The 144,179-nt window shown below is 42.7% G+C and overlaps 2 protein-coding genes across 2 annotated transcripts; one reads left to right on the top strand and one right to left on the bottom strand.

Moving 5' to 3' along the window:
* The first annotated feature begins 40,033 nt into the window (after positions 1-40,033).
* Positions 40,034-48,962, top strand: tle2a (TLE family member 2, transcriptional corepressor a). Its single transcript, XM_079220984.1, has 15 exons — positions 40,034-40,105; positions 40,643-40,856; positions 41,202-41,218; positions 42,145-42,240; positions 42,813-42,857; positions 43,849-44,010; positions 44,331-44,457; positions 45,351-45,550; positions 45,823-45,902; positions 46,530-46,779; positions 47,116-47,363; positions 47,815-47,962; positions 48,097-48,247; positions 48,483-48,559; positions 48,687-48,962. Exons 1-15 carry the CDS (start codon positions 40,049-40,051, stop codon positions 48,792-48,794), a joined length of 1,980 nt encoding a protein of 659 aa, XP_079077110.1. The 5' UTR covers positions 40,034-40,048; the 3' UTR covers positions 48,795-48,962.
* Positions 48,963-57,893: 8,931 nt separating this feature from the next.
* Positions 57,894-127,370, bottom strand: tle2b (TLE family member 2, transcriptional corepressor b). Its single transcript, XM_079220409.1, has 20 exons — positions 127,088-127,370; positions 117,473-117,570; positions 115,055-115,118; positions 98,268-98,312; positions 80,697-80,759; positions 79,026-79,100; positions 76,579-76,759; positions 74,771-74,787; positions 72,220-72,360; positions 70,719-70,772; positions 67,141-67,308; positions 66,473-66,614; positions 65,588-65,757; positions 64,776-64,852; positions 63,615-63,864; positions 62,243-62,490; positions 61,533-61,680; positions 60,458-60,608; positions 60,224-60,300; positions 57,894-58,030 (listed from the first exon to the last, which is right to left on the bottom strand). Exons 1-20 carry the CDS (start codon positions 127,109-127,111, stop codon positions 57,923-57,925), a joined length of 2,301 nt encoding a protein of 766 aa, XP_079076535.1. The 5' UTR covers positions 127,112-127,370; the 3' UTR covers positions 57,894-57,922.
* Between the last annotated feature and the right edge of the window lie 16,809 nt (positions 127,371-144,179).

The raw sequence follows: 144,179 nt of genomic DNA, 5'->3' as shown, positions 1-144,179 counted from the left end.
ATTCTTACCTGAACATTAGATGACTTCTCCACTTCCTCTTGGCCTTGTTGACTGTCAAAGAGTGTCTAGCAGACAGGAAATAGTTCAACAATGTAATGACATTAAATTTAAATTGGATTAAAGGTGGGATCATCAGATGGATGGAAACTAGTGGGCGTAACAGTCAGATGAATCAGGGGAGGCATGGGTAGTTAGTCTCCCCTTGAGGTCCCTGTAGAAATAGAAAGAGAGGAAATGAGATGATAGAATGTGATATAGAAGCAACACAAGAAGCAAAAGGAATCAGGGGGAAGGGGCTGTAAAACTGAAACAGACATGGAAGAGAGCTGGACTGGTTTACATGATTAGAAGTGAATAAATGGGAAGCACAGACATGGTCTTCTTCAGCCTGTGTCGAATTTAACTTTATTATCTTGCGGCTTCCAATGAAGCTGGAACTGTTTACATCCCGTTTACAGCACTCAAAGGGGGGAAACTGCTGAGAAAGTCACTTAATAGGCCCCACAATCTCACACACACACACACACACACACACACACACACACACACACACACACATAGTGACACAGACAGTGAATACTGCAGTCTCAGGAAGCTCTGCTTCTTCTGACCATCAGGACACACTTTCACTGATTGAAAAAAAGTCAAAGGGGCCGGAGAAACGTCAGTGGAATCGCAGCTTATGATTTTACATGAGGGGCCTTTGGCTGAGCGGAGCAGTCTGAAACCTGCAGTGTGGCCATGAGGAATTGGAAAGAAGAATTTGTACAGATTAGACTCACTGAAAAGTTACTGTTGTAGGACACTATCAGAACATTTCAACAATAATTCTGCAACATTGATTCAGAGGTGTCACAGATAGCAGCTTCTGTAGCTTTCGCCTTCTGGAGGCCAGTGGAGACATTTTTAGCTTGGCGCTGTATTCTAGCAATTAAAGTGCCTCCAGAAATGAGCAGATGGTCTCTGTTGTTTCTCTCTTCCTATTATTGACAGTCGTCGTTCTACTCCATCGCCAAAGGTATTGCTTCTGCAAAGAGGCACACTAATTAACACCTTTTATATTCCACACTCTTAACATTCACACACCAACGTTATTAATGCAGGTGTGTCAGCTAGTGTCGTGGCCTTGTGTAATTTGAATTAACAGTATAAGTATGCTATTTTATAATTAAGCCCACAAGACTCAAATCTGATGAATTCTTCTTACCATTATGTGTTGAGGGAATTATTTCATGATCAAAGTTGGACCATTTCTGCTATGAAAGCCTGCTGAGGTTCAACATGTTAGTCACACAGATTGCATTTTAATAAGTCAGCTTCTACTGACCTTACATAGTTTAAACCAAACACCAACAAATTCCGCCTGAATTCATATAAACAGGAAGCCAACCGTTATGGAGGTATACATGTTTATGATGGAAGAAAATAACCCTTCAGGATACCCAGCTCATATTTCCACAGTTATAGGTTGTCAAATATGGTAGACTGTTTAGACTGTCACAGTCTCCCTAGGGGGCAATATTTCAGAATTAGGATCAGAGTACACCCAAAGGGTCATTTGAGGAATAAGACATTGAAGTAAGGACTTTTGTTGTATTTTGTGTCCAAATGTAAATATCTATAATGTCATCTTCTGTGTTTCCCTTCTAGTCTTTTACACAAGCTTTGTTGGTGATAAAATAAGTCTTACCATCAAAACAAAAGAGCTAAAGTTTAGAAGTTGTTTCTTAGCTAGGCTACAACATGTGGCTGTTAGCTTAGCCGCTAGCAAAATAAATCCCAGTTGGGGATACTTGTCATGCTTAGAAATGTGACATTTTTGACTGATAGTGACTGATTGACTCAAGGATGAGTAGATTTGTCTTGTTATATAAGGGTACAAAATAAATGCAATTATAAAAATGATTTTTCCAGTTTGTGTTCTCTCAATGCAAGACACTTGTGGAAGGAAACTTTTTACATTTATTTTTAAGATGACCTCCTTTTTTCCCCTTTAAAATAACATACAGACAACAAACCCCATAGTGTGTGACTACCAACCCAACAATGGAAATGCCTGTAACAAGTGCACAATATGTATTAAACTGGCCCTCTAGGCTCCCATTACACATTGAAAGGGAATCTATTGAGGGATTCAAATGAAATGAAAAAGTGAGACGACTGACCCCGTTCTCCCCTACATTTAAATAGACCGGGGAGTTTATTCCTTTTAGAAAACGTCCTATTTTCCTTTGCCTTTATAATTAACTCACTGAGAGCAGCCAACTAACCTGCAACTGAACTGATCCGTGGATTTATTCCAAATTGATGTTATGGGTTGTTTTTTTTTTGCTTCTGTAATCAATGATGACAGACCAGAGTTCCCCTAAACCTGTGATTAATTTCAGAGCATCTCCTCTCCATAGCCGTGATTGAGTGGTTTACTGCAACTATAACTACACCACTTAGCTGTGGGAGACAGAGGTTGAGACAGGGAGATGAGGACGAGTTGTCTGGCAATGATGATCATGATGATGACCACATCAATGATGAGGATACTAACCTTTGACCTTGACAATCCAGTCTGAGTTGGCAGCAGAGACCCTCCACTGTGGCAGACAACTGTAGCCAGTAGTTCAGCATCACTACAGTCCCACCACGCTGTGTCACATGCTGGAGCATATTGTGAGATGTACCCAATGAGTCAGCAAAGGGTGTATACTTGAGAGAGCTCTGTGAAACTGCAGCAGCTGTGATCCCACAGGAGGAATCATCAGGCACCACAGATTGAAGGTCAGACACTGTTGAATAACCACTAACCAGTTTGTTTTCCTGTCTCCAGCATTACTGAAGCAGATCTTTAAAAAAAAAATCTCACTTGAGCAACTGTTGGGTTTGTCTGTTCTGGGCTACTGTAGAAACATGGTATCTTAAAAAAGTATCTTAATCCCAGAGCCTAAAAGCTCTTGGCCAGTGTTGTCATCCAGTACCGCCACGGCTGCTGATAAAAGGAGAGTGATGATAGAACAAGAGATTAGCCACATTCTAATCTCTAAATCTCCACTTCCCCGCACATTTCTGATATATATAATATTCAGCAAGCATCGCACTGATTTAATAAATTACCATATTATTATATTTGTATTGTTCACAACAAGCTTTGCTTCATTCTGGGGAGCTTGTTGGATTTTAGAGGAATAGTTCTGTCTCCAGTGAAATGTTTAATATGCTTTGCACGCAATGACTCGGTAAGTAATTGCCCAAGGTTGAGCTTCGGCCAGCTCCCAGGGCCCCGAACACTACTCCTGGCTCTGTTAGTGTTCCGGTTTTAAATGTGGTTCTCTCTAATTGTTTCGGGACCAGTGATAACAGCCTTCATGAAGACCCTGGAAATGATCGACTGATTACATCTCCCTGCTTCTGCTCTGGGACCACTTGGGCATCCACAGGGAAGACGAAGTTGCTGCAGAGGAGGATATTTTCTTTGATCTACTCATCCACTTAACACCTGAGCTCTGACCAGCATAGGTGACTCGACACAAATAGAGAAATAAGTGAGGAGAGACTGTATTGAGACAAGAGACAATTATCTTCTTAAATCCTGCTCTAAACTTTATTTGAATGTCAGGCATTATGTAACAGAGTTCAGCTTAAGGAGACTCTTGACTGGAGGGATGAAGCCATGCGTGTGCACTATTTCATTTTCTAAATATCATTCCAGTCTTAACTCGAGAATGTCTCCACAGCTGGTGTCTTGTACGTTTCACTCTTCGCTAATGGAAAAATGTAGTGAGAAAAAAGGTAGTGGGGCTGGGGCAGCTTTTGGCTCTAGTGGAGGTGGCCATAAACAGTCTGAGGAGGTATCTAAAGCGCTCACGGTTCCAGCATCCAGTCTCCAGTCTCTTGGCCTGTGCATGTTGTCTTGGACAGCAGTTCTGTGCTCGGGGGCCCGGCTGTAGGGGTCTCGCCGGATAATGGCACATTTCTTTCAGGCAGCCTCGAGAAGGAGGGCCAGAGAGCGAGAGCAGTAGCAACTTATCTGGCTGCTAGCCATCCTCACCACTACCACAAGTGACCCCGATGAGGGATTTATGTATTTACACACACACACACGTTCCCCTCGCTTCAGCCGGGAGCTTCACGTCGTTCTCCCTTGACCCTGTAAATCAAGCAGGACTATATAGATTCATGGTCAAGGCCGAACACGTGTCCCGCTGTGGAATAGTAGCGACACGGAGAGGTAAACAGACCTTGGGCACGTCGATGGAGGCCGTGTGTGACAGGGCCTCTGTTGGGGAAACAGCCCACAGGCCTGTTTCAGGCTGGAATGATGTCATTCCAAAAGGGAACAGCGCCATGTAGCTGAGGCCACGTGGATGAATACAGGCTGCAGTTATTAATGCACAAGAACGATGATCAGGAAAGGTGGAGTTTTGTTGCTGTCGATAAGTTTACACAAGAAAATACTTATATACTGTGACATACCATAAAGCTCTCATGCATGGGCTCATGCAGAGACCACCCATCCATCTCATCAGCCGAGGAAGATATGGGTCTCTCACACAGCTAAGTTACAGTATTTAACCCAAGACATTTTTATAATGCCGTTATGTTATGTTTAAGTTTCCAGATTTAGATTGCAGAGAGTTATGTATTATTTTAGAGGGCCAAAAATGAGATGCAGGTCTAGCATAGCATGTGTGTGGATAAAACCCCACCAGCAAGTTGATTCAAAGCCTCTAACTCAGCATTTTCAGAGTTGGGATGGTAATTCACAAACATCAACATATTTTCCTAAATGACACTTTAACTACTTTTTTGTGTTACCCAAACTAAACTCCCTGAATAGTTACTATATCAGCAACATTAGGTACACAGTCACTCACCCCAGTGGGGTCCGAATGTGTTGTATATCAGTCTGTGCTTGTTATTTCACACTCCTGTTGACATAGTTACTCCAAATGTGGTCTATCATTGTGATAACATGCTTTCCTGCTGATTATACATCTTACAGCCGTGCTGGAAAATGCTTTAGGCCTCTTACGTTTCTTGCTACATGATCGTTGGACTCAAAATGACAACATCCATCAAAAAAATATAGCCAGGAGCCGAGTCGGGCTGTTGTCGATGAAGCTGCAGCAGAGAGAGAGGAGGACCACAAGGGGAAGTGGGAAGTGGGCTTGGGTCTGCTCAGCAGCCAGCTGGGCTCCCCTGGAAAATACAAGATGCCTTCCCGTGCCAGAAATTTACAGAGCAAGAGGGAAATGTGAATGAAAGCAGGGAAAATGTTAGTGTGCACGCCGCCGGCCAATAAGTAGAAGATGGTTCATATTCCTAAAGTTAAACAATCTTCTGAAGAGGTGAATGTAGAAACAATAGCACTGGAAGAAGAAGGAAGTAAAAAGCATAACGTATCAATAATAAGAAGGTAACGTGGTAAGAGAAAAAGAAAGAAAAAGAAAAACGTATAGTACGTGGCTTTGACCTTATGATACAGCACTCTAAAAGACCAAATAAAACATATTCCAGATTTCGGGACGCAGACTAGTCTTCAAGTAAATAATTTCCCTTGTTGCAAAGTGACCAAGTACATTTACTCAAATACTGTACACTACAAATTTGAGGAATCATTGATATGCTACTTGCATAAAAACTTGCACTGTGCTACTTTTACTCCACTACATTGATTTGATGCCTAAAGTTTGCTGGCTGACATTTAACTAAAGCATATGATCAGCTGTTGAATCAAATCTCACTTGTAGATTAAAGAATTTAAAATGTCTTCACCTCGAATCGTTGCAGCAGTTAAAAGCAACATTACAAAAAATAATTATGGTTGGGTGAAAATAAATTGTAAAGAAGAAGAAGAATGTTTGCAGTTGATGCTGTGGCTGGTCCAACCATGATATATATATATATATATATATATATATATATATATATATATATATATATATATATATATATATATATATATATATATATATATCATATGCAATTAACTTAAACAATCTACATATTTCTGACAAGACCATCTGACCTTAACATGCTCACTGATGATAAAAGTTTATAGCATGTTGACCAAACCCCCCAAAGCACTTTGACAACTTGATGTATAAAAGCCTTTTTTACAAGTTTACAAAAGGCAGCTTTGATAGTCACCCATAAAGTAAAATCTAACAAAAGTCTACCCCTTTATTACATAATAAATATTTGTGTGAATATGAAAACATTATGGTCTGACTGGGTGGTAAAAATAACTTACTTTCATTGCAGGGTAGCCAACGTAGCTCTGTCCACAAGCACCATATGGGTGAAGGGAACCAATGAAGGTGCCTGCCAAGATTGAACTGTTGAACAAGATTGTGACTGCAGTAATTGCTGAATTATGATTATTTTAGAAAATCCCCCCCATGGCCCTCAGTAAGCTTCTTATTTGTGGAAATGGCTGTGAGGAAATCTGATTTAATCGGCTGTGTGAGAATAAGTCTCTGTTGGAAATTATGTAATGTACCTGTGTGCTGACTAAGCATAGCCTCCGTGCATATACTTTAGCTTCACGCACATAAAGATTCCTGATGCCTGAAAACGTATTGACTTTGTGACAGCTCAGTATTTTCAGTATAATTGCGCCACCGTGTGGCACAAAGCTACAATTGCAGCCTGCTGCGGGAAAATGGCGTCGTTACACAGTCCAGCATTTAGCTGTAGAAAGTTTTCACCATCTTGTAAAGACGTAGTAAAGAATAGTATTTATTTTAATAATCTGCTGGCACAATGAAGAGCTGTTTGTCAGTATTAGTTCGATGTTTGTAATTCGACCAACTGGACTAGTTTGATGGGAACATTTAGCCAATTTTGCCAGTAAACTAGCAGGTAAGTTTGTTATTTCCTCTTGAAAAGCAGGTTGAGCCGACACCGGAAGTCACATCATCACTTGATCAAAGGCTAAACTGTTGCTATTACAGAACCAGTTATTCTCCTCCAGTGAACATACATAACTTAAACATGTGTATTGGCATGGCGTGATGGCAATAACTTCATTACATTTTTGTATAATTGAGTGACACACGACAGATTCCCTGTATGTAACACACCCTGACAACCGTATTCAGTTGTGTATGGCTACAATGCCTCTGCTGAACAGCAGGGGGCAGTATAATGCAGTGTTGTAGCGTGTGTGTACAGCTGAAACCCCACAAGGGGCTCTGCTACAACACAGTGTTTGAGTTTTGATGTGGGAGTTTGTCTTGGAGGTAGATAGAATCATATTGACCCATTTTATGTAATCTGTTTACTGTCTCTATCCAACAACAATTTATTCATTTATTTAGTCGCATCCTGCAAAAAAAAACTGCACGGCTCTCGTTTTTTTACACCGTTACATTGATTGTATATATACTTTCCCCAGTATTTTTTCATATTTTTAATGTAATTTTTCTTATCTGTGCATTTTAGTTTCTTGATATTTGCAGCACTTTGCTTTTACTTTCCTGCCCTCTTAATGTGTTTATCGTATAAACCAAACACCAACGCAAATTCCTTGTATGTTTAAACCTACCTGGCAATAAACCTTCATCTTTAACATCTCACTCTTTACAAATGTGGCTAATTAGCTATGAATTATTAAGTGTAGTATCTTTAGTGTAATATTATCAAGTAGAAATCTGAGTTCTACTTTGTTGTGTTAATTGTCGTTAGCCTGTTTGTATGAAGAAAAGCCATGTTCTTTTGTTGTTGTTGTTTTTATGCTAGTAGGCATTTTTTATTTGGTGGATTTTGAATCTTCTCATTTTGGAGCAAATCCAACAGATCAATTAACTCTCCACTCCGTATCTTCTCCTCCTTTGCATGCACAATTAATGTATCCTCCTTCCTTTTTTAACACACAAATTAACACCTGACCTGCGCTCTCCAGCTTGCCAGAACTCATGTAAAGTGGAAATCTGTGGCAGCAACTGCATATTTTTTTGCAGCGAGCATCAGTCGCCCGTGTGAGATGAGTGACAGCGCACGCAGAGTGCTGTCAGTAGCATTTGCAAGTCAATGCTTAGACTTAACCTATTCACTCTCCCCTCAGTGCATATCGACTGTCTGAATTCAAAATCAACCCCTGAAAAAATGCTCTTTTCTCACTTGCAGAAAGCGAGAGTATGAACCATCGCATTGACCTTGTCTAGGCAATCCACCGACACACATGGAGTTCTCTTTTCACAATAAGACACCTCGAGGAAACTATTTTCTCAAAGGCCTCTTGCTTTATCATAACCTCTGTGGCCATGCGGTGCAATTTTGCATCTCACGGCCAAATTGTGCAAGCTAGCGCATCCACAGGTATTCAGACAGTCAAAAGAAAACCATATTCCATTTCACTGTAGAAACACACACAAATCATCCCATTGTTCTGTTTCATAAAGAAAACAATGTCAGTGAAAGGGAGAGGTGAACATTCCCTCTTCCCGAGGTCACGACGGGTTGTGATTTACCGCAGCCAACTATTAAGTAAAAACCATAGAAGTAGATGGTGCAGCATTGATCTCTTTAGTTGAGGAGACTTTTAAGCAACATTACAGCAGAGTTTTTGGATTCCACACACACACACACAAACACAGACACATGCCTGTGGGCGTAAATGTGTCAGCGTCTGTTTTATGTGTGCATACATGTACGTATGTGTGCCACAGAGGGTATTTATTTATTATGAGGTGTGTGTGCGTGTGTGTGTGTGTGCGCGTGTGTGTGTGTGTGCGCGTGTGTGTGCGCGCACGCGAGAGAGCATTGCTGCTGCTGATGTGGGTCATTACCCCTTCTTTTCCCCAAGGGCCGTACAGCGGGAGAGGACAGAAGGGGGTGATGGGGGAAATGGAGGGTGGTGGAGGGAGGGCGAGGAGGAGGTATAAGGGTTGAGATGGTGTGTGTGTGTGTGTGTGTGTGTGTGTGTGTGTGTGTGTGTGTGTGTGTGTGTGTGTGTGTGTGTGTGTGTGTATTAGGCTGAGAGGACAGAGGGGGGGTCCCAGAGGACTAGAGACCAATAAATCACAGTGCCGTCTCTGTGCTGACACCTAGCTTGTCTGATGAGGGAAAGGGTGGGGGCAAAGTGAGGGGCGTGCGTGTGTGTGTGTGTGTGTGTGTGTGTGTGTGTGTGTGTGTGTGTGTGTGTGTGTGTGTGTGTGTGTGTGCACGTCCGCACCATGACAACATTGTGGCCTTGTCTTCCTGTCACTCAAGCCCACGCAGGAGCCACTCTCGACCCCATCCCAGAGGCGCTGAAGAGATTGAAGAGAGGTGGCGGGGAGCAAATGGGGATACCACCAAACCAAAAGTTTATGACCCCCCAACCAAAGCACCTTCCTCCAATATCATTCCTTTCCCCCCCGTGGGATGCCAAAGCTCTGTCTGCTGTTGAGTGGAACAAAGTTGAACAAGAGGGAAAACCCACTCTTGGCCTCCATGGTGAGAGATCATTAAGTTGAATTCCAGAACTTGTTTTTGAAGTGTATTCCTGACTGCTGAAAGATCAATCAGTGCTTTTCTTAATCTTTCAAAACAGTTGCATTGGGATACGTGTGCATTCCTGTGCACAGTGCGGATGATGGAGAATAGAATAAAAACATGAGAACGTGGGCTTTTAAAATGCGAAGAAAAAAGTCTGCGTGTCTTGTGGCTCCACAGAGGCTGAACTGCTTTTGGAGAAAATGGTTTCCCCGTAGCTGAGATGGTCTCCTACCGGTGTGCTCGTTGCAAAGATTGTAGGTCTGGAGAGAAGGCTTTGCGCTCTGAACGTGATGTTTACCATTGATGGGATTTGATATATTTTAAAAATCAAACTACAAGTAGCTGTATGGAAACCGACTGAAGTGGTCGTCCAGATTTGGCCTTTCATCACACACAAAACACTCGATCAAAACAAAAATGCAATACTGATGATGCATTCTGCTGTGGATTTTTTTCTTTTGATTTTCCGAGAGTTTCTGCGCCCCAACGTTTACAGATGGGATTTTAGTATACGATCCTGCAACTGCTGGTGTTTACGGAGAGAGAGCACCAGACAAGTGAAGCTTATTGATCCAAGCGAAACATTGTAATAACCGCTCTCGTCGCGCTGCCTTCCAATGAACAAAAGAAAAGACATGATAGTTCATCTTCTTGACCGGATATCTGTCCAGCAGACCTTGTCCCGGCACTATGGCGGCATTATTAAGAGCTAATATCATCGCCCACAGTTTGACACTGATATCGCTGTCGGCAACCACAGCGGAATGATGTTGTCTCTGAGGTTTTAAACTTGTTTTCATCACCTCATTCAAAAACCACTCCCACCTGATGTTTTGCTGGTTGGTAATAATTCCCCCACTGTATTTTGAATAACCGCTGGTTTGGCTTCCACTGCCGTTTCTTTTCTTCCCCTTGCGTTGTGATAATAAAAGGATGTTGCTGCTGCTCCCTCGGGCACATTCCCCTGTCTCGCTCTTTGGAGACAGGTGTGTTTAGGTGGGCCTGTTTGGTTGCACTCAGCATACACGTGTTTGACGGGATTGTCTCTTTACAGCCTCACACCACTGGGCTAAAACCAAAACGCTCCTGCAGCATTACGACCATTGTGTTCCGTCCCATTGTGTGGCCACTTTGATGTCCCGTAGCTCTGAGCCTCCGGAGGAGAGAAGGGCACTGTGGACTTGGTTTATTTAATCAGTGGAGCTCAGCCAACACACACACACACATGCACACACACGCACACACACGCACACACACGTACACAAACACGCACACAAACACGCACACAAACTCACCCCTAGCACACTCCTTCCTCTGACCTGCCAATAGCAATAATATGTGTCCTTCACTTATCATTTTATATCATCTATATTATTATGCCTCCCCAGCACAACGTAACGCAGACTCATACATCCTGTGCACCCCTTGCCCACCCTCACCCCACTGCCCAGCCCAGCAAGCACTCCCGCCAACACACACACACACACCAACATGAAACATCTCCTCATGCAGCAGCAGACTGCAAAGCACTGCATTCCTCATGACTTTTTTTTTTTTTCTTCTTCTTTTTTTCTTCTAATAAATGTGATCCCAGAATCCGGGAGGGAGACCAGCGCTGTGCATTAAAATTCATGGGGAAAAAATGGCAATAAAATCTTTCTTTCTCTCTCTTCCCTTCTTTCTTTCCTCCCCTCCCCACTTGCTCCATCGCCATCTCTCTTTTTCATTCCCTCACTTGTCTGCTCAACACATAGGCCTATATACCCGCACAAGGCGCGCACGCAAACACACACACACACACACACACACACACACACACACACACACACACACACACACACACGCTCACGCTCGCGCGTACACTTTTTTCATCACCCGTGTGTGCACTCTCCCTCTCGTTCAATCTCTAACCCTCCTACTGGCTCGTCTTTCTCAGCACCCCCCTCCCCCCTCCTCCCCCCTGCTGTCCTTCATCCTTTATTCTCATCCTCCTCCCTCCCTCCCTTCTTCCCTCCCTCTCTCCCTCCCCCTCTGCGTTTCCTCTGTCTCTTTCTCACACACACACATGTATCACACAAACACACACACACACACCCATCTATATTTTCCAACTCCACCTCTGGCAGGTTGTGATTTCCACTGTCAGAAATTGCTTTTTCAATATCTCTCTCTCTAATTATGAGCCCCGCCAAAGGGGTCGTGCCACCAGAATACCAATTTTTTCCACCATTTCTCCCTTCTTCTGCAGAATAATTCTCCTTTTCCAGGTACCAACAATGCGCATATTCAATATATATATGCAAGCGTTGCAGCATTATCACTGTTATATTGATGTGGGTTCTGCAGGCTCTCTGATTTAGATGTATTTGGTCTTTCCTTGTTTGGTCAGCTCCCTGTGGTCATGATTAATTTTTGACATTAGAAATGAGTGGGATGATGCAGAAGTTAGAGCAGAGTCTATTTATTTCCACACCAACAAGGACGAATTGGGGGAAATGTAAGATTTTTCAACGCATTGATGGTTTGTGGGGAGGGAAAAAAGAAAACCACTGAATCTTGATACAGCCGCCACACAACTCCTCGCACTCTCGATCACTCCCTGTTCCCAGGAAAGGGTTAACCTCACAGAGCAGTTGTAGCCGGCTTGATTGACGTGCGGAGCATTGTGCTACCTATACCCTCCAATCAGCAAACGGTCAGCACGCCCCACGTGGGTGTTCTCAGCGCTCATTGGCTCATTTTACCAGTGTTTACCGTGCCGAGGCCGAGCCCCACGTGGAGATTTCATTCAATCACTAAACAATTCTTCTGAACCCCGTCTTTCTAAAGAAAACGTTTTTTTGTGTGGTATTAAAATAAAAAATATATAATTGTGTAGATAGATATTCTAATCACCATGCAACACTAAGAAGAAAAGAAAAACGTGCAAGATTTGCTTGTCAAATATAAGCAGGCTATTTGAAGAACAGCATTGTGGGAATGCTCGATGTTCTGGACTCTCCAATAGTTCTAATTTAAAATGGTAGATTTTGGATTCAATTATATTTTCTTGAGAGGGAAAAAGAACATCACCAAACCATCACACGGTTATTCATTTTGATAAAACAAACGGTGGGGGGGGGAAGCAGTGTCTTTAGGTCTCCTCCCCCCTCCTTAAAGAAAAGCTACTCATATGTTATGTCCCATTGAGGATCAGAGAAGGGGGGAGTGAGAGGAGTGTTGTGTGAAAAGAGTGCAGGCCAACGAGCGAGACAAAAGAGGCTGCGGCTACATTGAATGTGCCGGTGGTGTGTCCGTCTCCGAAGCCACAGGCAAACCACATTCCCCCCCTCCCCATCTGGCCTTTATGCTACGGACGGAGCAGCTATATCGGAGAGGGAAACCAATTCCGATATTATAATTGCTGGAAGCGCGAAGTTGAGGACTTGGAAGAAAGCTCCCTCGGACCCCGGGTGTCTCTCCTCGCCTCTCCCCGTCCTCACTACACGTCGAGTGCGGTGCGGTGTGCGGTCGGAGATATAACCCAGAACAAAGGAGTCTTGAGGCGAGGAATGAGCGAGCCGAGACTAGCTTTGCCATTGCCTTTGAAACCGGGCCAAATGCCTCTCTGAGACCGACTATAGTACATCGGCTGCGCGTATTTCTCGACGAAGCTTTCCGCCCCAAAAAGGGAGAAAGAAGAAGGACAAAAAAAAAAAACGCACACGGAGACACACAAGTCGGCGGCTACAATGTTTCCTCAAAACCGACCACCGGTAAGTAGCTACGCTACTCTGTAACCGTCCACACGCAGTTTAACGAGGTTATTGTCTTATATACGGAACCTCCATTAAATGCAACGTATGTCTGACAAACTAGGTTGTTTAAAAAAAACGTATTGGAGCCTCAAAAAGAAAGTGCAAGCCGAAATGGTTCTGTCTTTGTCACCTTTTCTGTGTATTTCCGGGGACTCCTTTGTGGGGGGGATTATAACACAATGTATAATATAGCGTACGCTGATGAATACAACACACTAGCTTCTTTACCTTTTTTTATATTAACGCCTTGTGTGTAATCTATGAAGGTCAGGCAGATTGCTGTCAGTAGGGTTTTTAGTCTAACGTCCAACTTTGCTCAGTGTCTTTGTGTGTGGATCTCATGTCCTTGGTGGCCAGCACCAGTTTAGGAACATGGAGCCTCCTTCTATTCCCATACTATTGTGGAGTTGACCCAGATGATGAAGTGTGTGTGTGTGTGTGTGTGTGTGTGTGTGTGTGTGTGTGTGTGTGTGTGTGTGTGTGTGTGTGTGTGTCCCCTTCCTCGCAGGCTTGTGAGGGGGGAGAGTGAGTCAGCTTGGCTTGTTGACACCTTCCCTCAATGGTCTGCCCTTCTCAAGTGCCACTCGTTGTGTTCCAAAAAAATTCTCCTTTCTTTATTTGTTTTCAATCACATCGAGGGTGATTCACGCCCCCCTGATTTGACTGATTTGATGGACTGGAAACTAAAAGAAGATGGTCACTTTTGCCAAAAGTCCTCTCTGCATTGGCTGGTAATATGGCTGTCAAAATGAGAAAGAAATTGGCTCGCCGTCTGTGTTTTGAGATGGATCTCTGTGAGGTTAGGGAGCAAAATTCATGCTGCATGGCTTTAATTTGTTTTAGTCGAGTTAGGTGGAGAGCTTTTGAGCAGACTGAAATACATAAACACTGGTCCTCGAGCTGTGTGAAGTATCAATTAAGACCTGCTCATTTGCCTAACCCTCATCTACATTCCTCAGCCATGCCACCCTGCACCCCACCCCTGACAGTGTTTTGATATTCAAACCAGATTAAGCGCAATGTGAAGTATAACTTCAGGTGTCCATGCCATTTTAATTAATTCTTCTCACAAATGATTTTGTGCAGGTAAAGACTCCCCCAGAAAACATTGTTTTAAACTTTGCTGTCTTTATGTGTTTGCATGAGGCTTAAATTGCATCCAGCATTGTAACTTTTATTATTTCAGTACTTCCTTTGAGCAATAAAGGGAACTTGCGAGTCTCCGCTATCCAAACACACAGCATATACACAAACATTACACACACACCGGCAGCTGTGTGTGTAGCATAGCTGACTGCAGGAAGGCAGGGCAGGAGGCAGACTGTGGGTCTGTGGTTTGCACTGTAAACCCAATCCCTCTCATCCAGCCTCTCCTCGCTGTGTTCCTGTGAGAGCTCCAAACCACATCTTAATGTATGGGCAGGCGTCCCAGGGTGAGAGGAGCAGACTGCGGCAGGTCTGGGTGGAATGTTAAGGCCAGCGGCCCTGCTTCATTTCAACCCTCCGCAGAACTCAACAGTACCACGTGTGACACCCGTCCTCAAAGTCTCTCGACCATCAGCAGCTCTTGTTTGCACCTCGGAGCGAAGGGCCACTCAACCCGGCAAACTGTTTAATCTCTGAAATGCAAGGCTGGCAGTAACCTGTCATCACTGCATACTGGTCGGCTGTGAAGGATGTGACCCATATATTATACCAACACGTGACTTGTAATAACACATGTATAGTTATAAAATAAATAATTAAGAATAATGTGAAATACATTTCACAATTAGGAGCATTTTCAGATACTGAACAGGAGACTTTGTGGCTAATTTAACATATACATTTAGAGCTTGATGCAGTACATCAACTGAACTTCTCACCAGAGATTAAAAATCTAATTATGTTCAAAGATGTAATGAAGCTGTGGTGTCCACATAACATGGAAACATGACATGGAAACAATCGTAAAAAAATGCTTCAGGCACGAAATGATTATGGGATTTCGGCAAATGCCGTATCTGGGATATGTCAGGCATGCCCGTCTGTCTTAAATCCTAAATGTTCTGCAGGAATGAGCCATAAAACACAGGAATGAGTTAGCATTTTTGCACTTCTGGTCCCCATCTTTCTAAGTCAGTTTTTTTAATGGGTATTTGGTTTGGTTTTCCTGAAGGAAATACAAATATTTTGAATAAGGTGTTTGCTAACGAATGGCTATATGGGACTACAAAACGTCTTCCCGCTGACTAGTCCACCTTTACCGCCTTGTTCTTTATACTTGCACGAATGGCGTCATTTGTTTATAGCCTACAGTTAGCTTTTTAGTTCTGCTGATTTGCACTCAAGCGTAAAAAAATCATAAAAGTGTTTTTATTTGTGCAGTTTATCTTCATGAACAAAACATGTAAGTAACATGTGTTTGCCACCGAGCCTATTTTCAGAATCCAATGAAGAATGTCATTGTGTTTTTGGCCTGTAATGATACTAACTATGTTAGCAAAAAAACATTTGACCTGTTGGAAATGACACAAAACTAACGGACCTTTCCCACAGAACGCGGTAACGGTGCTGCGACTACTTTTCACTGTTAAAGCGTGGGCGCAACACAATCCCATGCTTTGCCCAAAGTTCAACCCGGTTGCACTTCAATGTGCACTGAACACAGCGAGCGCTATGCAAACCACGTCCTTTTTAAATTGTCCTCAAGTCTTAAACTAAATACATATAGAAAGACATTAGCCAGTTTGCTGTAAAACAATTGGATTGGTCCTAATATTACCATTATCTCCGGAACAATGCCCTCTGCTGGGGGAGGGGTTTGTTAAAAGGCTACTGTTATGGGGGCACAATGGTTACATTTTTGTAGTTTAGCCAGTCGGTCATACATATTTTATATAATTTCATAATCCTATAAGGACAAAGGACAGGTTTCTTTCTAATAAATTGGATTCGATAACACAGTTAACCTGGATTGTCTGACTGTTGATCTTGCTGGTTCCAGTGGACTCTTTTGAAATTGTTTGCAGACTGTACAGAGGCAACTCCAAAGTCAGAGATGTTTCTTGTTTATATCAAATGAATTTGTTGGCACACTACACGGAAGATTAAGATAGCACTTAAGCACTTTTCTGAGTTGTATAATGGGCTAGCATAACCTACTCTTCGTCTGTATATCTTCTTTCTCCTTTTATCAGCCCAACCCTTTAAAGGAGGTGTTTTTTTTTTTTATAAATTCATATCTAGTCAGTGAATATAAGGTCAGAGGGGAGACACAGACTGTGGGGGAGAGTACATTGAGTGAGTTGAGGCCTTCCCCCCTTATTCTCGGCGCTAGCATAAAGCCAGCCTCCACTCTCCCAGGCCTAGCATGCTTTTAGCTCTTTATCACCACTGTTGTCCAGCGGTGAGTGTGGCTATCGATCAGGAGCTCGCCTGCTTTGCTCAGCCACCGATTAGCTGTAGGGAGCGATGCAGAGAGGAGAAGAAAACAAAGGAGAAGAGGCTGAAGGGATCTCAGGTTTACACAAGCTGTTGTGGAGGTGCGTCTCGGTGGAAGCAACAAACGAGCTGAGGGGGTTACCTAATAAAAGAAGGCACCTCCAGCAATTAAGCCAGCTGACAGGCAAACTGTGGCGCTCCGCTAATGTGGGCTGACAGCAGGGAAATTTGAATAACGAGGCTTGCGGGAGGAAGGAGAGGGGAAGGAGAATGCGGAGGGGGTCGGGGATGGGCGGGGGAGAAAGCTGAGAAAGAAAGATGTGTGGTGCTAATGAAACAGGTGCCTGGCAGCCTCTTTAAGTGCAGGAATCATTGAGAGACTACCAGTGTGTTTCTCCAGCGCAGAGCGAAGCAGATAGCCACTTGATGGGAGGTGGGGGCAACCTGTGTCTTTTCTTCCCCACCGCAAGCCGCTTTAACAATGCAAATCCCCGCTGAATGTTGACAGTTGTGTTTGAATTATTTTGATACAAGAAGCTTTCACATCAAACGTGTTTGAGAAAGGACCGTGTATTGACACATTTCATGGCCTTCAGAGATGGGAGGTGTGCTTTTTCCCCCCCGGTGGGTGTGGGTGGATACACAGCAACGCACATTCAGAAATACTGTTCCGGGTTAGACTTACTGTCATTGCGTCCTTGGTGGTAGCCAGATGAGAAAGGAGCAAGAGAGAGAGAGCTTGGTGGGTGTTTACTCTGATGATCGACTGACTCTCTGGCTAAGCAGTGTAATTAGTGGCCTGACTAATGGGCCACACGATATGATGGGAGGCAGCAGCGCACCATCTTCCTCCCTAAAGGAGGCCGAAAAAGAGACATGGAGCTCCAAGAGAGAGAGAGAGAAACGCTATGCTTTTTTTCTTTGTTAGCCATGCCATCTGTCGGCCCAGCTACACACTGAAATATCTCAACAACTGTTGGCTGGATTAAGAGTAAATGCACTGAAAGATAGTCAAGGTATACAGAAGATAAACCCTAATGATATTGGTGATCCCCCTGACTTCCTCTAGCGCCATCACGAGGCTCGCATCTTTTATTTTTATGTCTTGACACCTATTGGCTGGATTGTCATCAAATTTGTTAGAAACATTCATGTTCATCCATCATTAGGTACAAATCTTAATCTGTCTCATACAGTGGTGGCCATACTTTGATCATGGGCCACATGCAGACTGCATAAGGAATTAAGGGCCAAACAATAGTAAAAGTGTAGTTTTCAACCAATTACACGGCAAGCAAATCTGTGTTTTATAGACCACCAAACTGCATGTGCCGTAGAACATTCATTTTCTATTAAAATAACTACGCAAGATCGTTAGACAGTTTAACGTTTGCGGTATAGTATATAATAGTTTATATAATAGTTTATTAGTGTGCCCACATATTGTGAAAAGTATTACCATATCTGCTGCTTTGCTAATTCATATGAATGAAAACATGTTATGATGGGTGCCTAGGCCATAAATACAGCTTAATATATAATGTAAACATAATATGCAAATCTTTTGGTGGTTTGGCCGCCCCACCAGAACCCCAAAGAGTTTTGGGGTTTAAGACCAAATGCCTGTATGACTAATGGCATTCCCATCAGCCCCAGCTGTACCTGATTAGCAAATGCTAACGGGCTAAACTAAGATGATGAACATGTTGAACATTACGGATGCTTAGCATCGTCATTGTGTCGGTGTTCACGATTTGTAGTAAACGCAATATGGCAGATAAGAAACGTGAATGTGGCAGCCATAAAGTAGTGGGAGCTTTGTGTATAAGAGAATTTGAAAAATTGTCTTTTTTTTTTTTTTAATGCTTCAAGTGAAAAATTACTTTCAGTGGTGAAAAAGTCCAAAGGACGGGAGAAAAATGTAAGGGGTCATCCAAGAGAAATCCATTTATCTTCCCTTCCCCCGCAGACGCACAAAGAAGATCAAGGAGTGTTCCTTTAAGTGAGCCGAAAATCCGTATGGTCACACGACCACATAATAACGCTGATGGCCCCATTTCAGCTCCATTAGCAAATCATGTATCACTCTGTGGGTCAGTGTGGCCAGTGAGGATTGAGACACGTCTTGCAGATTCACATCGATATATGACGTAGGAGCTACAGCCATGTGTGATACAATAAAGTGCATGTGTGCTTGTAAATACTTGTGGAAACTGCGTCGTGCACACATCCACTTAGTGTTTGTAGTGGGCATGTGTAGTCGTGTGTGTGTGTGTGTGTGTGTGTGTGTGTGTGTGTGTGTGTGTGTGTGTGTGTGTGTGTGTGTGTGTGTGTGCGCATATGCATGTGTGCAGAGGGTGGGGGGGGTTAGAGCAAGGATGTGAGGTCATAGTGGTTTGTTGCTTGCGGCGTAATTAGTGGTAACTCAAATGAAAACAGGAATGATTTCATTCAGGGAATGCCGCACTGTTAATGGTCCCCTCACATCAGAATTTTATGTGCGCACAGATGCTGTTTTTCTGCACAATTTTTATTTTTTATTTTTCAAGAGCGTATGTTTGTTTTTACATTAGTGTTCGTGTCTCTGCGTCTTTGTTGCATGTCACCTTTCATATGATACGTTTGCCGAGTATATAACCTGATCTGTTGCTAGCACAGTGCTGTGCTTGGTGTTAAGCTGTCACCCAGTTAGCATTTTAAACATCCTTATTGGATTGTTTCCTACCCTATTCCATTGAAGGGATGTGAGGTCTGATTTTGAATAATTTGTATTCCCATAGATGGCTCGTTCACACTCTCTCTCTCACTCTCATCCCCTCATCATCAGGTCCTCATTTAATCATTGCAATTGACTTAGGCCTTCCAGGGCTAAGAGAGAGATTAGTGTGGTGTGAACGCACGCATGTGTGTGTGTGTGCACATACATCTGATGTGACGGGGTCCTGGGTTTTTCCTCATTCAGCTTTTGCAATAAGTGGCCTTAAACCCCGTAACTTTCTTAGCTGGCTCTTTGGAACGGAACAGATCACAACCTAACAAGGTTAGGCTAAACACCTCCCCACTGATTAATTTAAACAGATGAGTAATCAGATGATCTCTAATCATATCGGAGAAAAATCTTTCCTTCCTCATGCTTCCCGATCTCATGCAATCCTTCCCCATTGTTACAGAACCTGACTTTGTATGAGGCACAAGAAGATCCAGTCTGTAATTGTGTAACAGCGATTTTCAGTCCATGTAAGCTTTGTTCAAGGGCAGACGGCAGGTCTCTTGTTTGCTTTCGAGCCAAGACACGGCCAAGAGGGAGGGAGTAACTGAGTGTAGGATTATCAGGTAAGGCTCCCGGGCTAGATCCATTCCCAGAGGTCACCGGGTCAGCTCGACAACCTGACCTCTCACATTAAAGCCAGCTCAGCTGTTTGCTTGATTAGGAGTCAGGACAGACTATGGTTCGAAACATGGGGAGTAGACATGGGGCGATATGCATAAACTTCATGTTACGTCACGATTATTCTTGCGATTCACAATATTATCTCAATATGCTTAAAACTCTTAAATGGCAGTAGAACATATTGGAGCCACTTAATCTTATTAAGTTGAGAAACAAATATTTGTATTGAATCACAGATGTGTAAATAAAAGATACATACATAGAATAATAAGGCCACATTGTTTGATTCTGCTCTTTCTTACATGATAATCCCTGCATTTTGAAATCGAGCTCCATTGCTCCCTTCTCTACCAAGCTAGACAGCTTTTTCAAATCCCTTGTGAGGATATTAACGATTATCTTGATAATGAATATGGATCACGATCAATTAATTTATAAAAAAAAAAATGTAAATCATCTTGTGTCGTCCCATCCCTAGTAAGGAGTAGGACAGAGGTTATGGATGCTGGGATAGGATCAATGCTGTGCCAGTGTTTTTGAGACGGCATCTGCCTTGTTCGTCCAGTCTAGTCTAGTCTGGTGTGAATCATCACAACAACCAACCTCACCAGAAGTCTAGAGTTGTACAAAGGCCACAAGGTCCGGAGGGGCTGAGCCAGCAGAGAGACGGTGGTTTCCTCTCCCTAAAACAAAAAGTTATCTTTCTCTCTTTGAACATCACAAAATAAAACCAACCCTCCCTGGCCTCATCCATGCCTCTATTTAAGAGGAAGATGCTCAATCTCCTCTTACCTGTCCTCTGGAGAAGCTGCTATGTTGAAAAAGAAAAGAAGGGAGTGATTCAAAAAAAAAAAGAGAGAAAGGAGGAGGAGGAGGAGGAGGATAGTCACCTCTTTCTTCCTCCTTTATAAAATGGCCTTGGTGCTCTTTTTTTCTCCCCCCCCCCCTGTGAAGAGTAATTGGTGTGTGTGTGTTGTGAAAGAGGAGGGGATACTGTGTGTGTGTGTGTGTGTGTGTGTGTGTGTGTGTGTGTGTGTGTGTGTGTGTGTGTGTGTGTGTGTGTTTAATCATGTTTTTTTTTGTGTGAGAAAAGGGAAGTGTGTGTGTGTGTGTGTGTGTGTGTGTGTGTGTGTGTGGCTGTCTGTGCTCTACGAGGGGGATCTGGCCGACAGATTGAGAGCAGCTTGTTAGAAAGAGGAACAATGAGGCCACAGCCCTTCTACTATCTACTTTTTTTTTTTGTTCCTTTCGCTTGTTCTTTTTCTCCTTTTTCCTCTCTTATTTCCATCTCCATTTAAAACAGTCTATCCTCTCCTGCACTTCTCTGTATATGTCTGACTTTCTCACTTGCTAGTCCAACCCTTAGAATCTTTCCATCCATGTTTATCCTCCTTTCCTTCAACCTCTTCATTCTATTGAACTCAGATCTCTCTCTCTCTCTCTCTCTCTTCTTTTCACACTCCCCCTCTTCCCTCAGTATTTGCTTTCCTCTCTTTTCATGATGTTTCACCTGCTGAAACACCTCCCACTCTTTCCTTTTTGTCTTTCTGCATTCAGACACTGTCACTTATCTACGCACATGTAGACATACATGTTTGTACTGTAGGTGGTGCGTAGGCACACTCAGTTCTCGTTGCGTCAACATGCCGACATATTAAACATAACATCTTTCACGTACACTCCCCCTGGCATTCTTTTCGGCTTGGAGTTGAGTGATGTTGTGATTAAGTGGTTAATTAAACGTCATTAAAGTGTGAAAGACATTTCAGGTTTGAAGGACATCAGGATGTGAGTTGTGTGTGTTTTTAAAAATAAATAATACAAATGAATCATCTGTGCTGTAAATCCAGGCTGCCCAGGGCCCACATGTATTCCTTCTGTCATTGAACTGAGCTTGTGGGATATTTCGTTGAGATGGAAAAGTGGGCAGATTGTTTTTAGTATGCCCTTGGGATGCATTAAAGAAAAGGGGAAAGCAGCAGAACCTTTTGGAGAAAATGAAGAAATACTAAAGATGAGAAGATAACTCTCCCATATTTCAATGTTTAGTCCGGTTATCCTTCTTTCTTTTTTAAACGTGTTTGGCAAAATGTTGTAATGAACACACCTGCAAAGAGAATGTCAAAAATTAATTATTTACCAATTTATTCCCAGTTGCACATGGAAATTGAGCTATTATAATAATTCCCCAGTGAGTCAGACAAAGTCAAACAAAGCAACGAAACCAGTTTAGGTGCACATTAGAGAAAAATGAGTTTCACTCTTCCCCTACCTTTCCAGGGACAGATGTTACTGCTGGATTGTAACAGTGTTACACATTTTTTTATTCTATCTGCACATTTTACAAATCTGCAAAAATTCGACTTGATATATATTACAAGCATCCAGAAATAAAAAAAAAAACATGACAGGGTTATTCTTTGAATTTTTTTAAATATAAAATCTGCGCTGCTATTTATTTATTTTTTAATCAGATCTAGCAATCGTATTGGCAAATAATCTGCAAATAATATGTCCTTCAACTTTCTCTTTCTTTACACCTTTTCAATAAGGCTGGAAAACAGAACAAAAAGTGTTTGGCACGGACAAAACTCTGTCCCTCTAATAAACTAACAGCCAAATTAAAAGTAGTCTGGGCTTTACAGTACAGTATGTGACTATCACTTAACGATAGGTCGTACTTACCAATGTGCAGCTTGTGAACCGGCTGTCTCGGGCCCCTGTTGGCCTCTGCACTCTGTTATTTTGACAGAGAGCCAAATAGACTGACAGACGTAAGGCCCCCACCGCCCTGCCAGTCCAGCTCTCTGCCCCCTTTTGTCTGCCTGTCCCGCAGCATTACCCCTATGGTTGTAGTCTCCTAATTGCTCTGAACCCTGCAGAGATGGGAGACTAAGTACCAGGTCGGGAGGGGTCTTCAGTTATGATGGGCTCCTTTCTCCCCCCTCCCCCACTGCTCTATTTCTTTCTTTTCTTCTACTCAGACTTGCCATTAAACAAAGTGTGCTCATTTGGCGAAGACGCTGTTGTACCTCTCCACCCTCCCATCCAAGGCTTAGGAACCCCATTCACATCTGGCTCTGCTGGCGTCTCTGTAATAGGCAGCCTCTCACAAAATAGTTAGACACAGACATACTGGTGTGCATGTACAGATAGGGTGCTCATGTGGATCTTCGCTTCCTGTAGTTGTTTTCTAATATTCTTTAGTAAAGGCAGCTCTATTTTGAAGAAACTGTTTGAGTGATGCTTTTCTTTAACCGTATGAAATGAGTTGTATTACACTGAAACTACCTAATAATTGACAAAGGGATGTGGACACAAATCCCTTTCAAATTTGAAGAGTTATTGAAACTATTCTGCACTAGTAAACCTGTTATTAAAATCCTTAAGTTGGCTTTCTTCGCTTCTCAGGCACCGCTTCAGCCCCCCCCGGGGTCCTCGGCCTCCGTGGTGGCGGCAGCGGCAGCAGCAGCCGCAGCGGCCTCGGGGACACCCCAATCGCTGAAGCTAACCTACCCAGAGACGTTGGACCGCATCAAGGAGGAGTTTCAGTTCCTCCAGACCCAGTACCACAGGTGAGTGTCAACACAAACACTGTACTCCCAGTGTCACTGGGCATTTACACAAAGACCGTTAGTGTTTACAAAATACAAGGGGCTGCAGGTAAAGATAAGACGTAGGGCGGCTGCAGCTCATGAGTGGTCGTTCTGCAACCACAAGGTAGTCGGTTCGATCCCCAGTCTCCCCTTAGTTTGCATATCGAAGTGTCCCTGAGCAAGACACTGAACCCTAAATTGCTCCTCGGGCGCTTCACTAGGGGCAGCCCACTGCTCCTTTTTAAAATAAGGATGGGTCAAAATGCAGAGAATACATTTCCCCACTGTGGGACTAATAAGGGATTATTCCTATTCCGAAATATGATCCAGGAAGGCAAGTTTGGGGAAAATATCTATGGGTTTAAAGGCTTATCAGACACCAAAACCCTGCACAATGGTTTATAATTCTCTGTAAAGTTATCACAGTGACGATCATGTTATGCTCCATATGGACAACTGGGAGGTATAACATTATTACAAAGTAATCTGCCAGGAATGTACACTTGCATGTACTTGATCGACCAATGTGGTGTTTTACCAGACGACACAACAACATTTGATTTGCCCTCTCTTGCTCTGCTGTCTGACATGTGTACATGGACAGACCCACACTCTGACATGATGCAAAGCTATGTGATGTTTTGGCTAACTTTTTCCTTCAGCAAAGACGTATACATGCATAGTCTTACAGCTAGAGTTGGTAGCCTTCCTCAAAACATTTTTTAAATATGTGTTTAAATTGTCATTACAGCCATACAGCAATTAATTAATCAAATGTTCTGACCAAGCAAAAGAAAAATCCAGTATCTTTGGCTGTCGCAGGGCTGTAATAAGCCGGTCCAATCATTGAATTTGGCCCGACTGAAATGTTTGAACAGCCTACCTGCCTTAGCACCAACAAGCCATGTTTGCTGTTTACGTTCATAATTATATTTTTGGGGGGCTTTGGAGGGAGGCCTGAAGAGTGTTTGGCAAGGGTATGCAAGCTGCTCTTTTTGCATTACTGTATGGTGTGGTGAATGTGCAAGAATGTGCCCAGAACGCCTTTGAATGTGGGATTTGGAGCTGGCTGTAGAGGCCAACCCTTTTCTTTTCCCTCTCTGTTCTCGTGGCACAATTTCACAGGGCCCCCACCCACTCACCCCCCACTCTTCTCCTCTCATCCTGCTTTGATTTAGCCGGCCAGAATATTCCCTCCCTCCCTTTCTGTCCCACTTCAAACTTCTTTTGTACGCTGCCCCTGGCCAGAACCCCTCTAACCCCTGGGGCTACTACTGCGTCCCTTTACACACACAAATGCCTATGTTTGTGTTGTGTGGGCGTGTGTGTGTGCGCTGAGCCTAGAATGCCTGAATCCACACAGGTACTTTACAATCGACCCCCGAATGGGACTGAAAGATGGAACCTGAAATCTGAAGGATATATTATAAGCTTTACTTGAATGATAATTATTTAGCGATGCATTGATATTACCGTTATCATGTTGGCTCACTTCTAATATGTTTGTCCTGTTGGCTGACAAGTTGGTTGAACTTCTGGATTTCGCCGGTTCACCACTTTACGCACCTCATTGAACATTTAAATAGGAGTTCATTTAGGACAGTGAGTTGTAATTTTATAATAATTTGTTTTATTATTTAGTCTTACAGGCAACAAATGACTTGCACTCTGCAATCCAGTCCCAATTATTTTACTTGGATATGGAAACATTTTGTCTACAAATGCCTTTGACCAAAATGATCTCAGAAAGACTATTGTTGTCATGTCCATTTAAGATAAAAGAATTGTGAAGGTCTCCACAGTGTGTTTGTGTGTGTTCTTAACGTTTTCTCCATAACACAACTGCTGGATTAGCTGCCACATACCTACACTTTACCAGCTAGAGGCTGTGATGCTGGCCATGTCTTTATCTTGGTATCCTTTTTGATATCTGGTTGGTCATCTTGATGTACATTGAATTCTTGTCTGTGTGGGGTCTTGTGTCCGAATCGGAGGACGATCCAAGGTCATCACCCTGCAACCATTCAAGAAAATAAATATTGTAAACCACCATATGAGCAGCACTGACCTAAACAATAAATCAACATTAGTAATTGGTTTCAAAATAAAGGGACCGTTGCATGAGCAGCACTTTGGACCGTATTACACATCAAACAAGCAAGACTACGACAGTGTGCAGCTCAGGGGACATTTTGTTTTACTCCCTCACTGCTTGATAATGGCGAACATGCACTGAAAAAGACCCACTATTTTTAACCACCTGAAATTTGAAAAAAACAGACACAGAAAAGATATTAATAATATGATTGTGGCTCACTCACTTGCGCTTACCCGGAGAAAGCACTTCTGAAGGTAAGACGGTGGGCAGTTTTATATTGATTCCTTGCTTGTGATGTATGTGGGTTTTTAATGAAAGAAATCTGCCATTCACACAAGTCTGCTTGGCTGATATCTAGGTTTGTGCCGACGTATTGTTGACGTATTAGTGACAGAGTTCTGAATTGGTGCAGTTGAGGCCTTTTGTGAAGGAGGGAAGGGAGGCAAAACCTCCAAAGCCCCAGAGACTACAGTAATATTAAGGTGCGCCTGGGTGTGATCTGCTCTCTTGGCAACCGTTTATTGTTACGCCGTGTGTTACAAAACACCTGGAGCGTCGCCCTCTTGCCAAGCTCTGGTACTGAGAAGGAGGATAAACAATAAATGAGTGATGAGATTAAGAACACGATTGGGAGCAAGAGCCGTCTTGTGATTCCATCTGCATCTTCCAGCTTTGATACCACAGCGTGCTGTTGTAGCAGGCCTGGATCAGGTTTCTAGGAAAGCTTTGTTCAAACCTTTCTACAAGTGTCTCTGGTCTACAGGCTGTTCTGACACAAATCACAGCAGATTAATACATTGTAACCAATAGTACTGTGAACCATAGCGCAAAAAAAATTGCAACCGTTTGTGAATGAAGCTGTTCATGGGAATTTTTTTTTTTTTTATCATAACTTATTATGTATCATAAACCTGTGTTTGCCACGGAGAATGTTTTCAGCAATAATCTAAAATCCAATATGGAAATCCCATTGTTTTTTGTCGAGGAAACTTCGGGGGTTGACCAAAAAAAGCGTCATCCCTGCAGCCGTCTATTGCCCAGTCCTATGCTGATGTAATGTTAAATACATTTCCGTACTTAGAGCTGAAGTATGGATGGAAATTAATATATTTCTTTACCTAACTTTTACCTAAACTTTTTGTGTTGGCGCGTTAAGAAAATCACCAAGGAGCCCATTCATGCATGTCACAGTCTCTTGAGCCAGATGCTACTTTCAGGTCATAAAACCACCATTATGTTGTAAAATAAGGAGTTGCCCCTTAACATCACAAGCAGCACCGTCAACCCACTTGACTCTTTCCATAAGGTGTAACTCCTGAGTGTCTGGTACACACCCAACAGGACGCGTACAGGGACAGCTGTTGAAGCCACGGATGTGTATAGTTCTGTTTAAACTCTCCGCTTGGAGGACGCGCTCCAAACATGCGCATTTGATTGCTAAACTACCACTTGTTGCGTAGTAATTGCCGTTATCCGCATGTCCACGTAGACTACATGTACACCTCATGTCAGGTGTAAACGCAGATCCACATGAGTCTCCATCTGATTGCATGCTTCACCTTCGTGTGATCGGACCCACCTGTACACTACAGGAAACATGACCTGAGCGCCCACAGAGCCAGACGCTAACACACTAACCCATTCAGGCAGACGCCCAAATCTGATGCATGTGCATTTACACACTTACATGTATGGGCCATCCCAATTATCTCCACTCACAAATAGAAGTTGTCTAGAAATAGCAGGACATAGTTGTGTATTTGCTCTGCAGCGAAGGTGGCTGGATTCTGATAGATGTTGGATTAGTAGGAAGGAAATGGACGAAGGGAAGGGATTAGCGCTGATGAGCAGCAACTCTGTGTGTGTGTGTGTGTGTGTGTGTGTGTGTGTGTGTGTGTGTGTGTGTGGGGCAGGGTGTGTTTCTAAATGTGTGTGTTGGTTTTGGAGCCATCTGTGTGTGGTTGGTATGAAGGGACTCTAAAGAAAGAGAAGGGTTCATTAATTAAAGGGTCATTGGGGGGTCAGCTACTTTGATTTTTGCTGTGTGTGTGTTCACTCTAAACAGGCTGTAATCAGCGGACTGAGGGAAGATGGGAGGAGCTGCTGACACATAGCTCTCATTACTGTAATTCTCTTTCTTTTACACACACACACACACACACACACACACACACACACACACACACACACACACACACACACACACACACACACACACACACACACACACACACACACACACACACACACACGTTGCTTTGTGTGTGTGGTCTGTGGAAGAAGATAGGCTCTCCACTAACATGCTGCCACTCTTCCCTTCCGAGCCCCTCTACTTATCTCTCCCCAAATACTACCCAGCTGTAGTAACTGCCACACACTCTGTATTTGTCATCTTTAAAATATTTGTTTGTCACCCCATCACGTGCTACATGTTGCTAAAAGAATATGTTTAGATAGTCTGGTTTGACGTACCTCTTTCCGACAGAACACATATTGAGCTAGTCATAAAAAAAACTGCTGCCGCAGGTTGAGCTCGTTCACAATAGCGCTGAAACAATTTGTTTAAGTTAATCGAAAATTATGGTTATCAGTCAAATGTTGGCTGGTTCCAGCGAGTGATGAGCTGCTTTTCTCTGGTTTATATTGGTTGTCTTTATGTTTTAGGCTGTTGGTTGGACAAAGCAAATGATTTGAAGTCACCTTGAACTTTGATGGTAAATTGTAATGGTCACTTTTTATTATAGGTGCGTCCTTAACAAAAATAATAATTTGTTGAGCTGAAAAGATAGCAGATTAATGATTGAATTATGTTTTGTTTTTGCCTAACAACCAATTAATTGTCTTGTTTAAAATTGACTATGAAATTAAATTTCCACTCCTGATAGAAATGCCTGTTCATCAGAGCGTGTGTGTGTGTGTGTGTGTGTGTGTGTGTGTGTGTGTGTGTGTGTGGGTGTGGTTGAGTAGCTGAAGGTTGTTCCAGTGGCGCAGAGAGGTTTGGGTTATCAATAGTTAATGTGATGTAAAGTGAATGGTCGCATACCTGCAGGCTGGCGGGCTAAATGGTCACGACACTGGTGCAGTCGCTACAGTGTGTGTGTGTGTGTGTGTGTGTGTGTGTGTGTGTGTGTGTGTGTGTGTGTGTGTGTGTGTGTGTGTGTGTGTGTGTGTGTGTGTGTGTGTGTGTTCTCTTTACTGGCTGGTAGCTCTGTATTTGTATAGCACTCGTGTCGGCAACGACGCTTGTTTGCCAAGACAACGACGGGCCTCAGACTGCAGAACAAGTTAAAGTTCTGAACTGATGGAGGCACCAGACTTGCTAGCAGCGTGTCAGGATTAACGAGGATCAGAAGGTTTAGGGATGAGAGATTTATTTTGCCTGGATATGTTTCGATATTGAAAAAGATGATGTTTATCAGGATGTATGATTTTGCTGTGAAATGTAGCATTGAAACATTGGTCCACTTTAATAGATTTGTAAATGAATTGATGACAAATTTGGTAGCAATTTCAGCATCTACAATGTGGCGATTTGCTGCAAATAAGTATGACGCCTCTTTTGGGGTTAAATATCATTTTGATTTAGTTCTGTTTTTTTGTTGTTGAATGAAATATATTTTTTCAGTAACAGATTTTATATTTTCAACTTTTCCTCGGCGTCTCAACCACAGCCTCACGAACGGGTAGTGAAGTTATAATACAGCAAACGTATCTGTTTATAGTCTTTTGAAAATAATGTGACAGACGCTCAGCGGCACATCTGCCTCACGCAAAAATAATAAACCAGGCCATTCAAAACCAGTTCATCTCACACACCGGACGGCATCGCAGGGACACGCTGTGTTCAAAGTGGTGTGCCAAACATCAGATATTATAGTGTGGGTTTTGAACGGCACAACCTGGCATAGTTTATTGCTCTTATCCTGCTATAAGTATTGTCTACAACAGCTTGCTAAACGTAACTGTCACGGCGTCAATTTTGTTTACTGCCAATGCTGTATGAAGGTAGTGGGTCATAATTACCCCGTTACCTGAAGGCAACGTGGTTGAGGCCGGTCCTCAGCCTTCTTTGTTATGCTGTCACTCAAGAGACCACTCCCGTGCAGTTGAAACCACGCCCCCACACCAGATCCGCGCCAAAACTCTGAAACCTGAAAAGATTTAAACCCCCCAAAAAATTCAAAACTGTAAAAAAAAAAAAAAAGGGGAAAGTTTAAAATATAAAACATGTTACTGAAAACTGAAAAATTATAATGTATTCCAAAAAACACCAGAATAAAAATTATATTTAACCCCAAACAAATTTCACACTTATTTTTATTTCGAATACATTGAAAAATGTAACAGTGCAACAACAAAACTTGATTTTTCTGGTTCAAATCTTTTTTTCAATTGAACAAAACATATTCAAAACCTCCATTGGTTTCTGAGCTGAACATTCAAATTAGATTAAGCCCAAACTGACATATTTGCAATTTGGACAACTGGCTAGTAAAAAAACAGCAATGCAAAGTGCCTCAGTTTACAAGACTAGTGTAGTAACACATAAATAAATATTCACATTTATAAAGCTAGAAACAAGGCATTGTGGGAAAAATAAATTGTATAAATAATTAATTGGTTATCAAATATGATGCATCTATCACTCAACTAACGGTTAAGGCTCTGTGCCTCAGACTGTCGCTATAAAATGTTCATATCATTGGATAACAGGCCGAGGCCATGGCATTAAACCTTGTTCTCATCTCACACTTCAGTCCCCTCCACGCCACAGTGTGTATATCTTTTAGACACACAGTTAGCTAGTGGAATTCCTTTCCTCCTCTTTTTACTTAAATTGTAGGGCTGATCATTTTTCTTAAAAAAAACATTATGTATTTTTTTTATCAGCTGGCACCAACTGATTTTATGATTCGGTTTCTGTAGCCCTGCTCACACTGATCATGTTCTCTTCTTGAATTATAGTTAGATGAGCACATGCATTCCTTAAAATAATCAATGAGGGAATAATGCAATTAAAAGTATTGTTAAGGAAAACAAACACTGGAAAGGAAGGAGTTGACATTTTTACAATACCCAGTAGCCTGTTACAAACATGGAGACTAAAAATGCAGTCTGCACATTTGCAGGGTCTTAATTAGATGCTTCTCTGTGTGTGTGTGTGTGTGTGTGTGTGTGTGTGTGTGTGTGTGTGTGTGTGTGTGTGTGTGTGTGTGTGTGTGTTTTTAGCAGGTTTGTGTGGGTGTGCAAACTGTATGTGTGCTCACACGTGCGTTTTGTTTGTGTGCCTACATGCCTGCAGTATATTGCTGTAAGTGTGTTTGTTTAGTGTGTGTGAAAACACACACACACACACACACACACACACACACACACACACACACACACACACACACACACACAGTGTTCAGTAGCAGTGCAGCACTGACAGAGCTGTCTGAAGGCTGGCAGGCTGCAGATTTGTAGTGCATGCGGCTGATCATCTTATCTCCTGTCACCGCCAGTGAAAGATTGGAGGAACGAAGCCCACCGTGGCACATGCACAGCAACATCTCCTTTTCTCTCCATCCTCCAAACCCTCTCTCTCAGTAAATGGGGCTGAGCCAAAGACTAATTATGAAAGGCAATCATTTCGACATGAAATACCCACTTCCTGCTTACTGCTCTCCTCCCCGCTCTCTCATTTTCTTCCCCCCTCTTTTATGCTCGTACAGTCAGAGACACACACACACACACACACACACACACACACACACACACACACACACACACACACACACACACAGAGTAATTTCATTCCTTGTTGTTCAAGTCCATTTTGTGGGAAATGGTTATTTCTTTCTGAGTGCGACCGTGGGGTTTTTCTTTAAGCATAAGGTGTGGGTGTGTGTGTGTGTGTGTGTGTGTGTGTGTGTGTGTGTGTGTGTGTGTGTGTGTGTGTGTGTGTGTGTGTGTGTGTGTGTGTGTGTGTGTGTGTGTCTTTCTTTCCTTCCTTGTAGTCTGGAGCACCTTGCCAAAAAAAGAGGACAGATTTGACGTCTTTTGTTTTCCTGACTCTCTTTAGTAGCATTTAATAGCATGGCTGTCTGCTGCTCATTGAGCCATGGTGGTTTTGTGAATGGGGCATTCAAACCACAAACCGTTATTTTCAATCACCTTCAAATTTGAAAAATTGCTGTGAATTCTGTACTGTAAGAGAGCATGTGTCCATGAACCATAAGTTATCATTAAAATATCATGCAAGGAGCTAAACCGCGTTGATACATTGATCAGTGGATCTACAGGAAATGATCAACAATATATTGTTTTATTTATTTTATTTGTGGCTATTTTATGTCTTTTGTTAGATCGGGACGAGTAAAGAGAATTCAGGGGGGCGAGAGCTGGGGAACGACATGTGACAAAGGTCCTTGGACAGAATTGAACTGTCGGGACAATTTTGACAAATTTTAACGTCACCCATTGGTCGACATGTGTTTTTTTTTTTTGGGTAACCAATGAATTACCATATTTGGAATGTGGAGAAGTTTGCAGTGACGCTGGATACGGCTCTGGTAGTGGCAGCAACCTGTCAATCACGGTAAGCCTGCCCGAAAGCATACTCCGCTTTATGATCTATTTACTCTAAACGGGACCATCATTTACTTAATGAACATCTGTGTCGAAGAAGACTTGAAACTAGCCATTGAGACCATAAACTCATGTTTACAATGTTTACTGAAGTAATTAATCAAGTGATAAGTAGAGTCATTTTCTCATAGACTTCTATACAATCTGACTTCTTTTTGCAACCGGAGTGCTGGTTAGGAGAAACCGGAGTGCAATCTGCTGGTTAGGAGAAAGACCTTTTTGCATTGGCTTCACTCAAATCTTTCTCTGCGTTATATAAACCAAATCGTGGGCTTTTATGAGCAGTGAAAATACATTTTGAGAGGGAAAAATATATTTTAAGACGTCCTCGGCTCTGGAACAGTTTCTGACTTTTCTTTATTTTTTTCAAAGTGAAAACAATAATAAACAAATTAATTGGGAATGAAAACAATCTTGAATCTAGGTCTAATCACATCAGGAATTCTACAACAATCTCACTATTCTCTGTGCCGATCAATATTGTTATTTGTGTGCGTCTAGTCTGTCTCCAAGCTCATCCCAAGTTAGTCGTAATGAACACACCAGCAGTCGTACACACACACACACACACACACACACACACACACACACACACACACACACACACACACACACACACACACATAGTCACATTAGTCCTCAGCCCAGCTGTGAGTGGCTTCTGCAGAGAGGCAATTCCACTGTAATAAAATCTGTAGGGGGGGGTTAATCCTCACTACCCCACTCGCCCACCACCTCCACCCTCTCCCACTCTTCGCCGTGCTTCTCTCTCACCTCCCTCGTCCCTCTTCCCCTCAACTGACTGGCAATGATAAATGAGTCAATTATGTGTGTGTGAGTGTGTGTGAGTGTGTGTGTGCACGCCACGCTGGAGAAGGGGAGCGGATGGGGCCGTTATTACCTGTTGCGGCTGGGGGTAATGTTGCGGTATTAATCATATTCTAATTTTCCGCCGCCAAAACGACTCCCTCCACCTCCCTCAACCCACCACCAACTTCACACCACAACCCCCCTCCATCCATCTATCTGCTGCCCGCAAACAAGTTGGCGTAAACTGCCGACGTCCAAAAATATTCCACCTCTCGGAGGGAGGAGAGGGGATGGGGGAGTCGGAGGAGATATGGAGAGAGAGTTGCAGAGTAACAAGGGACGTGTTTGTGTGCTTGGACCTGATGTACAAAGTGTGTGTGTGTGTGTGTGTGTGTGTGTGTGTGTGTGTGTGTGTGTGCACGTGCACGTGCACACATCCACCCATTGGCGTTATCCAGTTTTAGAGGACACCAGAGACTAGTTTGGGTGCGGGGAGAGACGGGCAGGCACGAAGGATAGACAGAAATATGGGACACAAGGGAGAGGTGTTTTGCTGCTATCACTTCAGAGATGTGTGTGTGTGTGTGTGTGTGTGTCTATGTATTTGTGTGTGTTTTTGCGGGAAAGAGCTTCCACAGCAGGCCTCGCTGTGGTAGCCTGTCATGCTCACAGACTGAGCAACAGACATGGGTCATGTCCTGAACAGAAGAAGAGAGAAGTGATTGTTAAAACAGAAAAAAGGAAGATTTATTACACATCCAGACAGAACCGGCACTTTTGACCCACTTAAAGCTGAAGCTTTGACTTGGGTGAAACTTGGCAGACTGTGCAGTCGAAGGTGAAAGAAGGGGGCGTGGTCGGAGACAGACAGAGAGACAGAAGGACTGACTGATAATTGGGGAGGCAACAAAATGAGGATGAGTGGAGGGCACAGGGATAGATTGAGAATTATCCAGAGAGGGAGAGAGAGGGAGAGAGAGGGAGAGAGAGGGAGAGAGAGAGAGAGACACTTTGGATGTGCCTGCCTGCAGTCTTGGCTAGGTTTCAGGCTCCAAGCGTGACTTTGTCTATTTCTGCTCTGCTCTGAGGTGATAATGGGCTGTCGGCACTCCAGTCACCCTGCTCCCTCCACCCCCCATTGAGCGTGAGAGAGAAAGAAGGCGAGGGAGAGAGAGGTGACGGAGAGAGTGAACGAGTAGGGAGTAATTTGTTGTCATGTTGCTAATTGCACTGTGTTCCTTTACTTGGGATATGATACAAATAAAAACTCATCCATGTCGGGTTTTTCCCCCCCCCCCCATCTTCTCTCTGTTGCAGTTTGAAACTGGAATGTGAGAAACTGGCCACAGAGAAGACGGAGATCCAGAGGCACTACGTTATGGTGAGACACACACACACACACAGGCCATGTCTCTCCACAACACGTGTGGTGCCAAGTCCGCTGAATCCCTTTCATCTTCTAACAGCTGCCAAACAACCCACACGCAAGACCACACACACACACACATTATAGGACTTTGGAATAAACGGCACTCTCATGGGCAGGAAATCTTGTGCTTGTTTTTGCAGGCGTTTCTTTTTTGTCTGTTATGTGTACTCCTGGGCTACACTGCTGATGTGTGTGTGTGTGTGTGTGTGTGTGTGTGTGTGTGTGTGTACATCTGTCAACAGCTCTTTATAAACGGTCTCAGGTATTGAGGTTTTAGTATCGAAGTCCTTAATGCTGGAAGGTGGCATCCAATGTCTCATCCAAGCGCTTTTTATTCTTTGACACAAAATTGGCAAAACTCTGTATGAGTGTCAAAGGATTTGTTGGTTAATGAGGACAATGATTGGGTGAATTGATGTTGTAGCCCTTTACTCCACCCACTGAGCTGTGCAGACATGCAGTTGTCTGTCATTCCCTCCCACACTTCTCTTAGAGGTAAGTTTGATCACATGGTTTGTTCTCTGACACTGCTGCTTAATTTGCCCACTCCTTTTTAGATATTCCTTTTTAAAGTTGGAAGCTTTTGCATCATGGTGGAGGCTGAGGTGGAGGGTGGGTGGGATGTAGCTGGCACCAAGCAAAGACCAGGTCTCCTTTCCTGGCTGACGATTTGGGTTTGGATGTTGCTAAGCAACAGGCAAAACTTGGCACACCAACTGCCAAGCGGAGCCGGCAGCTGCCAGGAAAGGCGTCTTTTATGGTGGCACACACAGAAACGGGAACACGTGCCCGCACACACACACACACACACACACACACACACACTAGGGGAAAAGGCGCACATAGATACACAGTTGCGTGCTTGTGCTACAAACATGCACACCTGCGCGCACACTCATGCGCGTGCCAGAAAAGATGTCTGGAGAGAGAGAACCCCTGCCATCTCCTCTCCCATCCTGCCAGCCTGTTTTGGCTGCCTGGTTGCCAATCTCCCATCTCCACAACCAGCCACGCTGAAAAGCAAATGTCAGCCTGTCACTTTGGAGGCATCTGACTTTAAAATGCTCTCCTTATTTGTCCATCTCTGAAGGTAGAGAGTGAGAGACCCTCACCTGTGTCTCTCTTTCTCTGTGTGTGTGTGTGTGTGTGTGTGTGTGTGTGTGTGTGTGTGTGTGTGTGTCATTCAGTTCCTCCTGCACTCCTCGCAGCTCCTACTTTTGGGTAAAAGCCAGGGTCAAATAGCTCACATTAGACGTGATTATTGCAATAGTCTGTCACCTTCCTCTGCCCGCCGACAATTTCCCTGCCTCGCTTCGGGTTTCTGGCTTCCGTAACGTGCCTCAGGGTCATTTAAGTGACTTTCAGCAGAGTCGAGGTGAAATTAGTGGCATTGTGCTGTTGGGGACATATGTGCACTTCAGAGTGCATGTGCGAGGGCTGGCATCATCTGAAGCTACGAGCCAGAAAAGATTTTGTGAGTGGTTCTGGGCTCACACTGTGGAATTTATTTTTGTAACAACAACGACTGCATTGCCAATTTATGCAAGTATAACATCGCACATAAGATAAGGCAGAAATGAGATGTTTCGAGCTGGTAACTCATTGTCCCCGACTCTTAAGTGGTGTTGATGGCACGGCTGACGGCTACTCATTTGCTATCGTCATTGTCTTTTTTTTGTTATTTCAATAAATTAATAAATAAAAATATAAAAACCAACAACTAGTCCGTCTTAGTCGGTACTCTGAGGACGTCCAAGTTTTTAAAAGCGGGTCAAAAATCTAGTTCTATTTCTGAAGAAGACAAAGTAATTTCCTGAAACAGCTGGGTACTGCAGTATTTTGGAAACTTTAATCAAATAGTAGTAAATGGTGTTTTTGTCGGGGACTACTTTCAGCCACGGATTAACACATCTTTTGTGTGCCAGTGAGTATTTACGCCAACATGTCTGTGTATGTGGGATTGGCTGTTGGATTAATTCATTGTTGTTTTGAGGCTTTTCATGGGATTTCTTTCCAATAAGAAAAATCAAAAATTTCACCAGACTTTCTCTGTTCGGCTATTATCATTTGTATCACATTTTTTATTTCATCTTTCGTGCGGATAAAGTAAAACAAAAAAGCCTAACTGCATCCGTTTTAGCTGCCGGAATACAAATATGCATCGAGATGAAAAATAATGTGCCATAAACATGTCATTTCTGGGAGTCGTAGGGTGGTGTAGTGATTTTAACTTTAAAGATTTATATTTCATCTAGAAGACTGCGTTTCCAGACGTTGTCATGACTTATGTTTAATGTACAGTGTGTATCGAGTTTGGTTTATTCACTGCCTTTCTTTGTTTTTATTCCCATAAAGTCAGCATTCCTCATTAAACCTTTCAAAAATGATGATTCCTATATCCACATGTAAAATATTTATTATAGAAAAAAAAAAAACCTCCTTTATGTACTCCACACATGAAAGTTTGTGCATGTCAGTCATCTCAAATTCTTTCTGATCATGTCTGTTAACTGATGTTCTCCTGTGTTTCAGTATTATGAGATGTCCTACGGCCTTAACATTGAAATGCACAAGCAGGTGAGTGATTCCCTTTCTGCCTCTCTGTATGTCTCTCGCATGTCTCATTTCCTCATTCTCCTAAAGCTTGCATTATTCTGTAGGATTTTTATCACTGCCTCCATTCTTTTGCCCCCAATCAACTCTACTCTAAGTAGCTAATATTTTTCAGGAAAGTCTCTCTCTTTCTGTCTTTTTTTATTTCTGTCTCTCTACCACTGTAATGTCAATCCTCTCACTGATGGACCTATATAGTGCCGTTATGCTGTGGAGGCGTTAATAGGATCCACAAACAGAATTCATTTCTCCCCTCAGACAGACGGATGAGAATACTCTGCCCTTCCCGAGCCTCCAGAACAGCCTCCCCTCTCACCCGTCATAAATCCCTGTCTGTTACTGCCTCAACCATCCATCCATCACCACTCCTGCCCAGCTTCTTCATCCTCTATCCCTCTTTTCTCCTTTCACTTCAATTGCTGTCTTACTTTGTCTTTTTTAATACTCCTCTCTCTTAATCTCCATTTCTCCTTCCTTCCCATTGATTTCTCTTTCTCTCTTTTCTCTTCTTTGCACACACCCTCCTTTCACCTCTGTGTCATCACAGACATACAGTCCATGCTGAATTTCACTTTAAATCAGGTCACTGCCTTCCTGCTGTCTACTTTCTTTTTTTCTTCCTCTCTTTCACTCCGTTCATTTCACCATCTCAATGGCTTCGCTTTTGTCATACCGCCACTCCATCGCCTCTCCCCACCCCCCCAATCTTGATTCCTCCCCGGCCTTCCCTCTGTTTCTTCTCTCTCTATCTATTTCTCCTCTCCCTCGCACATCCTTCGTTCATTGGCTGTCATTTCCTCAACCCAATCTGCCCTTTTCCTCTTCCTCCTCCTCTTCCTCCGCCTCCTCTTTTCATTTCCCCTCTCCCATTTTGTCCTCCCCTCTTTATCCTCTTTCTCGCGATTGCTCATCTCTCTCTTTCTCGCCCCTCTCCCCCTCTCTCTCTCTCGCCCCCTCTCTCTCTCTCTCTCGCCCTCTCTCTCTGAAGATGTCATTTAGTAGTTGGAGTTCTCTAACAAGAAATCATTGTGTCTCCCTTGGGGTGGGGGGTGATGGATTCAGAGGATGGGGGAGGGGAGCATGCTGCTTGGCTGAAAAATGGAGAGTGGAGGGAGGGAGAGATGTGTGCAAGCAAGAGGAATGAGAGAGAGAAAAAGAAGGGGGTGGAAGTTCAGTCCGGCATCAATAAATCACTTAAGAGAGAGAGAGAATGAGATGGGGGGGGGGGGGAGAGAGAGAGAGCGTGTGTGTGTCACACACACACACACACATATTCGCACATGTGCTAGTACACGTGCGCGCACACACACAGTCATGCAGAGTCTAGCTGTCAACAAGAAAAAGAGCCTGCGGCCATAATGATGTTGTCATGATCTCTGCATGCATATCATTACTAGCCTAACGGCCTTGTTGGGCCTGCCGCTAAGTGTGTGTGTGTGTGTGTGTGTGTGTGAGGGTGTGTGTGTGTGTGTGTTGGACATCATAGTGTTTGCAACACTGATTACTGCACTAATACTGGGAAGGGAGAAATGGAACGAGGGGTGGATGGAAAGAGCGATAAATGGAGTGTGATGGGGGGAAAAAAGATGGAAAGAAAGATGAGGAAGGAGAGGGAGGAAGAGTTTGCTGTGGGCTGTGTAGTAGAGCAGATCGAGACAGACACACACCCACAGTAAGAATCACTGACCCCCAGCAGGAAACACACAAACACTCCAGCATGCAAAATGCAGACACGCATACACACAGACAATGCAAGGGCACATAAGAAACACGTGCACACACACACACAAGAAACACACTCTCACAATGAGAAAAGATGGTGAATCTTGCATCTTTTCTCCTACACACGCACACACACACACACACACACACACACACACACACACACACACACACACACACACACACACACACACACACACACACACACACACACACACACACTGTGTGGGCTGGCTGAGGCCGCAGCAGATGCTGTCCATGAATATTTTAGCCAATCTCCCTGGCAGAGTTTCCATTTGCATGGACCAAATGTAAGCAGCTGAAATATTTACCACACTGGCCCTGGGAGAAGCCGACCACAGCCGTGTGTGTGTGTGTGTGTGTGTGTGTGTGTGTGTGTGTGTGTGTGTGTGTGTGTGTGTGTGTGTGTGTGTGTGTGTGTGTGTGTGTGTGTGTGTGTGTGTGTGTGTGTGTGTGTGTGTGTAACCTTTTGAGTGTGTTTCTTTTTGTTCAAGCTCAATCGTGTGTGTGTGTGTGTGTGTTTATTCATCAAAGCAACAGTATCTTTTTTTTCCCCTTTTCAGACGGAGATTGCCAAGCGGTTGAACGTGATCTGTGCTCAGCTCATCCCATTCCTGTCACAGGAGGTGGGACACACACATGCACACACTGTACTGTTTCAGCCCTCTCCCTCTCTCTCGCGCTCCTGTCTGTCAGCAGCCCACGCAGACGGCGTGCACATGCATACACACCATAACTATTAACTCACACACACAAAGCTGCAGAAGGACAAAACTTCAAAGCACATTCCTCGATCGGCAAATGGTTGCATGCTAACATGACTCACAGGGAGAGAAAAAAAATCTGGATTTCAAAAATGCTGTTTGAGTTTTCTTCTTTTTTTCTACTTGGTCTACTAAACATTAAAGTCATTAATATAGAGAGAACAACATTTTGAGTATTAGTATTGCATTCAGAGTCCACCCGCCCTCTCTGACCTCTTGATTTGTTCCACAGCACCAACAACAAGTGGTCCAGGCCATGGAGCGCGCCAAACAGGTGACCATGGGGGAGCTAAATGCTTCGATAGGGGTACGTGGGCTCCCCCCTCTGCCTCATAGCGTGTACCATATCCTCCCATTTATTTAGTTTTCCTCCTTTTACTTTTTTTGGGGCAAACATCCATTTGCCCGCTCTAAATTATGCCAATTAATTTCATAAAGATGGATGACTATTTGGAAATATCAAGAATGGGTTTTAGGATTTTTACTTTTTTTTTTTTTTTTACTCAAGTGGCTTTACCAGCTACCTGAACAGCAATCAATGACAGGTCCTAGCCAAGGTCCCAAATTATTTTCTGATTGGTAAATGTAAATACGACTGCTAAAGAATTGGCTTTAAGTAACATCTCAGTTTTAGATATTTTTCATCTCATTTCCCATCACGCTGATTAGGCACAAGGCTTCCCCTCCTAAAGAGCCACTACCTTGACCTCAGCCTTTGCCCCCTCGTACACATCGCAGCACTTAGTTCCCTCTTTTCTTCCTCTTGATCACTTCCAATTGAGCTACTTCTTCCCTTGCCTGTAAATGACCCAAATCTCTCTTTCTTCTGTCTCCTCTCTCTTCGCGTTACTTCTTCTATTCTTCCTCTCTGCAGCAACAGCTTCAGGCCCAGCACCTCTCCCAGCATGCCCAGGGTTTGCCAATGGGCCCACACCCATCAGGACTGTCCCACCCCGGCCTGGCGCTCGGTGGAGGGTCCAGCCTGCTGGCCTTGTCTGGGGCTCTGGGGGCCCAGCTGGCTGCAAAGGATGAGAGGGCTCACCTTGAGGCCGCGGCCGCAGCCGCTGCAGCTGCAGAGCACCACAGAGGTACAGCACTTTAAATTGTTAATTGTTTCTTTCTTTGTGTGTGTGTTCTTCAAAGTGTAAAACTCAAGATGAGTTTAGGGCTGGGACAACAGTCGGATTGCATTCTTATAAATGGTGGTTGGTAGAATAAACACCGAAGCTTGGCTTGATGGATCTTGATGATTTGCTTTGGATTTTTGGCAGGGCACAAGAGTGTTGCTGATAACAACACTTCTCTAGGATTTTTCCCACTGAGTCATCATCCAGAGAGTGACATAAATTGATAATGTTGCAATTGTGTGTTTGTGTCCTTATCTATATTTGCTGTCCCTCGGCCTGGTACCTGGATGTGTTTGGAATGATTAGACCGTGAAGCAGGACCAGTGAGTACACATCACTACACAATCACTAATATCAAATACACTCGCACTCATCCCCCCGTTTGTTAAGCAATTTTTTGATATTGTAGGCAAAGTCTGTGTTTTACATGGATATCCTCATTGCAAAAAGTCAAAATAAGAAGTTAGAATTATTTATTGTTCTGCCTAATGTTATAGGACCATAATATTGTATTTGAAGGAGATGCTTTCTAGTTTCATAATCATTTTTCCCGGAGGGAGCAACCTGAAGTGCTACTTAATAAATAAATATATATATATATATATATAATAGAAATTATCCAAAAGAAGTCCTTCATTTGAACCCAAGTAGATATTTTTTTCATTTATTCCATACATGTTATAGTACTCTTGTCCTTTGACCCTTTTAAAATATTTTGCATGCTGAATTTTCACTATAATTTAGCACTTTTTTTTTCTTTCTTTTTTTTGCACTTACAAAACAAGCTTTTAATGAGTACTTAAACATGAATACATGCACTGATCCTGAACCCTTTATGACAACAATTTAGATCTCAACATTGTATCAATACCACTATAAAGCATTGTGACAATACCGGTTTAGAAAGCTGTGCATGAGAGCCAAAATGCAGTCCGACTGCTCCACCGCCCTTTCTGCTGCCTTAAAGAACACTTTTAAGCATTCCCTTTCTTCCTCTCACTCCTACAGTGAGCTGGCCGATCGATGTGGGCTGATATTCTTTCACATTCATCTCCGCAGCCTATGAGCCTGACATGATTTATGCAGTCCCTCTCACCTCATTATCACCCTCTCCCTCTCTGCCCTCACTCCTTTTTTCCCATCCTTTCTTTCTTTCTTCCTTCCATCCTTCCTTCTCCTCTTTGTGCCCCCATGACCTCCCATTTTTCTTTGCCTCACTATGTTGCAATCTTCTTCCCCCTCTCTGCAGAGCTCTCTGTCCAATGGGGATAAGGGTCGCCCAGCAGAGTACCTCAGTAATGGCAAGAAGAGGAAAGCTGATGAGAAGGAGTTCATGACCGACTATGTGAGGCACTTTAATAAAACTGTTAAATGTTTAAATAACTGAATTAAAGTTTCACCCAACTTTGCCAGATAAGACCAGTGGTGTATGTACTGTGGACTTTGGAGGCCTGCGCTCTTTTTTAGACAGTCATTCTAATATTCACTGTATCATTGGTGTGTTTTGTGGGAAAACAGATACATTAAGGTCTGGTAGGGATTATTCTATCCTGAGATAAATTAATCTTGGGTAGTTATTATATTATCAGTATTAAAAAAACAGAAGTGCCTCAGAGGATTTCACCTTTCCAAGTTACACATCTAGAACTAATTAATTACATTTTGCACTGTCCATTGCATTATCTTCCAACCGTCTCAGGCAATAAAGTGTTCAGATGAGATATTTAATTGTCCTCTTTCTGCAGTTGAACAAATCAAAACTCTTGAGACAAAATATAGTATACAACATTTTCAAATGAGACACACACACACTGTTTGCATATGACTTTGCTTGCTGTATTTCTTTGTATGTTATCTACATACATCAAACAGCAGAGCAGGAATATCTAATCTCACTTCCTCTCTCTTCTCTCACAGGGCAGCGATGCGGATAAGAGTGATGATAATTTGGTGGTGGATGAGGTTAGTAGGCGGCCGGCGGCCTCTGTTTGGCCTCACTTCACCGCTTTCATCTGCATACATGATGTAAACACACCCAGCAGGACCATCTGAATAATGACAATAATGACAATAATCCCCCTCGTCCTCCTCCACCTCTGCCTGTTTTACAACATACAACCATAAAGTACAAATGCATACGCACACTTTACTGCAGTTCGTGCTCCCTGCCGCTTTTATGTTTTCATCAGTTTTATGAATGAATGCCACTAAGTGAAGGTTTTAAGATGATGGCAAGTAAAGTGTGTTTCTTTGTATAGAATACCCCCCAAAACAGTATTATCTTTGACTTCCAAAGGAAGAGTCCATTGTTCATGAGATGACAGTAACTGAGACTATACCCAGTTCTCGAAAGCTTTTACATTGTTGGGTGGGTCTCGTTCGGAAACTCATCTGGTGCCAGGAAGTGATTTCCTTTTATGTTCATTGAAGAACAATCGTTGGCACAAGCAGCTAATGGATAGGTTCACAGTTTTTCATGTCCGTTTTAAAACAACTGTCCATTGCCTATATGAACACAAAATCTGATTTCTCACTTTTATCATTCGTCCTGTTGTTCATTCTGACCATTAATGTGCTTCCAATGTAAGTGATGCTGGACAACATCCACAGTCTTTGTAGAATAAAGCCCCATATTAACTTCAGATAAATGTTGGAATATAAGGAAGTGTAAGGAATGATAAGAGCAAGTGCAATCTATTTAAATATTCATATGGGCACCTCACCTTTGTTTTAAGACTAACTTGAAAATTCTGAATATATCCTACAAATTCAGCAGCTAACAAATTAGTTAATGCTCATGAGGAAAAAAAAGCTTGATTTCCATGTGTTTTCTGTGGCCTTCAACACTAAAACACTGGAATGAATGAATACATAACTTGCCTTTTACTTCTTATTTTTATCTTGTGATATGAAGTTTTTTATGTTTTTTTAAAATGTTCTTCTCTTAATCCAGGACCCGTCGTCCCCCCGCAGTGTGCAGTCTTACTCGTCCAGGGAGAACGGCCTGGACAAGATGCCCCCGTCTCGTAAGGAGGGACCCCCACAGGCCAGCCCCGCCTCCCTCGCCTCCTCAAGCAGCGCACCCTCTCCATCTCGTGGCAAAGAGCCCCCGCAGGTAGACCCACACAGCTCTAGAAAGATAAATATTTGCATGATTTCTATTGTATTACTGTCACATACATGCATAGATCCATGTTGAAAACACATGGTATATTTTAGTACAGTGGAAAGTGTTGGTCGAGTACGGCTCCAAATCTTGAACAGTATATCTGAGTGCACAGTTGGGTCAAGTACAAAAGAAACAAAGCTCAAGCTGTATTTCTGTTTCTATGTTTTCAACTCTTACTGTATTCTGCCCACTTCTCATTTTAAAGTGATTTATTTTCCGTCTTTTTTATTTACTTACACCTTTCTTTTTATTCTCTCCTCTCCCAGAGGGAAAAGTCCAGTACTCCAGGTATGAAGCCAGGGACCCCCATGTCTCAGGAGTCCAACACACCGGGACCCAGCGGACCTCCACAGTTCAGACCTGTCCCTGGCAAGCCGGGTGTCGATCCCCTCGGTAAGAACATCCCATGAGCTCGCTTTTATTCCCCAATGAACATGTCTTCTGCACGTGATCGTTAAATGGGAGCAGACTTCAGAAAGATTGAAGCTGATGTAAAGTGAAACTGTAAAGCTTGTCTAAATCACTGGAAAAACTCAGGAGACCAAAAGACAAATGTCTCCATCCCTCCTCTCAGGGACACACACTTTCACTGCACACAGCATCAATTAAAAATATGAATCAGCCTCTGCATACATGATATTTTTAGCCTCTACTTGCTTTGTTACATGCAGTGATTCTAATGGCATCCGGCCACAGTAGTTGGTATGGGTGTCAGACAGCTCCCCACCACCCACCACCATCTGGACTTAATAAGCAGCTGTGGGTAAAAATATTCAGCGCCCCTCACTTTTTATATGAAAAGATTAGGAGAGGTGATGGACTGTGACTGTGAGCTGCTTCGTAATGAGCCTCCATCTATTCCACCGTTTCTCTTTTTTTCTTTCACCTGTTAGCCCACACACATACACACACACACACACACCATTATGCATGCATATGTACAGCCTCGTTGCATGCATAGATAGAGGATGTAGAGGACGTTTATGTGAGCACACACATTTACACACAAAGTCTCTCTGCAGGAAAGCCTGATGCCCAGCAGGGGGCAGTAGTGATCTAGTGCTGCATTTAGGGATGTTGTCCTGCGTTTTGTATGGCAGGCGGCAGCTTGTTCACAGCCTGTCAGTCATTACTGCCTCACATAGTGACAGGCCCTGCAAAGGGAGTCACCTTAATAAGACGCGCAGCTGATTCGTCTCTGAATGACTGACATTGCATTCCCTCAATCAATAATTTGTTCACTTAGCTAATTCACAATAAATTGAGTCTCTCGTCTTTTCTTCCAGCTCTGGGTCTGAGAAACCCCCTGGCGGTGCAGGGAGCGTATCCTCCAGGGGCTTTCGGCCTGCCTCCAGGGGTGAATGGAGACCTGGCCGCGGCGGCGGGTTATGGCGCCGGACTCCACTTAGTCTCCCCCCAGATGAACGGCGTCGCAGCAGCAGCAGCGGCGGCAGCAGCTGCCGCAGGCTACGGACGGTCTCCTGTGGTGAGCTAGACGCTCTGCAGATAATTTGTCTTTCCAGTGTCACTGTCATATCTAATACCTCAGCATATAAGGGTAAAAAGAGGTGTGTGTATGTGTGTGTGTGTGTTTGTATGTGTATATATATATATGACCTTGGCTCTTGAAAAGTCTCTTTGCTTTCATATAATCTAATAATACAAATCTCCTTTTATTCCGATCCCTCATCTGATTCTCTCCATGAACATGGGTATGGTTTGAGGTGTTTTTCCTCACATTATCTCTTCCTCTTGCAGGTGGGCTATGAGTCTCCACACCCACATATGAGGGTCCCCGGGCTGCCCGCCAGCCTGCAGTCAGCCACCTCTGGAAAACCGTGAGTTTCCTTCTCTTCGCCTGCTATCACTCAAACCTTCACCTGTTAACTATTAAATGCACTCCGGTTCTGCTCCAATTCAACTTCAACACCAGAAGAGAAGACCAATAAAGAAAAGGGAACATTCAGGAAGAAAATGCTTTGATAAAAAACTGTTACGCTTGTAAGTCTGTGTTCATACAATAACTTTAAAAGTCAAAACAAATTCACCCCTAAAGCTCTTGAAAGGCGTTTTTAAATGCTGTTTTCAATGCGACTTCAACGACTGGCTCCACTTCACTGGGTTTTTTCTTGCTTCTGCAGCAGAGTGGTCGATGTAGACAAAGTGACGTCAGTGATATTTGCAGAGCAGCTTCAATAGACTCAATTAGTTAAATACAGTATTTCTCAGTCATCCAGACATGATTAGTAAATGTCTGGTCTGTCAAAAGTATTTCTTGAAAAAGTTAAAGTAGACGAGGTTAGATGTGCGTTGTGTAACATTTTAGCAGTTTTACATGATGGTCATCAAAGCTACACAATTGTTCGTTGCATAGTTTTCCTCCTGCTACTTTTTCCCACCTAATAAAGTGTTTCTGATGCGTTCTTTAATCTGTTATTCATCCATTTCTGTTCCCGTCTCTGCAGCGCCTACTCGTTCCATGTGAGCGCAGACGGCCAGATGCAGCCGGTGCCCTTTCCCCCTGACGCCCTGCTGGGTCCGGGAATCCCTCGCCACGCCCGTCAGATTCACACCCTGAACCACGGAGAGGTGGTGTGCGCCGTCACCATCAGCACCTCGACACGCCACGTCTACACCGGAGGCAAGGGCTGCGTCAAGGTGTGGGACATCAGCCAGCCTGGAAGCAAGAGCCCCATGGCCCAGCTGGACTGTCTGGTGAGTCATGAGCGAAAAGACAGAGACGGATGTTTGTAGACTCATTTTTAAAGCTTGTTGTCCGGCTTGTGTCTAATAATGTTACTTTACTACCAAAAAGTGATGCTCTTGTTTTTTTCACACATAAAAACGCACTTTAGATGATGAATCACCTTTAATGTTGTTGGCCCGGAAGCCAAATCCTCCAGCATCGTTATTTATTGCTGTGACGCTGCTGTAGCAGCACACTTAACTTTTATCTTTGTATCCCCTTGTCATCAATTACAGAGCACTACAACCTACAGTATATTATTGTCTATAAATGTGTGTATTTGTCTTGTTATTCTGTCCAATCAGAACAGGGATAACTACATCCGCTCCTGCAAGCTGCTCTCGGACGGACGGACCTTGATCGTCGGCGGGGAGGCCAGCACGCTGTCAATCTGGGATCTGGCCACGCCCACTCCTCGCATCAAGGCGGAGCTAACGTCGTCTGCTCCCGCCTGCTACGCTCTGGCCATCTCCCCCGACAACAAGGTCTGCTTCTCCTGCTGCAGCGACGGGAACATTGTCGTCTGGGACCTTCACAACCAGACGCTGGTCAGGTAAGAGGAGAGAGGGAGGAGACTGCATTGTTTGAACTAGTTTTAATAAATGTCATGGAAACGGAGAATAGAAAAACTTTGTTCAAGTTACAAGAAAGAAGGAGAGGCCTGAAGAGAGTGATGGAAAAGGAAGATAAGCAATGGAGTGGGAAATGAGAGGACAGAGACGACTGTGCAGAGAGACAGAAGAGTGTGTGTGTGTGTGTGTGTGTGTGTGTGTGTGGGGGGGAGAGAGAGAAACGGGGGGAAGCAGCTTGTATTTCAAACTCATTTTTGTGACTCTTGTGACACAATAGTGTATTGTAGGATATTTTGTATTTCTAGTATTGCAAATATTCAGACGTACCCACCTTCAAATGCGTTGCTTCACCAGCTAATGCACACTTCTAGGTACACTGGGTACGGCATTGTGTACCTGTTTGTTAAGCTCTTGTGCGTCTCCTCCCTGCAGGCAGTTCCAGGGCCACACAGACGGAGCGAGCTGCATCGACATCTCCAACGACGGCACCAAACTGTGGACGGGAGGGCTGGACAACACGGTCCGCTGCTGGGACCTCCGAGAGGGACGGCAGCTCCAGCAGCACGACTTCACCTCGCAGGTACACACTCGCTGCAGTCCAGACTAATGGGCATTCATGTTGCTCACAGGCTGCTCATGATCGATAACACTTCCCCGCTCTCAACTCCACATTTCTCTCGCTCCATTCCTCTCTAATTCCCTCCCCGTCTCCAGATCTTCTCTCTGGGCTACTGTCCGACAGGCGAGTGGCTGGCTGTGGGAATGGAGAGCAGCAACGTGGAAGTCCTGCATGTCTCCAAACCTGACAAGTACCAGCTGCACCTCCATGAGAGCTGCGTTCTTTCTCTCAAGTTTGCCTACTGCGGTAAGTGCACACACACACACACACACACACACACACGCACATTGACGAGGGAGGCAGAACAAATGTTCTGCTTCTCCCATTATTCGGAAACAGTTTCTTTCTTTTCACCTCTCCCGTCTCGGTCTCTTCTTTACAAAAGCAGCGCCTCCTCTCAGGCATCTCCATATCTCGCCTCCCCTGAGACTTTATCTGTTGATGGTTGTGTGTGTGTGTGTGTGTGTGTTTCCTTCTGCAGGTAAATGGTTTGTGAGCACAGGCAAAGATAACCTCCTGAATGCATGGCGGACACCTTATGGATCCAGCATATTCCAGGTAGGACATAACACACTGAGTGTTGTGTACATCTGTCTGCAAATGCACAATATTTATTTTAATTTTGCTGCTTGTTCATCCTATTGATTTACTACATTAACATGGCTTCCTCTCTGTGTCTCTTCAGTCTAAGGAGTCTTCGTCGGTTCTCAGCTGCGATATCTCCCCCGATGACCAGTTCATCGTCACTGGCTCCGGGGACAAGAAGGCCACAGTTTACGAAGTAATCTACTGAACTCTGATTGGCTGGGAAAAAACAACTAATAATCAGGGGGCGGGGCCAAGGCTCCCTCCTGCACCAATGACTGTACAGAGCGTCGGTGGCATGGAAAACAAGAGAGACACTCAACTTGTACTTTGTTGTTTTGTTTACGTTTGTGAAAGAAATGAGAAAGAGAAGCAAGGGGGCACAAAGTCACATCTCTGGAAAAAAAACGAACTTTGAACTTTGTTTTTAATGCTCTGAGAACGCTGGTTAGTCTATAGCTGCGCAATTGTGGGATTCCTCCAAAGAACTTTTGCTTTTGTTCCTTTTTGTTCCTTTTTTTTAACAAAATAAAACCTCTGTAGTGGACAAGAAATTAGCAAAAAAAACAACTTATTTTTTTAGCCTTTGCATTTTTCGCGAACAGTTGGACAGCATCGAGTGGAACAAGACATGGGACTGAGGAGGTGAGGGAAGGGTTTAGGGGGAGGCTGGGAGATCTTAATGGAAAAAGAATCGGTCCATATTCTGTGCTGTGTAAAAAGTCCCAGCCTGTGTCAGCTGGTCCAGTTTGGCCTTGTCTGGTCCAGCTGCGTGGCTGCTCCCCGGGGCAGCAGATGCATGGCAGGATGGCGTGCTGTGAGGTTCCAGCTATTTCTTTTTTCTTCCCTCCTGGCTAAGTTTCAGCAGCAACATGATTGTATCATCTCCAGAATATACATGACGGAACAGGGCTCGGTTTTCTCAGTGTCCTCAGAGTTTGTCTTTGTTCTTCTTTTTTCCTTTACAAAAGAACAAATCCAGACTTATTGTGGAGATGTTTTGGGGGGAAACCACCCAGGAACAGAAAACCATGACCCCCGAGGACAGAAAACTGCAGTCAGCTCAAACCACCAAACCGCTCACAACGGGAATGTTGCCTCCACTACGTCACCGTCATCCTTGACACTCAAAATTAAATGTTTTTTTTTTTTTATTATATTCATTAGGGCACATATAGGCAGAAAGGTATTTTCACAACTGCATCATGAACCTTGAACCTTGCTATATATGGTCATGTAAATAAAGTTCTCTAAAGGCAAACAGGGATGTTATCTGTGACTTGGATCTGCTTCAAGAAACTGAGTGTGGGGCATCTCTCAAACAGGGTGTGTAGTTTTTGTCTGAGATCTGCATTTGATTGTTTGGGTTTTTGGTCTTTCATGAGCGTCTTTTCACAGAAAAAACAGATTGAAAAAGCTCTTTAAGGGTGTGTGTGTGTGTGTGTGTGTGTGTGTGTTGTGCACTGCTGGCAGTCAAAATGTGTTTTTCAGCTGCAGAACCAAGTCAGATCCTCGCCAGGTTAAACTTGAATGTTTAAAACAAACAAAAGTCAAAAGAAGCATTTGTTGAATATTTGTTTAAACCATAACAGCCAGAAGTATGTGCGCTCGCACTGAGGTGCCAGAAAAGCATCTGAGAAATATTTGGATAAAAAGTGAAACGTGTGAATGGTGAGTACACACTCTGCCGCCGCTCTCCTGTGATGGAAACATTTCTTTCTCGCTGAGGGAACGTTCCAACACAGAGCGTCTCCTCTAGATAGCGTCTGCATCCTCGGACGTATGAGAAAGCGTCCTGGGATTCAAACCCACTGCATGAGCAAGCTCCTCTGTGACCGGAGCGCTCGGTAAATAATGCAGCCGTACCGTTGTGTTTTTATGCTGAGCTAGCTGTTAGTGGGGCGAGACAAAGGTGGTCTGCAGCACAATAGGCTGAGGAATGGATTTTTCCAGCAATGCTACCCGAGAGCGAGTTTTAAAGTGATTATGGGTGTAGTGGTGACTGTCCTGCCAAGACCAGAGGCTTCATCTGTGAGAGAAGTAAACCTGAGAGTAAAGCTTGTCCTCCTTCCTAAAGTAAAGGATTACTGCCACACAGATGGATAAATAATCATTTGGCTCCATTTAATTTATTTTTGTGTAAAATATGGCTTTGGCCTTAATGGCCATAATCATAGCTCAGAGTGTGCCTGCACACTGAATTACTAATAAGGCCTGAATATAGAAACAGAAACCACATCACCTGCTCAGTGCTTTGGTTATATATCGCTCGGCTGAACAGTCAGATCAGTATCTATATTAATGAATGTATACAGAAGGATTCACAAATGGATTTGTAATCTACATATATATTACTCTCTACAAAAATATGTTTCAATGCACACAATGTTATGGCACAATTGAAGGAATTGGAAGTAAAAAAATGCCACTTGTACTTCCAGTATATAACCAGTTATTGACGAGGAACTTTTAATTAAAAGGTAATTGTGGTGGCTGACGTTACAGTATGTTAGTTACAGTACTATATAAAGGTTCAGGGAGATGATGTCATGTAGGAGCTCCTTCTTAATAATTAGCATGCCCCATCATGGCATGTGCTCATCAATGAGAGAGAGACTAGAATCACAGAAACGCATACAAACCATGTTTAGTTGTTTTTGAAGTAGCCTTCAATTCATTATTTTGTATTCCTTTTATTTGTGCCAAAAAGTCATGGTATGTGCCATGAAAAAAAAGTTAAAAGGTCATAGTATACAAAATAAATAAATCATAGTGCATAAACGGTTGGATGAGTATGCCATAATGTATATAATGTCACATACATAAATGTCAGATTATTATCAGTGTCATGGTATAGTGTTAGAGCCCAAATGGGTGTTCTTTGGTTTCTTAGTTTATATTTGCGTCAGTATGCCATGTTGCTGGTGGGTCACGACTTCAAATGGAGTGGTAAGTAAACACAGGTGCGTAGTTTCAGCTAGAGACGCAGGTCGCCAGTTTATCTCGAGGCACAGAGACGGACAACCATTCACGCTCACATCCACACCTACGGCCAATTCAGAGCCTCCAATGAACCCGAGCTGCATGTCTTTGGCTAATGGGAGGAAGCCGCAGAACCTGAGGGAACGCACAGCTGTCACGGGGAAAACGTGCAGACTCCACACAGAGGGACCTCCCGGGATCGAACCCGGGCCCCTCCTGCTGTGAGGAGGGAGCACCAGCGTGCAGCTCTCCATCCATCAATCGACCTTGGGCCAATTTGTCACGACCAAAACAGTAAGCATCTCCACGTAGTGTCGATGGGGACATCGTTGGATTGTATCAAGCGGGACTGTTTTGCATCGTCTATCAAGTTACAGGGATGATCGTCAGCATCAAGACAGCCGAGAGAAGAAGTTGATACCGGGAGGTGGATCTTTTTTTTTCTTCTCACTCCTTTAACGCTCCCTGAAGTATTGGTTCCGAGTAAAAGCCTGATGATGGTTTTAAACGTTGAGTCGATGGGACCTTTTTGTGTGTACTTTATTTGGGCATAATTGGTCACTTACATATGTAAGTTAGTTTTCTAATTCAAACTGGAAACTATGATTTGTGCGCCAAAGACGAGGCAAGAAAAACGGCCAATTAAACTGTCTCCAAACGGTTTGGAAATCGACATTGAAAATGTTCCAAAAAAAGACTAGCAAAGATAACCAAAGCAAACCAGTCGTGAAAAAATAATTGAGGCAATTAGATGGCAACGTTTCTAAGATGCTAAAGAGTTTGAAGGAATTCCTGGATATGTGTTGAAGCCGTTTTAATGTACAACAGTTGATTGAGTTGCCATTTCCAAAAGATGAGTGTAGAAGGCGAGACGATTGATTTCAAACGAAGATGGATCTGAATGACCAGTTTGTGAGTAATGTAAAACAATGTCTGTCTCACAATGACAATCAGCTTCATGATGAGCCTGATAGTGATGTTAGTGTTTCAATTGTACAGTGAAATCGGTCAAAACTAAGGTTTCAATCACTAAATCATCTGCTTTAAGTTCTATCTCTGCTCATACTAACGCTCAAGCAGAAAAGGCTGCATTGCTGCAACAGGCTTAGAGGGTGAGGAAGATTTAAAAAGAGAACTTATGTCTGGACCCTGAACTAGCAGCTATGATGTAATTGTTGAAAGGAATACTCGTGTCTAGTCGTGCCAAAAGCCGGAGTGATGGCATGCACATGGTGGTGATGGGTTCACGACTCGCAATCAAGTAATAAGTCCACAAAGGTCAATCGGGTAGCCCCAGTGCGTTTGGACCCCTGGAGAAGGAAAGGTTCTTATTCGCAAAGAGATACACAAAACAATAAGCTAGATTCTAAATATTGCACAAGAACTAACACAGCAAAATGAACTACAGTCTGCAATCTAGAACTACAGCATCATGGAAGAAGAGAGCAACACAAGATTAAAGGTATGCACATTAAGCGTATAGTATGTCATAAAGGTCATAAATATAGTATGTCGATAAGTCATCGAATGTATGTCGGTCATAAAAAAAGTCATAGTTTAGTATGTTGTGTATCCTATGCAAAATCTGCAATAGTATTGTATGCCTAAACATTTTTCATAGAGCTGTAATGTACGTCATAAGAGGGCATCATATAGTTAACCATTTAGCTAAAGCTGGTGTTAAATCGCCACCAATGCAATTGTGCATGTGAAGACCGTTATTACTTACACTTGGAGCGCCACTTCCATGATGCTAGAGGTTGACCTCTGACCGCCACCTTATCGTGTTCACTTTCCAGGAGTGGCGCAGTTCATGTTGAACGAGCCTATTTATAATAACTTGCACAGCAGCTGGATTCTCACGAGCTGAAGTGAGAATCACACAACACTCATCAAGTTTGAAGTAATGCGTTGAGTCGCTCAGACCTGTCAGCGTCTCGTGAGGAGACACTCGAAGCTACCGGCTTCATTCAAAACAACAATGGCGGCTCCGTAAGAGGTTACGTAGAAGCTGTAATAGCATCAGTTATGTCGGGAAATGGAGAGTATTCTTTTCATTGAGAATAATTAAACCACAGGCTTTTCTCAATGGAAAAATATATTTTTGCTTTTGATGAACATAATATAGTTGTTTTATATATAAATCACGAAATATAATTTGTGAAACTACCCACCAGATCAGATAAAGTAAATTAGTCTGATTAATGCAAAGCATTCTATACATACTGTAACATCGGCAGGACCATCTCATTGGAGCAGGTTTCAAAATATGATACAAATATAATACATGAGAATCTCCATTGCCAATTAAACAACACAGCCTTTGCAGAGATAAGTCCAGCATCTTCTTAAAATTCTACACATATGGAAATCTATGTAAATGAGCTCCAGTGTCTAAAGAGACAAGAACTCTTCACACTGGTCACGCTCTAGGAATCAGAATCCTGTTACTGCACGTGCTAAATTATATTTTGCTATGTTTTGTCAGTGTTACAAAACAATGAATCACCAATGTGCCTTTCTGTTGCTGTGCTAAGACAGATTTTGTCACACTTTTCAAAATGATTGTGTAATACCGGTGAAAGTCAGACAGGAGTTAAGGAGTACTTAACAAAAACCCCATGGGGGGGGGGAACTGAGCGATTTTATATAAAACTGTTAATCATAGGTTGTTTTATGAATACAAATAAATAAAAGCCCACAGCTGCTGTATTTGGATGTATTGAACACCATACGTAATATACAAGTGAAATATATGGTTTGGTACATGAGAAAATTCAAATGGCCCAAATGAGACCTCGCCTGAAGTCTCTGAACAAAACCCTCTCTAACTTTGTTTTGCTTCACTTTATCAAAGTCAACCGTTGCAGAGAGAATGTTCACATTGAGCTATGATTTGGGTTAGAGTTAGACCTTACAGCTGCATCATTTAAAAAAAATAATCATCCTTTTTTCTAGGCGGACCTGACACCTTTTCATTTTTGCTTTGTGTCATCTTCATTTACTGTTAACCAGTAACATATAGACTGATATTTACACATCTGACCAAAATCTCACATGTGTACCTTTTATTATAACACCAAATTTATTCAAATAGCCCTAGTGGTTGCAGAGATAAACCCTTTTTAGTTTGGGTATGCAATTTTCGAGTAGAGGCCTAAAAATAGCTTGGTTTTTAAAAGGATAATTATTAAAGGTTTACATTTTTATTGCGGAGAAAGTTTGTTTCCTCATTGTGAATGAACGAGGGTTGTTCACAAAGAATTATCAATGAAAAATTGGTTCTCGAGTATTGATTATTTTGCTTTTCCCACCCCCTCTGCATTTAAATGTCAGGTAAAGATCAAAACAGCAGACCCCTGAAAGGATGAACACAAGTTTGGTTTATTTTTCACACATAGTATTTATTGTACAGCACATGGGAAACGCATCAGGAGGGAAAATGACACAGTGCAGTTAAAAAAAAAGAAGTTCCTTGGCTTTTAAAAAGAGAAACTAAACGTGGGCTTGTAAAAGGAAAAATAAAAGTGTTTATACTGTTGGAACAGAGAAAGCACAGGCAGGAGGAAGAGACATTACTAACAGTTAATGAAGAGTATCAAATACAATGTCCCAAATATTCACGCTATGCCACCAGCTGCATAGCCGTTATACAGCATCGCTCGGAGTAATATACAAGCTCGTGTATGAGAATATCGTTTCGTCCGCCTGTCGCTGATGGACAGGAAGGTAGAGAGGCAGGCAAAGGCATTAAACTGTACAGAGGGTCTCCTCGCTGGCACAGTAGCCATTGTAGAAGCCCCTCATCATTCTTCTATCCTGCATTAGTGCTGCAGTGAGAAACACTTGACAAATCTTGCTCAAAGTTTAAACAATTGAATTGAATTGCATACTGTATTGTAAAATGTATCCCTCTGTGAAACCGTTCACTGTACCTACTGAGTAAAATCCCATTTGTCTTGTTCTTTCAGCAGAAGTGGAGCTTTAGTGCAACAAGCATGCAGTAAAAAGTGGGACCTCTCCGATGGCTGAATCTGTATCGTCGCGTTGCAGCCGACGCCTTGCAGCCGACGCCTTGCTGTACACGGACCGGACGCAACAGAAACATAGTTTGGTTGCACGATAAGGACTCAAAACAGACTACACTACATTTACGACCACTTTTGTAAAAAAAGAAGAAGAAGAAAACACAAACGAAAGACAGAACGGAGTCTTATTTTTTTTTTCTTTACATGGGACTGATGATGTTATCCGCCCTTTGCCTGTCACCACAACCACCAAGGATAAAAATACAATACAAAAAAATGAAAAGAACCAAAAATAAATTTCCCACCTGTGTTCAATTTGATTTTATCGGGTCACCGTGTGTTAGTGCGTCCCTCTCCGTTAGCTCCCCTGAACCCGAAACGCAGTCACAGGCAACCCCAATACATAGACATATCATTAGATAAGACGAGCAATCACTATTCATATAAAATACTGAAATAAATGGGTGATAAAAGAAAAGTGCCTGTTTAGTCTACACATTGGTGACGCAGAAGCAAGGAATCTGATACACAGTTTGCCTGCCAGTTTGGAATATGATACAAGAAGGAGAGCAAGAATGGAGTTTAGAGGTATACTGTCGACATTTTAGGAAATATGTTTGTTCCCTTTCTTGCTGAGGCTACAATAAGAAGATAATAGCGCTCATGTCTGTACTGGAAATACTAGCTCAGCCTTAGCATGCGTGGCTATTCCTTACCAGGAAACGAGTGGATGCTTAAGGAAGCTACTGCTCCACACCAGGAAATAGTCCCCACGTAAAAAAACAGCAAACTTTTGTATTTAATAATATGTTAATAATGCGCTTTAGAGGTGCTGATAGGTAGGTTTTGTTACCTCAGCTGTTCCCCCTGTTTTCAGGTTAGCAGGCCGCTTGTTACTTAGCCTACAGACAGAGTGGTATCAATCTTCTCATTTAAATCTATAAACGTATTTTCCAAAATGGCGAACTTTTCCTTTAAGGTGTTTAGCATCTCAATTAAAAAGCAATCGATAGATCACCGAACCAGATTCAGCCGGAGCACTTTAAGCACGAGCACATCAGCAGGCAGGCGGGGATGGAGACAAGGATGTTGATAAACCTGTAGTTCTCATCTGGTTTGTAAATGAAAACAACAACTAGTTGCATAAAATTGGAAAGGATTTGGATTAGTCGCTGCTTAGTTGGCTGCTGATGAAAGCATAATCGGTGGTGTTAATTTGCCCTCTTGTCTGCCTTACAGTGAAGTTGGCGTGCTGCTACTTCATCTAGCCGACAGTGCCTTTAATGAGAGTGAGTGCAGCGCCCGGTGTCAGGAGAACAATCCAGAGGAATTAGAGGGAACCGCTCGGCTGATGTTCTGTGTTCGTGTCTCTGGGCCCTGGGAGAATCCCATTGACTCCGCTGCTCATTAGACGCTGCCTTTGTCAGACCAAAATAAAATAGATATTAAGCAGTGAGACGGGGAGCGCTGCGATGCATCTTTAATTGGGTGCTCTCTGTGTTGTGTGTATGTGTTTCTCTCTTCCTACGATTACAGCAAGGGGGGTGTATCCGAGTGTGTGTATTCTTGCCAGATGACGTGCGCCTTTGTGTGTGAACAGGTCTGTGTTACATGTCAGTGTGTGGATATCTGAGGCGACCCCCCCCCCCTCCATCTCCAAGCGTCATCGTTCCCCAGCTCCTGACACCTCTCGCTGGGGAGAGCGAGCTGCAGCGTCAGCCTCATTAAGGCTTCCACTGTCTGGCTAATGAATCGATTGTGTGGTATCAGTGCTCCTGGCTGGCGTTCCCACAGTGCCGCTCCGCACCTCCTCTGGGGGCCTCCCTTCCACTGAGCTCTTAATCAGGAAACAGCCCTAATTACCCTGCCTCCCTCCTCCGCTTCCTCCTCCACCTCCTCCTCTTCCTCCCTTTCATTTCTCTTCCTTCCGCACTCTCACTTTCTCTCCTCCTTCTTGTCTTTCCCTCCCGACTTTATCTTTATGCTCCGCCGCCCTTTTCCTTTGTCCTTCTTATCTTGCTGCTTTCCTTTCTGCCTCTCTCTCTGCTATCATGCCTCATCCTTGGGCTAAAAGTGGAAGGGAGGAGGAAAGAGGAGGCATTTGGGAGCTCCCACAATAGCTTATATCACAAGGAAAAAAAAAAGGGGAGAGGGGGTGATGTATTAGGGGTGAGGGTCAGGAGGACTCAGAGGACTGAGACGGAGGTGCTGCTGTTGCGGATGTTATGAGGATCAGGAGCGGTTGCCGTGGCAACTGGTTGCCTCCCCCCCTCCCCTCCCCCACCCCAAAATCTCCGTCCTGTCTCTTCCCATCTTGTCCCGGCCCTCAGTACACCACCTCGTACACCGTGGCCTTCTTGTCCCCGGAGCCCGTCACTATGTACTTGTCGTCCGGGGAGACGTCACAGCTCAGCACAGACGAGGACTCCTTGGACTGAGAACAGGCGAGAGACGAACCAAAAAAAACCCAGGAGAGAGAGAGAGAGAGAAAGAGAGAGAGAGAGAGAGAGAGCGATGGATGGAGACAGATGGAGGGAAACAAAGAGAAAGATGTTAGAAAAGACATGACTCATCAGCTAATACTCAATCATATAAGACATATTTGCATTTCAAAACAGTTGGCAATTATTTCCAAACAGACGACTCCATAGCTCCAGGATGCTGACTCATTTGTCTGCTTCAATGTGTTCAGTGCTCTCTTTCTCTGGAGAGATGCGGCCTCATTAACTGCACGTTTAAGCATCACCAGCAGCACGAGTCTGATGCTCTGTATGAACTGGCGAAATGCACAATCCTCTTTTTTTCTCCACCACTTGGAAAACGAGACCTGGTCACCTGGCTTTAGCTGATCTAAAGCTCCCTGTAGACTCCTCCCCCTGCTACATCATCATTTATCTTCCTTCCTTCCTTTCTTCCTTCCTTCCTTCCCAGCTATCCTCCTCCTCCTCCTCCCCTTTTGCCCCTCTCTCATGTCGACTCCTCCTCGTCTCCTCCCCTTCCCTCCCTGCTTCGGGCACAGCAGGGCTGTCAATCATCAAGCCACCGGTGAGAGGCCATTTCACACAGGATCCCTCAAACTATACCAAGATAGCAGGCGGGGGAGATGGGGAGCGCTCAGGAGGGAGGGACGCAATGACAAGCCAAAAGATGAGTTTGGAAGTTGTGCGAGTCAGAGAAGCAGTGGGAATGAAAAATAGAACTAAATAAACAAAGAGGAAAACTTTGTTCTCACTATTTAATAGTTTGTGTTCGACATTGAATGCCCATTTTGAATAAGTTTAGTGAATTGTATGAACACAAATCAACAATGGACATTTTAAACTTTATTTTTTTATTCTTGCCCAAGTCTGTTAATGTGTTTTATTTCCGTAAAAAGATCAGAATGTATTCAGTAATATGTGATTAGGCATCACCGCCGATGTGACATTTGTAATATCTATGCCTATAAAGGTTATTTATTATAACAAATGACAAAACAGAAAGGGGAGAGAAAAAATGTACAACAAATGTGACGGACCAGCCGCCGGGTAGGAGAGAAGGGGGTAAAAAAAGTGAAGGTAGTGTTGGAAAAAGGGATTAAAATATTGAAGAGAAGACAGAGATAAACCAAAGGACAAGGAAAGAGAAAACAATGAGGGTAGAGGGACAGACTCGGGAGAGAAAGATAAAAAAGAGAGAGCACAGAGAGAGAAAGGACAACAATAAACAGTGACGCGAGAGGAAAAATGAGAGGGGCGTGGGGGTTAAAGAGAAGCAAGGAGACAGAAACTGGAAAGGACATTGATAAACTAGAAAGGAGGAAGAGGACAGAGAGAGCAGCGCTGTGTAACACAGTGACAGGAGGGAGCTGTTTGGCAGCAGAAACGTTTGGCATTTGGATAAAGCAGATAGCCAGCATTCTCCTTCAGTCCACAGGGAGAGACAGGAGCCGCCAACCTTGCTGCCCACTGTAGCTCACAGAAATATGACAGCCACACACACACGCACGCACACACACATGCACACACTGCATCTTAAATCAGAATCAGAACCATTTATTGCCACGTATGTTTTCACATACAAGGAATTTGTCCTGGCGGGAGGTGCATAACATTTAACATTTAACAATAAACAGAGTGCAATAAGTGGGAGCATGAATATTTACAATTGAATCTACAGTAGAAAATAATAATAAAATTAAAGTTAAAATAAAGTACACGAAATGTAAGTGTTATGTGAAAGTGACAAGTGTATTTAAAGATAAAGGAATATGTACCTTCATCTTCAAATGCTAGTTTCATTCACACCCAGATGAACTTTTATTGCAATATTAAAAATATTGCATCTCTGCATATTCATGTTTCCCAATTTTCTCAAAAAAATTGTGTTCTGTTCTGTTTTTTGTAAGTTTGAGTGTGTGTTTGGCAGCCTGCACTCTGATAAACATTCACAAGTCACCAAGGATCAACAAACCTGGAATTGAAAGAAAAAAAAAGTGTATCTCCCTCTAAACCCCCTCATCTGTTTCTCTCTTTTGCTTATGGCTCAGTGTGTGAAGCAGCGATATATAAATATATATAAATACACTCATATATATTTGTATATACAAATGAAGTATATACAGAGAACAATTGCGTACGTTTCTTACCTGGAAAATACTCGCGCCATATGGTGTCCTCCATGCATTCAACAGATTGTCTTTTCCTGTGCTCACAAACCACTTGCCTGAAATAACACACACCACAGAGAACGACAGGTTGAACAAAGAAAACAAGGTGGTGCAATATACTGTGCATATGCTGCATACCAACAGTGTGCGGCTGTGAATATTATAGAAACATCGATAAAGTTAATGTGTGTGTGGCTGTGTGTGTGCGCGTACCGCAGGAGGCGAACTTAAGGGAGAGAACGCAGCTCTCATGGAGGTGCAGCTGGTACTTGTCAGGTTTGGAGACATGCAGGACTTCCACGTTGCTGCTCTCCATTCCCACAGCCAGCCACTCGCCTGTCGGACAGTAGCCCAGAGAGAAGATCTGGAGACGGGGAGGGAAGAGAGGAACCAAAGGAAGGTAGACAATTAAATAGAGAAAGGAGGAGGGGGAGGACAGGAGAAAAGAGGCACAGAGAGGAAAACAAAAATGGGGAGATGATGTGAGGAAATGGATGAGGGAGGGAAGACGATAAGGTTGATGAGAGAATGGGAACAATGGAGGGAAATTGGGAGGACAGATGAAGGAATTAAGTAGGAATGGTGGATATCAAGGAAAAGAGAAAAAAGGAAAGAGTGGAACAGCAGAGATAGAGGTACATGTAGATTGAATTAATGCATTGGGAAAGAAGGAGAGAATAGCACGAGAGAGAGAGAGAGAGAGAGAGAGAGAGAGAGAGACAGAGAGAGAGAGAGAGAGAGAGAGAGAGAGAGAGGGGGAAAATGGCAGATGGAGAGACGGCAAGCAAGAGAGAAAGTCATTACACGGTGGATCGAAACTCATCTGACAGCGGTGGTCAACTCTATAGCTCTGTTGTGGCATTGAGGAGTGAATGAGAGAGCCAGTGTGTGTGAGGGCGCCTGTGAGGTGAAATCATGTTTGTTGATGTGTTTTTGCAGGTGTGTATTGGTTTAAATACCTGCAAGCTGTGTGTTTGTGTTTGGATGAATATGTGTGCAGGTGAACTTGTGAATAGTAGATGCGATGTGATGTGTTGCGATTACCCTGTAACATACTGTACTTGTAAATAAAATAGCTGCTGCTTTTTATATTTTTTCATGTGTGTATCTGTTATGCGAGTTTGCTGCCTCTTTTAGTGTGCTGTTTTAGTTTACGTGTACTCTGTGTGTGTCTGTAAGTTATATTTGTCGATGTGTTTATGTGCATAAGACCCTGTGATACAAGTGTGTACCTAAATGTTAGACCTGTTAGTCTTGTTGCAGTGTGTGTGTGTGTGTGTGTGTGTACCTGCGAAGTGAAGTCGTGCTGCTGGAGCTGCCGTCCCTCTCGGAGGTCCCAGCAGCGCACCGTGTTGTCCAGCCCTCCCGTCCACAGTTTGGTGCCGTCGTTGGAGATGTCGATGCAGCTCGCTCCGTCTGTGTGGCCCTGGAACTGCCTGCAGGGAGGAGACGCACAAGAGCTTCCAGATGAACACAAAGACATGCATTTACACACACTCTAAAGACATACTGTGTGCGTCTTTGCTTCTTTTCTCCTTGAGGTGTCAGATCAAGTATATTTTAAATCTTTCCTCCCTTTAGCTCTCCTTTCCCTCCTGTCTCCCTTTCTCCTTACCAGTTCATCTCACTCAATTATTCCTTCTTCTACCTTGCCAGAATCTGTTTGTTTCATCCTACCCATATCCCCTTTGGCTACTTCCTCCCCCTTCTCCTTACCTGACCATAGGGTTAGTTGAGGAAGCCTCAGACTGCAACGATTTTTCCTCCCTCTCCCCTTCTTCTTCCATATTTTATCTCCTTTTCTCTCTTTTCCTCTGGTGTCCTTAAAAAAGTTTCTGAAATGTTTCCACATCCTCCAGTCTTTCTTTCCCTCACCTTCCTCCCTCTCCCCCCTGTGCTCTCTCTCTCCTTACAGCAATCTATTTGTGGAGGTAAAGCACCAGTTTTTTGATGTTCTCTTTCTCCTCCCACTGTCCTCTCCTCCCTCTCTCCTCTTACCTGACCAGCGTCTGGTTGTGAAGGTCCCAGACGACAATGTTCCCATCGCTGCAGCAGGAGAAGCAGACCTTGTTGTCGGGGGAGATGGCCAGAGCGTAGCAGGCGGGAGCAGAAGACGTTAGCTCCGCCTTGATGCGAGGAGTGGGCGTGGCCAGATCCCAGATTGACAGCGTGCTGGCCTCCCCGCCGACGATCAATGTCCGTCCGTCAGGGAGGATTTTACAGGATCGGATGTAGTTATCCCTGTTCTGATTGGATATGATAAAAAAACAGTTATACCTGATTTTGATAAAAAAATTAAAACAGTACAAAAGAAGTGCATGAGGCTTTATGGGACAGATGGTAAAATGATTCAATAGCGTCCCGCTGCTGAGCTCCAGACTCAGGCACCTCCGGTGCTGGGACTTATTATGGAAAATTGCGTGTTTTCATGTTGTGAAGTTGGAAATCATGTCTGTTTCACCTGCTTTTTTCCATTAACAAAAAATGTGCATTATTTTATCTTTAGGATACATTAAATAAAGTAGCCTATATATATATATATATATATATATATATATATATATATATATATATATATATATATATATACATATTCAATACATTCATGTCTATTGTATCACATTATTTTAATATTTTAATAATCTTTTAATGTGTATTTTATGATGCTCGGACCCCGTTATGGTCACTTTGGTTTAATTTATGTTTTGTTTTTTGTTTTCTCGACTCCTGTACAGCACTTTGTGACCTTTGTCTGTGATAAGTGCAATATAAATAAACGTACTTACTTACATTCATGCCAAACGACCTCCACCAATAACACCAATGTAAGCAATACAACCACAATATTTGGATATAACTGTAACTTCTAAAGATAGGTAACATAACGCGAAGCAGAAAATAATGTATACTTATGAGCTTGCTAACGATATGTAGGGATGCTAAAGTCCAGAGCAAACTAACGTCAACATTAGTGGGGGGAAAAGAAAAATCACAAAGCTTGCTGCTTAATCTAATTTAAGACTTTAGACTTCAAAATATTGAGGTCAAATTATTTACCTCTGTAATTGGTAGAGGTTGTGTGACGCATGGTTTCATAACCCGATGAGCTGATCTGGCATATAAAATTGAAGAATATACTTTGTTCTCCAGAGCCTGGAGCTCAGCAGCAATCTCACATGATCGGTGACATAAAAAAATGTATGTGGACATTCATTTTGATGATATTAAAATACCCAATAAAAACAAATCAGGTCAGTACATACACACATTTGGTGGCATGGCCTACAGTGGGAATGTTTGTTGGTGTACCCATTTCTATTTTTATCAGTGGTGTGCTTGTGTTTGTTCGACTTCCTCCCACATGTCTCACCAGACAGTCCAGCTGGGCCATGGGGCTCTTGCTTCCAGGCTGGCTGATGTCCCACACCTTGACGCAGCCCTTGCCTCCGGTGTAGACGTGACGTGTCGAGGTGCTGATGGTGACGGCGCACACCACCTCTCCGTGGTTCAGGGTGTGAATCTGACGGGCGTGGCGAGGGATTCCCGGACCCAGCAGGGCGTCAGGGGGAAAGGGCACCGGCTGCATCTGGCCGTCTGCGCTCACATGGAACGAGTAGGCGCTGCAGAGACGGGAACAGAAATGAATCAATAGCAGCTAAAATGAACACAGTTTGGACAAAAGGGTTCTGCAAAAGATAGTGATGGACTGGAGAAATGGGCCAAACGCAGGACAGTCAAGATGGAATCAATCATGAGCAAGTCAAAGCAGAGGAGCGACAGGTAAATGCACATATTGCACAAAGAACCACGCACGAGTCGGTGTGCAAGTTGTGAGGTCTGACGCCACCATAATGGCCTTGGAACTTCAGCAATACTTTCCAAATTCCGGCAATTACTTGGCGCACTGGAGCTGTAGGTGGAATTGCATTAATGGCCGATTGTATTACAGGGCAGAGTCAGTGTGGCATTGCTAATGACTGATCAATACTGCACCAGTTGGAAGCCACGGCTGTTTTACGACTTGAAATTAGCACCACAAGAATGAATTGCTACTCTGCAACAAATGACAAAGACAACATAATTCAGCACAGCCGAATGGACCGAATGGTGTTGGAGAGAGTGATCTGGACACTTGAAATCCCACAGCATCTATCTTTGTTCGACTGAATCAATGTGCATCACTGAACAAGCGCACAATGACTAGCTAGCAGGAACTCATCTGGATTCTTATCCAATCCATATATTTTGGGATTATCACTGAAGAAGTTTTGATTTAAGTATGAGCATTGTCTGAGTCAGAGTATTTATTTAACCTGACATGATTATCCTGCTCATCTTTCACATGTATTTATTATGATCAAAAGCAAAGAAGATTAAGTTAGTTTAACTGTCAATATGATATACTATGTGAAGTACCCACGCTAGACATGCACACACAGGTATTAAAAGGCATTACATATGTCTATCTACCAAATGTAGATAGCACCCAACTTTCAAGCCAATAGTTGAATATCTACAGTGTGATACTCACGGCTTGCCACCAGAGGAACCAGGCAAAGAAGAGGACAGTCCTGGCGCCCTCAGGTGAGACCGAGAGTCATATGCCATCTGGTGAAGGCAAAAGAGCAGAAAATGATTAACAGCCTTGACGATAACGGCCTCCCCACTGCTGGCGTGCGCATCAACAAAAATGTAGCTTCATGTCGAAGCTACGTGGACGACAGGAAACCATAAAAACTGTGATGAAACAAACAAAAGTCGCTGAGAGGCTGAGGTCTGGTTTGCGACCAAAAGGTTTGCTGAGATCAAAAATAAGTTTAATAAATTGTATTGCTGAAAAGGATGGATTTATTACAACGAACAAAAAAAGATATGGCGAGCCACTCATCTTCTTTACCACACACAGGTGAACATGTGCTTATATCAACTATAAGTGTTACCGTCCATATCCATGTGACTCAACTCTCCAAATACCAAAATATCAACCATCACACACCTTGTTAACATTACCTCATAATGGATTGTTTCTCTGAATTAATTAATGGCTCCTACTTGAGCTACTTTGTGCTTGTTCATGTTTGTGAGGCTGGACGAGTGTACTGATAATAAAGACTACATGGAGCATGTGCTACACAGGTTAGCATTTTGTGATCAGATAAACGGATCAGATAATTTAATTTAATTGTAAAACTTCTCTTCTCCATGATAGTGAAGTGGAGAATGTAAACACAATGTATTTAATGCTACAGAGCTCATCCATCTAGCTTTACAACAGTCAGAGAGAGTTGATGCTGAACTATAAATCAAACCTTGACAGAGAAGAACAATTTGGCTTTTACTCACCATGGGGCTTCGGGAGTAGGCATTGGCTGCCGCGCTGATTTGTGGAGAGAGAGTTAGAGCTCCACCGAAACCTCCTGGGCTGGCCAGCTCCCCATTGAGTCCTGCGTGGGACACCACGCCAAAATGAGCCGGGTAAGAACCGGGGGGCACAGACATGGGACTGCGGAGAGCTGGGGAGGGAGGGAAAGAGGAAGGAGGGATTGAAGGGAAATAAAGAGGGGAAACAATACGTGGCGCAAAACAAACACAGGTCAAAGTACAAACACAGGTCAAAGTACAAACACAGTCACAGAGGGTATGAGAAGAACGGGAATCTTTTTCTTTCATTGAACTGTATTTGTTGAGATATCAAGTACAACAATGGTCTTCACTGCTGGCCGCAGAGAAGTAAACAGCAGGTAAGCTCCTTGCTCGAGAGCACAATGGTCATAGTAGATCAGGGTTGGAGGGGTCTATTTACTTTCTTAGTATTTCTCAGTCATATAGGCATATTTGTTCAATTAACTTTACTGTGATAATAACAAGAGATTTGGGCACAAAAACATGAAACTATCTTTGCATGAAAAAGTTTATTACGTCATAACATAAACAAACAAATGGGGAAATGAAAAACTGAGGAACAAAAGGATTTATGGTATGAAAGGCAGAGGAAGACTGGGTGGAAAACTCATTCAGGTCAGCTATTTGGTTTACTTTATAATAAAAATAAAAAAGCACACATACTACATACAGTATACACACACATACTAGGTGAAGATGAACTATTTGTGACGGTCATGTGATCGCCTGCCATGATTACGTCATCTTCTGGTGCGCGGCACCTCGCGCCGGCTTCCCTACTTCATGGCGAGTATAAACTAAGCTAGACAGTCAGGAGAGTCTCACCAAGAGGGTCTGCACTGGATGCTGCTTTGCTGACCAGGCGAAGGCAGGAGGTGCTGGGACCAGGGGCTCCAGGAGTAAGGGCCTCACGGTGGGACGGGGATGGGGTCCCAGACTTGGACAACGGAGACTGGGACTTATCCATCTGTAGAGAAGTCAAACAAGAAATATAACAACGATAACACATGGCTGATCTGTCATGGGACCTACAGTGTGGTGCTTTCTCACCAAATACTTCATTTATTACACGAACCATCAAAATGTCACTTATCGAATGAGCTCAATGAAAAGAGAACAGTTGGTCTCTGTAGTCCACAGCTGTGTAGGCACAGCTACTGTAACAGCTGCAGCTATCTATAGGCATTCATGCATCTTCTTAACATACAGTAGTTTATAGGGAAAGGACTAGTTACTGTTCAATAGTTATGGGTTGTACAGCTTTTAAGTATTTTACATTTGAAAGGAAAACACCACAAATGAAAGCATAACATGTACCAGGAATGGACAACCTTAGGGTGCAAAGTGAAAAAAATATTCTATGACAAACTGAAAATCTTCAGTCGAATTAAACATGTTGAAAATGACAGTAATATATCCGCATAAAGCAAAAGCAGGCAGACACCTCCCAGTAAGCAGAGTGCAGCAACTCCCTACGAATCTATCGGGCTCACCTGTGCAGAGTCCTTGGACTTCCCTGGGGTGGGGCTGCGAGGGTTTGGGGTGGAGGGCGCCTCTCCTGTGCTCGAGGAGCCCGGTAGCTCTTTCCGTAGGGTGGGAGCCCGGTCCAACCCGTTCCCGTGGGGCGAGTGAGGAGGGCTGCCCGCAGGAGAGTTAGGCTCCTGAATGACAAACAGAAAATGGAAAGATTATCTTAATTTTTGTGTTGACTGATGCACACAGTGTTTCAAATATTTTGTTGTTCCATTTCAGTTTCTCCCTCAAGTCCATCTGACAGCGTTTCATCACAAGGACCTTTCTGCACCAGTATCTAATGCCGTTCAGTGAGACATTTGCCCTGCTTGAAAGTTGCCACAACGCCATGTGATGCCATCCAGCAAGGCAGTGTTGGCCAATAGAATGTGTGCAATTGCAAATTTCTGGAAGAGTATACTTTTTTTACGTGAATCCACATCTCAATTGATGCAAAGAGGCAATAATAAATTATTGTCACCATGATAAAACTGTCATTTTTTGCTGTAAAATCCCTCCTGGGAATGTCATAAATCACTGCGCAATGTTTTGGGGGACTGATAAACCTTCAAAGTTACAGCTCTATTACTCCAACTGGAATTCCTGGATTGTATTTCATTGTCTCCCCCGTACCTGAAGCAACATGAACCCACACAGCAGGCATCTTATCATGCAGAACGTTTTCAGTCTGAACACCACTTATTATTTATCTTTTTTAGACTATTTTTGAACACATCTCTTCTGTGGGACAGCATGTGTAAAAGCAGAAGTTTTTTTATGTCACAACAGTTGGTTACAAAAATATGCTTACTTAAAGTAAAATGCTGCAGATCCTTCTTTTATGGTTACAACACAATGTATAGTGTCACATTCTGTATTGTGATTTGTAAATCAGAACTCAAGGAACATTACATGAACCACAATAAATTGTCACTGTCGCTGGTACAGTCGTGTATGGACCTGGAGATAATGTTGCTGTTACAGCTGCTTTCATCAGTGGAGCCACTGTTGAGCCAGCGCTGCCTCCCTCAGTGCTGGAGTCAGCACTTCTCACTGGGTCACAGTGATCAGCACAAGAAATGTTAGTGCTTATATACACACACCTCCCATAAACTCACACAACTACACACACACATTTACATGGCGTGTAGACACTCATATGCAAAAAGAAATGCGCACACACATGTATGCACAGACTTGGACGCATGTTTAAATACACGCATGGACATTCTCTCTTAAAAATAACACACATACACAAGATAATGTCTCTCCTCTTTTCTGCCATTACACACATTTGTCAATTTCTTTTCTTTATGCTTTTGTACCAGTTTCCAAATCACACAAGAGACCGGTTCTGCTTTTGTGTGCAATATCAAAATACAGAGGGCTTAGATAAAACATATTTTTGGTACACTGCGTGAAGTATTTAAAGAACTAAAATATTCCAGGGGCATAAACGGCTTTGCATATATTAAATGAACTAGGGTGCAGTTATCTAATGAGAGAAGGGAGGGGAAAGAGGGGGGCGTGAAAGAAGGGGTAAAAAGAAAAGAAACAGAGAACAGAAGCTTCAAGAGGTTGGAAAAAGAACGGAAATAAACAGAAGTAGATGAGAAGAGATAGCTAGTATTTGTGAATGTGTGTGTGTGTGTGTGTGTGTGTGTGTGTGTGTGAGAGAGAAACCAGACAGACTCACAAGAAGAGAACACAAACAGTGGTGGCTGATAATGAGCTTACATAGGAGCTCTTTCTATTTACAAGGCAACTGCAGTAGAAAGCTAAACTAGCTAGATACCTGCTGACTCGTGTCTCTCACTCACTCACGCACACACACACACACACACACACACACACGCGTGCGCACGCACGCAGGCAGGCACGCAGGCAGGCACGCAGGTTATTAGGTGATTGGAATTAAAAACAAGCACACAATACAATGTTTGTGTGTAGAGCTACATTTAATACTTACGTTTGTTAATATCAGAAAATGAGGCCCATCTTATCCCAGCTTGAACAATGTTATTCTTTTCTTTGAATTATGTGAAAATCAATATCTACTATCTTTGGATCTACCTTCGGAATTATTGGAAGATTAATCAATAATGGGTAAACAATGTTGGACTAAAATAGTAATCATTGCCTGCAAACTAAATTAAACTAGAAAGTAAATAATCAAGCATAAAATTAAGTTAAATCATTACTACTTGCAATACTTCTTGTAGTTATTCATTTTCTTTTCACCGTGGAGGCACGCAAGGAATTCAAGTTGATATACAAATGGTCGTTTAGTGTGTGAAGTACTCCTCTAAGTCATTAAGTATAGTGTGATTATGCTTATTCTTATTCTTAAGGAAATTACCCAATTATATGTTCTTATGGCTTTTTCTAAAACACAGCCATGTAAAAAGTGACTCAGAACAAAAAAAGTTTGAAAAGACACAATGGACTCTAAAATGAAACAATGAATTTGTTACGTAAAAAACCAATGACCTCACTTTCATGCACACACACATATTTGTGTTTTAAATTGTACTACCGACAGCCAGACAAACAAACAGGGTTACGCAGGTGAGCCAAGGAACATCTATAGTTATTCCGAGCAACACTGGTCCTCCCAACGTTGGATTCATGTGTTATTCATGTATGGACTGCCACACAGTGTCAGAAGGCTTCTGTCGGATAAAGGCTGCTTGCAACTTGTGGCTTTGTAGGAAAATCAAAGATATTTTCGCTGTAAAGAAGTGTGTGGGAGAGAAAGTGAAGTTAGACTTCTGTGGGCGAGTTAAATATTTTCCATAGTGAAGTGAAGGTGGAACATTTCCAAAGAGGTCAGAAGAAACTATTAACTACTTTGTGATGGAGAAATGTCTTTCTGTATGACTTGTGTGTGTGTGTTTAATTGAACTATCAACATCTAGAGAGCCAGGGTGATGCAGAGGACAGAGGTTGGTTCAAAGCAGTGTCAAGAACGTCTATAGTTCCCATGAGCAACGCTCCCAACGTTGGACTTGTGCGTTAGCATGTGTGGGCTGCAACACAGTGTGAGAGCACCCCTGTGAGATAAAGGCTCACTTTTTTATTTTAGTAAATAAGGCAAAGTGGTAAGCAAAAGTATTTACACATTCAGCAGACAGTAAGCAACGTTACCATTCATTTGGAGTTGAGTTTGTGACCCCTCCGTAAACACAAGTTTAATATTTCCTCTCTTTTTAGCTCTGTTTTTGGTCTCGACCAACTGAGGGAAATACCTTTAGCTTCTTAGCTGCTAAATGCTCCACTATGTTCACAAGCTGGGTAAAACTCTGTCTGTTGTTTGGTGCTGAGGAGGTTGTGTACAGTTGGTTTATCAGAATTTCTTCACTAAATACAACAAATAATAATAATAATACAATAAACTGAGCTGGTGAGAGCAGAGAGAATGAACCAAGTTGTGGGCTGTAAAAAAGAAAGAGCATGCAAGAAGTCCATTGTTAATATATAACATATAGGTTATAGGTTATAGCCACTTGATTAAGTATGAGGATGTCAAAACCAATTTAAATACAGATGGGCAACTTACTTCATTGGAGACGTCCACTACCAGATTGTCTTCACTCTTGTCTCCATCACTGTCCTGAGGAGCAAGGAACACATAAGAAAAGTTAAATATCTTTCCACAGCCTTGAAGACAAGATATCTTTCTTACTGCTCAGTCTGCTACACAGACATATAGTCAACCGTAAGTGTGCATTGAGAACTTTAATAATAAAGATGCCAACGAACAAAAAACACACACAACTACACACACAGATCGGTATATCAATATCGCTGGCTGCTCATTGTTTCCTTCTATTTTCTGCCCTCCATGCAACATTTAACACAGCGATACTAGGTACCATAGACCGTATATTCTCACCAAACATCTACATTATATAAAACTATTTCTCACACACGCACACGCACAGTTGTTCTTTCCCCATTTCCTACATTTTGCGCTTTTCGTCGAACCAGAGAACCATCTCTCTCTACTATATCTCTCCCTCTTTTTGGGGTGAGAACGGTGGCACTTAGTCACCATGGCAACAGCACTTTGATGTGATCATGGCCTGATATTCCTATTGACATCAGTGTGGAGTGACATCAGTATCTAATTTTACAGAAACAAAACAGGGCTATGTCTACATTCTATTCCTAGAACCAAAATACAGAAAGAGAGTGAGAGAGGGATGGAAAGACGAAAGAGAAAAATAGAGGAAATTCAAAATAAGATGGACTATAAGTGAAAAGAAAACAGGAAGAAGACAGAGTGAGAAGGAAAAGTAGAAAAATTGAGAGATGGCGATAAACAGAGAAGAGCAAAAAAAAAGGCAAAAAGAGAGAGATGGGAGCCGTAATCTGGCTCGACAGACAGAAAGAGAGGAAAAACGTTTAGAAAGGGGAAACTATCTGTGCTTCTTCTCGCTCTGAACTAACGGGAAGAGTTGGACTGTTGTTGTTGATGCCAAACTGATTTAGCTGGAGGCCATTTTGCACAGACAGACTCTCAGTGTCAATCAATCCTCCAGACTGCAAACACATCCATCTAATTCATTATCTGCCTCGGCCGTCTCTTCTGGCATTACATCGCCTGTGGCTCCCTGCTCCTCCCCACTGGGCCCATCCAAACCAAACACCACTCTAATTGGCTGTGGGGCCCGCAGACCCCTGCGTGGCCTATCAGAGGCCATAGGTGATGTCTTACACACACACGAACACGCACGCGCACACACACACACACACACACACACACATACACACACACACACACACACACACTTTGTGACATCTTTGGTCTGATTATGTGGCTTTCTTTCTTTAAACTATTTTGTAATAATTATGCATACATTCACATTATAGCCCTCTTATATAATTTAATAAAATGTATTTCTGCATGCTTATATGTTTATTTACATGTTGTTTCTAATTTAATTTCAATTTTGTATTCTTTGTGTGTTGCTGCAACTACTAAGTTTCCCCTTGATAGTCATCTCAAGCTCAATTAATATCATCGTATTAGGACAAGGACACAAACAAACACATACGTAGGAGTGTGGCGGCAGAGGCTCTTTGTCATCACAGCGCCTCCTCTTTGCCTCTGCTCCTCCCTGCGATGAGGAGTAGCCTCCTGACGGGCCCTGGCGCTCCTCATTGGGCTGGCTGTCTGTTGATGACACCGACTTACTCTGAAGAAAGACAAGGACAAAAACATGAGAATGGACTACCACAGGCACAGAAATCGAGATACACACAGGAAAGTAAAAGCACATCGTTAAAAAGGCAGCATCGTACAAACACATAAAACACACCCACATCCATCAATGTACTGGTCATGATGTGAAGAAAGATGCACACACAATCACTCTGTGGATATAAGCTCAAATAGAAAAGGAACACAAGAAAGCCCCATAAAAGCAGACATCACACACACACACACACACACACACACACACACACACACACACACGCACACGCACACACACGCACAAGCAAACGCACACACACACAGAAAGAACAGCAGACGTAAGCACAGGTTAAGACGCAGCCATAGAACCACACGAGACAGCGCATAAAGCTAATTAGTGCTCTCCCCTCGACACACCCGTCCTCATGTAAAATATGACTCTCATTATTGGGCAATAAAGCTGTGAAGGCATATTTACAATACAGCCTGGCCTGGTGCTCGGGACTGAAAAAAGTCGATCAAAGCATTGTGTTGTTTTTGCGTTGGGGCAGGGGCCAGAGGTTCAATGAGGGCCACTTGTCATTCTCTGTCCCCCTGTGAGGGTTTAACACACCAATGAGTCACACAGGAAGGAGCCCATGGGGGCCGACAGGAAGGAGCGCCGGACAAGAGAGGAGAAACCACACAATGGGCCTCAGTGCGGCTCAACAAACTTCCCTCTCTTCTTTCTTCTTTTCTCCTCCTCCGCCTTCTCCTCTCTTCCCCTGACTTCCTCTCGCTGTCCCTTTTTTCCCCTCCATTTAAAATTCCAACATGTTGTACTGGAGCAGGGCTCTCTGACTAATGCCAATTGATATGCATCTCTACCATGACTTCTACCCTCCCCACCCCACCCCTTCCTTTCCAAACGCCGTAACGCTTGACTAAGTTCAGCACAAACCTCAAGTCATATGAGAAATATTTTCCTGGTGCTTAACAATCAGTATTGTGTTTTGCAATTAAATTATGCTAAGGGCTTCATTGCGGATAGAGAGTGAGGGAGGGAAAGCTAAGTCAGAAGCGCTCTTAAATCATTTGCATTCCACAATAAAAACCAGAACAAAGACTTGCTGGTATTTTTTTTTTACAACCTTTTCCTACCTATTCTCTCTCTCTCTCTCTCTCTCTCTCTCTCTCTCTCTCTCTCTCTCTCTCTCTTATCAACAGTTACACTGATGAAGGCCAGCTGTCCTTTGCCGCCAGTACAGTAAGCGAGTGTTCACACGGTTTCCATAAAGCAAAGCAATCTGCAGCCAGAGACAAAAGGACCAGCATCGACGTCCACTGAATTTCAATCAGCCCATTTGCACTGCATTCATTCTTCAGGCAATTAACGAGGACTTTTAACTACAGTAACATAAAATATGAGCAAAACCTTTGAGGCAAGAGGAACACTGCATGTTACATTTACAAAAATGTTCTTTACCATTCAGATTTATTTTTAAATTCCCGATCCCAAAATGATACCTGGAGTTTGATTATTGATTGATAAAAATGTTTACTTAATAATCTGTAACCCTCACTGTGTGGAAGTGACTGGAATCATTTTGTATGTGTAAGTAAACATCAGGATTGACTTTAACACTGCTTCCCTAACTTTGGGAAACAACATTTTACCGATAAATAAAACCAACTCTGTATTGTACCGACCAATGCAAAGAATCAGGTTTCAATAGGAAACGTTTTTTTGAAAATATTGTAGATGAGTAGACTTCAACACCAAATATTAACTAACAATAGAGAGAGCAAGTTTTCTTGGGAAACATATTTCCAAATGGATCTCAGTGGTGTGATATTTTTTATATCAGACATTAAGGGGCCTCCTGTCATTGGTATTATAAATACTGGATGCATAGTGCACTCAAGTAAACATTGGAACAAGAGTTGCTCGTTTCTACAGACACCAACTGCTGTGTTTTGGGCAGCATTCGCCATTAACTTGGTGTTAATCCTTTCAGTTGCTCTGTAAATCTTGTAGATTACCAGAACATTTGTGGTGCTAAAAAACAAACAGTTGCTTGTTCATCCATTCACTCAATTTGGACCTTTCCGATAACAGCAAAGGTCTGTGAGCTCAGACGTCTGTGTGGTGTAGAGAACCTTGAGCTCAAGGTTGATAGCGCAGAGCAGCTATTGTGCCGGTGTTGAGCTGGGCTACTCCTGGCGGAGCTCCAGCAGTACACAGCCTTTTTTTAGAGGCCACTTTACAGTGCGTCTCCATTTCCCTCAGTTTATCACTGTCACGTGCATGCACACACACACACGCACACACACACACACACACACACACACACACACACACACACACACACACACACACACAAATGTGGGTGTAGACGACACTTACAGTGCACACATACACAATTACTTACCCTGCTGGGTGCTCCTTCTGGGATGGGGCGGAGACAGGTAAGAAACGAGAACAGAGGAGAGAAAAAAGGCAGAGTGGGAGAAAGGAGGAAAGGAAAGAAAGTAAGTCTGGATAATAACAACAACAGTCCCCCAGTCAGCCAAGGTTAGGCTGAACTATGAAGATACAAATGTGCTGTTATGCCTGATTCCTGTCTCTATCTTTCCCTCTCTCTCTGTTCTCCAAACCTGACAAAGCTTGCCGTTTTCCCATGCTACCTCTATTGATGCTCACTATATTTCCACTCATTCTTCCTCTCGTCTGCAAGAACAGAAACACACACAGCTGCAAACATGCATAAGCTCTCATACAGACGCTTAGCACGCCAATATAAACACATTGATCTCTCTATCTTTCTCCCTTTCTGCTCTTAGTCATTCCTCCTTTTTTTCCTTCTTCTTATTTCTAGCTCTCCCGTTTATTCATGAGAAAGTCTCTCTTGGATTGGTGCCTGAAACAGCGCGAAGATAAGATATTCTATGGGGGTGAATGAAAGTTCATGGGGAGAAAGCGCTTCTCTTGTATTCACACACACAAGTGCTGTGTATATGTCCGTCCGTATTATGAGAGCAATCTAACAAAGTAAGTTCAAATTCAGTCCAAAGGGGGACTTTCTGTACAAATTGGACATAAGCTGCCATTCACAAACGTTGTATACGATTGATTTGCATTTTGTTCTAAAGAAAAATTCAAAGAATTATCATTTTTTTAATTCTGAAGCTGTCAAAGTTTCTCTCACTGCTGCTTTGTGCCAATTCCAGTATGTAATGAACTCCATCGAGACAGAAACACACACACAATACTCGCAGAAATACAAACATTTTATGAAGAAAAAGATTATTCTTTGATGTGTGATATCTGATGTTTTTATTCTGGATGATTTCCCAGAGTCTCATACTCTACCTTCCTTGTATTGAACTGGCTAAACATCTTCTCAACATGTTCAATAGTGTAATTGATTTTCAATGATGAAGCCTTTTGTGCACACTGACCTATAACAACAGCGAGTGCACGAATTTACTGCACTGCAACTATAATGTACTTTAGGGCGAAAACATCTTACAAAGGAACCAGACAAATCTGCAAAGTCATGTTTTACTGGCTCTGGCAGATGCATGCGGTCCCCCTCCCCTTTGGAAAGATTTCCAGCAATATGAGATCTGACGGGCCCATCACAATCCTTTGGGCATGTCTGAGACAATAACTATAAAGAGGTGCGCTGTTGAGACATTTCTCAAAACAACTAAAATGTCTGCAGCTGATGTGGTACTTTCTGTTGAAGCCACAATCACGCATCAATGTTGAACAAAGTAGACAGTACTAAGCGCCGTACTGAAAGGAGAAGAATCAACAGCAATTAACGCTTTTCATGAGAGGAAAGATGTGTTTGCCGTACTTTGGACAGGATTTGCCAATAAACAAAATAAAAAACGCCTGCTTTATATAACACAATTTAAACTGCTCTGGTAAAAGCCTGCTGTAATTACCATAGTTTGTCTCCAATATAAAAAAGATTAATCTCTCTCTGAACTTTGGGTGCTTAAACCATGATATCTTTCTAGTTGATGAAAGCATAGCAGGCTGCCACTGAATATAATTTGCAAGATCAGAAACATGATCTTGTTTGTTTTCAGACGAACAGTTTGCAATTTTTTTATTATTATTATGATTATTTTATCTAATTAGTGGGCTTGCGTGTGTAGATGTGCCAGAACATTTAACTCTCGTTTTGGAGACACAATTAAAAACTAAAAGTCTATTGTTCTTTACCTCTGAGATGTTCAGAATCAAGATGGTTGCGCTCATCTTTGGAGGCAAGGTGGGCCGAGACCCCCAGGGCTCCGGTCAGCGCAAGGAGCCCTGAGCCGCCCGCCCCCAGGGACAGGCCTGATGGGTGCGGCGTCAGAGGGATGCCGGGGGCGTGGTGAGACAGGTGCTGGAGCTGCTGCTGCTGTGGCCACAGGGAAAGAAGGGAGCGGGGAGGGATGGTGTCATACAAGGAGGTGGGTGGTTAGAAATAAATCATGGTAAAGAAGACATGGAAAGAAAATGCAAAAAAGAAAGTGCAAAGAGCAAAGGAGAAGGAAAAGGAAAGGGGAAGTGGGGGTTGTGCTTGGAAAAGGGGAGGTGAGAGAGATAAGAGAAAAGGAGCCATGAATGAAATGAAATCCACCCGGAGAGCTCAACAGTGAGAGAAGAAAATAAGATGAAGGAAGATAGGATGTTAAAGAGATTAGTGGATTTAAAGGTGAGAAAGATGGACACCAAGGACCAGAAAGAGGGAAAGAAAAGATGTGGAGAAGGAAATTAAATGGTTAGGATACACAGAGAAAGTAAAGGAAGAGGAGATGGAGAGTGAAAGAAAGAAGGAGGGACGGTGAAAAGAGCGAGGGGATGAATGTGATTTATTATGAAGGACAGGCAGGAGGAGGAAGATTGAGAAAGAGGCCAAGGGAAAACACAGAGTGGGTAAAAGAGAGGGAAGAAAATGTTTGAGCCAGAGAGTAAATGGTGGGGAGGAAGAGGAATAGAGGGAAATCACGTTGGAGGCAGTGAAAAGTGAAGGAGAATTAGATGAACAGAGGGAAGAAGACAAGGAGAGAGGGTAAATGAGCAGAGGAAGAGGGAGGGAAAGTGTGCAGCGGAGAGAGCAAAAGATAAGACATCGCCAAAAACAATGGGAGAGGAGGAATTAGGATAGGGCCATAGTAGGAGGATAAGAATGATGAAAGATTACGAAAGGAGAGATGAGAAAATCCAGAGAGAAAATGGACAGAAAGACAAAAAGAAAACGGGAAAAGAGGAGGACAGAGGACAGAGGACAGAGCGAGGAACGGGAGCAAAGGAGCAGCTACAGATACAGAAAGGCTATTATCCTGAGGGGAGCATTATGATGTTTTTATGTGTGTTGTTTTGTAAAGCTGGTGTGTTAAGACACACATACACACACCTCAGAGACAGCAGTGTTTGTAGTGCTGGGAGGAACAAAAGGCTTTAAGTAGGCAGTAATATGATCAGTGCTCTGACAAGCCCTGGAAAGCCCCCGTCTACAAGGGCACTCAGGAGCTTCATTGTCTGTGTGTGTCTGTGTGTGTGTGTGTGTGTGTGTGTGTGTGTGTGTGTGTGTGTGTGTGTGTGTGTGTGTGTGTGTGTGTGTGTGTGTATGTGCATGTTGAGACATATATGTGCAGACAAGCACGTGTAGGTCTTGGTCAGGTGATCATGGACATCAAATGCAAGTATAGGTGTATTTTGAGTGTGTCAAATGTTATCAGTGGAGTAAAGATATGTATTTTGTTGTTTTATTATGTGTGTCAGTTTGTATGTAAGCTTCATTTAAATATAACAAGACTGTTGTTAACGGAGAGTATCTAACATAAATAACACTGAATACTGAGTTGTAATTAAAGCAGTGTACACCTGCTGTTGTTGGACAGTAAGTAGACAGTAATGTGATAAGTGCTCTGACAATTAGAGCTAACTGATCTGATAACAATCCCTGACTTATTTCTCTCCTGAAACATATTTGAGAAGCGGGGGCCCACATAAGAGACCGAAGCAAACGCCGCCTTGTTTACCAGTGTTACTCCAAATCGTTAATATATTTTCTCTATACAAATATATCAGCCGGGAGCTTTAAAAATGTCGGCTCCCCAGCCATTATATTGTGAGGGGTGATTCATTACATCTTTATATGACATGGGTAGCGGTACAGGACGCCACATCTACTTTGCCTCTGCCACAATCAATTCATCGGGCTTTACACAACAGAAATATATACAGAAATGATGCCAATTAACATCAGAGTCTTACATATTGGCTCTCTTAGGGGATATAGAATACTTGAACACAGATGCATGAAAAGAAATAATCCTTTAAAGGCCATTTGTTGTCATTTTCATGACAGCAACAACTTTGAAAATATCCATTAGCCGTGTTAATTCATGGCATGCTATCAAAGCTCCTCAGCATTCCATATAAATATACCTGCCTGACTGAATCTACATTTAACACAATAAAAAAAACTGTAAATGTAAACATCTTGATCGATGTATACGTAAATGACTCACCTATTTGATAATTCATTTTGACATATAGACCAGGAACGAAAGAATTTCATCAGCTGACTCATCCTCGTCAGATTGGCCCTCAGTTAATGTGTGTATGTGTACTCTAGATGTGTGTCTGTGTTGTCAAGATGAATGGAGGTGACTCACCCCGATAATGGCGTTGAGTTCAGCCATGGTGACCTGCTTGGCCCTCTCCACTGCTTGGACCACCTGTTGCTGGTGCTACACACACAAACAGCAAACAAACACACATTCATTCAATGCCACAGAAAGAAAGAAAGAAAGAAAGAAAGAAAGAACGAAAGAACGAAAGAAAGGATTAAACTGCATAATTAACTGTATGTCTCAGTGTATTGTGCAAAGTAAACATAATGTGTACAGTCAGATATCACACAGTTGAAATCATTACATGAACCAAACTTGAGAAAATGTCTGGATTGGGCAACGATGCATTCACAAAACGCAAACACTGACGGAAATGTCCCACACACATTAACACACATACAGTGTACACACACACACACACACACACACACACACACACACACACACACACACACACACACACACACACACATAGCTACACTAACTAAAATCTCAGTTCTGTTTACACAAAATAACAATGTAATCAGTCAGACAAACGCAAATATGCATGCATGCAACAGCGCTTGTGCACACACACGCACACACACGCACACACACGCACACAGTGTCAATATTGAACAAACTGACAGCGCTGTGACCTTCATGTCTCCAGGCTGCAGTGCACACTCACACTCTCAGACAAAAAAGAAGTGTGTACACACTCTCACACATACAATCAGCGCACACACCGCCAGAGCCAAAATACAACAAAATGTAAGAAAAAAAACGTTACACTCAGAACAGAAAAGCGTTCCCTTTCTGATGAATTTTGACTTTACCAACGGTATTATTACATTTTTTTTTGGGTAGTTCCCATGATCTGAAAACAAAGCAGCAGGCCTGGAGGCAAGTTAGTACGTCACTTGATTTCCAGTAAGGTGGTTTCATTCATTTAAGCTTTACTATTAACTATTAGGTAGGGCACAGTTCATGGCTTGGGACAACAATAAAAATAAAAAAATCACACACAAAAAGACAGCAAACTGCAAAAAATGCTTGTCACAAAGGGAAGCTACAAGTGTTGAACAAAAATGCAGAAGAAATTAGCACTAATTATATATATATATAGACATAACACTGTCCCCTCTTTCTCTTTCGCTGAGCCTTCCCTTCATCCGGAGCGATCAGGCTACCTCGTGCCGTCATTTGTAACATAGCAACCAGACACAACCACAACATCTCGGCTGAAAAAACCCTCTCAAGTGCTCCCAGCTGGGCGTTTTCAGAAGAGAGCTGGACTTTGTCAGCTGGAGAAAAAAAAAGCCTTGGTGGACACGGGTCCTTATTGAGGCAGCTTTGCAATAATTGGGATGAAATGCAAAACTATGGTCTCAAAATTAACCATAAAGTTTAATCATCAACACTTTTTTCACATTAAATATTTGTTGAAGTACTAGTGTAAAACCATTGCAATGCATTGCCGATGTTTCTGTTATTTTTCACGATTCATTCAACTTGAACGTGAAAATTAAAATCAATGTTTTTTGAAAATATAATGAGAACTTCTGAATTAATATTTTGCTCAGCATTCAATTTAATGTATTCTGGTTCATTGATTATTCTGAATGCAAAGAAAACGTGATATAGGCCTGGGGTGTGAATAATCATCTCTTGATTAAGTGTGTGCATATTTTGTGTTTATCCGTAAGTGTGTCTGGCAGTGGTGACACTTACCTCTTGAGAGAGGAAAGGGATGATCTGAGCGCAGATGGCACTGAGACGCTTGACAATCTCCGCCTGTGATGGAAGGAGAGAGAAATGGAAGAGAGAAAAGGATACATTATGTTACATATTGTAAAAACAAATGTACACAACTTATGAAACACCTTTACTGCATTAAAACATCTTTCTAATAAGGGAGGAGTTATGTCAGCGATCACTCAATGAGAGAGAGAGAAGAAGAGTGAGAAGAGAGGAACACGTGGGAGTGAGCAACTCCCACATGAGCAACAGAGGAGGAAGGATGGAGGCAGCGTGAGAGCTCCAGTCATCCTCTGGTCTTTTAGCACCATCACACTCTCATTTAGCTCGACCTCACACACTCTTCACTCTACACACACACACACACACACACACACACACACACACACACACACACACACACACACCTCTAAAGCTCTCCACCTGCCACAGCCGGCTGTCCGGTGCGTCTATTTCCTCAAACTCGTAAAACCCATAAAAACGCACACACAGACATGCATGCAACACAGGCAACGTGCACGCTCGCTTAGCGAACCTACTAAGCATCCACAGAATACGGCTGGCTGCACACATGGACACCTAAAAACATACGTGCGCACACACTCTCTCTGTGTGTTTTAGTGTGTGTCATACACACACACACTAACACACACCGAACCTCTGCGGTGTGTCTAATTCTATCTGTCTGAGTGCCCTCAGCCTCATTTTGTTCTCTTCTTCACTCAGCCGTTCTCTCTTTTTCTACAACAGCTCTCACACTGAGCCATTATTACCCTATTCATCCTCTTCCTCCCTTCCTCCCCTTGCTCCCCCTCCCTTGCGCACTTTGTCTCGTTTTCTCTCATCTTTCTGTTTTGTCATATTATTCCCTTTCTCTCTATTTTAATTTACCCTCCCTCCTTTCTCGCAGCTGCCGTTTTTCTTCCTCTAACATCAGTTGCTCGCTTCTCTTTTTTCTTTGTTACTTTGCTGTCAAACATTTCCACGGCCGTATATTTTTTTCTCTCATATATATACATTTGTCCTCTCTGTATCTATTTTATTTTCGTTCTCTTTATCCCTCTCTCCCCACTTATATGTGTTTCTGGCACTCGCAGATACTGGAGAAGAAGAGAGAAAGACAGCAAAGGGGCGATAGAGGGCAATGCGATGACTGACAGGGCTGTATAACCCATCATACAAAGGCTCACACACACTCTCTCTCTCAAACACACACACACACGGTCAGCCAGCCTGTCAGTTACAGCCAGTCTCATCATGACTTCATAAACTGGCTATCACCAGACACACAGCTCTGTTCCAAGGACAGACGGTCTTATCACATCATACATGTGTCAACCTATGTGTGTGTGTGTGTGTGTGTGTGTGTGTGTGTGTGTGTGTGTGTGTGTGTGTGTGTGTGTGTGTGTGTGTGGTTGTGCCTAAGTTCCTCAGTGTATTTGAAAAGATACACATGTATAGTCCGTGTGCTGACCATACAGAGGAGAGTGACAGCGAGAGAAAGGAACAGAGATGAGAGAAGAAGACAGATAGAAGAGAAGGCGAAGAATTAGTTTTAACAACATTTAGCCTATTACTGCTGTTAATTTATGTATTCACTTATTTTAAAGCCTCAAATATGTGTGTCTATACTTGGCTCGACTTTATCCCCTTATTTACTTTATTTTCATTGAAATATACTGCATTATTTATTCTGAATCAACTGTCCTCCCCTCAGTTATATCTCGGCAACTACACCATAAAGTTGCCTCCCAAATAACAGGCTGTCCTCTGGCCACAGATAAATTCAGATGACCTGGCTCAGATTTGGTCACATAAAAGCCAATATGACGGGACTGATGCTGGACCGTAAGTCAGAATCGGACAGCATCGGAGCTTTCCAGACCATAACTGGTCCATGAAGCTGCTTCCATTTATGGTTTCCTGTCTAAAAGGGGGCTGTAGCTTTGATTGAAAGCTACACAACTAAACATAACTGAATAGATATCAATAACAGACGCAAACAGTACAAAGAAAGCTGTTGCTTAATTAAGTGGAAGCATTAAAAGAGCAAAAAAAGATTTCAGTGCAGCTTTCAATGAGAATAAGTTTACAGCAGAAGAAACATCAGTCACTCTGCACGACCTTGACAGCTACAATAATATTTACTCAAACAAGTTCTGAAGAGATTCATTAATTGATTAATGACACCCCAGTGACCAATTATGTTTATGATATTGATGAATAACGCATAAAGTAAAACCGTATCAAGTAAAAACTAGAATTACCACTTTGTGTTGTTGTCTCATGTTGCAGTTTACATCCATGTCTGTCCAAAATGTCCTCACTTCATCATTTTATCCTATAACAGAGTTGTGTGAAATTGTCATAATAAGCTAATGTAATCTTTAGATAGGCCAACAACATGTTTTGTGGGGTCAGTGACCTTTTGACCACCAAAATCGAATGAGTTCGTCCATGAGTCCAAGTGGACGTTTGTGCCAAATTGGAATAAATTCTCTCCGGACTGACATCCGCCCCCAAAAACATTAAGAACATGAACAATGTTGTGCTTAGCTTACACTTGTTTCATATGTTTGAGGCTGCCCATTACACTGGGTAGGAAGTTACTAGTTACCAACCGGGCTAACGTGAGCTGGGCTAAAGCAGTCTGAGCTGAGCCAGGTGTCAGAAAGAAAACACGCCACAGTCTCGTTCCACAGCCCTGCCAAAGCACAGTCACCAGGGAATACTGGCAAAGACTGGCCGGATGGAGGGATGAACGGATGGGCAGATACAAAGGAAAAGAGGGGGCAGGTCAATAAACACCTGAAGGGTAGATATGCTGCCAACTGGCTGGGGGACAGAGAGAAACAGAGAAAGAGAGGCTTGGAGTAAAACAGAGATAAAATATAGGTGAAGGACAAAGAAGTACACAAAAGCTTTTCATTTAGAGGAGCAAAAATATCCAAAATTATTCTAAATGATTAACAGACAAATAAATGGAGGAATGGAAATCGGGGTAAGTTTAGAGAAGAAAAAAACAAAGACAAAGAAGAAGTAGGAATTAACTGCTGGACAAGGACAACCTGCTCCAGAGGCTGTGGCGCATATTAGCCATGACACACACACACACACACACACACACACACACACACACACACACACACACACACACACACACACACACACACACACACACACTCATTGACAGGATGAAAACATCAACCAGCAAAATGCTTTTATGATCAGCGTCATGTTGCTGCACGCACACACACACACACACACACACACACACACACACACACACACAAAATGTCAATTGTCGATGTTTTTTTAAATATTATTTTTTTAAATATTTTTCTGCAGAAACATCTAATAGTTTATAAGCATGGGAGTTTAAGCACACAAAGAAAAGGTCATATTTTGTCTCAGTCGTAAATCCTTCCTTGGCCTAACATTTTTCACCAGCATTCAACCTTCAATCTGGAAAAAATCCATCAGAGAACAAGGAACCAATTTCTACATCAACACTCTGCTCAGTAGACCAGAATGCAATTCAGCGACAAGAGTTGTGCTTTCGTAAGAGGCCTAATTCAAAATGCTTCTTGACTGGAGAAACTAATTCTCCTGCACTTACTTTGCAATCCCTATTGCTACAGTACCGCTCGCTCTCCACCCACATGTTTAACCCACATGCACAAGCGCAACATGTTCCTGCCTGTTCTGAGAAGGTTGTCAAAAGGCGTTTGAGGAAATGTAGAAAATTACTCGAAACAGACGAGATAGGTGGGTATTTGAGGCGGGGGGGTGGGGGTGGGTTACTAGACTAGAAAACACAATAATAACATTCACTCATAAAATAAGTCACCACACACTGATGGTGTACCAGAGGTTCTGCACGTGGAGTCAGACCAGCGACTGACTTTTCTGACAAAGACGAAGCTTGTTTTAAACAGAGGGGGTCCTATTGGAGTAAGATCTGCTCCCAAGATATTGTCTTTCAAACGCTTGGAAGGAAGAGACATCCTGCGCTGTGTAGCTGTAGCATATTGGCCGGCTTGTGAGAGGCAAAAAGTGATGTATGAGGCCGCATACGTAATGCCTTCTAATCAAGACCAGAAATGTAGACCGGCTCAAAACGAGTGATGAATTGACAGAAAACAACATCACGTTTTTTCCTTGAACACTTTTTCGCTCGTGACACTAAAAGTTAACTGGAGCTGGAACATTGGAGAAGACTCTCGCCTGTGAAAGATCAGCATTGTATTTGGTCTCCCAGCATGATGGCAAGCAACAGTGACCGCGCTCATCGTGCCAATAAAGCTTGGCGAATTTTAATGTGACGAGCGTGGGTTGAGATTGGCACGGGACGAGGGAGATTGTGCCCAGTGTGCTCGGGCACCGCCAGCTGTGCCAGCCTCCGAGTCCCACTACGGCTGAGCCAGCCAGCTTTATGGAGAGGGCCCGTGTGTGTGCGTGTGTGTGTGTGTGTGTGTGTGTGTGTGTGGGTGATTCCACACTCCTCTACTTACTCTAATTGCTCTCAACAATAATCTCTGCCATCACTTTTAGCTCCTACTCTTTCTCTGTTCCTAGCACCTCTCTCTGGGCTGTCACTGGAACGGTTGCTGGTTTGAATCCTCGGCAGTCGTTCTGGAGACAGAGTGAGCGATGGAGCACTTAACCTCCGACAGCAGAGGGCTCCGGTTGTAACAGGCAGCTTCACAGTGAATGTGTGCCACAGTGATGCATGATGTCGGCGTAAAACACAGCATGCATGCTCAGTCAACTTGACTTTTGGAGAGAAAGAAGGTGAAAGAAAATGATTTTGTGGTGACAGAAGAGTGCTGAGGCTCTGACCTTTACACTTCCTCTGAATGATTGTTCATAATATAGGCGATGCAGAAATTAAGGCTTATTTCACTGTTGCACTCAGGTTGACTTGATAACTAAAAATGCCTAAAAAAATGTAATGTGTGTGAAATGTACCTAAATAGTGTGTGTAACTGTGTATGCAGCCCAGTTATGAGTCTAAAATGATTTCCTTGTTCACTCATTCACTATTTCTATAATAAAACTCAATTACAGCTGTAAAGCTGATCTGTTTAATCAATTAGTTTATCAACGGGAAATGAATGGTAACTATTTTAACCATCGATTAATCCTCGTGTCCTTTTTCAAACAGAAACTGCAAACATCATCATCATCGTCATCATCAGCAGCATGTTTGCGTCATCACTGACGAGTGCCGGGCCTAGTTACTCTAATATTCACATTTATCAAAAAGCAGTATGCATGCCATGAAGTGATTAGGGCCGTATCGCACACAATGCCTCACAGTTTGTGCTCTGCATGTGCGCGGCTGCAGAAAACCCTCATTTATTTTCCAAGAGTCAGAGGGTGTGTACACATCTCACGCGCACACACGTACAGTCGCACACACAAACACACACACTCCTGGAGCTTATCTCTGTCCCCTGCTTTCTAATTGGACTGCTCTCCCCTCTGTGAACAGTTTAAGGTAAATATTTGTAGCCAACGACGCACTAATCACCCACTGATTGGGGTTGCAGGCACAGAGCTGTTCGATGAAAACAGCCATTCCTGCTTCCTCTCTTTCAACCCTCACTCCCCCTTCTCCTCTCTTTCCTCTTTCTCTCCGTGCAATCACCCGTCTTCATTCTCTATTCTGCTGGCTTTTTTTTTCCAACTTCCACAGTATCTCTCTCTCTCTTTCTGTCCACTCGCTCTGTTTTCCCTCAGTGCATTTGGCCTTGCTCTCTTGCTCTCCTTATCTGCCCTCCTTCTCATTCTCTCTCATTTCTTTCTCCTTCTTCCTCTATCTTTCTGCCCTGCTTCACGCCCAGACTCTCCCTCCCTCCCTCTCTCCTTTCTTTTCTCTTGCTCACTCTTGTTTTCCTCACTCCATCCTCTCTCTCTCTCTCTCCTCTGGGCAGCGAGCCAGCTCCTCTTCCCTGGCACCGAGCCAACTGCTCTCCTCCTCTTCGCCTCCTTCTCCCCTGCCTCTATCCCCCTTGCCTCTGATTGATGGCCCCTCTATTCTGGAAGGAGAGGAAGAGAAACAGAGAAAGAGAGAGAGGGGAGAGGAAAGGGGAGCAGCAAAGCACACACGAACACCGAAACACACACACGGCCACACACAAAAACACTAGGGGGCACACACACATGTGCACACAAGCACTCTCAGAATTGTGCACACAAATACAACTACACACACACTAAAGCCACCACAAACAGTCATTCACACACACACACACACACACACACACACACACACACACACACACACACACACACACACACACACACACACACACACACACACAATCCAAACAGAGCAGAAGAGAGCACACATACAAAGAGCTGTGTACAGAGCAAGCAGAGCCTCGCAGCATGAGACCAACAAGCACACACACACGCACACACACGCACAGAGAGAGAGAGAAAGAGAGAGAGAGACACACACACAAAAACACACACACTTCCTCAGACACATAAAGACACAGATTCAACCTTCAGTGCAGTAAAAATACAAGATAGACAGCGGACCAGGCAGCAGAAACATTTAGAATATAAAATACAGACAGCTCACTTCAACTCCTCCAACACACACACACACACACACACACACACACACACACACAATGACTACACACAAACACACGTAAGCCTGTATGCCAGGACTTAGATGCATAGATGCATGGTGCATACACCACTGCAATATACATAAACACATACTGTACACACAAACAGTTGGTTGTAAAACTACAATCCCAACTGTGAGATTCCCCCTCTCTGGCTATATTATACACATTATGCCATTAGTCATATTCACACACTGCCAGTTCACCAGCTTGCATTAACAGACTGCCTACGGCTTCAAACTCATGTCGTCCGCAATGTAATCAGACACAAAGTAGCAAAGCTGACAGTACAGTATGCATGCATGAATGCAAAGGGATGCAAATTGTGCACGCCACAGACACAGACACACGCACGCACGACACACACACTCACACTCACATACACACACACACACACGCACTCACACACACACACACACAGTTTCTCATATTTTCCGTATTGCTCCAGGCAGTTCTTCATTTGGGCCTGCACACTCATACTTCTTACGGCGTGGGGAACGCAGGTACAATACTCACAATTCTAACAACCAAGCCAGAACATCCTCGTTGGAAATTGACTCTGAATGCCCAAAAAATTAAAAAGACGAAAGAAACTTCATAAACTAAAGCGTCTAACTTAATTGGCTCACTGCAGTGCAAACCAGACCAAGGACCCAGGGGGTACGATCTGTCATGGCACGGCTCCTCCCCTCTTTATGGTCACTAGCTATATTTCAAAACAACATTCTGAAAGTGGCCGTCCATATTATAATAATTACTCTGAAGACCATTAGATGACATAATTTCAACTGGTCTTACTACTTGATCAATTGTATTGATGTACACTTGACTAAAATAAAAAATTGTCTAACGCCTTGCTAGCAGCTCTGTCAGGCTACACAACGATGCTTTAAGGTATATGTTAGCATCCCAATGCTATGAAATACAAGAGAGCCCCAAATTCATCAGGATTGTGTTCACATGTCTTGTGGGAACACGCATGTCTGGACAACATTTTGTGCAAATCCATCAGGTAGAGGTTGAGGTATCACATGGGATGTTGAGCAGTCATATAGGATAAAAAGCCACATGCTGTGCCTGAGAACACTAGCACCTCATGTGTCCAATTCAAGCTCTGGTCACAGAACATGGTAGTACATGCAGCAGCAATCATATACATGTGTACACGTCCGTACATGTCCGTGCGCACACACACGCATACACACCCGCACATGCACACGCCAATACAGCCTGTGCAGCTACTCAGAGCTCCTCTGCCAGGGTGACAAAGCCATTACGCTAAAAGGCTAGCTCCCTGGGAATTTAATCACTCGTTTTCACTCTCATCTCATCTTTCTCTTTTTCTTTTTCCACTGTTTTTCCTTCCCTCAACTTGCTTTCTATCATTCCTAAAGGGTTGTGTCACACACCCGCTCTCTCTTTCTTTCTTTATGCCTCATTATTCACAAATGGGCTCTGTTACACATGTATGCACAGTCATACACACATGGTATGAAAAGGAATGAGAGCGAGAGACATCAAAGCTGCACACACACACGCACACAGCGCAGATGCTACAACATGTGCAGAAGGACTGCATACACCAATCATTAGAGAACGTAAACACACACATGCACACAAGTGACAAAGTCACTTGACCTCTCCAAAGCAGTGGTTGACCCACATATGCAGGTTAATAAAAAAACTCAAACCACAACTGTGGGATTATCGACTGACTGGGTGATGGGAGTAGCAGAGAGAGAAAAAGCACGAGGCAGAGAGGATGGAAAGAGTGAGATTGGGAAAGAAAAAGGGGAAAGAGAGAGAAGCCCAATCCTATTACGAACCAAAGCGGTGAGTTGAAAATGAAGGCATCTCTCGCTTGCACTTTTTTCCCTCACTTCTAGTACACTCTCTCCTCCCTCCCAAATGAACTGAGGATTCAGGTCACAACTTCAGCCAAATATACTCTCTCTCTTTCTCTCTCTTTCTCTCTCTCTCTCTCTCTCTCTCTCTCTCTCTCTCACAAACACATAAAAAAAGGCTAGACAGCTAGGGCTAATTAGACGGGAAGATAAGCGCATGCACACAACCTTTTTTTGTATACAACACAAATAGAAAAACATTCTCTCATGTGATCTCCCTCTGCTGCTTAATTGTTCTCAGTCCCTGTTTCATTCATTTACTTAGCTTATATTTTTACTTTGTTCCTATTTTTTCTAGAACCCCCCCCCTCCTCCCTTTCAGCTTCATTAACAGTTGTTTTTTTTTATATTGTAAATACTTTTATTGTGAAGAATTGGATCCTCATCAGACATGGTATCCAGTTAAGCATGCTTCATTTTCCTAACAGAAATAAACACACATCAAAGAACTAAATACACACACAGCTTTTTTCTTAATGTATGACTACTAAAAATGCCATTAATGCCAGTATTTGCTAAATAACACAAACTATCCCATAACAGAGAGAGTGCAAAGCAAAGACTGGGCTACTCACTCTTGTCTGTCACACAAAAGCGCACACACTCCCACACCCTCCGCCTATGCGTGGTGGTGAAATGAAAGGAGGGAGCAGGAAGGAAGGACAACCAGCTGCTTCATCTGTCCTCAGGAGTCCACGGGGGAAACAGTCTGGCTGCCGAGCTTCCTGACTATCAAACACAGCCTCCATAATATCCTGCCTGGTCCGTGAACCCCGTTGTCTTTCTATCTAGCATTCTGATACAGTCTGTAAAGTCTATATATATGCTAACACTGGTTCTTATGATATCCTGTCTTGAGTGTGTGAACCTAGCATTTGTATGGCAGTTGGTAAAAAGAAAGAATAGGATGTAGCTGGAATGTGAACAGAACTTCAATGATATCCTGATTAGTATCATATTAGTGGAGGTCAGGATCCGAAGTGGTTTAAGGCAACTGTAGAGCTGCTGGTTTAAGGAAGAAGCATGGCCACCAAGCACTTTGCTAAATTTATATTATTTAAGTACTATGCTGGTGTTTGGCTTACTTACAAGTCGCTACGTTTTAGGGTGTTAACTCACACTGTTACTATCCTAAAACGCTTAAAATTAGGAACCAGCTAGAGGTCAACTATAAGATCAAGGACAGAATGACACCTTTGAGTAATGGGATGCTCTCTCTTACCACTGGGACGTTTTTTTATTTATTTATTTGCTTTAAAAGAAATATTAATTGTTTTCGCCACCTAGAAGGCTAGCATCTTATAGCATGAACTAGTATAAAAAGTAAATTGTGACCCAGCTTTCAATTACACAGGCCCCTCCAGGTTCTTACGGTCTAATCTCTAATTATGCACCCTCGCTACCCATAGCCTTGTTGCCTATAATGCTGTAACAGGCCCCTAAAAGGGAAACAAATTACAGCATCCCAGCCACCTCCTAACATTGAGAACTTCTCCTGAGCAAACATTTATTGGTGTCACAGCTCAAGATGTAACCTTATGTAAAAAGCCCAATTTGTGTGAAGGATTTCCACCTTTGAGTCTACAGTATTTCAAATCAGCAACCACCCAGGCTTCACTCAGACGGGCTGCTACTTTGTACCGTGGGATATCGATTTCTAAATAAATCAGGGAGACGTTTTTACGCGCTTAAAAGCGGTAATCATAATGAATTAACAACACCAAGCAATCCAACCTGGAGTTAGCTTGACCGTTCCCAGTAATATGATTGTGTAGTGACTCTTAATGATGCAACATTAGCTAAAGTAATGTGTTTTTATGCACTGCTGCCCCCTTTCCAGGTAAAAAATAAGACACTAATACTGTATGTGGTGCTTCTGAAATAAAGTGGGTATGATGTCCCCACAGTATCAGTATAAAGATAAACCCTTACAGTTATCTGACATTTCTTTTGTGATTTCTTTTGTTTCCCTACTGGCCTTAGGAGTCTACTGGGGGACTCTCTCCCAGTAAAGAAATAATGGACCCTTCTGGTAAAATCACCCATTCCCTATGATACTGTGATGATGTACAGTATATGTCAAAACCCACATTTCACTCCCAGATAGAAGAGCTATGTACCAATTTTAGTGCCATAGTAAATATAGTGTGCATCACACCTGTAGGAAAACATGCTAACTGCCCGAGTGTCACTGTAAAAGATGCAGAACTCTTAAGACAGACAGGCATTTCTCTTTTCCTGCTTTCGAAATAACCCACAGTCAAAACTCTCCTCATGAACAGCATTGGCCAGCTGTGTTCAACTATAATTACGGAGATATTCATTTCCATAATGATGTTGTTATGTAGTATGTAGTACTCAAGTAGCATTACTTTCAGGCAAGTAGCTGAGATGCTTTACATACTCGTCCAAAATGGAAAATGTCGGCCTTTTAAAAAAAACTGATAGGGATTTGGACAATAAAACGAAATGTACTCTTTTTACTTTGTTATTGTGGTTAATTTCATAAAAACACCAAATGTAAATGTTGATATGACTGCATTTTTTTATTTGCTTTTGATTAAATTGGATTTCTTCCATTAGTAGTTTATTTATGTATTAAAAGCAGGTCATAACGCCCTCTCTAATATCTCTTATATTGCTGTGAAAACATGTCATTAAAACAACTGTATTTAAACACATCATGAGAATGTTACAATCATCAACTCATTTCTACTGACTGACTAAACGCATCATAATGTAACTCAATGCAACCTCCGTTAATGTTAGCTGTTAGCTCCATTATTTAGCCAACAAGACTGTGTGGCTGCTAACAAACAGCTAACGTTAACTAGCTTTCCTCCTGCCCATTTCGATACAGATTTGTTGTTTCAGGCGAATGAAAAGCATTAATGCTGTTTTCCTAAATGCATATTTTTACTGAATATCTGTCGCAGATCGATCTGGGGGTATCAAATACTACAACTGCATGAGGCATTGTACTTCTACTCCGCACACAGAGTTTACTTGCACTTGGCAAGCCTTAGTGTCGAGCCCAGAGTGCACTTCAGCCCGCTGGAACTAAAAACCCAGACTTAACTCGGGCTGGCAGGTCCAAACTATGTCCAGTCTAATCAGATCTGGGCTCCAGTTCAAATTCTGCAAGATCTCCGAGTCAATATGTCAAATAAATGAGTGGATCCGAGTAGATCATGGTGGATTACAAGCATCGTAATACGAAAAATATGTTTACTGGGTGTATTCGAGTCAAACACAATTTGAATCGGGTACAACCATCGTCTGTCTTGATTGGGTCTGACTATCCTTGGGTCCTTTTTCTTTCAATTCTCTTTTTTCTCAAGATTACTTTCATGCACGTCTCGTACGTTTCCAATAACTTTAGGCCAGTGAAGACTTTTACTTGAAAACGCACCAAACAAAGTACAGCAGCTTACCTAAGAAAGTATAGCTGCTGTTGAGTAGTGCTGGAGTATCATCTTGATTCCACTGAGAAGTTGTGGGCTCTGAACTTTGCTTAATAGCCCTTTGAAGTTGGCTGATCGTGGAAGGAATAGCATATCTCTTTCACTTCCTGCCTTTCATATTTTTCCGGGCTGCACTCTGGTCACAAGCTCTTGGGGCTGCCTCCACCTTCTGCTGGACACAAGTCTCACACAGCCTCTATTCTTCTTCGCCCTCCCGCCATCATCCTGTTATCCTGCTGCTAGAATCAGCCGAATACAAATACAAAAGCTGCTTCAATCCATTCACCACACAACCTACAACAACACGTACAGCACATCATCATATCTGTAAGCTGTCCTTGGCCATCGGCTGTGAGCCCACAGCACATGACTGAATTACGAAGTCACTGAATATACATGTGATGCGTCCGCACATAGCACGAGATACAAGCAATAACTATCCAGGCCATAGAAGTGCTAAATCAATGAATATAGAACAACCACAGAGAGCAGAGTAACGTCCGTATAGCCTCTCGAGCTCCTCCAGGGTATACAGCTAGAATATATATATATAGTGTGGTAATGGGAGTGAACCAAGTGAGATAACGTGACGGTGTGTGCACGTATGTGTGTGTGTTTCAATGTATCGTATACAGCTTAAGAGAAGGAAGGGGGGAGATGCTATCTTTCAGATACAATCATCTGAGAAAGAGGGAGCAGAGAGAAGAAGAGAAGAAGGGAGTGAAATGCAAAGGGAAACGAGGGAGATCAAGATAGCGAAAGAGAGCTGAGGGCGGGGTTGAAGATAGAGAGTGAGTGTGAAATCTAAAGAGGGAGAGAAAGAGAGAGAGATGAAAAAAAGAGGCTAAAAGGAAGGCTAGGAAGGAACGGGATGACTGTTACAGCTCAATTAATGCCGGGACACGAGATGGCCCTGCCACTGATAATGACAGAGCGTGCAATAGAGAGACAGACAGAGAGGGGAGAGAGGCAATAGCACTGATCTCGACAGGATGTTAGGAGGAAGCTGGAGGGGGGAGAAGGAGGAGGAGAGGAAATAAGAGCAGATACTGTTAAATCTATTCATGATTCATTATTTCTCACTGCGGCTCAAAGCTCCCCTCCCTCCGTTGATGTCTCTCTCTATCTTCTTCTTTCTCCGACTGCCCTGCCCCTTTCTTTCCTTCTCCCTCCGTTGCTTTCCTTTTCTTGGCCCTAATTTTCATCTCCATCTCCTCCTTTTCTTTTTTTTCCGCCCCTCGTCTGTTCTCTGAGGTCTTTATCCGTCTCTTCTAAGGCTCCATCCTTCCTGTTTACCCTCTCCTCTTTCATCCGTTCAATTAATCTCCATCTCCTCTTTTCCCCGCCATCTCTCACATTTTCCCCGTTTCGCCATCTCCCGTACTCTCTCAACTGCTTTTTTCTCTACCGCGCTCTTTTTCTCAGTAAAAGTATCTTTTCTCAGTATCTTCAAAGTCCTAATTTTTTTTAATTATCGTACACTTACTTTTTTTTTTTAAAACAACCCCACTCACTTGTCCAACCTCTCTCTCTCCCTTTATAACAACCTCTCCTTTTGTGCTTTATCCTCGCCCTCTTTCTTTTTCTCTGACACTCCTCATGCTATCTATTTTTTCAATCAGTGTCTCTTTTTGAGTTCCTTCATTTTATATTCTATCACGCTCTCTTTCTACCTGCTTCTTTCTATTTTTTCTGTAAATTTCCGCTTCTGTCTCGATCTGTGATACTGTAAGTTCTCTTCATATTTCCCTCTCGCTGGCTCTCATCCTGTTAAACCTTTTTACCAACTCTCTTATTTTTCTCTCTGAATCACTTTTTTTTCCTATCTTTCCTCTCTCTCATATCCCCCCTTCTCACTCCTCTCACAGCCCTTTTCTCTGGTTCCTGACACCGGGCCTCTCCCTCTTCATTTATTTCTCTCTTTTTTTGTACTCGCATTTGCCTGACTGTAGCTCTTTGGTCTCCTTCTGTCATCCAAACCGCCTCGCCTTTCTTCCCCCTCTCTCATCGGTCTCGTATTTTCCACACTCTCCCCTTCTTGGCCTCCCTCTGTCATCTTCCCCTTCCTCCTCCTCCTCCTCCTCCTCTGTCCATCTCTCAGAGGTACAGCCAGCACCCCAGTCCATTTCTTCTTTTTTGGAGCCGAGTCCAGTTCTGCCCAGCTTTGTTGCCAGTCATCTCTCTCTCTCTTTTCTCTCTCTCTCTCTCTCTCTCTCTCTCTCTCTCTCTCTCTCTCTCTCTCGCTCCCTCTCTTTTCCCTTGGATAATACTTTCTCTTCTCTTAACTAAAGTAAAACTTGCTCTGCATTTTGAAGGTCAAATAATGTAAAAAGACACTACTTTAGTAGCATATTATAATTTTGGTCATTGTGATGAAAATGGTAATTCTTTTACTATCTGAAAGTCCCAATTATATTTTTCAGAGAAGAAAATTGCATTTACTGAAATAGTGTGTCCAGTTGTTTTAAGTATTATTATCTAAATTTCCCTTGTGTGCTATTTTATGGTAATTGTCGACTGACAATTTAAAAAAAAATACAGCAGCACTACAATTTCACTCTTACTTGAAGTACAGTTAAATAAATATATTAATCCTGAGTGTGTCTTCAACTGAATGAAATGATGACATATTCAATATTGGGTCTCTTTATTCTCCAATCTCTGTCTTTCTCTCTCTCTCTCTCTCATTTTGTCTGCCTGTCTCGCTTTCCCTCTTTCTGATTATTGCTCAATAGTTGTGTCTGCTGTGGGGTTTAGGAATCAGTCTACCACATCCATCAGTCACTTGTAATGTGCACATGTGTCTGTTTTCCCTTCTTTTTCACCAGAGCAACTATTACAACATAAAGTCCCGCTGAGGTTTCCTGCTTTCAAATGCGGTTCACGTCTTTGCTCCATGAGACCAGGACTGAACTTGGATTTCAGAAGAATGAGGAATAAATCATGAGGAGCAGAGAGGAAACTTTCAAACAATTCCAGTTTCAAACACAACATTTTAAGCTCAGCTTGAAGCAGAACACGAAGGAAATCTGGAGCTATAAAGGGTTACGCGGACATGTTTCTGACACAAAGATGTGCATATCTTGTTCTTTTTTAAATTAAATATTACCTCAAAGCTATGTTACATAATTTGTTCCAGATATAATGGTTAGTATTCATCTTCAATCATGTAAAGTGTAGCAGACCGGCTGATGTCCTCTGGTACGCATTGAACGCTCTCACCTACACCTACAGATGGTGCCTCAAATATTACAATCATAATCGTTTGCTAACACTTGTAAGATGGCAACGACCCATCCTTCTCTTATCAGTTTAAAGCCGACATGAAATTGGGATTCAAGCAGATTTATATAGTAACCAATGGAATTATAACAAGGTGACCTAAAGCGTTTTTTTTGTTTCAATGCGCTAGTTTGTGTCTATTACAGCAAACGTTTTTGGACCGGATCTCTGTTATTGCCATCGCAAATTAAATATTAAGGTACGAAAACCAGCTTTTGCAGCAACTTCAGAGACAAGAAAGGTACACCTGTCTAAAAATAAGAAAGAAAGGCATGGTGTCATTGGGAAACTTCTGTCTGCTTTATACTGCATGTGTTTGTGTTGGAGTGTTCCTGAAAACACGGCTTCACCTGAACACAACATGTTACCATAAACACAGGATATGGATTAGGATTAATGATGCAGATCATTGAAAATACGCCCCGATTGGCTCTTAAACTCATCTTGAATCATCCCCAACTAAAACCACTGATTGTAACATCAGCCCGCACACTGCACTGCAAGTATTTGCACAGAAATCCATTGTTTAATGTCTTTGTGCTATAATTACCTTGATCGTGAAATGACACAATGATTAGAAGTTGAAGTGCAGAATGCAGAGGCTTTCATTTGAGGGCGTTTTTAGAAAATGTTTATAACAATGAGCTGCTTTCTAAATGCATTATGCCGGGCATGGTGGGAAAAATCCATCCTCTCTAGTCTTCCATGGAACTTAATGCCTGAGTCCACCGCAGTTAGCGTGACAGTTAGCGTAAATATAACCAGTTCAACTGGATAATATTTTTGTCTGTCTGTATGGAGGCCGAACAGATCTCAAGTCTGCTCTCTTTTTTTGTCCATCTGTCTGGACATGTATCTGCCTGTCTGTAATTTGACCGTCCCCCTTTCCTGCAGTGTGACCCAGACTGCAAATTAGCAGCAAGTGGGGACGGACAAGCAGTCACCGAGTCCTGAGAGCACACACTGCTCATCAGACACTTCTTCTTCCAAGAATACCAGATCTCAGAGAGGATAAACGGAAACGATACACAATCTACACGGACCTTCTTCTTCTTTTTTGTGCCTTTTTCACCTTTTTACATTGTTTAGAGAACCAGCGAGTGATTTCACACACCAGTCCTATCTATCTCAGGCTGTAGATAATAGCTAAGCCTGGTCAACATCTACTGTCGCCATCAGTTCTGTAAAACATACAGTCGTCATTGCTATGGTTACCGCCTGTACCAGCCATCTTAATGGCATTATTATTCCCTAATTCTCACATCAGCAGCCATAGCTTGTTTTGCTTGATAATAGCCGAGGGAGAGATGGTCCACACAAATAAACATGGAGTCAGTTGGGATATCAGAATTGTGCAGAAAACACACTCTGCTGGTTTCATGCAACAGTACTTGAGTTTTTATTCCATATGGAGGCACAAAGAGGTAAACTACAGCGCTGTGCAGTGACCCCTTACTAAAACCAATAAAATCAGCCATCCGTAGCTCAGTGTTGAAGCCACTTGTTGCTCTTACTGATTCATTAGTAGTCTACCAAATAAAACATAATTAAAAAAGATCGTTCCTGAATATAAAACATTATTAATTATTTTTGCCCAGTTCCTGGTCCGGATTTACAGTAACAAGTACTAGTAGCAGTGTTTTTTTGTTATATTTTGCAATAGTAATATTTATTTTACACTTAATAATTGTTTTTGTATTGTTCATATATGTTTATATTTGGATTGGATAGATTTTTTGCTATTCTTCTGTTGTAATCTTTTTTTTTTACACTTTTAGCTATGTGAAACAACAATGCAAGGGTAATGTATTAGATATACATTAGACATGTATTAAACATATGTATGCATTATATTATAACTTAATCTATAAACTATGATATTATAGGATTAAAAATACATATATTATTCATTGAAAAAAAAAGTTGTTCAGTTCATGTTAAAATTACATTTGATAGTTTCTGTGTTGATGGACATTTTTTAAGCTATACTTTGTATTGAAAGGTTTGATAATATTACGTTCACTTTATTGATATACATAGAGGTCACTTTGTGTAAATATGAAATATAAATGAGGAGATTATCAAGAAAATACAATACAAATCCACCCACACAAAATGACACACTGGTAACAATGTTTGTGTGTGTAAAATAACACATTCACCTCCTCCCGCCTACTCAAAAACAGCAGCTTCCAACCAAGTACACCAGCAGTGTGAGAGCGCAGAGTGAAAAACAGTCAAACTCACCTGTTTGTGCATCTCAATGTTGAGACCGTAGGACATCTCGTAGTACTGTGGAGACACAGATGACAGAGCTTCGTTAGCATTTTATACCCAGCGTACACTCATACAGCCTTACACAATATCTCCCATTGCACATCTGTTGCTCAGTGTAGCTTCATATGCTGCTGTTTGTCAGCGTGGTTTTAATGAAAGAAAGAAAAGAAAATGAAAAGGTTGGGAGCGCGAGAAAGTGAGTGTGTGTGTGTGTGAAAACAAGTTTGTGTGCGTCCACGTATAGATGATGAGGTATTTATGTCTCTTTGTGAGTTACGTGCGATCACTGTATCAGCAGGTTTTTGTCTTTGCAAGGCAGCCAAATGAGCATGACTGTGTGTGTGTGTGTGTGTGTGTGTGTGTGTGTGTGTGTGTGTGTGTGTGTGTGTGTGTGTGTGCGCGCGTCCGTGTGTGTGTGTGTGTGTGTGCGTGTGTGTGTGTGTGTGCAGAATGATGTAGTTTGTGTTTGTGTGCCTATAAAGACCTCCAGTATGTATGATGTCCATCATAATAATGAGACTCTGGCAGTGGTTGCTGAGACCACAATGCACTAAATGTGTGTCTGCACAGTATCTGTCTGAGATTGATAAGCATGTGTCTACAGTATGAGTGAGCGACGTGGTTAGCATGCCCATCTTTCAATCAGAGGGTCGGTGGTTCAAGCCCCGTCTACGCTAGCCCTTGTCGATGCGTCCTTTAGCAAGACACAAATTGCTCCCCGTTGCTGTGTCTACGGTGTAAAAATGTAAAAAAAAAAAAAAATGTAAGTTGATTTGGACAAAAGCGTCAGCTAAATGTAATGTAATGAGTCTACAACTATATTAGCACAAGCCCCTCCACACCGGGAGGTGGTCTGGCTCATAATGTGAGCACCTTCACTCAGGTGTAAAATCAGTCTGCACAGATTGCACACATTCCAACATACTGCAAAAGAACAGGATCAGTTTTCAGTACAGTAACCAATAACTCAGTCAGAATTGTATTCAGACAAAAAATGTGAAGATCAATTGATTCCGCCTCTTCCTGCTGTCTAGTGTGGCCGGCATAAAGCTAATGACAACTCCTTCATGAGCAGAAGTCCAGACAGCAGCAACGTCTTCCTCGACTCGGGACACACCAGGTTTGCTGACAACTCCGCCAGCTCCACCTACTTAATACGCATATAGAGAAAAGGCCAACGCTGGGAGAATAGATGCATTTGTAAATGCAAACGTCTGGGATCAGAGGTTTCTATCGAGACTAGTCTTTTAATCAACTAGTCTTTAAGTAATAAACAACAGTTTTATTAATCAGTCATTATTAAAGGGTCATTTTACAACCCCTTAAAAAAATATTGAGGCAGTTGTTGATTCCAGCTTCTCAAATGTTAATATTTGCTGGAATAAGTCAATCTGGGCTTTTAGAAATAGCAATGGGCATATGGTTACTACTTTCTGAATTTTTAAAGAAAAATGTCAAAATATAAAGACAATCAATTGAGTAAAGAATTGGCAGACTGGGTTGGAATAAACATTTTCAATATTAATTAGATAACAAATCCAGAATCATACAGTATGACATACAGGATAACATATCAATGTCATGCTCCTATCTGAGTCTGAGTGTGTGTTTTGTGTGTATAGTTGACACCAACACACCTGTCTGTCTGTTTGTCTGTGTGTGTGTGTGTGTGTGTGTGTGTTTGCTAAATACCTTGTGTGCTACCGCCTCTGCACGTACGCGTGTGCCTGTTAAATGTGTTGTTCTCTCTGCTCTGTGTGCGTTTCCGTGTGTGTGTACATCAGTAATGTGCTGTAATGGTGTTGGTGGCGAGCGGCGTGCAGACAGCGAGGATCCGTCATGGTGACAAAGGCAGCCTCTGCCGCCGGATGAGCAACGCTCTGACTGATGAGAGCCAAACACTACTCTCTCTCTCTTCCTCTCTGAATTCTCTTGCTCATTTTCACTCTATCGCTCTCTTCTTCCTCTCCATTTATTCCCCACCTCATTCAGTCCGTCCCTCAGACGCCTATCTCTATCTCTCAGAGGCTGTCAGGCCGTCTTTTCTATCACCCCTCCTTCTCTCTCTAGTTATTCCTCTCCTTCTTTCTCTAGCTGTCAGATGTTCTTTTTCTCTCCATTTCAGTCCATCTCTTTATTTCCTGTCTCATTTTACCCACTTGCTATCTTTGTCTCTCTCTATCCGCGTACATGCCTATCTAAATTCAAATTCGCTTTATTCGCGTGAGCATAATGGAGTACAGCCCTGCCAGAGCACCCAGTACAAGGTTTATACTATATGTGTAATAATTCTGAGTAAAAAGTAAAGAAAACAAATGGTGACCACATTACCGCACTATTCAACACGACACACAAAATACACATGACGTTACTATGTATAGGATACTAAACGAAAAGATTAACCAGAATAAAAACATTAATTCGTAACAGCAGTGAGAACTATAAAAGACAAAAAGGGGACAGATTCTGACGGAGTTCAGTATAGTTGTGTGTGTTGTTTTGCTGGTTCCCCCCCGAGGCTTTGACATGTTATGACATAATCTGCTGCTTCAGTGCCAATGTCCCCTAATTGTATAGAACATTTTGAGAGAGTGTGTTGCATTCTTGGTATTTGAGTTTTATTTGGGTAAAGTACTTGATCCTTTACACATTTCTTGGACTCTTTACCTTATAAAAAAAAGATTATAACAAGTTCCAAGCAGTGAAGTATTCCAATTGTTTTATTTTATAGTTTTACTGATGAGAGGAATTGATGTTAACTCCGACCATAATGCATTTATTTAGTCTCATTTATTAAGTATTTAAGGTGTATTTTTTTTCCAATAACACGCATAAAACACAGTATGTCAAAATGGAAATAATTATATTAATATTATTGTATACTTTTCTATTTTGACGCTTTGGCAACATTGTTTTTTCTGAAACTTTAATGGCAATAAAGCCACATTGAATTGAACTGAATTGGATTGAATAAAGGTAATTATAAGGTAATTTACGCACAACTTTGCATTTTTTTTAATCTTTACTCGGTTCCCGGCAAAAACACTTGTGAAACACTGCTTTGAACCATGACTGGGAAAGTCATTTTTCAAAAAAATGTCAAACTTATCCACACCTTTCAAAATGCAACCGCAAGCAAATACATATGACTGTGGCTCAGTGGTGAGCAGGGTCGTCCTTCAATCAGAGGATTGGTGGTTCGATCCCCGGCTAGCCCATGTCGATGTGTCCTTGAGCAAGACACTTAACCCTAAATTGCTCCCGTAGCTGCGCCTACGGTGTATGAACGGTAGATAGTCCTGATGTGGCACCTTGCATGGCAGCTCCTCTCATCAGTGGGTGAATAATTCCTATGTAAAGTGTCTTTGAGTATTCAGAGAAGCACTATATAAAATCAAAGTATTATTATACAACAAATTATTTTTATAACAGAAAAAGTTGCCGTGTCAGTCGAGGCTTTAGATATCAGAAGATCAGAAAATGTTTATACGGGTCGCAGGCAATAGTCTTGATACAGACTGAAGTGTAGCAGGAAGTGTTCTATATCTGACTTATCTCAATCCATCCATCATCCAGCCATCCATCTATCCATCCATCATCCATCATCCATCACCAATCCCTTGTGGTGTCCTTCTGTCTTCTGTCCTTTTATCTTCTTTTCCTCTCCCCATTATACTCTCACTCTCTATCTCTCTTTTACCTCCCTTTGTTTTTATTAATCTACTGTATCATGTTCATCTCTGTCTTCACATGTCTCTTTTCTTCTCTCTCTCTCTTTCATTCTTTCTCTTCTTAGTCATTTATATCAATCATCTTTCTCCTTTTCTTCGTCCTTGTTGAGTGCTATATCTATATTTTCTCCTTTCTCGCGCCCTGTTGAGTTCATCTCCGCTGTGTATTTTACTCTTCTTTCTTCCCATTTCTCTCGTGGACAGACTGATGTGAAAAATGTTTTTCACACACACCCAATGTATTTTGCTCTTTGGAATCTCTTTCACATGTCAAAATGAGCCAATACTTAATGCACTGACAACACACACACAAAACCCTGATTTACAGCACATACAAACATACTTTAGCGAGCTCTTTGTGTTTCCATGTCTGCCTCCAGCCCTCTCAACATGAAAGATATGACATATCTCTTTGTTCTCCCTCCATCTCTCATCAGCCTCTCTCGTCACCTCTCCATCATTACACCTCACCTCAGCCCTCCCCATCTTTTTAAGTTAATTCTTGTCTGTCTCTCCTTATTAATTCCCCTCCGCCCCCCATGCGCCTCTCTGCCATCACTCTCTTTTTCCACTCTCTCCTCTCTAGCATCCTCTTTTCATTTAGTATCTCACTTTTTTCCCACTACACCAACAGCTGAGTGCAACAACCATGGCCCTATTTGAATACAACCTTGCAAGTAACTAAATAGCTCACTTCATCAGCTTTTCCCGGCAAGAGCTCTCCACTTTGGACTAAAATGAAGCGGCTGACTGTATATAACCAGCACGACATTACGGAAAGGAATGCAATAAAGGAATGATGGGAACGCCGCTCTGTAGAGCCGGAGGGAAAACGAGGAGGTTTGGGTTGGCGACAGTAAATGTTGAGGAGCCTTGATGCTGCCACTGAGGATTTCTGTGAGTCAGTGGACTGAATGGAAAGGTGTTCAGTTCACTTCTGTCAAGTTGCATTGACAGCGTTTCATTACATTTGCGATTCATGCATGCATATTTCTGAGGGAAATATTGCCCTTGTTATTCTACTGCATTTATTTGACAGCTGTAGACACTTGATAGTTCACAGATTAAATCTGATAAGGAGTATTTAGTAATTTATTAACAGTAATGTTCAGTAGTTTCCTATTTTATTAAACTCAGGTCTAAAACTAAATAATGATGTAGTCCCGGATCAGATCACAGATCAGATCAGCACAAAGGAAACAAAAAGGAAGCAAATATAACTTTTAGAGATCCCATATCGCGTTATTTATTTATTTATAGACAGCTCTCAGCTGTCTATCAGTCTCAGCCTTAGGACAGCCCAAAACATATTAGGAAGACAATCATTTGCCAGGACTTTACTGGGACAAATCATGAAAAACTCACATACATTTAGTATTTGGAGTTCCTACCAACAAACTACGTTTTGTGTGGCCTGTATAGATCAGAATAATTTAACAAGCTTTTCAGATTTGGCTCCCCTTTCCTATGTCACATGCAGGCTCATAAGAATATAACTCCCCCCACCTGAGTATCTCAACCCACGGATTGAGAACTACCTTTGCAAAGATGCACCCTATTTGGCTCGCAAATCAATCATAGCAGACTGTTTTATTTTCGAGAGACTGTTTTAAAGTGACAGCCATTAAAATTGAGCATTTCAGACAGAATTTGAATACAGGTATATTTAGATAGACAGCATGCGAATGCAATTAAAACACGCAAACACGTTCTAGTAGAAACCCAAAATAAAAAAAGTATTGTCAGGATCCCTGTCTGACCCATTGTGTGTTAAACCTATGTTTCCTCCAAATCTCCTCTCCTCTTGTGTCTGTTTGTCCCCTGATTGTTTTGTATGCCATGTGCTCAGTGTTTGTGTTCTCGGTCCCGCCTCCTGACACCTCCCAAGGCTGCAGCCTTGATTGGCACACAGCTGCGGACAATCTGGCTCATCACCTGCAGTATATTAACCCTGGTCCTGCAGGCCTGGGTTGTCAGTCGGTTTCATCTTTTGCCCCGGTAGTCACCGCCACGCTGTAAGTTCTCTGCCCATGGACTTAACTCTGTGTTCTCTCCGGCCTAGAGGTGACTGTACTCACACCGTAGCCTGCCTGCCTCCGGTGTTGAGCCTCCAGACTCACACCGCAACCTGCACGCCTTGCCTTCCTCCGGTGTCGAGCCACGGGACTCTCATCACCCAGCACCACCCGTGGCGGACCACGGTCTCCCCACACATCCTTGGGCTCCAATAAATACTGTTTCCATTCACTGATGTCTCGCAGATCTGCATTTGGGTCCTAATATTGTGCTCCCGTAACAAGTATGAACCTAAAAATTAGCATATGTCCCATTAAAAGCAGAGTCATTCAGTCTAAAGACTCTCAGGACTTTAATCACCAACAGGTGACAAGAAGCAAAGCCCGAAATGCTACTAAAGTCAATTTCAACATCACACAGAAAATGTTTTCCAGCAAGAAGAAATGTACTCTTTTAATTGTACAATCAATCTGCTCCACGATTAATTGGTCCAGCCAGGGTTTCCTTTGAAGAGGCAGAAAGGAGATGACTAAGTGACTGAAAAGTCGGGACAGTTGTCCTGTGGGTGTAGAGCGAGACAGCAGTGACGTGACAATTGTCCTGTCTGTGCAGTCTGGACAGCACTCTTGTGACAATGCTCTCTGAGTCTGGACTGCTGTGTACAACAACAACTGTGCCTTGTCTGTGGAAGAGTAAATGTAGTATTGTATGTACGCATTGATAACAGTTGGACTAGCAGTGCTGTTTAGTATTCACATAGAAGGTGAATGCTTCAAAAGCATGTTCAAGTATAATCCATAGACCATATCGAAAAATAAAGTATAATAGGTTACACTGCGAAATTGTATTGTGTCATTCAGACTTTTGCAGTAGTAACAGGTTACTGCTCTACACTAGGCTATTGTAACAGCTGCAGTATGATTGTAGACTGCAGCATAGTAATAACAGCACTGTGTGTGCAGTTGAAATTGCAGTGGTACAATATGTGTTTTATCTGTTGTAGTCAGTTTTTTTTTTTAATAGGTTCATCCTCTCTTAACTGCCTGCCCCACCCCCCAACCTCCCATTACAGCCCCCCATGCCCGCCGTTCTGTTTTATATAATCCCTCTGTTGTGTCACTGCGTTCTCATTCAGCCCGCTGTGTTAGATCTCCTGTCTATGTGGGTTGTATGTGTGTGCAGCAGATTGCAAGGCGCATGTGGTGCGTGTGCGTGTGTGTGTGTTCGTGCTAAGCCTGGCAGAGGGGCACTAAGCCAACTAGCTGATGTCGCTAACCAAGAACACACAGCACTGCCCACCCAATGAGCAGGGAAAGAGATGTGTGTGTGTGTGTGTGTGTGTGTGTGTGTGTGTGGGCTACTTGTTTCCAACAGAAATGGGATACGATATAAATGTCAAAAAAATTATAATATGCGTACATAGGGGTGTTCCCTACTACGAATTGACATAGTCAAATCTGATTGGTCGAGTGTTGCCCATTGTAGAATGATTGTTGAATCATGTTTATGTTTTTTTTTTTCTTCCTTTTTGTTGCTCATGGATTGACAACGTTTGTTGTGTATGGAGGTAAGCACGTATTATTGAAACAAAGTGGAGGAGACAAACGGACAGAACAGGGTTTCTGAGCCCGCTTGCTTCTCGTGGTCGTAAACACAACTTGCGGCCCTAATTCAATCCGCCCTGCAGTTGTTGATGTCTCTACGTCTCCGGGGCGCAGCTGCAAAATCTGTTGTACTTGGCATAAGGAAGAACTACAGAGTGTTACTCTCAGCTCCGGCAGCTGTGGTACGCAACGGCGCTCAAAAGCCTTCTCGTTGTTGACCATTGGGTTTCGTTTCCGGCAGTGAAATTGGCGTCCCAAAAGAATTAGCGCGGAGGATGTTATGGATGAGGATCGTTTACAGTGTACGTTTTACAGTGACTTGGATATTCAGCCGTATTCCGGCAAAGAGAGGCCGCTCAAGGCTGCAACAGCAAACGCCGACTGGTGGTGCCGATGCTCAACGCGCCCTCCGTTTAAAACAGAGACGGAATCAGTCTGCTGTGATGATCGTCAGCGTGGGCAGTTTTTATTGGATTCCGACGACGACGACAACACAGAGAGAGCGAGGCGTGTGTGTGTTGCATGACAAGTTGCTCCTCACTGTGACAGAGACTTGCTGGAGACTTTCTTCAGGACTACGAAGATAAACTAGAAAAGAAAATCCAGATTTTGGGGCGGATTTTGTCATTTGATTTTGCTTAATTAATGGTCCGCTGCTCAGTGGGCAGCTGGCACAGCAGAGCGAAACAACAGGTGGAAGACGGCGTGTCGAAACGGCGTTTTTCCAAATCCTAACTCTGTGAACTAAGGATTCATTATGTCTAAACCAGAGTTGCTGATTGTTGGAACAGGGGAAAAGACTAATAAGTTTGGAGACTGTGTTTTGGTCCAGTTTTAATCAAGTGTGTTTTACGATGAGGTGACAAGGCAATTGATCCTCTATGAGCCAGCTTTGACCGCCTCAACAGTCATTAAGGAAACCGTCCTACCTAGTTGGAAAAATAGACACAACTTCTCAGTGCCGTGGAGTCCGAAGGCAAACAGTCAAGTTGACCTGTTTAATCATCATTGGGCCCTATTCTTCAGTTCTATAAGAAACACTATTAACGAATAAACATTCAATATTCTCAATACTCACATCGACCTAACCATGTCCAAATACAACAACCATCCTTTGCTGCTGAAGTTAATGTCTCTTATCCCATAATCCAATTACAGATATAACTTAATCAACTTTTAGTTTGTTTTGTTATGCTTTGTTTTGTCCGTCTGAGCCTTAAACCTACATGACCACAAATACATTGCTAATACTTAACTGTAAATACTTAACTGTATTAGTTAGGTGGCAATTGCATATTGTGAATATCACCATGTAAATAATAACTTTGACCAAACAGCGTATATCTAATTGAGGCGAATAAATCGTTTCCGATTTGTAAAGTAACCTTTGTCTCCAATATTTAAAAAAATAACACATGCATACACAATGAGAGATGTGCAACAGAGTTTAAATCTCACTTCCTGCGTATTTCATCTCTCCATTTTTTGCCTGCTTTCAGGCTCGTTATGTCAGTTCAGCGGGCGGGTTACTTTAGATAAACAAGGGTAAGTCTTGATCACAATATAACGTTCCAATCTTTGGAACATGAACCATATCTAAAGTCTATCTGCAGCTAATAACACACAGCAATGTCATCATCAGGGCAAGGCAGAAAAAAACATCCCCGCATTTCTCCCGATGAGCTACTCACTCTCGCTCTCTCTCTTTCTCCCTCTCCCTCTCTCTCTTGGTTTCTTTCTTCCTTGACTCTCGTGTTTCCCTCCTCTTTCCACTCTTCAGGGAGTGTTTGCTCTTTCGTTACCCCCTCCTTCGCTCCACCCCTGTGGTGTTGGGAGAGTGTCAGACGACGGTGCCAGATTCTCTCTCTCTCTCTCTTTCTCTCTCTCTCTCTCTCTCTCTATCTCCAATACATTCTGCGAAGAACGCTGGCAGACTTTAAAAATTAGCTTCAGGAAGTAGGTCTAATCCAAGGTGATTTATCTAAATGGGACATTTGTGTGCGTGTGTGTGTGCGTGTGTGTGTGCGTGTGTGTGTGCGTGTGTGTGTGTGTGTGTGTGCTGCATACATGTGTGTAGGCAGCTTGTGTTTACTCTTGCATGCATTATTTGTGGATGTGAGTGTGTGGGGGTGGATGTGTGTAGAAACCTTAACAAAAGCATTGTTCATCGGTGTCTCTCGGGTGAGCTTGTCTCTTTCATCTGCCCGCCCACACACACAAACGCGCGCACACACATACCACTGTTGTTAAAACATGTATTAGCATGCTGCGCTAACCCACATCAGAGGTTAGGTTAGCAGGCTCTGACTTCTCCATTGTATCCTGTCAGCGGGTGACGACTAAATCAGTCACGGCAGACATTCAGCCCCACTGCAGCTTCTCTTGCAGCCAGTTTCGTCAGAGGGAGCGCCAGCTATGACTGCATAGAACTGACCTTGAATTTGAGGCGGCTTATATTATAAACACATAGAACCAGTCCATCTTTATGAACTCTCCTGTCCTGTTTGCGTCTCCTGCTCCAGACAGTTCAGACAGGTTTAAGACTCTTAAAACAGACTCAACCCATCCCTACATCTGGCCCTGCTTAAATCCCCTGGCCAACTCCCACTATCGCATGGCAGAGCCACGTTTAGCTTAGCAAGGAGCAATCCCTGTTCACACTCTGAGCCTCCTCCTTCCTGTTATCTTACATTCGCCTCATTTTCCCCTCTTTTTCTCCCATTCTCTGTCAAGCCCTCCTCCATCTCCTTTCCTCCACCATACTCGTATACAAAAGTGCATCCTTCTTGTCTTTGCCGTTTCTTCTCCCTTTCCTTTCTCCCTCTTTTCCAATGTCCTTGTTCTCTTTTCGTTTTACTTTTTTCTGCCAATGCCCTTGTGCCCTTCTCTCTCCAACATATTTCTCTTTCATCTCGGTCTGTTATGCTCACTCCTTTTTCTCTCTAGCTCTCTCTCTTCACTTCCATTATTACTTCTATTCTCTCCCTTCAATTTGTTCCACTCTCCTTCCCTTTCCCTAACCCCTCCCTTCCCCCTTTCTCAAGCAGTCTGTGACTGTAATGTTGCTGAAGAGAACACAGTGTGTCAGCCTGAATCAGACAGATGAGCTGGGAGCGGAGTAAGAGGCTGAGAGCACCGCATTAATCCACACACACACACACACACACACACACACACACACACACACACACACACACACACACACACACACACACACTTCATCTCTCTGCCTGAGGGGCTGCACTGAACGGACGACACACACACATGCTCGCTATGTTCCAACAAATGACCGCATGGCAGGCATGAGACAAAACACTGAGGCCATGATACGACCCTGATACAGGCTTCAAGATACAACATTCAGGCAATTTTATAAAAAAAAAAATATTGATTTAAAGGAGAAATCAAACTAAGTATTTGTGCTACTGTGTTGAGCCATTTTTGACTAGCAACAAATTGCTCTTTCTGAATGTGAGAAGGTTTAAACAAGGGGGATTTATTTTGTAATATTTAGTCATAATATCAATATTATACTACAAAGTTGCATTTATATATATATATATTTATAGAGTGGATTAAGACAATTGTGATGAAGCAACAGCAGGTAAAGAACTGCAGGTAATTATTATGCATGTTGTAACTTTGATGCTTGCACATCTTGCAATAAGGATCAGAGGCCTTTCACTGAGGCTTTACTGTCTATTGGAGCTGTCACTTTTTCAAGAAAGAAGAAAAATAACACGGCATGTCTTTTAAATCGATTTGATCACAGACCACGTTGCCTAATCCTCAACTACATTGTGGAATCCTAAACCACATCAGTTCTTCAGCGATGCCTCTGATGCCTCACTTGAATGATGTGTTAACCGGGTCAGGACCTCTGAACCAATGCCCACGTCTCAAATTTGTTCAAAGACTTTAAATTAAACGAAATGGCAATTCATTCAGGTTAATAGGCTACTGGAATGTGACTTCTGGTTTCATTGTTGTGGTCTTGCTCCTGGAAGGCAGTTTATTTATTTTTTTAAAGGCAGCTATCAGTCTTAGCTTCATTAATAATTTGTCAAATCCAAAATGCGTCCACAGATCACTACTCGTTTGGTATTATGATTGTTCACTGTAAATTGTGAATTTGGTCAGATCCATTGCCGACTGAATATAATTTAGCTCGTGTTTCAATTTCAGATAAAAAGTGACAGCCTTATTGTCTACCCTCTCCCTGCTCAACAACGCACATAAATATCATGCGTTTCATCTTGTCATTATTTTGTATCATGAAATTTGATGAGACCATATTTTGTCTCTTGCCGGCAGCATGGCCGTTCATTAACACAAGACCCCTGCAGCGCCTCTGTATCTCACTTTAACACACGCACGCACAAACACACACACACACACACACACACACACACACACACACACACTCTAATGGAGAGGCCACCTAATGTGATTCCTGACTGTGCGCTGTCACCCTCCAGCACACATGTCTCTTTTATACAGTCCACTCCCCCATAAGAGGTTTGTCTTGTGTTTGACAGTAGGAAGGAGACGATAGCTGCAGAACAGTCAAAAAGGTTTCTGAAGACAATATATGAAGAAAATAATGACATTTAGAAAACCAGGACAGCAACTGAACTACAACATATATAAATGTAAAACCTTCAGTCATAAGGCTATCAGCAAAGTTTTCTTAAATGGTCTTAAACAGTCCACTACATCTAGGCAGTGAGGAAAGAAGGGACAAAAAAAAAAAGATTGACATACCATAATGGTGTTTTTGGATCACTTTGGGAGTTTTATGATGCAAGACAGACGTCTTATCTCGGCTTCTATCACATTCCACTGAGCCTTGTGTATCTGCTCTTTGCAAGATTCAACCTCAGGCCAGCAGGGGTGAACACAGCTCTCCAGGCGGGAGACTTGCTTGCACTTTGCGTTAGCATGTGACCGACACATCTACGCCCCCTGACTAGCCAGGGCTACAATGCAACCTTATTTAAAAATACCCAGAGGAATTCCAGGAGAGCAGTGAAATCTGAGAGCCATGAATTATAAATACAACAGGAGGAGAAAAGCAAGACGCCTCAAGTCACACACACTCAATGTGTGTGACTTGATGTTTGTGCATGTGTGTTTGCAGCTATGGTTAAAGTTTCACACGGCAATGTCTTTCTGCACATACAAAGAAATGAGGCAGTCTAGTAGAGCAGCCAACATAAAATATTCCATCCAAAAAGATACAGAGAACGGGTCTGCCAAACATACAAATGCACTCTCCCAAACCTGGCTCTGCTGTTTCACTGTAGCAACACTCCACAGACAGGAGTTAATTTGACTTACCTATTGCCAGCTATAGAATTAAAGTGGCAAATGTGAGGGAAAAACAAACTTTACGACTTTTAAAAGTTCCATCCCATAAGGAGAGATATCCGACAGCAGAGTAAAACTAAAACCACCTCTTTGCTTTAACATGAAACATCTGCAAAAAACATAAAAAGTGTGATTTAAATGACTGTTCGATAAAATAACTGCTTGTGGTTCTTGCCACATAAATAACACGTCACATAACATTTCTGGAAGCACCTGAACTATCTTAACATTTTGATGTAAAAGAATGGATATAATCGAATTCATCAGATTTTAAGGTATTTGCCTCCGAGGACGCTTAACAATAATATTTCCCTTGTAAGCGAGTTATGACAAGAATGACTGATGATCAGAAAAAGACAACATTGACCCAGTACCTACAAAAACTCAAACTTCCTCTGATGAAAATACAAAAAGATAGAGACTGCATCCAAACACAACAACATCTGACACCCAGATCTCCCAGTGAAGGGGTTTGATGTACCAGGATGGGACTCTGTGGCTCAGTAACAACTTCACACTACTTCCTCATTTGCTCCCTAAGGCTGAGAAAGGTCACCGCCACTTTAACGTAAACATGTTGGCGCCTGCTAGTGTGCTGTTCTTCTGTGGGCGGACATTCTCTCCAAATAATCAAAAATCACAAAAAAACTAATTTAAAGATTGAAGAAAAAACATAGTTTCTAAATTGTCATAACTTCTTGGGTATAAAAGCGTTGAAATATAAAACCCACATGCATCTGCCCTGTATCCCCATGTATAACCATCTCCCTGCTTCCCAACCCCTCACCCTTGTATTTAAAGAGCTTAAAACTGATGAATAGTAAAGGCAGGAGCAGTGCAGCGTGGTGAGCAGAGCCCCAGCCTGTGGAAACAGGCCTCAGTGTGGATGACAGGCCTAACGAGCTAAATATAGCCTTCTGGGTTATCTCCTCTGTGGGCGCAGCGAGTCTGTTGTTGCTTCACATTATTTACGTGTCTGTGCGTGCAACCTTTCTCTCTCTTTTTCTCTCCCTCTTTCTATCATTTCACGCCCCCCCCACACAAACACATCGCTATCTCTTTCTTTTGGACTCTGTGTTGCATACTCTCCTTTCTCTGTCTCTCTCTCTCTCTCTCTCTCTCTCTCTTTCATCCCTTCGCAGCATCTTTTTTTCATCCTCCATTTCTCCTCTTTGCATTTCTGTCCCCTGGTATCTCTCTTTCTCATTTAGTCTCTCTCATTCCTTTTCAGCATTCACTTTCCACTCTCTCGTTCCCTCTGCTGTATCTCTCATTTGCCTCTATCACTCTCTCCCTCTCCTCTTTTATTCTCTTTCTCTCTGCCTCCCTTTGTACACCCCCATCAGCAGCTCCCTGATTTTTTATTTTTCTGTCTGACACTCGCTGAGTCTTTTTTCTCTCAAGCTATCTTTCCCTTTGAGCCTCTTTTTCACTTCCCTCCCTCTCATTTTCTCTCCCTCTTTTCCTCCCTCCTTTTCTTGGGCATGCCTATGAAGTAGCGTAGCACTGTGTTTTTTCAAATACTATAGCCTGGAGTACTAACCATCTGCCATGCTAACCTATATGGATGTGTCATCTGCACCTGCAGCTCCCTGACCTCCTGCCATAGTCCTTAAGCTCAGTGTTGAACTTAAATACAACACATAACAGACGATAGATACTCTTGTAGCGTTTCTCTCCCCCTTGGTTTACCAATGGCGCAGTGTGTTCACAAAGACCATGACATTTAATATGCACAAAGTTTGATCAAATGTCATCCATTGCCCCGGTTTCCCACCACACCTATTGGATAAGATCGAGTGGTGAGGATATACAATGAAGAAGGTTGATGGTTTTCTGGACTGTTTGTTCCACAGTCATTCTGTGAAACCACAGCTAAAATGGGAAGTGCCTGAGATTAGGGAAGTGGGTGTTTTAGTCTGTGGGTTTCAGAGGTTTGCTTCTATTTTTTTTACCACTTTGAAAAGCAAAGCAAGGATATTTGTATTAAATGAGTTCACTTTAGTCCTTCTGTTTTTTTAACAGACCAATTGAGGATCTGTGTGTTTATGCAACTGCCAGAAAATGCAATAACTTCAAGATGTAATAAAGACGTCCATGTATTGGGTTGTGGATGCAACTCGGAGATTATGTTGTTATTTAACGCTACTACGTTGCAGTCCGTGTGGACAGAAGCGGTAGTGTTTCCGAGCATCAGATTCCCTTTAGAAAACCTGAACCTGGGCCTCCAGCAGCAAAGTGTCCACTCCCAGCAGGGACAGGCGGAGCAAAGTGTGCTGGTCGCTGCCCGAGGCCTCGCTGGTCTGAGCTGAAGGTGTTTCTGGTGAACCTACGCGCTTTAAATCATTTCGTCAAGTTTTCTTGGGGAATTGAACCCGATGACAGGCATTAAGAATAACTTTCTTCCCACAAAAGTTGAGCAATCTCGCTTTAACTGCTGTAACTACTACAATGTATAAGAAGTAAGGGGGCGACTGTGGCTCAGTGGCATGCCCTACATTCAATCAGAGGATTGGTGGTTGGAGCCCTAGCCCCGCTAGTCTATGTCGATTTGTCCTTGAGCAAGACAGTTAACCCCAAATTGCTCCCCGTTGCTGTGTCTACGGTGTAAAAAGCAAAAATGTAAGTTGCTTTGGATAAAAGCGTCAGCTAAATGAAATGAAATGTAAAAGAAAAACTACCCAACCATTGGCATTATTATTGTCAATAACAGTAAAAATAAAAAACTTTTGCAAAGTAGTTAGTTAACAGTTTGCTTCATTACACAGTTATCCTATTTGAATATTGATCTTGTTTTGACACGTTTTGGTTTTATTAGTCACTGGGATTAGTTGAAGCCTGAGAAATAAAGATCTTGAATGGAAGGTCCCCATAATAAAAACAGGAAAACAAATGTGTGTGTGTGCATGTGTAAGTGTAGATGAATGAATGTGTGTATGTTGTGTCTCCTGTGTGTTTGTGTGTGAGTGTTTTATCTGTTTATCTTCGGCCTGTCTGTCTGTGTGCTCCCAAATTCATTTGTCTGTCTGCCAGTTTCCCTGTCTTCATGCTCGCTTTTCATTCTCACACTCAGTCTATCTGTCAGTCTATCTGCCTGTCTGTCTCTCTCTCTCTCTCTCTCTCTCTCTCTCTCTCTCTCCTTTTCTGTCTGTCTATCCATCTGTGTGTCTATCTAGCTTACGGCCCTGATCCCGCCTGCTCTCCCAGGTTTATGAAATGCGAGCAGCTTAGCAGATGGTGCATATCGTATTCTGGTCGGCTCTGTGCGGGTTTTGTACCACAGACGAAGGCTTACGATACATGTGAGCCTTTAGTCGCACAGACACACCGACGCAGAGGGAGCTCAGGCTGTTAGCGCACGAGAGAAAACAGAGAGAGGAAGAAGAGACAGACAGACTGAGTCTGAAGGAGGGAAAAAATGAAAAGAGATATAGAAAAGACAAATGCGTTGCAGAGAGAGAGGTATGAGTGAGCATAACAAATACTGTGCAAGAAACACAGGAACAGCACATGTAATACTGGTTGTGTACTGGTTTAGTAACTTGAAACTTCCAACTTGAACTTGGAAATGTAAAACTGTATTCCATTACAGATATTCAAGATTATGTACCACTGCAAATAATGCGTTTTTAAACAACGGCCATTTATAAGAGGTATTAATGAGTATAAAATTGTTTTTAGCCTACTGGATGTTTCAATCATAGTCCTTTCAATATTGTTTAAATATCATAATCTGTTTGTGGGTTTTGAAAATATGTCTTTTGCCTCGCCATTCCTTTGTACATCTGTTATATAAACAGATATACAACGGAATGAAATGAGAAGTTTAAACAGAGAAATGACAGGGAATGAGCGGACATCTTGAGAGGAACACAGGAGGAACACTAAACAATGTCAATCCAGCTGTTTAAAAGCACAACTGCCCTGATTGTAATTCCTATATAAGAACCCATCAGACTCTTTTCAGAGTTTCTGAGTGGCACAGTCAGACCAACAAATCACCGTAGAGCTCTGGTAACGGTCTGATTGGACTCACCATGATGTAGTGCCTTTGCATCTCAGTCTTCTCACTGGCCAGCTTCTCACACTCCAGTTTCAGGCTGCAAGAGGACGAAAAAGGACACACACAGATTAAATGGTGTATTTGCATCCAAGTAAAGAAACTACAATTTCCACAGGACTTGAATATTGCAGAGGTCACACAGAGTTTAAGGCTGTGAAAGGATACCAAAAAAGTATTCTTAGCCACACAGTCGGGCTACCTATTACTGCTAAAAGTGACACTGAAAAATATCACCTTCGTGCTAGCAACTGCCAGCAGGGTGTGTCGTATTCACCACTGCAATTCATCACACCTCCATGTGGGTTAGCGTGACAAGTCCCTCTGTGTTTTGTATGTCTAGTTATATACGTCATTTGGCCATTGGTGGGTTTGTTAGAGTTCTGCTCCTGAGCCCAATAGGTCCTGACAAAGTATCATATTTCATGTCGGGTTTGTGCATTTTTATTGTGTTTTGCTTTTTTCTTGCATGAGGTTACTTATATCAAAGTACTCACATGTGTTTAACGTGCATTGCATTAGTCGATAATGGATGAAATAGGACAAAACTTGCAAACTAATCAAAATGTGCTTGTTACTCAGGAAAGGTTTAATAACTATGGAAACAAAATACGGTCAAAAGTACTGTACCTTTGTATCACCATAACTAACTGTGTTTTGGTCAAAGAAATCCAATGTTTGAAATTGTGAAAAATAAGATCTGTGTGAAGATTTGTCGCTGTGCATCACATTTTGTGAACAAATAAAAAACATTTGCACAAACAATTTCCAATGTGGGAGTGCATAAAGAGGACTTGCACAAACGTTTGTAGTTAAACATCAAAGACTTGCAGATACACATCAGGTTTGCAGTTACACATCTATCCGTTTGTCACTCAGAAATAAATTGCATGTTCACAGCTACAAATCTAAACTATTTGGGCTAATCTTTTTAATTAGTTTACAAAATGTCATGAACAGCTTCAGATGTCCTGAGGGAATCTGTTCAGATATTTATATTGACATGTAAACATTTTAAATCATTAAACGCGCACTTTAATGTGTTCATATTCACAGATTCAGATATGGTAATACACCGCTACAATACTTCTGACCATATTTTGTTTCCTTACATTACGGGTACATAATTAACATTATTTATCTGTTCCACAAGGCAACAGTAGCCTTCTCAGGCCAATATTCAGTAAAGGTGGCATGGAGCTTGATATTTACTTTAAATGGTAAGTCAGATGGTTTATTAATATGAAAAAGTATAGTGTCATTCGGGAAATTGTAGTTTTGTAGTGTTGTTGCAAACTAACTAACAAATTAAAAGTGCCCGTGAATAGATCTTTGTGCGTGTGTGTGTGTGTGTGTGTTTGTTTTAGTGTGTCACAAAGAACCACCAGTCCAATGCATAGCTGTAAAGTAGTGCTGCTGTATCGCAGCAGGCTGTTCAGTCTGCCCACTGAGGTGTGAGCAAGAGGCTGGATGGTGTATTTCTCTTCGCCAAAGTCACCTCTGGTCAGCCATAGGAAAAACACAACCATCAGTGACCTCCAGCTGGAGAACATTTAAAAAAACAGACCTAAACTAAACTTCATGACATTTCCTTTGATGGGAACTACAATCTCAGTTTTCCACAACTTCTACTGTAACAAAGTGTGATGGCAAGAGCAATGAGTACAAATAATTAAAGATATGATGAAAATAAAGATTTTTATTTTATTAATACTAAAGGAGAAACTGGAAATCTCTGCAGCACTAAAAAAGACAGTGATTATATAAAAGAGTATTTGTGGTACCACCGATGAAGTGCATGTAGATTAAAGTCATGATCCCTTATTGATTTCCCGAATTACTGTGAAGGTGTACCTATTACAATAGAGGCAATGTGTAGAAGTAGGCAAAAATGATGAGTTGTTTTTTGTTCAGACTGGATTCACTTTGAAGAGCTGCAGCTCACTATCACTCGGCAGTATGTTCTATTCAGTGTTTTAATAAATAAATAAAGATGAAAGGAAAGCACTTGCATGCTGACATATTGTGTTTACTGGTTCATTTATTGATGAAAACCCTGACTTCCATAGAATGACAACGTATAGTTCCTATAGACCGTTTCAATAGAATTGCATTGCTAGGCAACAGATTGACTTCATGTTTACTTCTTGTCAGTTCATGTCATTCACAAACACTGAATGTTTACATTTACAACTGTGAAATGGTCTATAATTATTACATTTAGTGTAGAGAATATACAATATAAAAAAAACGTATGAAAAAGTGACTCTTCATACCAGTACTTCTTGATTAGAAAGACCTGAACTATGATAACCGTTGAAATTTGTGATGAAAATGTGGACATACAGCATGTGTATATGTCTTTATGTGTGCAATGTAATATTGTCTGTGTACCTGTGATACTGTGCCTGGAGGAACTGGAATTCCTCCTTGATACGGTCCAGAGTTTCCAGGACTGTGAACTTGAAAGACTGGCCGGGTTGTAAGGGAACCTGCGTAGAAAAAGAAGGAGAGAGCAACAAGATGAAAAACTGATACTGAGGTGTGTGTGTGTGTGTGTGTGTGTGTGTGTGTGTGTGTGTGTGTGTGTGTCTGTGTGTGTGTGTGTGTGTGTGTGTGTCAGGGAGCACAGCAAGGGGAGAAAAAAGCCAAGATGAAAGTGAGAGGGAAGGTCACTTCCCCTTCCCACACATCATAAAGCCGTGTCCTCTCTCTCTCTCTGTTCTCCTCCTCCTCTAATGACTCTCTTCCTTCCCTCCACAACCCCCATCCTTTCTTCCTCTGCTCTCCCTCTCTTCCACATTACCATCCTCTCCACTCTGCCAGGTTGCTAATGTATTCCAGCCTACAAAGAGCTGAGAAGGGAGGAAACGTCAAATGAATAACTTATAGGGAATCACAGCACCGTCTCTCACCTACTAAAAGCTAAAGAAGGCCCAACAAAATAAGCAGCTCCCTGGGGTCCACTCCCTTACCTCCACCACCAGCCCTCCATGTCCGTCTAAAGCGCTTTCGACAGCCGCCCTCTTCCTCGATAATCTTGATGAAGTTTCAGAAACGAGGGGAACTGATTTTTGATGCCGTTCATGTTTGGGAATGGGGCTTAGTTTGTAGTCCGGAAAATCAGAGTGAGCAGAAGTGGTTGTGGGTTTTTTGTGGATTCTCAGAGGAGATTTTTATGTAAGAAGTATCTTCTCCCAATTTAGATTAGCGGATTTTCCCTGCAAGTGTGGGACTCCCGCTGTTAGCCCCGAGGAGGATGCAGACTACCGGGTGTCTCTGCCACTTCTTTTTACTCACTCCTTATCACCTGTCAGCGATCAGCCTAAATATGAGTACTGAGGTTCACCCTATCCCGCCTTCATCAGACCTCCCTCGGACACTTAGCAAAGACAAGGACATCTCATTAGCGTCCCACCCTGCAAATGCTCTCCACTGTATGATTAGTGCACCCTGCCAAATCCAAAGCACCAAAGCTGAGGACAGGACCCTGATCCCGGCAGTAACGGGCAAGTGATTCTTCCTCTGTGCAACCCAGAAGCTAAATTATGAATCCCGCCATGGCAAAGGCATGATCTGCATGAAGGCATGATTACCTTCATTATGATAATTTTGTGGGAGGGCTGTGGAGGGACGCCTGAAGGGATGGGCTGTCAGTGTTGCCGACTTGGCAACTTTCTCGCTAGATTTAGCACCTTTTGGATCTAGTGATGCTCGCTACTTTCATTGGAAAATCATTTGCAACACTGACGTTAAGTTTCCTTTCACCATTATTTAGGGACACAAACAAAATGAGGCTTTGATATGAGCTGAGATCGGCATGTGTTTTGGTTGGAAGTGATGTAGGAAAGTATGTAGCTTTACAATTATATAATACCTGTGAAACTGTCAACTCAAGTACCTTAAGTCACAAAACAAATGAAGTGAGTTTTTCTACTTAGTAACCCGAGCCAACTATAAATCCATCCATTCACCCATTTGTTCATCTGTTCACACATCCGTCCAAACCGAGCGGCACAGTGCAGCGGCAACAGTGCAGCTGGGTGGCTATCGGCCTGCAGCTACGGCTAAAAGATTGCCGGTTTCAGTGGCGGGGCTTCATTAGTCTAGACAAGCACAATTCAATTAGATTTCAATTAGTCCGACGATGGAGGTCAGGGACGCGGTGGGTTCCCCAGTAATTAATCCACGGAGCCGAGCTGAGCTGAGCTAAACTGAGCTGAGGCAGGCATAGCAGGGACATCTAGATGGCTGGATAGACACTATACACACAAACCATCTGTGTGTGTGTGTGTGGGTGGGTGGGTGTGTGTGTGAGGGTGGGTGGAAGGAAGGGGTGGAGGGCAGAGGGTGGGTTGTGGGGGGTGTCTGCCAACAGATCCCCACTGACCTTGATTCACACCACACACACTCAGTGAGGGAGGGGAGGAGGACGGGAAAAATAGTGATCTGGCACACACGGATACAAACACACACGCCCACGTAGTCATGAGCGCACTGAAAAACACACAAACAAACAAACAGACACATGACTGCACATGCAGATTCAGTCAGAGAACACGCAAACCCACAGTGAGAGGGACAGCCGGGATGGAGGGATGGATTGATGAGAGGGGGAAAAGACGAAAGACAGATAGATACTCATCTGACAGACAGAAGGATGGATGGACTGAGGGATGGAGGGAGTGATAGACTAGTCTGACATCTTTACAGAGGAGTGAAAGAACGAGCAGAGAGACAGATGATGAAAGAGCGGCATGGCTGCTGACTGAGAGAGATAGCCAGCTATTCATCCGTCTGACACCGAGGGGATGGGAAGAAGAGAGACGGGGGTGGGAGAGGGAGGGAGAGAGAGAGAGATAGAGAGAGAGAGAGAGAGAGAGATAAATGCCACCTTTGCTGTAGTCAACACAGCCTAGTCGCTCTACCCTGTGCACTGTCCATCCGTCTGTGGTAATACTGCTCCCACCATCTGCTGCCATGAAAACATGAACACACAGACACACACTCACGCGGATGCACACAGATAAAGTGCTGCTGGCGGGTTACATCAGCAGCACTAAGTCATATAACAAAGCCCATAGTCACAGATCAGGATTATACAAGGGATCTGCGAGTGACAACCGTTGGTGTCAACATGGCGTCCTCTGTAGTGTGCAGATGAGAGACATTAGAATGTCTTTCATCTGCGAGACAAAACTCCAAAATGTCTTTCTTTTGAATCACCAATTGCCCCTTTTCAAATGAGTTTCATGGACCCAAGAGCAGTAAAACTTCTTATGAGCAGAAAGAAAATGGAAAGTACAGATAAGGTCCTCGGGCATGAGGAGAAATATTCACTGCCTGTGCTGAGCTCTGCCTATCAGAATAAAGAGCTGAGTATGGAAAACGGGTATTAAATGAGTTAATGCTTGTTAGTAATAACAGGAGACTCTGTGTCTTGCTCATGGACACTTCAGCAGGTAAAACGGAGTTATCTAAGGGGAGAAATGTGCATCCTTCTGCAGTGTTTACCGAGACGGAGGCATCATAAAGTCATGCCGTATGTACACCAGAACTAACATTTGTTGTTGGAGTGCGTCTGTGTATCTGGTCTCTCCTGTATTGTGACAGATGGCGGCCCAGACGGTTAGGGGTCCAATAGTGCGTCACGATGGGCCAAAAAACAACCTACCGCCTGTGTTGTTGTTGTTGTTGTGTGTGTGTGTGTGTGTGTGTGTGTGTGTGTGTGTGTGTGTGTGTGTGTGTGTGTATGTGTGTGTGCCATAGCATCCAGCATAGGGGATCCTGAAACCTAAAACTGATCCAGTTAATCTAGTTGGAGGAGGGGGTGTCACTTGTGCGCAACAAAAACACACACACACACACACTCATATATACACCATGTGGGACGGCAGTCAATCTCAATTTGGCCGAGCTGGCACGGGCAAGCAGAGAATTAGGAAGGATTAGCTTCTGGGGGTTGGGGGGCAAAAGGAGGTGGGGCGGGATGAAGTGCATTGCTCTGTATCACATAACAGGATGGAGGTGGGAGCCACTGGCCGTAACATCACCTGTATGTCTGTATGTCTGTCTGTCTGTCTGTCTGTCTGTCCTGTCACAGGTTTGATTGTACTGACAATATATCAATATATGTGACGTGATAACATGCAAACACATTGATATGATCAAATCAGGAAAGGATACTAGACATCAGATGGTCAAGATCATGGCTGGTTATGGCACCTTGACCAAAACCTTTAAAACAAGGTAATGTAGATAATTTGACATTAAGCCTCATAATTAAATACAATATGTTTTGCATGTTCTTTTTTTTGTTTGTTAAAAAAACATTTAAAAAGAAATGAAACATTGGCTTATGCTATATAACCAAAGTCATATTCAGCAGCTGTGACTAGTCAGCGTTACTGCTCAGAACATTATAACCTTCGTAGGTTTCTGGACGAGATATTCAAAGTTTGAAAATTGCCCCAGTCAGTGTACTGCTTGAATCTAACTTGCTCATCCCAAATGTTTTGCAGAAGATGTAATATGCAACCTTGAGAAGTCACCTCTTCGCCTCAATTAGCATTTGCAAATGACGTTCATGCAGTGACTTGCATTTCTTATTTTTAGTCCACACTGTTTTCCCCTCTCTCTGAATGTTCAGGTCAGTCTGGTTCTATCTGACCATCAGTCTGTCTGTCTGTCTGTCTGTCTGTCTCTCTGTCTGTATCTCTGTCTGTCTGTCCATCACAGGGAAGTCCTCTGTTCAAGCAGCTGCCTGTCTTTCAACCACTTGAAGCGGCTGCACAAGAGAGAAAACAACTGTGAAACAGATGCAGGTCTGGGAGTGATTGGGACAGAAATTATTCTGTCTGTCTGCTTGTCTTCTCTCTCTCGATCTGTTTAGCCGCTGGCGCACTTTCCATCAACACATGAGTGTTCACACGGCATAAGCAGGCATGCCTATGCATGGATGGATTCATTTGAACAAAACACCCACAAACAACATTTTTTTTTCCTTTCTTGTGCCCTCTCACATGCCGCTGCGTCTCATTCCTCCCTCCCTTTTCTCTCCTTTTGTTCTTTACTTCTCCTTCTTAGCCCCTTTGTTCTTCCTTTTTGCCTGTGTCTCTCTGAGACATGCAGAGACACATTGAGATAGCGCATGAAATAATAATTGGCTGGTGAAATATTTAGGAAAAAAGCACATGAATAGATGAGAAACACCGAGTGTGTCAGTGCCCCTTGTGTACGTCTGTGTGTTTGTGTCTGCTGAAGTGAACAGCAATGAGCATAAGCAACAGCTCACTGGTTTCAGACTGTGTGTGGATGAGAGCTGCGGGGAATGGAAGTTACATATCATCCATCTCTTTAAGACGCCCTCACATTTTTTTTTCTGCATTTCTACAGACCTCTCAAAAGGTTTTTGATAACTTGGAGAGAGCCAGCAGCAGAAGCTCATTTAGAGTTAGTGGCCCTCTTGTTGCGTTCACTTATTCTGCCAGCTAGTCAGTCAGTCCTTCAGTTTGACAATTAAATTGGCAGCCAACCAGCCAGTAAATAAAAAAATCCGTCAAGTCAGTCGGCCCCGTCAATCAGCATGCCAGTCAGTGTGCCATTTAAACAGCCAGCAAGTTAGCCAGTCAGCCATTCAGAGAGCTCGTTGGTTAACGCTGCAGCTCACCAGTCAGCCACTAAGCCAGCGGTGGATTACAAATCAGGGAAAGATTGGCAGCCAAAAGAGGCTCTGGACTCCATCCAAGCCTCGCTCTCATCGTTTCTTTTAATGACAAAGAAGAGAACACAGGATTTGGGGATAGAAAATGGCCCGTTTCCTTTAATCAGAGAGCAGACTTAATCTGGGTGGCTGCTGATGTCTGACAAGAAGTTGTTGGTTGCTTGTACGACTTTGTGCTTGTTCTGCGGGTCGTCGCTCTACAGCTGCGTTGTTGTTGTTACTTGACTTTTTGCCATTTTACCGGGTTGCCTTTGCAATGCTGAATGAAATTAAATGTAAACAGGACGAGGACAAAGGACCGGAGGGGAGAATGTCATCCGTGGGAGGTGACAGCAATCCGCTCCACTGTTTACCGTACATGGCTTCATTACAGCCACAAATGTTGGGGGAAAACAAACTGCCCTACACAGCTAGGTGCCAAAAAAAACAAAAAAAGGTCCAGTGTATACGGAAAAGCAAACAGTGCTGGTCCAAAGAAATGTATATAGACACGTTCACAAGCACTGACACAATTCAGTTACACTAATACGTTTAGCATGTCCGACCACTAAAACTACAAAATCTACTTGTGAATTCAACATTATGAACATTAAAACACAGAAAAAAATTACTTTAAGACACACGTCCAAAACACTATGAGTGGCTCTGCCCTCATTAATGGAGCATATGTGATGTCTGTGGACACATATTTGGCAATAGTTTGTTTACTTGGCCATAAAAATGAAGTGTGACGCTACTGGAGGCCAAAGGAAATGGAAGCGCCCCACAGCACACTCTTATACATTATACATTTTAGTTGCAACGGTTTTCCAACAGTTACTCAGTCTGTGCCACACACAGTGGCGCACGTCTCATTTCTTCTTCAGCATTTCTTGCTGACACACACACACACACACACACACACACACACACACACACACACACACACCCCTGATGATAATTCAACAGATGCTTTACAGTCAGGACGTACTGTCCATGTCCAAAGCATGAATGATGTTCATGCATGATTTACTAATAATGATTGGAGCAGATTTAATTAAGTATCCAGAGTGATATTTTGTCATATGATACTGTTACAATAGAGGGACAACAATCTATCTCTTTCACACTCTCTCTCTCTCTTTATGGTACGCTTGCTGAAGAAACTGTTTGATCGTGATCCTCCAGACTACAGCCACCACATCTCTTGGGGCTGAGAGCAAATGTGTAGTATACACAGACACAGAGCGGCAGCTATAAATGCATACTCGCATCACAGCCAAAGTTACTTTAATGTAAAGGCGCTGGGAAAACAACAGAAATCTGCTTGAGAAGAGGCGTTTGTTTGTGATGGTGTTAGCGCTTAAATTAGTATATGTGTAAAATGATGTAAAGGGTAAGCAGGTATAGATGTCTTTCTTAACCATGAAAACACAATAAATCCTCTCTTTCTTCATCTCTCACTGGGGTGCGGCAGCCAATCAAGGGTCTTGTATCTTCACAGCAACAGTCGAGGTCGGGCTGGGACATTATTTATTGTTACTGTTGTTGGCACACAGTGCACACTAACCACAGCTCTCCTTTCCCCTTCCTCTCCCAGATCTGAACTATCTCCAACACACACACACACACACACACACACACACACACACACACACACACACACACACACACACACACACACACACACACACACACACATTAACAAAGCACGAAAGACACATAGACCCATGAAAACGAATCGCACACAAGGCCACACCACACACCAAACAAAAAGCACACCTCACACATGTGCACGCTCACAGAAATCCAGTGAAATCAATTACAGCTCCGCTCGCCTGGCAAATCAGCCATTGGTCTTAACCGCTTTCTTACCAGAGAGCGAGAAGAACAAAATCTGACTTCTTCTCTGATAAAAAATAAAAATAAAAACTGCTTTAACAGCCTTGAGACAGCTTCCTTCTCATTTCCAAAGGGACACAGAGAGGTTGAAAGGAGCGGCATTCAAGGCGGTTCTGTCCTCCCTCGCTGTCTGTGGCTGACAAGAAGTAGGCCGTGATCTCTGACTGACACCAACAAGGACACATCGAGGCTACAGAGCGAGCAGCCTGTTCATGCGAAGCCACTCAAGGGGCGAAAGTGCAGTTGTGTATCTGCGCTGTTCAATCCAAACTTTGTAAGAGATTAACTACATATGACATGTATTTTACTTTATCCCTGACCATTTTTACACAAATGACTGTTCTCTTTAAGCTGATTTTGTTACATTTTAAAGTAGCCAGTCGAATTGATTATGATGTGAAAATCAACTTCAAGAAACTCCAGCTTCTACGGTATAATCAACTGTATAACAAAGAAAAATTCTTCACCTCTACCTTTCTGCCAAAGTTACGTTCTAATCTTGTAATGGAGTTGCTAGAATAGACTATTTTGATCCGTAGCTGTTGCAATCAAGGACGAGCTGAGATTGTGAAAAAACAAAACAAGCTCATGCATTTTATTTTCTGGCAACATCACCTCTTTAATGTAACGCTTTCTAGCAGCCAACTATGATTTCTAAAAATCATTGGATCTTGCTCAGATGCACCAGCAAGGAGGGAGTTTTGCATATTTTACAAGTACCGGTAACCCTATTCTGCATTTTTGAGTACAAACACACACACACACACACATATATATATATATATATATATATATATATATATATATATATATATATATATATATGTACATCTAATGCTTATACACACAGCCTGTAACGACACACACACAACTGTTCTTTGCACCCTTACACCTCGCCACAGATCACATTTCATAGCAACACCAGAAATAAAGTTCCACTGGCAGCGGAACGAGAGGAGGGAGAAAAACAGAAGAGAGACAGAAGGAGACAGATAGAGGCTATCGATCGGTTGGAGTTAGCTCAATCTGGGATTGAACTTTATCACAAACGCAGAGCATCGCAGCAGGAAGCTCTCTGATACGCCTCAAAAGGAGAGAACAGAGGAATGTTCAAACTCCATCTTTCATTTCTCTTTCCACCCCCGGCCTTTCTCAAGAATTATTTCTCTCCCTTTTTTATCTTTCTTAGCTCTTACATCTTTCACTTTCTCCCTTTGTTTTTCACTTCTCTCCTGTTTCTTTCACCGTCTCTCTCCGTTCTATTCCAGCGGCTGGCTTATTAGCATTCTCTCTGTACATATAATTGATTCCTCATGCCTTCCTCTTGTGAAAATGTCATTCATAATTCTGTGTGATAGCTAGCTGGCTGGCTTGCTGGCTGACTGAGTGGTTGGCTGGCTGCGAGGCGAAGTGGCCGCTGACCCATTTGTACCAGATACAAAGAGACTGACAACCAAATCTGATTATAGCAACCGGACCGAGGCCCCTGTGAAACGAATGGCCTTAGCCAGACTGAGCCTAAGCTGTCATTCATCCGTGCTTTTCAGTCTCCGCCTTTAACCATTATTTTACCCTGGCAGGTAAATTAATGGCAAATTCTCACTGCTGATGAAGGGTTAAACTGAAGGAGGGAAGAGACTTCAAAGAGGTATTGAAGGGGAAACACTCACAACCTTTCTTAGTGGTGATGGAAATGAATGTAATTATCAATTACACGGTGTGTGTGTGTGTGTGTGTTTGTGTGTGTGTGTTTGTGTGTGTGTGTGTGTGTGTGTGTGTGTGTGTGTGTGTGTGTGTGTGTGTGTTTACTTGGAAACCAAACTGAGCAGGTGGACAGCTGACAGTTGTACTGACAAATTTACACACATGCGCAGATCTGTTTTGCAGATCATGTACACAAACTCAGACAGACACGTATACACATACACACACCTAGAGACAACTAAACTACAAATGTCCCCACTGTGGGACTAACAAAGTATTATCTTACCTTATTGGAAGATAAGTTATGTGCCACAAACACAGCTGAACATCAACATCTTAGAGGCACATGGGGACAGCTGACTGTGTGTGTGTGTGTGTGTGTGTGTGTGTGTGTGTGTGTGTGTGTGTGTGTCTACACATAACAGAGAGTCTCTTAGTCCTAACCCTTCCCTGGTTAGTGGACAAGGCTGAAAAAAGACAGACAGAAGAACAGAAAGACAAAGACGAGGAGAGACCAAGAGGAAGTGAGAAGAAGTAATACACAAGATAAGACAAGCAGGGAGGCATGAAGAGAGACAGGGAGAAGAAAAGGTGAATCTGAGACATAGAGAGTAACTGAGATTGGAGTTGAAAGACATACATGGAGAGACAGGAAAAAAAAGTCAGACGGACAGGAGAAAGAGACATAAGGAGGTACTTACCGGATGCCTGCCCTGAGGGTACATGATCCCAGGAGAGGAGAGGCTGCCAGTCCGTTTGATGGCCAGGTTAGTCCCCTGGCCCTCCACTCCTCTGCCCTCCACCGGTTACACAGTCACACACACAAACCACACACACACACTCTGTAAGTCCAGTCCCTGCTCCTTAGCTGGGTTGAACACAGCAGCCTCTACTCTTCCAGAGTCTCTTTCCGTCTTTTCTTCCTTGCTCTCGTCTCTCTTCTAAAGCAAACTCCTGTTCACACACAGCTGAAGAGTGCTTAATCCGTCGGTTCGTTTATCCAACAATGTCATGATAAAACGGAGCGTCAGACTTTACCTCCTGCGCCTCCTCCTCTGTCTTCTTTTCCCGGTGAAACCAAAGTCTCAGTTTCTTCACCTCCTCGCCTTCCCCTCAGTGCCTCTCCCCCTTCTCTTCACCCTGTGATCAGTTTTCCTCGCCCTGTGATCAGTCAAGGTCCACACGTAGTGACATGACACCGAGAATTTCATCCAGGCAGGCTTCTCTCTTCTCCTCCTCCTCCTCCTCCTCCTCCTCCTCGTACTCTTCTCCTAGTGCCCCTTCACCCGGCCGTCCAATGGTGAGACGTCCAAACATAAACACACACTCAGCTCCATCCAAATAGTCGACTGTTCTGCTTTTTCCTCCTCTTCACCCTCTCGCTGACACACTGAAGCCTCTACCTTGACTGCTGCCGCAGAAAAGAAGGAGAACAAGGAAGAAAAGAAGAAAAAGAAGAAGAAGAAGAAGGAGGGAGGGGAGAAGGAAGAGAGAGAGAGAGACAGAGAGAGAGAGAGAGGGAGTGAGAGCTTTGTTTTTAATCTAAATGAAGAAAAAAACGCAAGAGGAAAGCAGGAAAGAACAGCAGGTCAGTGGAGGATCCAGCGGGCTTTTCAGCAGCAAGCCCTAGACTGTAATATATTGTGCCTGTTGGCTTCAACACAAACACGACAGGCTGCTAAAGCTCCTCTTAAGGTGGAACTGAGTAGATAGAGACACCCAGTGACACAGAGAGAGGGAGGGAGAGAGGGAAAGGGAGGGAGAGAGAGATGGATCCCTTTTCAATTGCGGTCAGGCAGACAAAGCAATCAGTCATGCCCAAAGACTTAGGCTCAAACTGATATGAATCAAGATTCACACACACAGAAATGCTCCGACACTCATACACAAATTCAGGACAGCTATGTGGACACACGTGTTACGCAACACAAACAAACATACACCCATACACACAGGCATGCACAGTTGCAAATATACACATAATAGTTACTCAGAGTGATACGTTTATTACCCAGTTTACACCTTGCATTAAAATGCGTCCTGGATGATTGGATAGCTATCCAATCATGCTTTATCGCATATAAATCCAGGTGTAAACACACTTGGGATGCAATAGCGAACTGATTTGATTGCTCACACCTCCCCAGGAAGTGGTCCGAGGCGCATTGTATCCAGATGTTTGTCGACGGTACGTGCATCGCCGTGTCAAACCGCATACGTCAATCCTCCCAAACAGAAACTTGAACTGCAGAGCAACAGAAAAACAGATAAATATTAGTTCATTGAAATAGTAGACAGTAAATGGAGGTACTTCATTTGTTTCGTTTGCATACACTATTTCAATTAAATTACATTTGGAACCTACATCTAAAAAAAATGATAGAGTTGATTGTGTGACTTTTTCTGGGGTTTAGACACACAATGAAACCACAAAAACAATTCAGATACACAGGGCACAATTTTAACAAGTAACAAGTAAATAGAAATACCAGTTGCAATTCCTAGACTAGTGTCTCTGTTGATAATCAAGTGGCCAGCATGCGTGCTGCTGGATGTCCCTTGACTAAAGAAGCAAGACACATAACTGAGGAACATTGACTGTTGATGATAATCACACTTAAAACACAGGACAGCCTCTCTAAACAGTAAACTCATCACATATATCACAAACATATTGGATATATTGACTATGACATATGTTAATATAATGTTTTTCTATATAAATATTCTAGTTATGTCTTTCCATTGCCAGCTGACAGGAAACTATATTGATTTATTGATTTAACTCGTTGATTTAACCGTTTCGAAAGCTTTTAAATTTGCTATTGTCACCAACCAGGTGGTCTTTTGAGGGAAAAACACTTACCACACAGGAAGTGACTCGTTTCTCTTTTCCCAAACTGTGGTTTGTTTGGAAGAGACAGAAACACTGGGCAGCCCCCTGCAAAAATAAATAAATATAATTTGTTTTTAAAGGGCCAAAAAGGGTGCTACCTAAAATGGCATTAAAGCAGGGGCCACACATTGTGTAGTGATATCTGTCAAAACTGCAGTGCCACAGCAACGTCCACTCACCGCCAAAGATGTCATCAAAAACAATAAGTCGGCTGTAACAGCCCACAAACATCCCAGCTTCAGCAAGATAACAATGTCTCCCACCTACTTTTGACTGCTGGCTCCAGTGCACATGCTATTTACAGGAATGCCCAGAATGGACCTGGACCAACTAAGACCTGGTATTTAAAGCCATTCCATGTACAGTACACCAGTCTGGCCCGGGTGCCATTTGGCACCGTTTATAATGAGTTTATCCAGGGCAGCTCTGCCTTTGAACTTGATCAAACAGCCATTAATCCGACACTGTAGAATCGGACACAGTCGGTCTTGGCATCCGTGGAGGGTTTCCAGTAAGACAGAAACTGCATTTGATAACAAGCGGGTTAGCCAGGGAGCAGCCCCAAATCCTCAATTTAGGTCACCGCAGACATCCTATTATCCAATGCAGTCTATTAATAAACACTATAGATCCATTTGGGGAAACAAAATGCTGGCTTATGTTAACACTTTAAAAGTCAGCTAAGTCTGTTTGAATTTGCACTGTGACTAATTCTGGCATTTTCTCCCACTATACTACGATATAACGGTAAGTCAGCATTATACTATTTTGAGTAAGAAACTATGCATGTGGCCAAAAGTTACTAAGTGGCCCTTTAAGGACAGTCAAGCCCTTTAAGTCAATGTATCCCACTAAAAAATAAACTAATAATTAAGAACCCAAAGGGCAGAAACCGGAGCTCTTCATTGGACAGCAGCTTTCCTCATCAACAATGTTGTCTCAAATTCAAAATGTTTGAGAGTCTCAGAGGAAATCATGTGAGCAGTATGAATACATCATATCTAAATAGTACCATTCATCCTGTTCAGGGTCGCACACACGCATCGTAAACCCAACACACTCGGGTCGAGAGGTACCGTAGCACCTTCACACCAAGAGTTTTGAAGTTGCCTGACCTGCATGTCTTCAGTCTGTGAAAGGATAACCTCGCAGACAGAGAGCATAAAAGCTGACATTACGAAGAAAGGCACAAGCCGTCCTAAGATTCAAACCCGGGGCCTTCGTTCTGTGCGAGGCAACAGTGCTAACAGTCACTTGCACAATAGAAAAATTTCAGCCTCATGAATAGATTGCCGTGAAATTTGGTGAGGAAATGTGTGCTTCCCACAGGATAAATCATTTCCATATTTGGAATAAACTGGCAATCTCTCCTCCTCTTTCTTGCTCCTCTTCCCATCTGCCTTCATTCAAAATCTCTCTTTTGGTGTTCTCTTTCACAGTAACACACCGTCATTCAACGGTGCCCCCACCACCAACACCACCATTCCCCATGTAGCCCATTGTACTAATCAGCATTATCTAATTGTCTAGAAAGGATTATGCAGGTAATTATTCCCCCGACTCCTCACACTGGGGTTTATTGAGACAGATGGGCAGGCATACAAACCCACAGACAGACGTCAACACAGACCCAAAGTTACAAAGCTTCAAAGCTTGCAGTTGTATTCAACTGTTGAAAAATAACTGGAAAATATGTATTTACCCGTTTTACACAGAATCTTCTGAAGTGATACAGAGAATGAGCGACTGCGGTTTCTCTATGGACTCTGAATACATCAAAGAGAATACATTTTACTGACCTCTGCCTTTGTGATACATGAGGCGGTTCAGGGAGACGGGCTGAGGGGATCCACAGAGGAGAGTCAGCACCTTCAGAGTGAAGGTCAGCGAAACCTAAAGCAAAGAGGGGCAGAATCAGCTGCTCGGTACAGTAAAGACATATAGTTCAGTGTCAAAGCCCTGAATAGCAGGACCAAACGATATAAGCTGCCCACTAATATGCATTTATTACATCACTTCATAGCAGTAGTTAACATTTCTAGCAGAATAGCGCCAGTCATTTGTGTCAGCAGTCAATTATTTATATGTTTAAGCACCATTAAGCTGACACTGCCTCTGAGGAATGGGGCCTACAATGAAGAGTCCTGGAGGTCCCGAAGGTCCAACTGCATGGGGCAGTTTAAGGGAAGATGATATTTTATATATTTTAAATTTGAACGTGCAAAAAATGTCTTCAGTTCCTTCAGTGTGAGGACATTCAAGCACTACTACAATAAAATAGCTACTAAATGGGCACCTGGACCTCATGTTTGGCGGGGTCCTTAAATTAAAATGTAGTAGCCGTTAGCGGTAGTTAACGGTAGTTAGCCGTTAGCCTAACCTAGCTTACAGATCCACAAGATATGAAGACAGCATCACCATTTTTACATTAACTTCGACCTAAAATACACGAAATAACTGTAGTTGGAGACAATGTAACTTACATTCGTACCAAGTCACCTCTCAGTTAAACAACTGCGCGTGTTTTGTACTTTTTCTGACATCAACGCCACACTGTAACGAGGGAAACTCAAGTTTAACCGAGTGCCCACGTCTCAATCACTGTCGGAGAGGCGCGCGAGTAACTCTACGGTTCCACCTTAAAAGCTCTTCCTTGTTTGAGGTCGGTCTGAGCGATCTGATTGACCAAAGCGATGCCTCGCTCTAACCAATCGCTCTAAGGGAACCCCACGTTGGGTCCTGACGTCATGGGGGAATCAGGCCAATCGCGTGCCGACCCCGCCGCGGAATGGGTGTGAGCGGCGGCGGGGAGGCGGAGGGAAGCTAAGCAGTCTGTGGGGATTGTGGGCATTGAAGTCCCAATTATTCTGCACACACACGCACGCACGCTGCCAGTCACGCTACATAAATGCTCAGTAAATTCCTCCGTTAATTTCAATCCCGCTATTTCTACTGCTGCTACTACTACTATACTACCACAACACACACACACACACACACGCACGCGCGCACACACACGCACACAGAGACACACACGCACGCACGCAAGCACGCACACACACACACACACGCACACACAGGCTATGTACACGCGTACACGGTAGGTAAACACCTCACTTCTGAGACATGTCCGGCTCAAAATGAAATTTTCTTTGGTCCACTTCAAACACTGAAATCAAAATGAGTAAATGGGTGGACTTATAATGAGGCACAGAGAGCAACATAAATCATAACCTGCAGGAATATAAGAAGTCATCTGTGACATTCAATCTGCATGTTTCTGCAGTGAATTGTCTCCTGCTATGTTGGCTTCTTTAGATACTCTCTCTTTTCTTTCTTTCTTTCTTTCTTTCTTTTCTTTCTCTATATCAGGAATACTTGCTCTAGTTTAAAATATACACATACATATTGTACACATACAATCAGACACACACAACCAGTTTATTGTTCTAATTTTATAATTCCTATACCTCATATGCTGCATATATACATTTTTTTGTATGTCTAACGCAAGCACATACTCACACACTCCCTGTCTGAGCCCCTTGTTGTTGCATGCATCTTATTTTATGCTGATATTGTAATATTTGGTGTGTCTCAACATGCGTCGCCATGATAACTCCCTTCACAGAGCACATTTATAACACTGCTGCTGCTGCGGAGTAAAAATAAAAACCTGCTGACTCCCGTTTTACTCATTGTCATGTCTTTACTTGTGTGGAAGGCTGACATAAAGCTTTATGGATGGGCCAGGATACATTTTTTTCCTCAAGAAGATACTGTCATATTTATGAATGTGTGGCTGTGGGATGCAATATGCATGGTGTGATAAGAAGTCCTGACTGCATCTTCTTATTAAAGGACACATCCATGCGGGTGCACAGTGAGATCATCGCTGACTGCAATGTTCCCGTGCATGAAGACGTTTTCTGTATTCCTGCTTCTCCTCAACCTGCCTCACCCACAGTACATCTTCTTCAGTCGGTCATGTTGAGTTCCCCTTGAGGGGAGCGAGCCAGAGTGTTTCTGACCTGAGAAGAAGTGAGCCTGTAAGGCCTGTCGAGGCCGATGTTAAAGGAGAAACTGTTTTTTCGACTTTCGATCCCTTGTATGCAAAAGTTGTATCCCCGATTGTTGTCTGGAAACAATCACTTTCTCTTTGACTGAAAAAGCAAAGTCTGGCAGAAAAAAAACTAATATATGTCATAGTTGTTTCTAATTGTTTGAACAGAGATGCATCATGGGATGGAAAGCTGTGGGGTCAAAAAATAGTAAGTAGTCCTTGAGTAAAGATTCATTAGTCAAAATCTCTCTTCTACTGTTGTCTTCTACTTTGTCCTGTTCTGATTTGCAAAGGAATATACAGGGATGAAATCCACCCCCACACCTCCTCTCATACACACACAAATATACAAACACACACACACACACACACACACACACACACACACACACAAACAAGCAAACACATATTACACGGTTGTCACTCAGCAGTCGGTCAGTGAAATGATCAGCAGCTCTGACTAACCCATGCAGTAATAGGAAAGGGCAGAGAGAGAAACCCTAACCCTATGATGTAGGACTCTGGATAAACTCTGGTCTAGTTTGATGCTTGATGAATAGACGTAGTCACAGAGTGGAAACACACACACACATACACACACACAAAGCTAATGAAACTGCCATGTGTATGTACCTGCGGTGTGTTACAAGTCCCTCAGCGTCTACAAACACATGTGATCTTCTGACCTTGTAGTGCAAATATTTGGCTGTTCTGTGTATGGATGTATGTGAGTGTGTGTGTGTGTGTGTGTGTGTGTGTGTGTGTGTGTGTGTGTGTGTGTGTGTGTGTGTACATGCATGTGTATGTATGTGTGTGTGTCTGCTTGTGCGTGCTCTGACGTGTCTGGGTGTGATCGTGTATGTTTTTGCAGGATCAGTGCGACTTCCTGGCTGCACGTCTAGTGGCTCTGTATGTGTGGGACATGTGTGCAGTAGCACTCTGTGCCACAATTAGCTTCATCTAACTTATTTCCTGCTCCGGGCTCCAGGAAAGGACTGTTTATGTGTGTGTGTGTGTGTGTGTGTGTGTGTGTGTGTGTGTGTGTGTGTGTGTGTGTGTGTGTGTGTGTGTGTGTGTGTGTGTGTGTGTGTGTGTGGACAGGGGCCTATTTTTTGTTGTTTTTGGCTCTGTATTCAGGCACATTGGATCTGAAAAGAAACAATTACTCTTTCTCATTTGGGGTATTTAAGAGTGTTCAAGTCCACGGTGAGAGAACACTCATTTATTCCTTCTTTTATAGCACACCAGTTTTTGTCTTTTATAGTACACCAGTTTTGGAACAACACAACACAGCAGGACAATGATCCTGAACAGGAAACTAAAGCAGCCAATGAGTTTTCAAAGAAACACTGTAATGCAGTCTCCCCTATTGCCACAAACAAAGACATCGTAATTTAACTGAACATGTTGAAGACCAGGCTGAAGGTAAAGGCTCCTGAAACAGGCAGGAAATGAAGCTGTCTTCAGTTCATACCTGGCAGAGGATCACGAGAAGGTCAAAGGTTTCAGGCAGAGATTGAATGCATACAGATTTACAACAAAATATGAAATATGATGTATCTAATAAAACAGTAACTGCAAATAAAATGTCTTGTGCTACCAACTAAAACTGTCGAGACTATCAACACAAAGGGCTACAAATCATCACCTGACGTGAAAGACATTAGAACCTGACAGACACATTGTTTGATTTCAAGTTCAATGTGTCAGAGTACAGAGCCAAACACCAGAACATTACTATCTATCCTTCTATTAATGACCCATAACACCTCAACATCAAATCTTTAGGAAATAAGTCAGGTATCCAACTGTGCAGAATAAAGTCGGCATCCGTCACTGTCTTGTTCCGACTTAAATGGAAGGAGAGAGGAAGAAGATAAGAGAGGCAGCTGCATGTTTGGTTCATGTGTATCCCAGTAGTCTTGGTCTAGGACTCAAACTAGTATGTGTGTAGCCTCCTGCATCTATATGTGTGTTTTCTATATTTGAGGCCATGATCTTGCACACAGTCTTTCTCTCTTTCTTTCTACACATGCACGCACACACACATACGCACACGCACACACACGCACACGCACGCACGCACACACACAAACAGATTTGTGTGTGAAGTATATTAGTATACTGTGAGTGTTAGTGTGAATCATACATGTGCCATATGAGGAGGGTCTGATTCTTCATATGCAGATGGTGGATGTCTGTGTTAGTGTGTGTGTGTGTGTGTGTGTGTGTGTGTGTGTGTGTGTGTGTGTGTGTGTGTGTGTGTGTGTGCGTGTGTGTGCGTGTGTGTGTGTGTGTGTGTTTGTGTGTACATGCTTGTGTGAGGAGGTTGTTGCGTGGGTGTGTGTCTGAATGCATGAGTTATTCTAAAATCATTTACATAATGTCAGTGTACAGTACAGTATATGTGTGCATTTACGTGTGTGTGTGTGTGTGTGTGTGTGTGTGTGTGTGTGTGTGTGTGTGTGTGTGTGTGTGTGTGTACAGTACCTCCAGGCTGTTGTAGACTGTGCTGTGATCAGCCTGTTGGCACAAGCCAATTGTGTGACTAATAGCGACTGAGTCAGACTGCAGTGAATAAAATACCTCCTCCTCTTCAATCATCATCATCATCATCATCATCATCATCATCACCATCATCATCATCTCTCTCACTCTGCTTCTATCTTTCCTGAATGCACATAATAATATGTAAGTCTTAATTTGTCATCATCACACACACACAAGTCCCTGAACAAATGCATTGACATTTTTCATATATTAATTGTGCTGTGGTCAAAGTCAACAGCATAAAGTAGAACCCTATGAGTTAATACTTTCAGTAAAACAACCACATTTAGTGTGTGTGTGCATGTGTGCATGTGTGTGTGTGTGCGTGCGTGATCACTCATGTGTTGTTCATGTATGTTTTCTTTTCTCGATATTTTCCAACTCCAGGCAAATAAATCCATGCATATGTGACAGCTGGTCATTTATCGAGCAGCAGCAGCAGCAGCAGCACACAGTCGCTGTGTTTTGTTTTTTGTCTCTGCATGTGGCTCTATACATCCTGCATACCAAACGCTTTCCCTCCATTTCTCAGACTCACAATCTTCATCCGCATCTCAGGTTTATGCCTCATTGGACTGGGAAAAAATGGCTTTGTCAATATCACTAATCAAACAGCAAAATCAATATATTTCTCTACCTCACTTTTCTCTTTTTCTCCTCCTCTGTCAACCTCTCTCTCTCTCTTTCTCTCTCTTATTAAACATTTTGACAGCAGAATGCATTATGTAAGTGTAAAATGTACTGGAAGTTCTTGTGAGATGCAGAGTGTTAAAAAACACAGAGAGGAAGAGAGAGAGGTGAGACAGGCTGAGAGCGAGCAGAAGCAATGCATGTATGCGTGTGAGGAATGCTGTATCGGTGTGCGTGTGCGTGTGCGTGTGTGTGTGTGTGTGTGTGTGTGTGTGTGTTGTCCAAGGTGCAGATGGCAGATGTCAGTGTTGAAAAATTCATGATGCCATGTTTGGAGGTTCCTGGGGGATATCTTGTTGTTCAACTGGCCATACAGAGCGGGCATGCAATACACACACACACACACACACACACACACACACACACACACACACACACACACACACACACACAGTATGCGTGTGTCTGTTAAAAGATATGGAATCAAAGAAGGAGACACATTTTAAATAGATATGGAGAAACACTGATACGAACAGACAAAGAGAAATATCTTTTTGGAAACGTACTCGTCAGCTTCTCTGGGAATATTTTGTTGCACAAAGTTGCAGATCCATATAACTGTCGAGTGAATATTTCACAAAATGTTCACGAGAACAATATGTTCATTTCCAACAACTACATATACGTTGACTTATCTAACTTCAGACAAAATGTGTTAACGCAAAAGATAAAAAACAAAGTAATCAGAAAGCAGTTAATATTAGAGCTATGTATATATATATATATATATATATATATATATATATATATATATATATATATATATATATATATATATATATATTTCATTCAGCACATGGAAGTGACAGAATGTCCCAAGCCACTTTTACATTATTTATATTATTAATTAGAAGAATAAAATGATTAGGTAATCAATTTTAGTTACCATTCACCTATTGATAGAAAGGTTCTATCAACTAAATTCTAACTTTTAAACTTTGAAGGAGAGTATACTGTATATTTTGAAGTATGAAGTGTGAGATGTCCGATCATGTTGGATTTGATTTGATATGATTTTGATTTAAACAATTTATAGAAATGTGCTAATATCCTGATGTTCAGCGTAGGCTGCAGTCGAATAGTCAAAAGAGTACCTCCTAACGTCTAACCCTAACCACTTTTCCTTGACCTCTGTAGAAAAGTTCAAGGAAAGATGGGAAGGAGAATTCATGATGAGTTAAAAGCAACGCCGGTGTTTTGAAAATCCAACTCCACTTTCACTGAGCCACGTAGTTTTGACGCGTCGGGAGGCGGATGTTAGTGACGTCGGTCTGCAGGGATGAAACTACAATGTTGTAGTCCATCTCGGACCACAATAAAGCGCATCTTAAATACTTTGTCCGTGTGTTCTTACATTGTTGCGTCATGCAGACGATTTAAACAACCCGGTTCATAGTATTACTTTTTTAACGAGGTTGGAATAGAAATAGAAATGAAAGAAGGAATATGAATATGAAATATTTTTCACAGAGAGTACAAAGCTAGTAAAATGTCTCTGTTCAGTTTGAAACATGCTGAATGAAATCCGTTCTCACACTAACAATGTCTCATATCCCTTTTTGTTGTTATGGTTTATATGCAGATTAAAATCTGATCATAAGAATATGCAGACAACAGTGTGACCTAGAACACTTGATAGTGATTTATTGTAATGTGACAAAATGGTTGATTCAAAATAATGATGATCAGAAATATGATTCAGACTCAAGAGCTCGTCCAGTTTAATACTTTCATCAAAGCTTCTGTAGCTGAAGTCAAATAAAAGAATGAGGGCAGAGGCTGCAGTACAACACCAGAGAGAGAATATACAATACAGCGGTTTGATCACTTTACAGCAGTTTGATCACTTTACAGCGGTTTGATCACTTTACAGCAACAGCAATGTAACATTCATAGTTTGCCAGCAGGTTTAACAGATTATTGAAAGTATTTCCAAGTTATAGCGACGGTTATTTACATGATCGGCGTTTGTCGGTCATTCCACCAGTGGTGTATAGTAACGAAGTAGAAATACTTTGTTACTGTACTTAAATAGTTTTTTGGGATATCTGTACTCTACTTTACTATTTATATTTCTGTTTACTTTTACTTCACTACATTTTGCAAAGAAAACTGATACTTTTACTCCGATACATTCCCCCTGAAACCTTCGTTACTCGCTACAAAATCAAATCTATCTTTAGAAAAAAAAAAACACATCCGGGACTGTGGTGGAACACAGACTCCACCAAGCAGGTTTTGCGAATCACAATATTCTGCATTTTCCCTCTACATCCTCTAGCCCAGCGGTCACAAACCTCTATGCGTCACGGACCGGTTGCGTGAAGACAATATATTCACGGACCGGGTCCGACCTCGGAGAGACGGGAGACCCGACGTGTGTTCGTTATGTCCAGTCTACTGACGCTACTCCTAACTAAACCCTTATGTCCAGTCTACTCTTAACTTATAACCCGCTGCACAAAGACAGGATGTTGAAATGGACGCATGTTTTCGTGCTTTTTTAGCGATCTCAGGATACTCTGCCTTGGTTTTAATCCAGAACACCGGCACCGAGTTGAAACAGACTTAAATTTCATTTTTAGAGTAACGTAACATCTTGACATGTGTCAATAGGTTCCGTCTGAGGTTACCACAGAAGGATGTATCCGGTCCTTTTTCACAATAAAACGTCTTTCCGGCCTTGATTTTTAAAAATTGAATTTAAAAATTGAAATTTAATTTCATTCTTTCTGTGCGGCCCGGTACTAAGGGCCCCACAGCCCGGTACTAAGGGCCCCACGGACCGGTACTAAGGGCCCCACGGACCGGTACCGGGCGGAATGAGCATACTTATAACCACGCTGTTACAACTCCTTCATAGTGTCATATTGCTTTTTTGAGAATTATGATGATAAGTTCATAGTAGATGCAAAAGTATACCTAGGTACAATATATTATGTTGAACATAATATATGTGGATGGATCACAGCCAACCCAGTTATTTTCAAAACAACCCCTGGTCCTTGGTCCTGGTGGCCATAGCACTTAAAAGAAAAAACTTCATAATTCTCAAAATTCAGAACCTTTGCTTTTTTATTAAAATCATGTACTTGTACTTTTACTTTCAATACTTAAGTACATTTTATATCAGAAAAATACTTTTGATACTTAAGTACAGAAAATATCAGATACTTTAAGACTTTTACTCAAGTAGTATTTTAATAGGTGACTTTTACTGGAGTAATTTTCCAGTAAGGTATCTTTACTTTTACTCAAGTACGACTTTTGGGTACTTTATACACCACTGCATTTCACTCAGTTAGGAACTTTCCTAACCAAAAAGGACTATTCGACCGCAGCCGTAATGTTTAACATGTTCCCCATCTCAGTTCAGCATGTTGACATGCTAATGTCTGCCAATTAATGCACAAAGTGGAGCTGTGGCTGATGGGAATGTCATTAGTTTTGCAGATAGTTGGTGATAAACCAAAGTATTGGACAAACAGAAATATTGACTTGCCGATGGTGCAAGAAAATAGTCAGAGTAATGTTTTTCTTGAGCGGAAAACAAGTGTCTCTGCCAAATTGTGTGGCAATCCATCAAGTTGAGACACTTCAGTCGGGAGTGAAGAGGCGGAGCGACCGACAGACGTCTCCATCCCCCGAGCCGTGCCGCTAACGTGTCTGAAAAGTTGCAAAGTAAAGAACGAAGGTACATGGGAAGAGACATAAATAGAGAACAGGAAAAGGAAGACAGACGTGCTTTTCTCGCACAGAAGCGTGGCAATTTCTCGTGACATTTCAATGTCAGCAATCACAACAACTTTTTCCCCCCCATGTCTGCCAGTGAGATGGAGCTTGGGATTCCGGCCCGGGAGGGAAATAAACATGCTTTGCTTGCGTATATGAGCAAAGTGATCCTAACTTCCCATTACACACATTACTCCACAGCTGCTCCCTTGACACAGTGTTTGTTGAGTGAGGTGTACTACACATTAGCCTGCCAAGACCATTTGGGCAAACCGAGCAGTGCGAGCCCGAGTGGAGCGGGTTCGGACTCTGCGTTAGCTAATGGAAACTGGCAGCAAGTGGCGTGACAAACCAGGAGCTTCACACGGAGCTGGATATGAGCCCCAGTTCTCATTACAGCCTCATTTTCTACGTTATTTCTCCTTTTTTTTTGTCAGCCACTGCAGCTCTCTGTGTGTTTAGACAGAGTTGTTTACAACAAATATGGTTTTATTTGATTTGTCTGTCTTTTTGACTTGTTCATCTTGGTTCTCAGTGCACAGATCATGGCGGTGATTACACAAGCTTCCATTTTACTGTTGTTTTACTCGCTTTGAGTTTTGTCTGAAGCGTTTTTTTCCAAAATATCTAATGAAGGTTCAGCAGGCTGTTTTGTTTCTGTGATGAATCTATAAAAAAAAAGCTTTTTTATGATAATGTTTTATCTTGGAAAAATATGTTTTCCTTTTTTTCTTGTTTGCCGCTGGTCTGGAATAAAAAGTATTCAAGTAATTAAGTGTATCTCCCTCTCTCTGTTTTTTGGTTGTCAGTGAAAGACAGGCATCACATGACCTTTTGACCTATGGGATCTCTCTGAAAACCCTACCCTTGCTGGGTGAAAGGCCTAATCTGCTGCTTCAGCTCCCAGTCATCACAATTCATGTATTCTGCATTGCAGCTGTGAATAACTGTCCATGTCCATGTTTGAATGTTAGGGTGAGAAGGGCATTTTAACCAAACTTTCACACTTAACCGGAGAATGTAACACCTTCATCTCTCTGAAAGAGATCCTCCTGGGACATATGCTCATTTTCAGGGGCATGTATTCTGGGTTTCTACTACAACGTTCCAAAAACTTTATTTTTCCTCATACTGTCGGTCTGAATATACCTGTATTCACCCAATACTCAATTGTAGAAAAAAAGCCCATTCTGCTCTAATACTTTCATACAAGTGTAAAAGAAAACAGCATCTCTGACTGCACGGGAGAAGCATGTTTCAGCCTTTAACCAGTTCTGGAGCTCTTGAATACTTATCAGCTTCCTCTTGCATTTGTGTTACGTGCAGAAAAGTGCATGCTCTCCGGGCCGTGCGGCGTGGCTTTGAACTGAATGGAGGCAGAGATAGCGACTTCAGATATTGTTTGGCTGCTAACACCTTGATATACTGTTGTCATGCACAAATTCATGATCTGAATGTAGACGCTCAAACTCTTACACATTCGTAGGAACAAATAAAGGTGCTTTACATACAAATGCAAGCACACACACACACACACACACACACACACACACACACACACACACACACACACACATCATAACTAATTTAATGAGCCATTCGCAGTTTCTTTTACTGTACCGGTTGTGTGTATATTTATATACACGGATGCAAAACATGAACTTTGTGACTGCAGGCAAATGAGCACACATATCAAAACAGGTACACACATTACTACACACGCCATGTGATGTCAATAACTTTCAGAAACTAAAAACGCTCCACCTGGGATTTCAACCCCAACGCACAACATTAACCCCGTCTTGAAATGAGACCAAACACGCACCCACACACTTTCATACCCTCACACACAGTTAAACCCGCCAACAGAGTGACTTTAGTAACACTAACCACCCGAGACAGATCCACAACATGCAAGCCAGCCATCAAACCGGAGCACAACTTACCTCCCCGAACATTAACCTAGTTTCCGTCAAGATCCCCCTCCAACATTCCTGCTCTCCGTAGCAACCATATCCATGACAGGGTAACAGGAGGAAATGGCATCATGAGGAGCGAACAGATATGAACTGGAAAAAACACGAGGAGGATGAGGAGGTTGGAGGTGAAGGGACCGCAGGAGTCAAAGGTTATCAGTTGAGTAGTCAGAACCATAGTGAGCTGTTGACAGGGAGGTTTAAGGAGTCATCCCGAGCAACCAGGAGTTTGTTTGTGGAAAGTTACGAGCATGTTTCATTTTCAAAAGACACATTTTCCAGAGATTTGAGGTCTAAATAATTTGGGGAAATGACCCTTTGAATAAGTTGTTGGGAAGGATATTTTTCGCAGGCACGTGGAGCAGAGCAACCTTCTCTGGCCAAATGACACCATCTGGCAGGAAGCTAGGACAACATGGTCAGCCAGGGAATGTGTGTGTGTGTGTGTGTGTGTGTGTGTGTGTGTGTGTGTGTGTGTGTGTGTGTGTGTGTGTGTGTGTGTGTGTGTGTGTGTGTGTGTGTGCAGTATAGAAATTATTTGGCAAAGGTATACTGTGTGCCTGGAAGAGAAGTGAGGTCAAGTAAGACGTGTTCAAATGTTGTTGTTTTGTGTGCATGTGTGTATGTGTGTGTGGGCATGTGACTTTGACAGAAAGCGATGCTGTGTGCTCGGTTGGATGAGTTCCTGGCAGCGGACATGCGACATCAAACTAAAAACAGTTGTGTAATATGTTCCACATCCATCACTTTGAAAAGGGAAAAGATTAACAGGTTTTTTATAGCAGCGTAAACTTTGGATTTGACTTTAAACAGACTGGAAATCACTAGATTCAATTCATAGATGAAACATTATTACAGTATGCCTACTTGTAAAATTGTGCATTTGCACCCTACAGAGTAACCTTGTAAGAATTTGCATCCATTTTTATGACACATCGTCCTCAGTGACAGCAGTGTTCCCTGAGAGAGTAAATGTCAAAGTGACATTGAGCGAGCATCAAGCCAGTCTAGGCTATGTGTGTGTGTGTGTGTGTGTGTGTGTGTGTGTGTGTGTGTGTGTGTGTGTGTGTGTGTGTGTGTGTGACCTAGTCTGAGTGTCCCCTGGGACTGGAGCTGGCTGGCTGACTGTTCCCAAGCTGTCACCAGACATTGACTCAGAGCGCTACACACTCACCATCGACACACTGACTCACCGAGCTCCATCCGTCTCTCTATCCATCACGTTCATAAACACATTCAGAGGAACTTTGGGTCCTGTGAACTGAATTAAATTGGTTTCAGCTCCCTCAACTGAATTATGTTAGAAAGCAATATGTTTTTAAAATCTCTTATTTGTTGCGCCTGCAATTGGATTGGTTTTCAGGAAATATTTGCTTATTGAATTGAATTCTCCACTAGGAAGCATTTGGTCCTATTAAGGCATCAATGATTTCACTAGCAACATTAAAACCACAGGCAGCCACGCTGCTGCATTACTGTTCTCTCTGTCTGCTTCTGCTAAATGATTGCTTGTTGTACTCACGGAGAGTTATTGTGTAACTATTAGGTATCGACTGGCTGCTAACTGTACTATGAGCACTCAACAGCTAATATTTCCCAGATTCTCACCTCGTAGAGCTGTTTTTGCTTTTTGGGTAACAATTCTGTGAGTGACTGTGAAGCCGTATGCTTCAAATTAAGTACTTGTTTGATAAAGGGGTTCTGGATTCTAGAAATAAACTAGTACTAGTACTAGTACTTCCTAGTACGCCTCATCCAACAGGTCTGTGAAGCCAAACTGCTCCACGTAAAGGTAGAGGGAATAGCATCCTCGTGGCCTGTCCCTCAGAGTCACTCATATAATTGGTACGAACAGGAGTCGGTGCAGCTGCTAAAAACATGTCATT

The sequence above is a fragment of the Taurulus bubalis genome, assembly GCF_910589615.1.
Source record: "Taurulus bubalis genome assembly, chromosome: 7".
In the NCBI taxonomy this organism is placed as follows: domain Eukaryota; kingdom Metazoa; phylum Chordata; class Actinopteri; order Perciformes; family Cottidae; genus Taurulus; species Taurulus bubalis.
Note: the sequence above shows the minus strand (reverse complement) of the source record. Positions and strands in the feature narration are given on the sequence as shown.

Coding starts and splice junctions, on each gene's coding strand:
- tle2a (XM_079220984.1), top strand. CDS start 40,049: ATGGGGGAGCTAAATGCTTCGATAGGGGTACGTGGGCTCCCCCCTCTG. Junction 44,458..45,350: donor GCCGGGTGTCGATCCCCTCG/GTAAGAACATCC, acceptor CTTTTCTTCCAG/CTCTGGGTCTGAGAAACCCC. Junction 46,780..47,115: donor TGGCCCAGCTGGACTGTCTG/GTGAGTCATGAG, acceptor CTGTCCAATCAG/AACAGGGATAACTACATCCG.
- tle2b (XM_079220409.1), bottom strand. CDS start 127,111: ATGTACCCTCAGGGCAGGCATCCG. Junction 76,760..79,025: donor AACTCAACGCCATTATCGGG/GTGAGTCACCTC, acceptor CTGTGGCCACAG/CAGCAGCAGCTCCAGCACCT. Junction 64,853..65,587: donor CCTACTCCCGAAGCCCCATG/GTGAGTAAAAGC, acceptor TGCCTTCACCAG/ATGGCATATGACTCTCGGTC.